Consider the following 144,179-nt stretch of genomic DNA (forward strand, 5'->3'; position numbering starts at 1 on the left):
CTTGTTACTAAGCACGCCATATCTATTGGTAATGTTTTCACACTGGTTCTTTGGGTGGGTGGGGTGTGTGGGGTGGTCGGTGCTGAGGGGGAGGGGGTTGCGCCCTGCCACAGACACAGTTTGAACCCAGTCGGGGTGTCTGTGGTGGGGGGCGAGGCCTCTGCTCGCCTGTCCACTAAATGGTTTAGTTGGTCTTCTAGACTCAGAGAATGCCTCCTTTGAAGCAGTAAAGTTATAAGACCTTCTGTATTACAGTTGCACTGTTTGATACCAATGAGACAATGTTTTGTATACTTGCACACACTGCTGTGTGGTGCTTTTCTGTATGTTACCCCTTTCTTTTATTTCACTGTTTTGTAAAACTTAATAAAAACCTATTGAATACTAAAATGAATGTCAGTAACACACCAATGTCTTGGCTAATTCAAACTAAAAAATAAGATGCATAAACAGGGGTGAACATCACTGGAAAAAGGTAATATCTCAAAATGATCAGTAAATACATATTTATATATGGCAGCTGAAAGTTGTTGTAAACTTCCCTATAATGGTAATCATTAAAAATGCTGCGCAGTAAGTGCTATACTAATTATAATATCCAGTGATAAAAAATGTCATTGATAAGATATATAACACACGTGATAAACCATCATAAACAAAATAAAAAGTAATAGCGATATCAAGGAAAATAAATAGTGAATGATTATAAAAAATGATGAGAAGGTGATGTATGATTCCAATCACCAGTGCTGTGAAAATAGTTTAAACAATATGACAGCTTGTCAGATGTGTCATCTCCACTCTTGTGACCCCCCTAATGGGTGGGTTCTCACCTCATTGAGTGTGACCTCACATAATGACACAAGGGACTACGTGTCTTCCTCAGGGGGATCTGATTAGTCGGTTGATCTGTTGACAGTCCCTCGTGTCGTCACGTGTAGGGGAGGGGCCAGACGAGTGTCCGTGATCGGAGTACTCCACAGTGGCAGGTACGCTGTAACTGATCCCATTGAAGAGGGTCTGCGATCGGCCATCCGTCATATACATATATACCATCATTATATTTCCTGCTGGGATAGATTGGTGCGCTCAAGCACCAATTGCATGTGAGTGAATTTACATTTTTTAATAAAGCTGATTTTACCATACGTTATTTGCACCATGGTTTTATGTTTCTCCCCATATGTGAGAGAGCTGCTGGATATATATATCTAACACTGGGAGCTTGGATTAAAAGAGGAATAAAGGAAACCATCCACCATCACCCTGTGAGGGTATACCAGCTCTTTTAGACCAAGCCTAATTGTGAGGTTACATTCAATGACGTGAGAACCCACCCAATAGGGGGGTCACAAGAGTGGAGATGACACATCTGACAAGCTGTCATAGTGTCAACTATTTTCACAGCACTGGTGATTGGGATCATACATCACCTTTTCATCAATTTTTATATTATTTACTATTTATTTTTATTGATATCGCTATCACTTTTTATTTTTATTTATGATGATTTATCAGGTGTGTTGTTAAATATCTTATGAATGAATTTATTTATCACTGGATATTTTAATTAGTATAGCACTTACTGCGCAGCACTTTTAATGATTGCCATTTGTTTTTCACACTAAATTGATTGGGTAGTGATTAGTGCAGGCTGTAGTTTTAAGACCTAGTAGATCACAGGATCACTCTTATAAACATCCCTATAATGTTTGTACCTATAGGTAATGTAAACTTGCACCGTTTTACTTGCACCGATTTGCACTGTTTAGGAGATATGTACTGTATACTGCGCCGATGACATCATCGGCACGTGCGCTCTGAAGGAACTGCCATTTCTTAAGAGCCCTTTGTCATGAACAGCGGCTCCCGTGCGCATGTGCAAGAGCGATGTCACGAGGCTCTGGCCAGTGGCACAGCCGGAGTCCGCAGACCAGGAAAGAAGATGGGCGAAGATGGATGCGGCCTCCAGTGGGGACGAAGAGGCTTCATTTGCAGGTATGTGTCACAATTTGCTAGTATGCGATTGCGGTGCATACTAGCACAATTTGCCTTTACTTTGCAGGTAGGAAGAAAAAAAAACAAAAAGCAGACTTTACTTCCTCTTGAAATTACATTGTCTTTTTCTGTAAAAGAACGTGGTCCTCCCAATTCTAGAGGTTCTTTACTAGTCCAATCATGTGATGGAATGCAATGGCCCATTGGGATGTTCCAGTGGAGGGTGGAGTGAAGCTTAATTGCATACATCAACTATCTATATCTCTGTATAGTTCCACTTTACCATACTCTTAACAGGCATTAAAAGATATAAAATTAGATCTTACTGAATTCTGTACCTGAAAGGCACTATATGTAATTCATCCTCACAATAGCAACTGTAAAGTCGACAGCTTACAGCACCAGGTGTTGTAGGAGAGTGTAGGATGTACATAGAGCCACCACTGTGGAAGTTACTATAGTCACCACAAAATGCCCCTTTCTGGTGGCAAATACTGCTTGTAAATTTGGCAGTCATTGCTATAGCAATCCTTTAAAGTGGTACTCCACCTTAGATTGCTTGGCAGTCAAGCTCCACCAGTCATTAGTGACCTTGAAAGATATACACTATAGTGTCAAAAGTATTGGGACACCTGCCTTTACACGCACATTAACTTTATTCCAGTCTTAGTCCGCAGGGTTCAATATTGAGTTGGCCTACTGGTTGCAGCTATAACAACTTCAACTCTTCTGGGAAGGCTGTCTACAAGGTTTAGGAGTGTGTATATGGGAATGGTTGACTATTCTTCCAGAAACACATTTGTGAGGTCAGGCACTTATGTTGGATGAGAAGGCCTGGCTCGCAGTCTCTGCTCTAATTCATCCCAAAGGTGTTCTATCGGGGTTGAGGTCAGGACTCTCTGCAGGCCAGGCAATTTCCTCCACCCCAAAATCACTCATCCATGTCTTTATTGACCTTGCTTTGTGCACTGGTGCGCAGTCATGTTGGAACAGGAAGGGGCCATCCCTAAAAAAACACCCCTGAAAAACAACCCCAGATCATAATCCCCCCTCCACCAAATGATTTGGACCAGTGTACTTTAATATAGTAAATTTCTCTCTTATTCAGGGGCCTAGTGTGGACCCTTGTGTTTATTTTGTACCAATTAGGGACTACTGTTGGGCAGGAGCTTGCACCTACGGACAGAGTGGGATATAATTTGCAGGTCTAAGCAGGATTAAATAAGGTGGCCCTGAATTCTGGTGAGACCAGGATGGACCACCTCTGGGGCTCCCAAGAGTGAAGTATCCTCCAAGGAGATGTTTTTGGTGACAGCGGATGTATCCTCCTTGTATACTGTGATCCAGCATGAGGATGCTCTGTTGGCTTTGAACTGGGCCTTCAGTAGACGTGCTGATCTCCCAGACCCCCAAAAAAGGTTTCTAAGATATGCCTTGGAATTTTTGCCTGGCTAATAATTATTTTTGGTATGATGGCAAATTTTATAGCCAAAAACGTGGTGTTGCTATGGGAGCCAAGTTTGCTCCCAGCCTTGCCAACCCTTTTATGGGGGAATGGGAGGATAGGTTCGTCTACGCCCAGCAAAAGCCACAGCTTAAGATGTACAGGAGGTACATCAATGACCTTTTCTTCATATGGGAAGGTTCAGAGGAAGAGTTGGCGGAATTTGCCAGCTTGTTAAACACCAACAATAACAACATCAAACTTGAGTTTAACTGGAGCCAGTCCTCAATACACTATCTAGATGTGGAGGTCATGTTGCGGAATGGGGCTTTGGAAACCAGGGTCTACTTCAAGCCCACGGACCGCAACGGGTACCTCCCGATACATAGTGGTCACCATAGCAGCTGGCTCCGTAACATCCCTAAGGGGCAGCTGTTACGGGTGAGGAGGAATTGCACCACCGATGCAGATTATTATGCACAGACCCAGGTGAACCGCCAACGTTTCCTAGAGAAGGGATACGATGGGGGAATCTTGGATAATGATGTTTCAGAGGTGGCAGCAATTTCACAACAGTCGTGTCTAATGGAACGGGTTAACACTCCGTCTAACCAACATGAATGGAGTTTCTTAACTCAGTATAACTCCCAGTACAAGGAGATCGAGGATATTATTAGGAAACACTGGGGTGTGTTATGCCTTGATAAGATCCTCGGGAGCAATCTACCAACCAGGCCTTCCTTTATATACAGAAAGGCCCCCACTTTTGGGGATCAGATTGTGCGGAAAGTGCTAGATCCACCTACGCAACCCACAATGTTTTGGGAAAGTAAGACAGGATTTTATGCCTGTCGAAGGTGAAAAACTTGTAAACAAGTGCAGACCCACCTAAGAGGCTATACTTCCTTTCACTCATCTGCCAATGGGGAAAACTTCGAGATCAAGGATCTAATAACCTGCCACACTACTCATGTTGTGTACGGCATGGAATGTCCCTGTGGGTTACTTTACATTGGTAGGACTAAGAGAACCATAGCAATCAGGATATCAGAGCATATTGCTAATATCCGCAAAGGGTTCAAGGACCACAATGTTTCACTCCATTTCAAGGAACATCACAATCAGGATCCCACCCAATTAAAATTTTGGGGTATTGAAAAAGTGGATCCTGTATTGAGGGGGTCCAATAGAGTTAGAGAACTATCAAAACGCGAAACTTTTTGGATATTTCAGACTAACTCTTTGCACCCGAGGGGACTCAACATAGACCTTGACATCAACTGCTTTATCAGTAACTATTAACCAGTGGTCTTAAAGAGTTTTATAATAGTTTTATATAATATTTTATGACCTTTTAATGATTTTATTTTTTTTGTTTATATATATATTTTACTGTTTTAATTTATATATATATATATATATATATATATATATATATATATATATGTATGGTCTTTATGGCCTTTTATATATTTATGCTGCTTTATACCTGCTTTGTATGTTGTTATTTATGAATGAGATAGCGGTAAGGTCAAATTAATGGGCTACCCATTTCTTATATGAGTGGTATATCCAGTGTTTTAACCTGCTATATGTTTTTAAATCTGAGTGTCATTTTAAATGGAATGTCTTATGATTTGATGTATTTTATCTCTGTATGACGTTATGCACTTTATATGAAAATAGCCGTATGTCAGCATTTGGTTTGATATAGTACTAAATATTAGATTAAGTACTGGCTATACGATCCACCGATGATCCGGATCGTACGGTATGTGTGGCTACACATATCGGGTTCCGGACGGTGAAGGTGGTGACGCCGTGTGAGGGCGGAAGTGCGGCATACAGGATGAGCTTTGAGAATAGGGCGGAAGTGGGACGGACATTACCTTCCCACGTGATCGGCTCATTACCGTCCCCGCCTATTCTGATGCATGTAAATAGAGGTGATTACGTTACGTGACCACGCCCTCGGTAGAAGTCACTTGCTGACGAAACGCATCAGGGCGTGGTCACGTAATCACGCAGGAAGCCTTTGTGACACGCTGATCCCTCGAGGCTCACAGCCAGGTACCGGACTGCGGGCGTTTAGGACGGGAGAGAGCGGTAGGAACAATCGGTTTACTTGCTGACATGCTGTTAAGATCTTTGGTGTTTTGTAAGTGCAATTGTTGAAGGGAAACTGTTGGGAAATAAAGGCACATATTTTGCTGGGTTACGCTATGTTGCTCTTTTATTTCTCATACACACGGTCCATATGCTGGTGAGGTGGTCTACATCTGATACCTGTTGGTGGTCCCATTTGAGTCTCAACATAAGAGGTGCAAGGTTTTTAAGGCGATCCCGCTGGCTGATACATTTTGCTTATATACAGATTCGTTCTGGTAAGTGTTCCCACTTTAGGGTGCACACAGCGGTGTGGTGAAGGTCTTTTGGGTCTCTGCAAGGATACAACCACTCCAACCACCTCCTTTCATTCTGGGACTGTATGCATGGATTTCCCTATATTGGTTCATTCATTTATATATTCATGTTCATTCATGGACTACAGCGCTGCTAGTGTGTGAAGGAGTCTCTTGCCCTTGGGCTGTGTGGATCTTTATGCACCTATATTATATATCTATGCATTTATAGCAGCAGCTTTATTCATTGTGCTTCATTCATTGTATTTGTTGTAGCGCCGGGTGAGCGAAGTTATATTGTTGGTTCTGTGAGCGCACTACTTTGCTCTTTGTTTGTATAGTGAAGTAAATATGTTTACACCCCATTATCTGAGGAGTTGCTGGGGAGCCCATGCCATGGAAGTGCAGTGTGCCACGAGGAAGCCTTACCAAGCACTGAAAGAAGTAATTGAGTCTGCATGTGTCCCCACTACACACTATTGTTATTTTAATTTTAGAGGGATAACTGACAATTTTCTGATCTCCATAGAAAATATGGGACAGGAGCTGTGTTTTTAGTGTCTCTGTTGTGGACATTTGAATTTCTCCACAATGCCTATAGCTACAGAAATCAGGGTTTGTTTTAAATAGCTTTTATTGCTTGTTCAGACTTTGTAAATACTTTAATGTGCATAGGGTAGGTCTTGACACAAGTTCACTTTTACTAACCTTTGATCTCAATGCTGCTCCATTTGGCTGCTTTGGGGACCTTTGTACTCCCTAAAGTGTCAGGAAGGGAAGTGAGTCACATGCTCCTCCAATCTAAGAAGTAACATGCAAGTACCTTATTCTCAGTAGCCGAGTGGGAAGGAAAAACAAATACGTGCCATGAGACGACTACTACAACAGGGGACCTACTCGCTACACAGTGGTTTATGCTGCTGACAATAGCATCTGAAAAATACATTTGGATAAAATAAATCTTTTTATAGTTTGGGAAACTCTATGTTTTCAATGAATTGCAATTAGTATCAATAGGGAAATTGTTCTTGAAATGCAGATTAGTATAGTAGGATGGCCCATTAATGGTTTCGCGCTGGCACCTTATAACACAAATTTATGGCTCTGGGTGCTGGTATATGTCTGTGCTTTGGTATATACAGTACTGTACATCCTGCAAACAAATGAAATTCTAACTGAATGTGGTTTTCATTTGGGAAAAAAAATCATAAATATTGTAATGCGCATTTTCTAGGCACAAAGAAACCTGTTTAATACATCTGAAATTCCATGAACAAGTCTGGATGAAAGTTCAAGGGTTTTCGAACAAACTTAGCTGTCTGGTCAAATGCAACAATGAGCGATTTGTTTAGAATTTCCATATGAACAATCTGTTTTCTGCAAATTTTTATTTTTCAACAAAGCTGAACTTCAGGAAAATATAAAACATGTTTTAATTTAGCTATGCATTTATTAATAAATCATTACATGTAGCTTGACAAGGCATAGTGGTTGTAAACTCAAAACAAAAATCCCATTAAAGCCTTCACAATGAATTTATCTACCAATGTTTGCTTTTCCTTTTGTTTTCACAGTCTGATCTAAATGGATAGTACCTGTTGATCCTGCCAGTTACTCCCTCTTCCATGTCCACAGTGACATTGATCTCTGGAGTCTTGTATCCTTTGCAGCAGTGCCATTACTTTGCACATGCTCCATGGTGGCACTACTGTAGATGGTACATAAGTGGAGTCTATCACTTACTTTGCATGACCAAGCCGCAGAACCCTGACTTTGTCACTAAACACTCCTACAGTCTGCCCTGCAGTTGGTGGCAATGATAGCAAAACTCTACAGAAGAGTCACTGTCAGTCAATGCCATTATTTGCCCCAATCAGGAGGTGCTGCTTGTGATCTGGGAACCAGAAGGGTCATGTGCTGCTGGTTGGTCCTGCCGACTGCCTGGACCACGCAGAGCCGAGGAGTGCGATGGTCACATGATCTAAAAAAAAGAAAAAGGAAAAAAAGGGAGAATATAAATAGTTTTTAGGAGCATTTTTTTTTTTTTTATATGATCCTTTCACATACATGGAATTTTTAAAGTGGTTGTAAAGGTTGAAGGGTATTTTTTTTTTTATCTTCATGCATACTATGCATAAAGGTAAAAAAACATTCAATGTGCAGCCCCCCCCCCCCCCTTATACTTCAGCCAACAATGTGCACGAGAGCAGAAGCTCTCCCAGGACTCTCCCTCCTCATTGGCTGAGACACAGCAGTAGGAACCGTTAACTCCCTCTGCTGTCAACCACAGCCAGTGAGGGGGGGGGGGGGGTTGGGCCCACGCAACGCGCTCTGTCTCAGACACACAGAGGCCACTTTGGAGTGAGCACACACGAGAGCCCCCATAGAAAACAGCTTTCTGTGGGGGAAATCATCAGGGGGGGGGCCAGGAGCACTGCTGGGGGACCAAAGAAATGGAAGACCAGGGCTGCTCTGTGCAAAACCATTGCACATAGCAGGTAAGTGTGACAAGTTTGTTATAAAAAAAAAAAAAATACCTTAAGGTACTATTCAATAAAAGAGATTCTATAAATTTTTTTTTTTTTTTAAAACATAGTTTTTTTTTAATCTAAGCATTAAAAAATGCATTTTTAATGGAATCTCCTTTGGTGAATAGTGCTTAAAAATCCCATGGATGTACAAGCATTGTAGTATGGATACTGGTGAGGGATGTTGGCATATTACATAATTATATATTTATCACCTGTGTTGTGGATAGGAGCATTTTTTAATATTTATTGCTTGCTTTTATTCATATGGACATTTTCTACACAGATTTGAGTGTTCAGTTTACCACCAGTTTAATTTGTAATTTCTGATCGCTATACTTTTACAATTTAGTAACTCAGAAATATATAAAGCCATTGGATCAGCATGACAGCCAGGGCACTAGGATTTTTTGAAGTCAGCATTGGCACCTACATATTTGCATGATGACAGGAGCACTTTAAACAGTTTATAGCCATTCCGAGATTTACCAGATTCCTGAGTATTTGGGAGCAGACTTGTTGCTAGGCAGCAAAAGTGCATTCCTTTTTATATATATATAATTTGTGAGAAGACCTTTCATAGACTAGTAAGCAATCAATATTTCAGTTGGATGTGACATTTACAGCTTTGGAACATCAAAGAACAATGTCAAATGAAAACTTTTTGCACTGGTCTGACATCTCCGTCATGCTGCAGAACTGCAGAGGTCACATGGGACAGAGAAGGCCAATTCCAAGGCTGCAACCAGTTGTACAAATGGGTCCCTAGTATGCAATTCATACTATGTTTTAATATATTAAAAAAAATATATTGGTTTTGTTAAAACAACAGATTGATCCACAACCTAAAAAATTGCAGATAAAAGCATAGGAAAAAAATCTAAAAAATGTAAGTCTTTTAAATGCTTATTTGTAGTCCTTTTCTTTTAATATATATATATATATATATATATATATATATATATATATATATATATATATATATATATATATAAAAAAATGGTTATTCATGTGCCTTTGAACTTACTCAGAAATGTTGACTACTCCATGATGTGTAATTGCTGAGGGAGGAGTGAAACAAAAAAAAAATTGGAGGATCCCCAGGGTTCCAAAGAAACCCTGGTGGAGAAAAGCTAAGGCTGAACCCCTGTCCACACTGATGCACACCAATGTAAGACGTTACTTCTGAACAGACCAGCACCAATGTAAGTGGTCACTGTAACTTTCATGATTTAGTTTTCTGTTTGCCTCTCTCCGGGTCACAGGTCTGGACGTAGTTTTAAAGGGGTACAAAATAAGGTCAAAACTTCACCCCTCAGTTTTCTTCTCTCAAAATCAAAAAGTGCTCAAGGACAGTCAGTTTTGCAGAATGTTCTGAACCAGCTCTTGGTTAAAGAGAAGTTGTGCTAGTACCTCCATAAGGCGGGTTCAAAGGAGTCTATTCAAACCTGTTCATGGTACCAAAGCCTAACCGAAGTATTCATCCTATTCTGGACCTAAAATCTATCAACAAATACCTTCAAATTCTAAAATTTCACATGGAATCCAAAAGGTCGGTAATTGCTTCCCAAAGACAGAGAATATCTAGTAACCATAGAGATCCAAGATATCTATCTGCATATTCTCAATAATCCACCTCATCAATGCTTGCTGTGCTTTGCAGTGGCAGGCAGACCATTACAGTTGGTTGGCACTGCACTTCAGCCTATCCTCTGCTCCCGGTATACCTCTTCTTGTCCTTTTTAGAACTCAAGGCATCCACATCAAATCTTTACAACATCTTCCTAAAGGACTTATCACCTGTACAGCTGTCTGCAAAATCTACAGGGCAGATCAGATGCTCCAAGCCTTTGTGTGGATGATCAATTTCCAAAAAATCTGTTATTCAGCCCTCTCCGCACCTGGAAGAGTCTGGTCTTGAATGCATCCCAAGCAAAGGTTTCCTTTCACAAGAGAAAATTTCCTCAGAGTCCACACTCAAAATTTGTGATTAAATAAACACCACACAATGGGATTCTCCATGATTCTAGGCTTCATCGGTCGGAGCCGCTTTCTTTAAACATGCTCCTTCCCTCAACCTACCCATGTTGCTGTCCAGCCATGCAATTAATTCCCTAACTTGGTTGATTTCTAGCCCAGCCTTAAAGGATAATGTCATCCATTTGCTGGTGCAATGCTGGAAAGCATTGCACCAGTGATCAGCAGAACGTGCTATGCAGGGCTCTTGCAGGCCCTGTGTGTAAGCTGTACGGCCAAGAAGTTACACATTAACAGGAAGCATCAATGAACTACCATGGCGCTCAACACAGTTGATCCATAGGAAGGCAAAAAACCCCAGCAAAGCATGATTTATTTTGCTTCAGCAGGGGAAAACATTCCTTCCTGATCACCTGAGAGGCAATCAGACATTCCCTGGATCAACTTGACCTATAAATGTTAGTATCCAGCTATATTATGTACATTTCGGAACATTCCAGGCCTTTTTGGAAAGTGATCACAGACGTCAGTCCACCAGGCTTGGGAGGAGTGTTCTAGATCTCATAATCCAGAGAACATAGTCGCCCATGGAAACCAAGCTCCCAACCAACATGCTGGTGCTCAGAGCAATACGAATGGCTGTGCAAAACTAGATCCCCTTTCTGTGAGGACAATCAGACAATGCTTTGGCTGAGGTATAAATAATCACCCATCAAGGAGGCAACAGGTGTCATGCTGCCTTGAAGGAAGCAAGCCGGTTAATTTAATGGATGGAAACTCATTGCCCAGTGACCTCTGCAATCTACATACCAGGAGTGAACAACAGAAAGGCAGACTACCTCAGCCGCCACCTCCTGGATCAAGGGGAATGGGCCCTTCTTCACCCAGACATCTTTAACCTGATATGTCAGACTCTGGATGTAGACATCTAAGGCCCCAGATTCAACAACAAACTACCACTGTTTGTGGCCAGGACCAAGGATCTTCTAGCACTGGCTTCTGCTGTCCTCATAATTTGCTGTTCTCAGTTTAGGCTAATCTATGCCTTTCCCCCAATACAAATTCTGCCTCGTGTCATCAAAAGCTTTGCCAATGTCCAGTAATCTAAAAGGTCTATCAATACTTTGCCTGTGTCCTGTACTTTACTCCAAGAGATGGAATAAATAAGCAGGTCAAAATTCCTCTTTTTTTCTCCTTCGTATAAAGAGGGTGACAACTCTGTTCATTCTGGATTAAAAGCATGGTACAGCATTGTCACCCTGTAAACGGAGTAGTTCTAGATAGGCATGGCATGTCTAATAGAGTTTAGAGCAGAGCTCCAGAAAAAAAACAAAAAAAAAAAAACAGGTTTTGCTGCCATATTTTTCTCACAGTAGTTTGTTTTTCCTCAGTCTCATGGCCAGCATCATTCAACCCACTTTGTTCGAACCCTCCTGTAATTGGACAGTCAAAGGAAAAGCAGCACAGTAACACACTCATATCTCTTACCCACTGCTTTCTCTTCCCATCAGCATAAGTCTTGTCAACGCATCGATTGGAAGCCTTGTTCTGCTTCACCCTTACACCCTCCAGCCCTGCTGTGCAGGGAATACAAGAGGACAATCCTAGGTCAAATTAAGACACTTACACTGCTAGCATTTAAATATATTTTTAGTGAAGGATTATTAATTACAGATGCACTCATTTGTGTCTTTTATATCTGCTTGGAGTCCAGTCTAAGTGACCAATTAAAGAACAACTCCACCTAACAGTGTGTAAACAGGTTTATTTTTCATTAGGAAAGGTTTAGAACGTATGAATAAACCATGAGCATTGTAATTCCCAGAGGTGTTATATGGATTGTCTGAACCCATGTAACTGTAGCTTTTGCTGGACAGCTTGGCATGAATGTAAAGGTTGTATGAATGTTAAAAAAAAAAAACAAAAAAAAAAAAAGATGTAAAATACTAAACACTATCAGTATAGGTAAACTCTACATTGTTGTCGGAATACTATATATATATATATATATATATACACACACACACACACACACACATACACACATACATACATACATATACACACTATATTACCAAAAGTATTGGGACACCTGCCTTTACACATACATAAACTAACCAATTCAATACTGGGCACTTTCAGCCCCCCCTCCTGCCCAGACCAATTTTCAACTTTCAGTGCTCTCACTTTAAATAACAATTACTCAGTCATGCAACACTGTAACCATATAAAATTTGTGTCTTTTTCTCACACAAATAGAGCTTTCTTTTGGTGGTATTTTTTTTTTTTAATTCCAATATTTTATTAATTTTTCCACACAACACGTTCACATACAAACAATATCTGATGTTCATAATATTCAGAAAGCTTACTGCATAAATGTCCATTCTGATCAACATATAAATCCCTAAAGGAGATTCTCCCAAGTTTCTACAGAAGTGGGGGAGAGAGAGAGGGGGAGAGAGAAGAAAGAAAAAAAAAAAAAAAAAAAAAAAAAAAAAAAAAAAAAAAAGGGGTAGGATTGAACAAAATCCTACCCCTTTGTTCTTTCTCCCCTTCACTTCAGTGAGTAGTGATACCCTACTTTCAAAACGCAATCCACCCGGTGAAGATTACAAGTCTTAACAAAACATAGATGTGGTTACATGTTAAACCATAAGTCAAAATGTGCTCTCTCTTTCTCTTCCATATGTTTGTTATTTAATTACCCCTAGTGCTCAAAAAGTGAGCAAAAAAAAAAAAAAAAAAAAAAAAAAAAAAAAAAGGGGGGGGGGGGGGTAGGTCAAACAAGCACCTACCCATTTGTTCCACCCCCCCTCCCTGCACATCAATTATTAGTGATACACTTCATCCTTACCACATTCCACCCAGTGGAAAATACAAATCTAACAGAACATAAACGTGATTACATATTAAAACCATAAATCAAATATACTATCTCTTCCCCTTCAGTATATTACTATTCAGTTACCCCAAGTGTTTAGGAAAAAAAAAAAAAAAAAAAAAAAAAAAAAAAAAAAAAAAAAACTCCACCTTCATATTCCCCCAGACACTTTGAATCTCCTATCCTCCATAACTATTCTCCTAATTAAAATAATTGATACACTTGATATATCCCATCCTGCAAAAAGAGAGAAAAAAAAAAAAAAAAAAAAAAAAAAAAGAAGAAAAACGACATTCCCCCCTACCCTCCGTTTCCCATCTCCTCTTCTCGCAGTCTCAGGTACTCTTCCGAGGCTGTATAAATGGTCCAGGGCTGCCAGCAGATGCGGGCTTTTTCCTCCCTACTGTTACGTGCTGCTATTAATGTCTCCATCCGGTATATTTCGTTTACCTTAGCGAACCAAGTTTGTAATAATGGAGGTGTAATTTGTCTCCATACCCCAGGGATGCACGCCTTGGCCGCATTAAGCAAATGGATCAACAGGGAATTTCTATATTTCCTGGTTGATAACTTTGTCAAGTGCAATAGGCATAAAGCCGGATCTTCTCCCACCTCGATTGTAGTGAGATCCTTAATCACTCTCGCTATCTCTGACCAATAGCCTCTGATCCGGGGACAAGACCAGAAGATATGAAGCATTGATCCCCCCGTTTCTCCGCATCTCCAACAATTGTCAGGGTTTTTTTTTTTGTCCATCTTATGCAATACTACTGGGACTCTGTACCATCTCGTCATAATTTTATAACTAATCTCCTGGTATCTATTAGCTATGGAGGCCTTATGTGCGAGTGCTAATATTTTTTTTATTTGTTGCGGGTTAAAATTAGTTCCTAGTTCTCTTTCCCATTTGACCATAAAGGGTAATGCTTGTTCGTCCTGTTCCTTGGTCAGAAGGGAGTAAAAGAACGATAGAGCATGTGGAATTGTATTACCTCCTTTACATAGAGTTTCGAAAGATGTCAGGGGCCGAGGGGAATATCCCTGTTTCTGTAATTTCACCAAATAATGTCTAATTTGGAACGCAGAAAATATATCCATCGTTTCCTCTGACCCGGTCATAATCTCTCTCACCGTAGGGGGATTCTCTTGCGTCCATATATCTACCAGTCGTGTTTTCCCTCTCTGTGATAGGATTCTGATCATGCCCTTATTATGACCCGGCAGGAACTCTCTATTTCCTACTAATGGTAACATAGGGGATATTGGAGGTGCAATCTGTACTTTTTTTTGTATACTTCTGCATACCTTCATTGTAGTCCCTATCGTCGGGTGCGAGAAGATAGGGTCGCCAGAAGATATCGGTACCCAAGGGCCCCAGGGAACTGGGCTTTCTGTCAACGCATTTTCCAAGCTTACCCATTGTTTAGCTTTCTCATTGCAATGCCAGTCAAGCACCCTTGTAAGATGTATTGCCCTGTGATAGCGTTTCAAATCCGGCAGACCTATCCCCCCTTGGATTTTAGGCCGGGTAAGAATGTTTATTCCTATTCTTGGAGTTTTATTAGCCCAGACAAAAGTTCTCATCAAGGTATTCATTTGCATAAAAAAATATTCTGGAATTTCTATTGGCAGAGCTTGTAATAAATAGAGCACTCTTGGGAGTATATTCATCTTCCAAGAGCTGCTTCTACCAAACCACGTCAAAGCCAGGGTCTGCCACTTCAAAATATCTTTTTTAAGTGTTCTCAAGAAAGGGGGAAAGTTAGCCTCAAATAGATCTTCTGTTCGGGGTGTGATATGCACTCCTAGATATATAAATGACTTTGTTGTCCATTGAAGGGAAAGAGAGGGCTGCAGTTCCCTCCAAATCTCCGTTGGAATTGTAATATTCATTGCCACTGATTTTGCTAGGTTTACTTTAAATTGTGAAAATTTCCCATATTTCTGCATTGTTTCTAAAATTAAAGGCAGCTCCTGTACTGGGTTTGTTGTAAAGAAAATTAGGTCATCCGCATAGGCCGCTAATTTATGGTACCCTCCCCCCATGTGTAACCCCTTGATCTCTGTGTTTTTGCGGATTAAGCACAAAAGAGGCTCTAGCGTCAGGATGAAGATTAACGGCGACAGCGGGCAGCCTTGCCTTGTTCCGTTTTTGATTTCGAAAAAATCTGATCTCCATCCGTTTACATTCACTGCAGCTGTAGGTCCAGAATACAATGCCATGATATTTGTTCTCATTCCCTCTCCCAGCCCAATATGTGACAGGGTGGCCTCGATAAAATCCCAGGCCACCCTGTCAAAGGCCTTCTCGGCATCCACCGATAGGAGCATTAGGGGCCTATGTGTGCGCTGGGCGTAAGATATGAGATCGATTACTCTGGTTGTGTTGTCCCTTGCTTCTCTTGAGGGGATAAATCCCACTTGGTCGAATTGTACTAGCTGTGGGATATATGTTATAATTCTATTTGCAATGATCTTAGCAAAAAGTTTTGTGTCCAGATTTAATAACGCAATAGGGCGGTAATTTCCACATAAGGAGGGATCTTTACCCTCTTTATGTATTAAGGAAATGTATGCTCGAAGGCTGTCTCTAGGGACCTGATTTCCTTTAGAAATGTTATTGAAGTGAGCTAATAAGGGGGGTTTTAACTGGGACCAGAACTGTTTATAGTATGGTAAGGTTAAACCGTCCGGGCCCGGAGCTTTGTGGGGTTTATTTTGATTTATAGCATAATCTAATTCTTCCTCTGAAATGTCTCCTTCCATTGCCTCTATTTGTTCTTTCTTTAGTGAGGGCATCCCAGAAGATTCCACATATTCCCTTGCTCTTATAACTTGATCTCTGTCTCCTTTATCTACTTCTCTCCCTGTGTTTATATTGTAAAGAGATTGGTAAAAATTACCAAACTCCTTCACAATTTCTTCTATCCTTACAACTTTCTCACCCTTTTTTGTTTGTATCTGAGCAATTGTTGTTTTTTTTTGAGGTCCACGTAGCGCCCTTGCCAACATGGCCCCCGGTTTATTGGAGAATTCATATATTTGCCTCCTCATGAGTGTTAAACTTCTGATTGTTTTTTGATATAGAAGGGTATTTAGTTCTTCTCTAGTTTTAGTAAGATCATGCAAATGTACCTGCGCTAATGATTTTTTATGCATTGAACTAAGTTTTCCTAGCTGTGTCAACAATTCCGATATTCTCTTTTCATATTCTTTTTTACGCCGTGATCCTAACATCATTAACGTCCCCCTAATAACACATTTATGTGCTTCCCACGTCATAGACGGTGACATCTGCGTTCCATTATTTTCTTTAAAGTAATTTGTCAAAGCGAGTTCTACTTCTGTTCTTATTTCCGTGGATTGTAAGAGGGATTCATTTAATCTCCATGTGGGGGGTTTTGATGGTACAGAGTCCAAATCCAGTACTATGTGTACTGGAGCATGGTCCGACATAATAGGCGTTCCAATTGCAGTAGCTTTAACCCTTCCCAGTTCACTCTGAGGGATCATGAATCTATCTAACCTTGAATACATGTTATGCGATGCGGAGAAATACGAGAAGTCCTTTTCACCTGCATGCATAATCCTCCACGGATCAATCAAATCGAGAAGAGAAAGTTCTTTTCTCAGACCATTGAGTTTTGCATAAGACAGGTGGGAGGAGCCTCGTGAAGTGTCTAGTAGGGGTTCTGCCACATAATTCCAGTCTCCGCCCATTATCAGTATTCCTTCCCGAAAATCAAGGATCATCGGTAATAGCTGCTGTAAAAATGTTAATTGATTCACATTTGGGAAGTATACATTGATCAGTGTTATTACCTTTTGTCCCACTGTACCCTTTATCATAAGGTATCTTCCCTGTGGATCTATCTTTGATTCCCGGTGTATCCAGTCTACTTCCTTCGCTATAACCATACTGACCCCTTTTGATTTTGATATTGGTGAGGGGGCGTGGTATGCCCATGGATAAAATCTATTGCACAGTTTAGGTATATTATCAGTTTTAAAGTATGTCTCCTGGAAGAAGGCTACCTGCGTATGGCCCTTTCTTATGTCATTCAATACCCGCATGCGTTTTTCGGGGGTAGATAGACCCCTTACATTTAATGAGGTCATCTTTAAACCTGCTCTGCCCGCCCTGGCCATTTTACCTCCCCCTCCTCAATCCCCAGTAACTTTAACTTATTCCACCTTTTCAATATAAGGGGGCGGGGGGGGGGGGGGAAAGAGGGGAGGGAGAGAGAGAAAAAAAAAAAAAAAAAAAAAAAAAAAAATTGGAGGGATGGGATATATCAATGCTCGATCCTCACTGTTAATCTCCTGTTTTCCCTAATTGTCAAACCTTGACCGAAGCGCAACTATGCACTTATCTACTCTCGGGGCGAGTGAGAAGGTCGTTCCGTGGGACCTATACTATTTATAGGAAGCGAGAAGACAAAAGAAAAAAATAAAAAAGAAATCACAGGAAAAAACAACCCAATACAATAGTCTTCCCACTTCAAACTATAAGCGTTGCTCCCTGAGGACCGGCGAGCAGCCGCTCCGACTTTACTTATTTATGAAGAGCAGGACAGCACGAAAGATGTCTAAAAAGATTGATTTAAGCCCAATACGTATGGTCCCTCATTGAGGGGGAATTATCCAATTGTTTATCTGGCCAATTAAAGGTCTATCCCCCCCTTATGGTCGGTACAAAATACCCAATTCTAGTCTGTTTCGTGCTATTCCTGCTCCCCAAGCCATATTGCCTGTTCCCTCTAGGCTAAAAAGGGAAATCAAAAACAGAAAACACAACATTTTAGGTCCCTCTATTCGGGGGTGAATCCCCCTCGGTGTGTACTTCATTTCCACGGTCCAATGTGGGGTCTCACCCCTTTCGGGGTGTTAGCCCCTTCTTATAGGCCCTTCCCGGGCATATGGAGCCCCAGGGAGTCTTTGTATCCCTGCAACTCCAGCCAGTCCGGCACCACTACAGGGGGGGTTCCGAGAAATGTAAAAAGACCCGGTAGTTGATCCGGCCACCGTAGAATATAAGAACTATCTTTTTTAACCACAATTAAATGGAAAGGGTGGCCCCAATAGTATTTGGCCCCAGCGTTCTGTATGGTTTCCAAAACTGGTTTTAAGGTTGCTCTCATCCTAAGTGTCTGTCTTGATAGGTCCGGTAACAGCCGTATTGTTGAACCTTCATAATCAAGTGGGCCTTTTCTCCATGCGTTTTTCATAATTCTTTCCTTAATTGAAAAGTAATGGATCCTTATAAGGACGTCCTGGGGGAAGTCTGTTCCCATGCTTCTGGGGGCTTTAACCCGATGGACTCGGTCTATTTCTATCTCCTCATTTTGAGTGGTTTCTAAGAATATATTTAATATAGCCATTACTTTAGTTTTTAAATCTGGGCCTTGCACTGCGTCCGTTAACCCCCGAAGGCGTATATTGTTCCTTCTGTTTCTGTTCTCCCCATCGTCTTGTTGGAGTTTCAAGATCAGTAATTGCCTAGCAAAATTTTTATGTGTGTCTTCCATATGAACCACTCTAGCATTTAAAGCGTTTGTCTCCACTTCCACCGTTTCTATTTTTTTAGACATTGCATCCATCTGTCCTTTAAGAGAATTGATTTCTTGTGTCAATGCCAGGACAATTGAGGATGCCATTTCCGACATGTCCTGTTTTGTGGGTATAGCTGCCAATAAGTCTTTCAACTCCACGTTTAAACTGTCCTGTGTTCGGGAGTTTTGGGGGGTAGGGGAGTCAGTTCTCTGCGTGTTTTTGTCCGTCCCTTGCTGATTGAGATTCCCTAATGGGATTTCAGCAGGTTCCCGTTGATTACTGCCAGTTTTTTTTGAGGCATTTATATTAGCCGACCCCGAGCGTGTCTGTGCCATTTTGGAATAAGAAACACTTTCTTCTTGTGTGGGGGGGGTTCGAATAAAGTACTGAGAAATGTCTGTATGTCTCACCGGCGTGTTAACAGCCGCTCTCTCCCCTTCCCCACTCATAGACCAGAATACAGCTTTTGTCCACCCAGTGTATTGCTTCGGCTGATTTCTCAGGAGTCAGTTCCCCCTTTTAGAGAAATATTATTTTAAGGAAATTCACTTACAGTTCCGAAGTGATGTCTGGGGCTGCTTCTGATCACCTTGGCATCAGACTCTCCTCTAACTAGGTACGGCTCGCTGCGGACCTCCAGGGATCGATTCGGCTCTGTGTTTAACAGCAGGGCGATACGGATCCCGGGTTGCTCCTTTGGCTCACCAGGCTGTCTGACTCCCGTTCTCTCCCCTCACTCCTCTGGATTGAGCAACTGCTGTGTCCTGTAGGGAACGCCGGCATCTTTCCCCAGAGCGGCCGCTCACCAGCGCACACGGAGCCCCGCCACGAGTTGTCTCACGGCGCCATATCCTCAGCCACGCCCCTTACAGGGAGCTTCTTTTGGTGGTATTTAATCACTACTGGGTTTTTCATTTTTGTGCTATAAATGAAACAAGATCAAAAATTTTGTAAAAAAAAAAAAATTAGTAATTTTTCTTCATAAATTTTGGCCTACATTTATACTGTTACATATCTTTGGTTAAAATAACCCAAATACGTGTATATTATTTGGTCTTTGTGAAAGCTATAGAGTCTACAGGGGTGTCCAAACTTTTTTCAAAGAGGGCCAGATTTGATGAAGTGAACATGCGTGAAGGCCGTCCATTTTGCCTGACATTCTTTGGACCATTAAAATTAAATACAAATAACTATTTTATGAAAAGTTTATTGTAAACAGCATACTTTTCATTACGTCACATGGATGACAAATCTAAACAGGTGTTAAATCACCCTGCCTTTCATATCTGAAGGCTTGATGAAAAACAAAAATCCAGGAAGCTGAAATATATGTCAGGAACATTGTAAAGTACATTACATATTATTGGTAATAAAGGTTGTCTGTCAACTTTAAAGTTAAAAAAAATATGAACAGGAACATAACACCAAGTATACATGTTGTGTTCAAATATATTTATAACTGATTTAGACCAACTGACATGAACTGAGATTTTACAATGTATTCATCTCAATTCGGAGCATGCGTGCTCCCTAATCAGTCACACAAGGGTTAACCACATACAGTGGGTACGGAAAGTATTCAGACCCCCTTAAATGTTTCACTCTTTGTTATATTGCAGCCATTTGCTAAAATCATTTAAGTTCATTCTTCTTCCTCATGAATGTACACATAGCACCCCATACTGACAGAAAAACACAGAATTGTTGACATTGTTGCAGATTTATTAAAAAAGAAAAACTGAAATATCACATGGTCCTAAGTATTCAGACCCTTTGCTGTGACACTCATATTTAACTCAGGTGCTTTCCATTTCTTCTGATCATCCTTGAGATGGTTCTACACCTTCATTTGAGTCCAGCTGTGTTTGATTATACTGATTGGACTTGATTAGGAAAGCCACACACCTGTCTATATAAGACCTTCCAGATCACAATGCATGTCAGAGCAAATGAGAATCATGAGGTCAAAGGAACTGCCTGAAGAGCTCAGAGACAGAATTGTGGCAAGGCACAGATCTGGCCAAGGTTACAAAAAGATTTCTGCTGCACTTAAGGTTCCTAAGAGCACAGTGGCCTCCATAATCCTCAAATGGAAGACGTTTGGGACGACCAGAACCCTTCCTAGAGCTGGCCGTCCAGCCAAACTGAGCTATCGGGGGAGAAGAGCCTTGGTGAGAGAGGTAAAGAAGAACCCAAAGATCACTGTGGCTGAGCTCCAGAGATGCAGTCAGGAGATGGGAGAAAGTTGTAGAAAGTCAACCATCACTGCAGCCCTCCACCAGTCGGGGCTTTATGGCAGAGTGGCCCGACGGAAGCCTCTCCTCAATGTAAGACACATGAAAGCCCGCATGGAGTTTGCTAAAAAAACACCTGAAGGAATCCAAGATGGTGAGAAATAAGATTCTCTGGTCTGATGAGACCAAAATAGAACTTTTTGGCCTTAATTCTAAGCGGTATGTGTGGAGAAAACCAGGCACTGCTCATCACCTGTCCAATACAGTCCCAACAGTGAAGCATGGTGGTGGCAGCATCATGCTGTGGGGGTGTTTTTCAGCTGCAGGGACAGGACGACTGGTTGCAATCGAGGGAAAGATGAATGCGGCCAAGTACAGGGATATCCTGGACAAAAACCTTCTCCAGAGTGCTCTGGACCTCAGACTGGGCCGAAGGTTTACCTTCCAACAAGACAATGACCCTAAGCACACAGCTAAAATAATGAAGGAGTGGCTTCACAACAACTCCGTGACTGTTCTTGAATGGCCCAGCCAGAGCCCTGACTTAAACCCAATTGAGCATCTCTGGAGAGACCTAAAAATGGCTGTCCACCAACGTTTACCATCCAACCTGACAGAACTGGATCTGCAAGGAGGAATGGCAGAGGATCCCCAAATCCAGGTGTGAAAGACTTGTTGCATCTTTCCCAAAAAGACTCCTGGCTGTATTAGATCAAAAGGGGGCTTTTACTAAATACTGAGCAAAGGGTCTGAATACTTAGGACCATGTGATATTTCAGTTTTTCTTTTTTAATAAACCTGCAGCAATGTCAACAATTCTGTGTTTTTCTGTCAGTATGGGGTGCTATGTGTACATTCATGAGGAAGAAGAATGAACTTAAATGATTTTAGCAAATGGCTGCAATATAACAAAGAGTGAAAAATTTAAGGGGGTCTGAATACTTTCCGTACCCACTGTAAGTGCTATGAATCCACCGATGATGATTAATGATGGCAGCAATAACAGTCATGAATGATGCCATTTTAGTAAATAGAACATTGAAAAGATTTATTCAAAATCAGTTCTATGTATGTATAAAACATCAGTACACCTTGTACAATGACCCCCGCTGGATCTGCAATGGTGAAGCCAAAATAAGGGGTTAAAAACTCACAGCTTGGTGACCATCCAGTGTGTGTGAAGGCATAAAACCAGCCAAGAACAATGCAGCAGTGTGGACAGATGTGCCTTGCTTGGGCTGTGAGGAGATAACAGAATGCCTCAATCCTGAACAGGGAAGGGTGGAACAGGAGTCACACAATGCCCGGTATAGGAGGCAAGGATGATCGCCGTCTGTGGCCACTTCGATCACCCACGATGAGTGCCGGCCGGGAAGGGGACCCAGATGTGACGTCAGACTCTGGGGGAAGGAGGACCAAAATGAGCCTTGAACCGCTATAGAGCCGCTGGTGGTGAGCGGCATGTGCGGTGACCCAATGCAGGGGAGCGTGAGGATTGCCTGCTTCTCGTATGGTTGTCCTGACAACTTTTCAATGCTCCATTTACTACATTGGCATCATTCATGACTATTATTGCTGCCATCAGTAATCATCGGTGGGTTCATATAGCGCTCATATGTGGGTGTTAACCCTTGTGAGACTGACACTTTTGAACATCCCTCTTGGTGTGTTTTTTTCCCTCACAGCTGCTACCTGACCCCCAGGTGTTATACCAATTATCATGGAGAGGGCGCTGGTCCTGTCATACTAGGGTATTTAGTAAGAGGCATGGTGAGTTTTTTTAAGTCGCCATTTTTTCTCACAATTCACACAATTCTTTGCAAAATGAAGATTATTTTTGTTGTATTAGCAGGTTATTTCTCTCACACAGCATATGCATACTTGCAACTACACCCCAAAACACATTCTGCTACTCCTCAGCGATACCACGTGTGAGACTTTTTCACAGCCTAGCCATATAAAGAGGCCCAACATGCAGGGACCATGGTCAGGTGTTCTAGGGACATAAATTACACATCTAATGTCATGACGACCTATCACACTTTCTTTTTGGAAAAGAAAACGGCCAAAGCCGACAACTGACCCCTGATCGTGGTTAGCGCCAGGCGCTGATCCACACCTTCCTGCAGGAAGGCCAAAACCCTCGCCACCGAAAAGGAGCAGGGATGGAAACCATGCGACTCGCACCAGGCAATATATGCCTTCCAGGTGTGATGAAAGTTTTCTAGAGATAGCTTTCCGAACTTTCAATAAGGTAGGGATTGACAGCATTCGAGAGACCTTTGTTCCTCAAGACTTGGCTTTCTACAGCCACGCCGTCAAAGCCAGAGACTGTAAAGCAGGATGGAAGATTGGCCCTTGAGACAGGAGATCATCTCTCAGCTGAAGCCGCCAGGGAGGCTCGACTATCATCAGCACGATATCCCCGCACCAAGACCGGCGCGGCCAGTCTGGGGCCACCAGAATGACTTGAATCCGCTCCGATGCCAACCTGCGGAGGAATCTGGATAACAGCTGAATCGGAGGGAAAGCATAAATCAGCCGACACTGGTGCCAAGACACCACTAACACGTCCGTGGCGTCAGTCAGAGAATCGTGGGGTCTGGCCATGAACCTTCCCACCTTTTCATTGAGAAGGGACGCGAACAGATCTACGTCCGGAGACCCCCACCAGACACACAGGAGGCGAAACACCTCCGGATGCAAGGACCATTCACCCTGGTCCAGGGTCTGGCGACTCAGATATTCCGCCTGCCAGTTGTCCACACCCGGAATGTGGACTGCCAAAATCGCTGGAACGTGCATCTCGGCACAAGATAGGATCTCGGCCACTTATGGTGCCCCCTTGGAGATTGATGCACGCCACAGCCGTAGCGTTGTCCGTCTGTACCCGAACCAGGCAACCCTGAAGCCAAGTTGACCAACGGAACAAGCACAGCTTGATTGCACGGAGCTCCAAAACGTTTATCGGCAAGGAAGCCTCCTCCACAAAGCATGCCCAGAACTCCACCCCAGCCAGTCAGGCTGGCATCCGTGGTGAACACCGTCCACAGCAGAGGCCGGAAGGACTTGCCTTGAGTCAGAGTTGGTGACAGGGGCCATCACAAAAGATCCGATCTTGCAAGGTGGCTCAGAGAAATCCTGCTGTCCAAAGACTTAGGCATTCTGTCCCCCCTGGCAAGAATCTTTGCTTGCAGAGTTCGTGTGAAACTGAGCAAAAAGGAATATCCTCGAAAGCCGAAACCATCAGACCCAGGGACCGCATGCAGGCCCGCAAAGAGGAGAGATCGTTGTCCCTGAGGGACCTGATATTGCCCTGCAAGGTCCAGAGCTTGTCCTTCGGGAGAAAGACTTTCGTCGGAGCGGAGTCCAGTATCATCCCCAGTACGGGAGGCGAACCGAAAGAGGCAGAGACGACTTCTGGAAGTTGACGGTCCACCCGAAATCCTAGAGTGTCTGACCCATGAGCGACAGATCGCTCGTCAGAGTGGCACACAAGCTCGACCTTAACAGGAGGTCGTCCAGATAATTGAAGACCTCAATCCCCTTAAAATGCAGTGAAGCCAGCACTCGAGCCAAAACCTTGATGAATACCCTGAGAGCCAAAGCGAGGCAGAAGGGCAATGCCACAACTGATAATGCGAAGGTACCTCTGGTGACCCTCGCAGATAGGGATGTGCAGATAAGCATCCTGCAAGCCAATGGAGGCCAGAAAGTCCCCCAGACTCAACGATGCCACCACCGACCTGATGGAGTCCATCCTGAACAAATGTACCCTTACAAACAGATTTTAGATGGAGATATAATAAAAAAAACCTCTTTTACCCTGAATGAATCAGTTTGTGAACCCACCAGTCCCGGATTCGGGACAGCCAGGGTTCCTGAAAATGGGTGAGGGCGTCCCTTCAGGCAGAAATGGACTGGGCCGCCGAACCGGACTTACCACCATTGGTCTTACCTGACCATGGCTTCTCGTTACCACCTGAGGACTTGAAGGACTTCCCTTTATCCTGTGCCCCGAAGGCACAAAAGGACTCACTATGAGCCTTAAGGGAAGGGCCCTGCTTAGCACGGGGCGATTTACCCATAGAGGCCTGGGGCAAAAAGAGTACTCTTGCCCCCCGTAAGCCCTTTGATCAACTCATCTAGAGTGTCCCAAAAAAAGTCTATTACCCACATAAGGGACATCGGACAGTCTTTGTGGGAGCGTGGTCAGCCGACCAGCTTCTTAGCCACACAATGCGGCAGATCGCAACCCCGACCGCAGACAGCCGTGAGACCAAACGGGCCTCATTCAGGGCCACGGCACACCGGGACATCACGGCCTGGGTCACTTGAGCCACCATGTCCAGGGCAGCCGGAGATACCGACTCCGCCACTAACGTGCGTCTTAGTGCCAGAGTCCATTCCGCGATAGCTTGGTAAACCATCCCCAAAGCGAACACAGGTGGGAGCAGGGAGCCCGCCACCAAGTAGATATGTCGGGAAGGCGTCTCCCACGCCTATCTGCCGGATCCTGAAACAACGGGGAGTCCTCCACGGCATTAAAGTGGATTTACACAGTCTAGAAACAGTGCAGTCCACCGTAAGTGACACCGTCCAACGGTTATCAACAGGATCCGCAAAAGGATAACGGACAGGGGAAAACCTGACCCGACTTCTGGGCTGTGCAGGACCCGAAGGAAACCCGCTTACCTGACAGGGAGGGCTCATAATCAAGACGTAAATTCTCCTTAACGGAGCTAATGAGCGCATCAACCTCGGCACGTTCCCGCACCGTCATGAAGACTCCTCCCCCTCACCATCCGAATGGGACCCCTCAAGGGGGACGTTGTCTGTGGCAACCAAATCGGGCTCCGAGTCAGAAGACTGCGAGGGCATAGGCCGTTTGTGATAAGTGCGTTCAGACAACAGATCCACTTTGGACGCCAAAGTCACAAGAGCAGCATATAATGAAGCCATGGAAGAGGATTCAGGAGCACCTGAAGCAACAACCAGGTCTGTGGGGAAATTGTTATCCTGGGAGTCCAATATTGTAATTTAAAATTAATGGTACACTGGCCCTTTAAAACGGCGGTTCCCGCGGACCTCCATCGCAACTTGCACTACCTGTGGAGCCCCTTCAGAGAAGGTGATAGCCACAAGAGAAAAAGGTTTTAACATAATGCCCGAGAAAACAGTAAAAATCCCCCACAGTGTCAGATTTTTCCACATGCTGCTCAGTGAAAAAGGAGAGAAGGGAGGAAGTGACCTCACATTCCTAGAGGCCTATGCCCGCCCTGAGATACAAAAAAAATGGTGCCTAATAAAAGTCAATGGGAGGAATGACAGGAAAAATGGCTTCCGTCCTTACTAGGCATTTGCCCACACCCTAGATGGCGCCCGATTGGCGCCAGAACGGGGAGCTAAAATGGCTGCTAACCCTTACAAGAAGCCCAGCCAGCCTGCCCTCACCCAAGATGGCGGCCACGCTAAACTAAGCTACATAAAGTACACAAGCACTATCTGGCCACCACAGGGAACCCCAGAGAGAACTCCTGGATGCTACAGAGCCCCCCCATGCCCCCCAGGTACAGCAAGTGCACCACACAGTGCCCTCAGCAGGGCCAGGGAGGGAGGGAAACTTACCACGCTGGCCAGAAGAGGGATATCACAGAGACCACCAGCACTGCCATCCCCTAAGAGTGGGCCCACAGAACCCCCCTACAGATCCTAGTCCCAGGGACAAGGGGGTAGTAGTACTCACCAGTCCAGAGAATGCGGGCACCGCTCTGATACGGGAGACCACACACCCAGAGTGGGGGTGCCGTCAGCCAAGGAGGGATGCTAGCAACACAGTCATTCCGGAGTTGAGACACCCCCGGCGAAGATGGACCTCCGCAGGCTCGTTCCCATCCCGAGGGGCACTGTCGTTGCGAGGCCAGGGCGCACCAGTGATCTGCGACGCTCATTGGCAGGCTGGGACTCCATAAGGATCTATATTATCCAGTGCGAGGTCCAGCTCTGCTGTCGCTTCTAGTCCTCCAGGAAATTCCCTAACTAGCGACAGTGAGAAATAAAAGGCTATTTTCAAAAGAAAAAACATTTTTTAAGAAAAAAACATAACGAAACTGAGATGCTAGGTCCCAGCAGGGAAGAGCTAGCCTACTCCTGATGCTAGGCAGCATAAAACTGAGGAACAGTGATAACTGGATCAGGCTAATGGCTGAGGGACGGCCCCTCTAGAGTATAGAAAGTTTTTTATTAACATTTCAAACTGCCTAGCTTGCTCCTGCAGAGGGCGCCATTACCCACTAGTAAAGGCTGACTGAACAGGCGGCAACTGTCCGAGGACGCAAGAGAAAATGTTCTATTTAAAAAATTGACAGGACCAAAGATCCTATCAAAGAAATAGGTCCTTACTCCTGACTAAGCAGAAAAAAATTGAGTGACTATAGCAGGGAGAGGTAAGTATGCCCCATGGAACTGCCCATGGGTGCAGCCAGAAGTTTTTTTCTGCCTAGTGTCCCACTCCTGTAGGGGCAGTATAACCCAATGGTAAAGAATGACCGGAGCTGTGTGTCCGTCAATGAACGAAAGAGAAAAACTGAATTTTTGTAAAATCTTACCGTAAAATTCCTTTCTCTGAGTCCTCCGACAGTCGCCGCCACTTCATAATCTTCACTAATGGGGTATTGACCTTTTCTCCGTAGGAGTAGCTAGGCAACAAGATTTGTTAATATAAAAGCTTTTAGCATATCACACCCCTAGGGGGCGGTCCCCTCAGTCAATACCTCCCTGCTTCCTGCATTCTCAACTCAGTTTCAGTAGCATAGCAGTAGAGTACATAAACAAACCCCAAAGAGGGGCGGCGACTGTCGGAGGACTCAGAGAAAGGAATTTTACGGTAAGATTTTACAAAAATTCCGTTTTCTCTTACGTCCTCCGACAGGCGCCGCCACTTCATAATCTTCACTAATGGGGACGTCCCAGAGCAGTGTAGACATGAGGGGTGGGAAAAAACGCAGCCGCGCCTAAAGCAACGCAGTACCCACATCAGAGAAAGGAACCTTACCAAAGTAAGAGAACCAACTGGGCAACAGGAAAAAACGTGCTCAACGGGAGCAACATCCCAGGAAGAACAAGTAACCTAAGGGGAAAAAACACCCCAACAGCCAAGGACCCAAACAAGGGACCCTAAGGCACCGCCACACTAAGAACTTTAAGGCCAAAGGAAGCATCTGCCGATGCCTGAACATCCACCTTGTAAAATTTTGAGAAGGTGTGAACGGACGACCAAGTCGCCGCCTTACACACCTGGACCACAGAAGCCTGATGACGATAGGCCCAAGACGTACTCAGAGATCTGGTAGAGTGCGCCTTCACAGGGAAAGGAGGAACCTTTCCCTTCAAAGCATAGGCTTGCACAATCGTCTGTCTGATCCATTTGGCGATGGTCGCAGCCGACGCTGCCATGCCCTTCCGAGGACCCTCTGGAAGGACAAATAGAGAATCCAACTTGCGAAAGGATTTCGTCGATGACAGGTAAACCCTGATCGCCCGAACAACATCCAAGGAATGCAAAGCCACCTCCTTTGGATGCTTAGGCTTCGCGCAAAGGCAAGACAATGTCCTCATTGAGGTGAAATTCCGAGATCCTCTTCGGAAGAAAAGGGTTAGGTCGCAAGACCACCTTATCCAAGTGAATCACCAAGTAGGGAGAGCTGCAGGACAGGGCCGCCAGCTCCCACACCCTGCGAGCTGAAGTGATCGCCACCAAAAAAGCAACCTTCTTGGACAACAGAGACAACGAGATCTCCCTGATCTTTTCAAAGGGAGCATGTTGCAACACGGACAGAACAAGGTTCAAGTCCCATGGAGGTAAAGGGTCCCCCCGAGGAGGGGCCAAGTGTCGCACCCCTTGAACAAAAGGTGCTAACCAAAGAATTAGACGCCACAGGGCGTTGAAAGAGAACGGCCAGCGCAGAAATCTGACCCTTAATCGTGGCCAACGCCAAACGCTGGTCCACGCCCGTTTGAAGGAAAGCCAACACTCTCGATACCGAGTATGAGCGAGGGGAATACCCCCTGGACTCACACCAGGCAAAATACGCCTTCCAAGTACGGTAGTAAATCTTCCCCGAAGAGGCTTTTATAGCCTTGATCAAAGTGGGAATGACCGCAGGGCAGAGACCCCTATCCTTCAGGACCTGGCATTCAACAGCCAAGCCGTTAAAGCCAGCGACTGTAAAGCAGGATGGAATATCGGTCCTTAAGACAGGAGGTCTTCTCGAAGAGGCAGACGCCACGGATCGTCGACCGCCAGATTCACGAGGTCTGCATACCAAGACCGGCGAGGCCAGTCTGGCGCCACCAGAATCACCGTGCGCGGTTCCGAGGCCAACCTGCGAAGGAGCCTGGACAGCAGCTGAATCGGTGGAAAGGCATACATCAGACGATACTGATGCCAGGGCGCCACTAACGCGTCTGAGGCGTCTGCCCGAGGAACGCGTGTCCTTGCCAGGAACCTTTCCACCTTGTTGTTTAGACGAGATGTGAACAGGTCCACATCTGGGGAGCCCCACTTCGCGCACAACATCTGAAAGACATCCGGGTGAAGGTACCATTCCCCCTGGTCCAGGGTCTGGCAACTCAGATAATCCGCCTGCCAGTTTTCCACACCCGGAATGTGAACTGCAGATATCGCCGGGACGTGCGTCTCGGCCCAAGACAGAATGTCGGCTACTTCCCGAGCCGCTCGGGCACTCCTGGTGCCCCCTTGGTGGTTGATGTAGGCCATCGCGGTGGCATTGTCCGTCTGCACCCGAACCGGACGGCCCTGAAGCCTGTCCGTCCAAAGCAGAAGGCAGAGATTTATCGCTCGCAATTCCAGAATATTGATCGGAAGGGGGGATTCCTCCTCCTACCAAGTTCCCTGGGCGGACAGAACGCCCAGAACACCACCCCAGCCCGACAGGCTGGCATCCGTGGTGACCACCGTCCACGACAAAGGACGAAAGAACTTGCCCCCTGACACCGCCGGGGACTGGAGCCACCACAAAAGACCCCTTCGGGTGAGGCGGCTCAACGAAATCCGCAGATCCAGAGATTGCGGACGCCCGTCCCACTTGGCCAGGATCTCCGCCTGAAGATCCCGTGTGTGAAACTGGGCGAAGGTAATCACCTCGAAAGCCGAGACCATCAATCCCAGACACCTCATACCCGTCCGAAGGGACAAGCACTGATTATCCCTGAGGGACCTGACTTCGTCCTGAAGTGTCCGGAGCTTGTCTTCCGGCAGGAAGACCTTTGCTTGGACAGAATCCAGGATCATTCCCAGGTAGGGAAGACGAACCGACGGACACAGCGTCGACTTCGGAAAATTTATCGTCCAACCGAACTCCTGCAGAGTCTGCATCGTGATGGACAGGTCGTTTACCAGGCCCTGACTGGTCGCAGACCGAATCAAGATATCGTCCAGATACCCCAAGACAGAGATGCCCTGGGCTCTCAGTAAAGCAGAGGACCGGCGCAAGCACCTTGGTGAAAACCCGCGGAGCCGAAGCGAGACCGAACGGTAACGCCACGAATTGGTAATGATCCTCCGCAATGGCGAATCGAAGGTACCTCTGGTGACCCTCGAAAATAGGGATGTGAAGGTACGCATCCTTCAAGTCGATGGAGGCCATGAATTCCCCCGGAACCAGGGCAGCCACCACCGATCGCAGGGATTCCATGCGGAACTTGCGAACCCGCACAAAGCGGTTCAGAGCTTTTAAGTCCAAAATCGGACGTACCTTGCCCTCCTTTCTGGGCACAGTGAACGGATTGGAATAGAACCCCCGAAATCTGTCCCAATGAGGCACCGGAACCACCACTCCCTGGGCCCGCAGGTCCCGCACCGCCAGGTGCAGATCCTGCAAGCGCTCCGGAGACAGCTGAACATTTGAGGGGGAAAAATCTGCTCGCCGGCCGAGAGAGAAACTCGACCTTGTATCCAGATCGAACGATTTCCTGAACACACCTGTCCCGAATGCGGGCCAGCCAGGGTTGAAGAAAACCGAGCAAACGTCCCCCCACCCCAGAACCGGGTGAGGGCGCCCCTTCAGGCCGAATTGGTATGGGCAGCGGACCCGGACTGGCCGGACTTCTGCTTACCTGCCCACGCGACCGAAAGGCACGAAAGGACCCCTGAGAGGGTCTAAACGAGGTATTCTTCTTACCGCGAACAAACTTATTCTTGTGAGTTTGGGGTAATAGTGCTCTTACCCCCGGAAATTCCCTTTATCAGAGTATCCAAAGACTCGCCAAAAAGGCGAGATCCCGCGTAGGGCAAATAAGCCAAAGTCTTGCGAGATGATTGGTCAACCGACCAACATTTCAGCCATAGCAGGCGACGGTTCAATACCGCCACACTCGAGAGGCGCGCAGCCAAAAGGGACTAGATCCAAGTCCGCATCACACAAATACATGACACCCTGATGAATTTGATCCACCATAGCCAATGTTGTCGGCGGAGCAGAGTCAGCCACCAGGGTGCGCCTGAGCACCTGCGTCCAATCCGCAATAGCTTGGGCTGCCATAATGGAAGCAAATATAGGCTTCAGCATAGAACCAGCAACCGTATAAGAATGACGGGCCAGAGACTCCAATCTCCTGTCCGTAGGGTCCCGGAACACCTGGGTATCCTCAGCAGGGATCGCAGTAGATTTATTCAAAACCGCCACCGCGTGATCCACCTGAGGGGGCACACACCAACGCTCATCAGTGGTGGGTGTAAATGGATAACGCAGCTTGAACTTACTGGGCACAGTAAAAGGCTTCTTTAAATTGCGCCATTGCTCATCAACAGCGCGTTGAAATTCCGCAGGGCAGGGAAAAGCCTGCGCTGCTTTGCGTTTCCTTTGCGTCCCATAAGAGGACATCAAAGCAGGAGGACATGGTACATCCTGCAGACGCAGTGCTTCCTTGATAGAAGTAATCAACTCATCCATGAGTGCAAGCTCTTCAGACGAGCCAGGGGGAAAATTATCAATCCCTTCCACCTCAGCCTCACCCTCAGACCCCCCAAGGTCCAGAGATGAACGAGACCCTGAGAAGGGCACTCCAGCCATAGCAGCCCCATCGCCCTCTGAATCAGAGGAAATAGACAATCTGGGCCGTTTTGCGGATCGATCAGCCATCAGCATCTGCACCTGAGAAGCCAAGTTTGCCACAATAGCAGCCAGATCAGCCCCCTCGGGGGATGCAGCAGCCCCTTGGCCCCCCACCAATGTGGGAGGAAACTTGCAATCCTGAGAATCCATGCCCCAGCAATAATAGGAAAAAGGAGTACTGCCCCTTTAAGACCGCGGCGAGCGTAGCCCACCGCACACTACAGTATGTACCGACCCCCACAGGGATAAGAACACTGAGCAGGGAAATGCAGGATAAGGAAAGGTAAAAACCTGGAGAGACCACACAGGCTGCTGCCACCGATCGCTGTCCCAGAGCAAAAGGAAGTGATGTAATGACTGACCGCCCTATAAAGCCTATGCAGGCTACACAAACATGGCCGCTCGGCTGAGGCATTTTTGGGCAATGAGAAAATGGCGCCGACATGTGGCTGTACGATCGATCGCCGCCAAAATGGCGGTGTTTGGCGCCAAAACACAGCGCCCTACCATACAGGGCCGGTCACCACAATTCTGCCGCAAAAAAAATGGCGGACCGCAATAGTGGCCGCCGCACAGCATGTCTAAGCCCAGTCTGCTCACACAGTACACATAGAGCGGGGGAGCCCCCCCCCACAGCCCACAGAAAGGCAGCTATTCCACACAGGAATCTGGCAGGGAGCTCAGCACATATACAGACATGCAGGGTCACAGTCACAGACTGACACCCAAAACAGACAGGTCCCCACATAGAAATGCACTTACCAGTCCGGATGGCGTGGGGAGCCTTCTCCAGCGACCAAAACGCTGTACTGAGGACAGGGAGTGTCGCAGCCAGGACGCAGTGGAACTGCGGTGCGAAACCGCAAAAGGCATCCGGTGAGGTAGCCACCTCACAGGCAGCATCCCTGCAGCGAACAGGGATGGGTCGTTCAATATGCCAGGGAAACCTGACTGAACGCTCGATGGCAGGCTGGGGAATCCCTGGCCCTGAGCCCTGGGATCCAGGGTGGCCAGTCCGAGACCCAGCTCCGCATGATCATCTTCATCCGAAGAACTAAACTAATGCTGAGAAAAAGAACAGCTAGTAAAAGAAAGAGAAAAATACTCAATAAAATCAAAAAGAGAATAGAAGGCTGAGACAGAGCCCCAGCACAGGTTCAGCCAGCTACTCCTAAGCTAGGCATTAGAAACTGAGTTGAGAATGCAGGAAGCAGGGAGGTATTGACTGAGGGGACCGCCCCCTAGGGGTGTGATATGCTAAAAGCTTTTATATTAACAAATCTTGTTGCCTAGCTACTCCTACGGAGCAAAAGGTCAATACCCCATTAGTGAAGATTATGAAGTGGTGGCGACTGTCGGAGGACGTAAGAGAAAATGCGTTTTTCTGTGTTTCGGTCATAAAATTTAGCAAATAAGTAATTTTTCTTCATGCATTTTGACCAAAATGTATTCTTCTACATTTCTTTGGTTAAAAAAACAAAAAACAAATCTGTGCATATGATTAGTTATTTCTCACGCACGGCATAGGCATACTTGCAACTACACCCCATAACACATTCTGCTACTCCTGAGTATGGAGATACCACGTGTGAGATGTTTTCACAGCCTGGACACAGAGGTGCAACATCCAAGGAGTATCTTCAAGCATTATCCACTTTAAGATCAGGTCTTCAGCCGATACTTTTTGCTTACAAGATGAAAACCAGTATTTCTCGAAAATTACTTAGAAACCCCAAAAATTTTTATAACACAGAAAAATACAATTGAATGAATTTCAATGCACACAAAAACCTACCGTCAGTATACGGGTAACTGTCTTTCTCTGAATCCTTCCAGGACAGCCTACAAGTGAGAGATTGTGGCTCCACCCTACCGGAAACACAACCCAATTTGCAGCTTATAAAAAGGTCCCACCCACACCTTGTGCTTCAGTAATCGAAAAGTAACCTTCCAACCGAAACCCAAGGGATAGTTATTTAACTACCTCAATACTGGGCACTTACACCCCCTTCCTTCCCAGACCAATTTTCAGCTTTTAGCGCTGTTGCAATTTGAATGACAATTGCGCGGTCATGCAACACTGTACCTAAACCAAATTTGTGTCATTTTTTCCCCACAAATAGAGCTTTCTTTTGGTGGCATTTGATCACTGTCAGGTTTTTTCTTTTTTGGTGCACAAATAAAAAAACACTGAAAAGTTTGAAAAAAAAAAAAAAGTTTTTTTTGTTTAGGTTATAAAATTTTGTAAATAGATATGTTTTTTCCTGCACTGATGAGCACTGATGATGCCGCACTGACAGGCACTGATGAGGAGACACTGATGGGGTGGCACTGATATGCAGCACTGATGGGCACTGATAAGTAGCACTGATATGCAGCACTGATGGGCACTGATAGGTGGCACTGATAGATAGCACTGATATGCAGCATTGGTGGGCACTGATAGGCAGCGCTGATGGGCACTGATAGGCACCACTGATGGGCACTGATTGGCGGCACTGTTGGGCGGCACTGATGGGCACTGATAGGTGGCACTGGTGGGCAGTAATGGGCACTGGTGGGCGGCACTGATAGATGGCAATAACGGCACTGGTGGGCAGCACTGATAGATGGCATTTGGTGGGCAACACTGATAGGGAGGGCACTGGGGGGCTCTCTGAGCCCTGCTTGCCATCCCTGGTGGTCATGGGTGGGCATCCCTGGTGGCTTAGTGGCACCCCCCCCCCCCCAAGGCTGTACTGGTAATCAATCATCTGATTACCAGCACAGACCCCCCCTGTGATCAGTGAGTAATTAGAAATACTCACTGATCACCCCGGCTGCAGTATCGATCCTCTACTCTTCTCCTCACTGACAGGATCTGTCAGGAGGAGAAGAGATCGAAGCCGTTACAACGGCTGTATTGACATTACATGACGGCTGTGATTGGACACAGCCGTCATGTGATCAGGAGGGCCAATCACAGGGCCCTCCTGCCGAATGATGTTGCTCTGTGTCCGAGGGACACAGGCACATCGAGATCGCGCCGCTGCGCGTGCCCGCGGCGGCGCGATCTCTCTCCTTCTGAAGGACGTTCCGGAACGTCCATTCAGAAGGACGAGACTCCCACCCGGCCGTATATGTACAATGGCCCGGGTGGGAGGTGGTTAAAACTGTCACACACTTTTTTTTTTTTTTTTAAACTCACCTTTTTCCAGGGTAGGAAGTAGGCCGTCCTGGAAGGATTCAGAGAAAGACCGTTACCCTTATACTAATGGTAGGTTTTCTCCTTTTATCCTTCCAGGATAGCCTACAAGTGAGAGGATAATAAAGGAAACCATCCAGGCCTACCTTAGGGCGGGAACACTGCCTGTAAAACCTTTCTGCTGAAGGCAAGGTCTTGTTGCGACAGTACTTCCCACAATAGTGTTTCAGGAAGGTATCATGGCTGGACCAGGTGGCTGCATGGCGGATCTGTTCCCAGGAGGCTCCAGCTTTTTCGGCCCAGGATGTTGCCAGGGCCCTTGCAGAATGTGCCTTCAGTTTTGCTGGAGCAGGAATACCTGAAATCTCATAAGACATAGTAATGGCTTGCTTGATCCACCTGGACACTGACGGCTTTGAAGACTGCAGTCCCTTTCTTGGTCCAGAGTGAAGAACCAACAAGTGACTAGACCTCCTAAACTCTTTGGTTCTCTCTAAATAGGTGAGGAGACATCTCCTCACATCTAAACAATGAGATTTCTGCTCCTTTTCATTCTTGGGGTTCTCATAGAAAGAGGGCAACCCTATCTCTTGCTTCCTGTGAAAGGAAGATGCTACTTTTGGCAGATATAATGGATCTGGTCTAAGAATAACCCTGTCTGGAAAAACAAAAAGGTTCTTTAATGGACAGGCTCTATAAATCCCCAACCCTCCTGGCTGTCGTAACTGCCAAAAGGAAGGCAAGCTTTACAGAAAAAATTTAAAGGGGAACCTTGTCTAAAGTTTCAAAGGGGTCACTAGATAACACCTCTAGTACACTATTTAAATCCCATGGAGGGACTCTACCCCTGTTTATAAGGGTAGCTCTATCCCTTGCTAAAAAAAAAAATATTTTTATTAAAAAGGTTCCTTAGCAAGACATATCTAGAAACACTGAAAGTGCTGCTACCTGTACCCTAAGGGTGTTAACTGCCACACCCTCATCTACCCCATCCTGTAAAAATTCCAGGATCATAGGGATGGAGGCAGAGGAATCTTTCTGACTCTGCCAAGTACAGAAAATTTTCCAAACTTGAATACATTTTCCTTTTACAGGTTTCCTACTTAGGTGAAGTGTGTCTGACTATCTGAACAACCTTTGTTTTTTAGAAGAATTTTGCGTTCAGTGATCAGGTTGTCAACTGGAAAAATTGTGGCCTGGGATTAACAATTGGTCACTGTAGTAACAGATCTGGAAGCTCTGGGAATTTCCAAGGAGCTGCTACTGATAGGGACATCAGGGTTGCAAACCATGTTCTCTAGGGCCACCAAGGCGCAATCAAAATGAGACGTAGGCCCTGGAACCCACTGAGTTTCTGTAGAACTCTGGGGATCAATTTTAGAGGGGGAAAAGCATACGCTAGTTTGAACTGCCATGGGTGCACCAGAGCATCCATGCCCAGCATGCCCCTGTGCTGTGATAGGGAGAAGAATTTTTCTACTTTTGTTCTGCCAAGTATCAAACAGGTCCACTTCTGGTTGGCCAAACCTTTGCACCAGCATCTGAAAAACTCTGGGATTCAGTTCCCACTCTGTTTTATAGAATGGTGACTGAGGAAATCTGCTTTCCAATTGTCCTTCCCTTTTATGTCTATGGCTGACAGGGAGATCACTCTCCTTTCTGTCCATAACAGAATTTCCTGAGTTGATCTTAACAGGGTGTTGAATCTGGTCCCTCCCTGAATATTCAGGTAAGCCACTGTGTAGCATTGTCTGAGCAGATCTGGACTTTCTTTCCCTGAAATGTCCCTTTCGAACGCCCTAAAAGCTTCTCCTACTGCTTTTAGTTCTCTGTAGTTGGACGAGGCTAGAGCTGTCTGAGCATCCCAGGTGCCTTGAGCATGAGCTCCCCCTAGGTGAGCTCCCCAACCCCAGGTGCTTGCGTCCGTGGTGATCCTGAAAGGCTGCCACTGACCCATAAGACCTGCCTTCCCTCAAATTGTCTGGAATTGTCCACCATTTCAAGGAAGTTATGACCTGGGGGAGGGGGGGGCTGAACAGGACAAGAGGACAGGTGGAAGAACTGAAGGTCCCGTGAGTGGAGCTGAGCCCACTCTACTGCTGGGATACAAGCTGTCATTAGTCCTAGAACTCTCAGAATCTGTCTTCTTGAGCAAAGAGGAAGAGAACACGCACTTTTTGCTGCTGAGACCACTTTTTCCACCTTTTCCTCCGGGAGGAAAAGTCTTTGAGCTCTGGAGTCTATTTGATAACCTAGATAGGTCTGAACCTGAGCGGAAGATTTCTCTACATTTATTAGCCAACCTAATGTTTGTAGAACCGTTAGCACCTTTATAGAGTGATTGCCCTGACAAAAATCAGCAGATCGTCCAGGTATGGAATTAAGGCTAGACCCTGTAGGTGAAGATGGGCCACCGCCTCTGCCAGCACTTTTGAAAAAAATCCTTGGACTGGCTGCTAGGCCGAAAGGAAGGGCTCTGAACTGCCAATGTGCAGTCTCTCCTTCTGTGACCACTGCGAATCTCAGGAATGCCTGGTGTTCGGGATGAATTGGAACATGCAGGTAGGTGTCCCTGAGATCCAGGGTAGTCATAAAGACATCAACAGATTTTTTCTGACTGAATAAATATTCTCCATTGAGAATTTTTTGTATATTAGGAATTTGTTTAAGTTCCTGAAATTTATGATCAGGCAATACTTCCCTGAGGGTTTTGAGACTACAAATATGTGGGAATAAAAGTCTTGGTAAAACTGGCTTACCGACAAAGGAGTTATTACCCTCTGTTCTACCAGTTCTTGAATCTCCCTTAAAAGGGCTTACCTTTTGTGTACCTCCTTTGATGGGTAAGTCATGGTCATCTCTGATACTGGCTGAGATGAAAACTCTAGTTTCCCGTGAGGAAAGACTGTCCCTTGGGACTCCTGACTGTCCCAAACACACTGAGCTTTGAGAGGCAATTGCTGTAGCCCCAAAGGACCTAATAGTAGCCAACATTTCTTCCTGAACTGATTTAAGAAAACGTTTCATTAACTCAGATGCTTCCTGCCCTGCCACTTTGTTAATACAAGTATGACAAAAAGGTTTAGAACAAGACCTTGATAGTCTATCCCCACAGTTACTGCACTTTCTAGATGTGCTTGCACTCGTTGAGGCAGAGGGGGGTCTGATAGAGGCCTCCTGGGCTGGGGATAGATCTGAAACAGCAAGAGAGAGAGAACAAATAAACACGCTCTATCCTGAACTTTGCACGTGTGCTGCCGAGGCAAGCATACCAACAAGGCTGTCCACAAGGAAGGCAATAGAGGACTTGGCGGTCCCCTCAACACGGACTGCTATTAAGTCCCAAGGCAGTAAGGCAAAAGCACTTACCCAGTTTTAAGTCACCGGGGGGGGGGGGGGGGGGGTGTTTGCGGGGCCTCTTTACATTTTAATTTTTTGGTGGGACACAGGGTACACTGACAGATGTTGATCGTCTACCGGCGGACACTGAAAGATGTTGAGGTTACAATGGAACAGTGATACAAATGTTGATGGTGCACTGGTACAGATGTTCATGGGACACTTGGACAGGGACAGTGGTGCTAGGTGTACTGGTGTAGAGATGGCTACAGTATGTGTGATCTCTGTAACTGAACACTAAAATCATCAGTTACACAGAGAGCTGTCACCAGCTGCAGCATTCCCCGCTCCCCCTCCCCGCACTGAGCTCAGCTTGGAGTGCCATCAGACACGTGTCTGTATACAGTGTTTGATGGCTGTGATTGGACAGAACCATTACGTGATTTGGAGGTCCAATCACAGCGCCCATGCCCTGATCTGGGATGTGCTGTGTTCAAAGTACACAGCAATGACAGAATTGCGCTGCTAAGCAGCCTTGGGTTCGTGCGCATGCACCTGTTCTGCGTGATGTATGGGTATGTCAACTCAGAATGGGGAAGCCCCCACCTAGCCAACGTACATGAACCGCCCCAAAGCCACACAGCAAGGCAAATATGTCATGGCTTCAAACACGGCTCATCACAGATCGGAGGCGGTTAAACAGTAATCAAAAATACAGAAGAGTGAGCAAGTTAAAACTGTGAAAATCACTTTACAAATAACAATTTATGGAATTGTTAAAATAATTGACTTAGACTCATTTTGGAAACAAAATTTAGCACAAGTTTTAAAAAAACAAAAACAAACCATGAACACCTATTTCAGGCACTTTAAAGATCATAGTTTATTAACCGTATAATAAAAAGCTAGTATACAGAGGGAATCTGATAACTGCAACGATTGTTACCACCTCATTTGTTTCGTTTTCATTTACCGTTCCACCTCTAACAAAGCCGCATGCCACGCCCCCTTTCTTGCGCCGCTCCTGACACCATTGTGTGTACAGGTCCCACTTGCAGCAGGGGATGAGACTGCCCATAAAGCACCAATTCATTCTATGAACAACTATGGAAGCAATGTGAAAGGCAAACAGCGCTCAAACATTAATGTGCTTAGCCACATAATTTCACATACATATTATAATAATTAAAATTAACAAGAAAAAAAAAAAAAAGGAAAAAAATTAGCGTTTTCCTGTTTTGTTTCTTTGTTGCAGAAAACCTGTAGCTGCAAATGAGCACGTGCAACTATTGTTTTAGTGTGAGAGTCTTGATTTTGTTTAAGCCTATACAAAATACATTATCAGGGAAGCGCGTTGACCTACGTGAAAACAAATAAATTAAAGGTTCACTGCACCAAACACTGATATTTCGGTTACAGGTAGACTGATTGGCTTCATTGAATTCTGACCTTTTCCCTTCTTTGGGGGGACTGCAAAGGCAACATTTTGTTGCTGGAGCTCCCACCTCCGTTGCCACAAGGTCTCCCCAAAGGGAGCAGCCCTCTCAATGTCTGTGCTTTACTTCCATATAATGTATAGTATTTGAAAGAACAGGGTCAGACAGCTTTGTTATTGAACAAACAGCTGATAACAGAATTCTACAGACATAACTGCAGAAATGTGTCACCCAGAGTCCCAGTGTTAGTCCACACTGCCAGTCTCCCTCCTCCTGATTCAGAGGTAGAATCCCTTTGTACTGCATTTTCAATAACCTAAAAGGAAATAAATCAGGAAGAGTAAAACCCCTATTTCTTGCGGTAGTCGAGTGGAACTCTGAATTCATACAGAGATCGTGCTGCCAAGAATTTTTGATGGATGCAGACCTGCAGCAAAATCTGAAATATCAGTACTAGGTGAATTGATCCTTTAAGATAAATAATGTACCCAAGTATTGCAATTGCAAACAAAATTCACATTAAAAAAAAACAAAAAAAAAACACAAAAATGGAGGACAACTGAGCAACGAGTACATGCCAAACATTTAAAAATAATGGTACATGTGCCACAACAAATGTGGGTCACAGTTCACTGCATGTTCTCACTTTTAGCCCTGAGAAAATCAGAGCCTGAAATGTATCGGAGACTAGGGTTTGACGTCAGATATACCACCAAAATACTTAGGATTTTCTTGAACTATACAACTGGAACTATGTACACAATTTAATGGAATGTTTTCCCCATCCCAAAAATGGCTTCCAGAGACTATGGGATCATTTACACTAAATACTTAAAGATTTAAAATTTTGATTGACAAATTTACAAGAAAAAATAAAAAATAAAGCATAAGCACAGAGGCCTTAGAAAAAAAAATTAAAAATGAACACATTTTAGGTGTGTAAAACGTGTAGAAATGGATAGAGTTATTTGAACTTTGGTGACTGAAAGGCCCTTTTGTGACAGTTCTGCTAATTTGTAAACCAACTTGTGGGAATCTTCAGAGGAACTTGAGGCAAACCAAAGCCAATGTGCATCCCAGTGTCTCCATCAAAACTGATCTAGGCCTTCTCGGTAACCTTAAGCCACGTTTTGAGATGCACAAATTTAAGGAGTAGTGTGATGCCAATATGGCAATAAGTATTTGAAATCGCTCATCAAGCTGTCTTGAACCAGCCCAGGTCCTGCATACAATTCAACGTCTTTCTGCCAGTCAAAACAAGCAAAAGGTAAAATTACTGAAAAAGAAAAAAAAGAAAAATTGTAAAGCAGAGACAACTGGTTTGACGTAAAACGAACACTCCAGTCCACTAGGTTTATTTTGTGAAGGTGGACACCACGGCCCATAGGATTTCATTAGCGTTTGGCTTTGCGGCCTCTACTTCTGGATCTAGGTCAAGCAGCTGCCGGACTCTCTTCATGGCCAGCTCGTACTGGTCGTCTAAGAGGGGGGCAAAGGCATTTTCAATGACGTCAGAAGAATGAGCTAAATAGATGAGGCCCAGCAAACGTTTATCCATGCGGTGAGGATCCTTCACCCACTTGTCAAGCACGGCTTCCTGTACCTTCTTAATAAGACGCTGCTTGATGTTGTTGTTGGTAAGTGGGTGCGTGGTCATGTCAAACAGAAGGAAGTTTTGCTTCTCAGTTGTCAGGACACCCTTTTCTACAAGATTTTTAGCCAGGCGTTCTCGCACGTTTCGTAACTGGAAATGGAGCTTCAGAGGGTTCCAGGTCTCACCTAAATTATAATAAAAACAAATGCAAGATGAGTTTTAAAAATTCCAGGGCCATCCTATAACATTCCCTTTCCTGCCTGACTGAAACTAAATGGAATCTTGTTGGAATAAAGAGTTTGTAAACCTCTGAAATGATAAACGAGCAAAGTATATCCTTCTATAGTGCGTACTTGCCTCAATACAAAGCATTTATGTGATTTCTGTCTCCTCCCTCATTCCTCTGCTAGCTGCAGGAGTCGCATCTGAAAGATGATGCAGGCTTCAATGGATCCAGGGTAAGGGGGGATTCAGCACACAGCCTGTGATTGACAGCCTCAGCTGTGCATGTTTCCCAATGATCTATGTAGAGGGGTATATGTCCATTTCCTCCACTAGGGACTCACATTACACTTTGCTCTCCTTTTTATGCTGTGCTTTTGACAGTCAGAAATACTTTGTAAATGATGTGCTTTAAAAGGCTGAAGAGGAGAGATTGCTGCAGATAAACAGGTATAACCTATGTAGGAAGATTTTTTTAATTTCTGCATATGACCTGAGGCTAGTCACTTCACCAGGTATATGTAAGGGCTCTTTCACACGGTCCGCAGGCGGATCCGTGCTGCTCAGCGGGGATCGATCCGCGATCCCCGCTGAGCCGGCGGATGACAGCTCCGTCTCCGCTTGCAGTGCGGAGAGGGAGGTGTCACAGCCCCCGCTGCTCTCTATGGGGAATCGGATGAGAGTGGACCGCCTGTCCGCTCTCATCCGATCCCATCTGATCCGATCCCCAGGACGGATGGAAAATAGGGTTTCCATCCGTGCGGATTTCACGGACAGGATCGGATGCGGATGGCAGCGGGTGTCAGTGGAGATGTCACTGCTGACATCCGCTGCTCCATAGGGCTGAATGGGGCATCCGATCAGATCCGCCTAAAAAAACTGACAGGCGGATCTGATCGGATGAAAGAGCCCTTAGGTATATTTACAATCATTTTGTTACAGGAATGGGTTTAAAAAAAAAAAAAAAAAAAAGGTACAGATACAACTTTATTCCAAAAAAGTCCAACCGTAAATCAAAAAGAGGCCAAGTTGTATCCGGACCTCGTGGTAAGGCACTTCAGGCTGGGTTCATATATGTAGGGCCGGTTTCTGTGCAGCGTTAAGTGCAGTTACCATTCAGCAATTCAGAACCCTTTTTTTAATTTGCACTGCAACCAGCCCGCATAAATGTTAACCAGCTCCATTAAAAGCCGGTCTGGTTTACGTGTTATGTGAATCGGTGGTGGTTCAAAAACGCATCCAATTGGCATATATGTGAACCAAGCCTCAATTTACGTTTCCTGTGCATTACACTACAAGCTGAGGAGACTGAAGATTCTCTGGGGTGTGGATCTGACTGCCCAGGAACCAGATTTACAACATCAGTATCAATAAGATGAGCTTGCCAGTCCAGCACTATTTTTCATTTTCTTCTACTAAAAGCCAATCCTGTCGGTTTCAAATTTTCATAATTCCCTAAATAGGATTTAACAAAAAAAAAAAAAAAAGTATAAATTATTGGCCAGGAGGTTTTAAAATGAAGAGCTTCTGAAATCTATTACAACTAATATTAAGGAAGCTAGTTTGTAGTCCAAGCTTTAGAAAGTACTGTGACTGAGGATCCCCGTTCCTCTGTAGAGTCTACGAATATGTTCTTGCTAAGTAAAACACATTAGAGGGAGTATATAGGGAGGCACCATGTGATGCATTAAAACAAACATTGGCAAACAGTTTGGAGTGTGGTTAATTTTTCTTGTTTATGTAGAATAGAGAAAAGCAGATAAAAGGCATTGTGACCTCTACGAGAGGTTAAAAAAAAACCAAAAACCTGTAAGAGTAAGCCCTGGTTCACACTGATGCGATTTCTGATTCCAGAAGCATGGAATCGCATGACAAGTGAAATAACATGAATTTCTGCAGAGACCATTCACATGTATAAAGTGCAGCTGCGATGCGATAAAAAAAAAAAAAAAAAAATTATATATTATATATATATATATATATATATATATATATATATATATATATATATATATATATATTTTTCATTATTGAATTTAGTGTGATGTAGTGTAAATTTTGTGGTCCATAGACTTCAATGGACACACATCAAAACTGCATCTGTGTTTTACAATATGATTTATGCTGGTTGTTAGCAGCTGGCATCCTAATAACCAGTGACTCATCCCGGTTGTCAGAACAAAGGAGGAGTCATCAGTTGGCACCAGCTGGCTTCCCAACAAGTCCTCTCTGCTGTCAGCTGGTATCCCCACTAACAGAATGTAAACAAAGAAGGCAGCATTGAAAAAAAAAAAAAAAACCAACGTGGGTGTCCCCAACCCACCTATTGTAAGCCACCGGGGTCTGGTATAGACTTTAAGGGTGGCCCCACACCCAAAAAAATAAAGAAAAAGGTGTGGGCCCCCTCTCCAAAATTCATACCAGACCCTTATCTGATCATGCAGACAGGCAAACCAGGAAAAGGGTGGGACAAGTTAGTGGTCGCCGCCCCCGAACGATACCAGGCCACATGGCCTCAACACGGGCCTGGTATTGATTAGCAAGGGACCCCCATGCTCATGCTATTTTTTTTTCTAATGTCTTTTCTTTACATTCTGCTGTCAGCGTGGAATCCAGCTGACAGCAAGGAAGCCGGCGGGTTCAGGCTCCTTAACAAATCGATGACTCATCCCTGTTGCTGACAGCAGGGATGATTTTCAGTAGTCAAAACTTGTATCAAATTTGCCATACAACTGCCCCTTGAAATCGCACTGCATCAATGTGAACCTAGGCTCACAGCTACTAATTGCTTAGCATGCTGCACTTAAAATGAGGGAGAAAAAATAAATAAATATATATATATATATATATATATATATATATATATATATATATATTATACACCTCACTGCCGTGGCGGCTCTTCATTTGACAGCTGTGAGTGAGCACGGCTATGTAAGAATCGAGGACATGCAGTTTATAAATCGTGAGGGGGGGCGAATCGAGATTGAGATTTTTTTTTTTTAACAATCATGCAGCTCTAATACATACAGTATCTCACAAAAGTGAGTACACCCCTCACATTTTTGTAAATATATTATATCTTTTCATGTGACAACACTGAAGAAATGACACTTTGCTACAATGTAAAGTAGTGAGTGTACAGCTTGTACAACAGTGTAAATTTGCTGTCCCCTCAAAATAACTCAACACACAGCCATTAATGTCTAAACCGCTGGCAACAAAAGTGTAGATGTTTAATTTGGGCCCAATTAGCCATTTTCCCTCCACAATGTCACATGACTCGTTAGTGTTACAAGGTCTCAGGTGTGTTAAATTTGGTATTATAGCTCTCACTCTCATACTGGTCACTGGAAGTACAACATGGCACCTCATGACATGACAAAGAACTCTGAGGATCTGAAAAAAAGAATTGTTGCTCTACATAAAGATGGACTATACTATAAAAAGATTGCAAAAACCCTAAAACTGAGCTGCAGCATGGTGGCCAAGACCGTACAGTGATTTAACAGGTCCGGTTCCACTCAGATCCCAGGAGGAAGCCTCTTCTAAAGATGATGCACAAGAAAGCCCGCAAACAATTCGCTGAAGACAAGCAGGCTAAGGTCATAGATTACTGGAACCATGTCCTGTGGTCTGATGAGACCAGAATAAACATATTTGGTTCAGATGGTGTCAAAGCGCGTGTGTGGCGCCGACCAGGTGAGGAGTAAAAAGACAAGTGTGTCTTGCCTACAGTCAAGCATGGTGGTGAAAGTGTCATGGTCTGTGGCTGCATTAGTGCTGCCGGCGCTGGGGAGCTACAGTTCGTTGAGGGAACCATGAATGCCAACATGTACTGTGACATACTGAAGCAGAGCATGATCCCCATCCTTTCGGAGACTGGGCCACAGGGCAGTATTCCAACATAGCGACACCAAACACACCTCCAAGACGACCACTGCCTTGCTAAAGAAGCTAAGGATAAAAGGTAATAAACTGGCCAAGCATGTCTCCAGACCTAAACACTATTGAGCATCTGTGGGGCATCCTCAATCGGAAGGTGGAGGAGCGCAAGGTCTCTAAAATCCACCAGCTCCATGATGTCCTCATGGAGGAGTGGAAGAGGACTCCAGTGGCAATCTGTGAAGCTCTGGTGAACTCCATGCCCAAGAGGGTTAAGGCAGCGTTGGGAAATAATGGTGGCCACACAAAATATTGCCATTTTGGGCCCAGTTTGGACATTTTCACCTAGGGGTGTACTCACTTTGGTTGCCAGCGATTTAGACATTAATGGCTGTGTGTTGAGTTATTTTGAGGGGACAGCAAATTTACACTGTCATACAAGCTGTACACTCACTACTTTACATTGTAGCAAAGTGTAATTTCTTCAGTGTTGTCACATGAAAAGATCTAATAGAATATTTACAAAAAAGGTGAGGGGTGTACTCACTTTTGTGAGGGAAAATAAATAGATCACATTCACATATACAGTGCCTTGCGAAAGTATTCGCCCCCTTGAACTTTGACCTTTTGCGCCACTTCAGGCTTCAAACAAAGATATAAAACTAATTTTTTGTGAAGAATCAACAACAAGTGGGACACAATCATGAAGTGGAATGAAATTTATTGGATATTTCAAACTTTAACAAATAAAAAACTGAAAAATTGGGCGTGCAAAACTATTCAGCCCCCTTAAGTTAATACTTTGAAGCGCCACCTTTTGCTGCGATTAGAGCTGTAAGTCGCTTGGGGTATGTCTCTATCAGTTTTGCACATCGAGAGACTGAAATTTTTGACCATTCCTCCTTGCAAAACAGCTCGAGCTCAGTGAGGTTGGATGGAGAGCGTTTGTGAACAGCAGTTTTCAGTTCTTTCCACAGATTCTCGATTGGATTCAGGTCTGGACTTTGACTTGGCCATTCTAACACCTGGATATATTTATTTGTGAACCATTCCATTGTAGATTTTGCTTTATGTTTTGGATCATTGTCTTGTTGGAAGATAAATCCCCGTCCCAGTCTCAGGTCTTTTGCAGACTCCATCAGGTTTTGTTTCCAGAATGGTCCTGTATTTGGCTCCATCCATCTTCCCATCAATTTTAACCATCTTCCCTGTCCCTGCTGAAGAAAAGCAGGCCCAAACCATGATGCTGCCACCACCATGTTTGACAGTGGGGATGGTGTGTTCAGGGTGATGAGCTGTGTTGCTTTTACGCCAAACATAACGTTTTGCATTGTTGCCAAAAAGCTTGATTTTGGTTTCATCTGACCAGAGCACCTTCTTCCACATGTTTGGTGTGTCTCTAAGGTGGCTTGTGGCAAACTTTAAAGGACACTTTTTATGGATATCTTTATGAAATGGCTTTCTTCTTGCCACTCTTCCATAAAGGCCAGATTTGTGCAGTATACGACTGATTGTTGTCCTATGGACAGAGTCTCCCACCTCAGCTGTAGATCTCTGCAGTTCATCCAGAGTGATCATGGGCCTCTTGGCTGCATCTCTGATCAGTCTTCTCCTTGTATGAGCTGAAAGTTTAGAGGGACGGCCAGGTCTTCGTAGATTTGCAGTGGTCTGATACTCCTTCCATTTCAATATTATCGCTTGCACAGTGCTCCTTGGGATGTTTAAAGCTTGGGAAATCTTTTTGTATCCAAATCCGGCTTTAAACTTCTCCACAACAGTATCTCGGACCTGCCTGGTGTGTTCCTTGTTCTTCATGATGCTCTCTGCGCTTTAAACGGACCTCTGAGACTATCACAGTGCAGGTGCATTTATACGGAGACTTGATTACACACAGGTGGATTCTATTTATCATCATTAGTCATTTAGGTCAACATTGGATCATTCAGAGATCCTCATTGAACTTCTGGAGAGAGTTTGCTGCACTGAAAGTAAAGGGGCTGAATAATTTTGCACGCCCAATAATGCAGTTTTTTATTTGTTAAAGTTGGAAACATCCTTTAAATTTCGTTCCACTTCATGATTGTGTCCCACTTGTTGATTCTTCACAAAAAAATTACAGTTTTATATCTTTATGTTTGAAGCCTGAAATGTGGCATAAGGTTGCAAAGTTCAAGGGGGGCGAATACTTTCGCAAGGCACTGTGTGTGTGTGTGTGTGTGTATATATATATATATATATATATATATATATATATATATATATATATATATATATATATATATATATATATATATATATATATATATATATATATATATACACATACACACACATATATATACATACATATACACACACAATCTATATCTCTATATGTATATAGACACACACAAATGCACACTCTAGAGCACAGGTGTCAAACACAAGGCCCGCGGGTCGAATGCAGCCCCCCAGGCCATTTCATGTGGCCCTCGCACCTCTCCTGAAGCTACGGCACCCCCCTCGTCTGTGTAGCCGGCAGCAGAGAGGACAGAAATCATTTGCTAGATCCTGCACTCTTCTGTGCAGCTGCAGAAACCCCCCCCCCCCCCATTTCTCAGCAATTTGCAGCAGAGAGGAGGGCAGAACTCCTCCTACAGATCCTCTACCTCTCTGTGCAACACCACCTTGCCTTTGTTTTCCCTGGTCTCAGCAGACTCTGGAAGCCTACTCCAGCCCTCCTCTGGTTCTCCAGACCCTGCACTTCTTCCCAGATCCACCCGCATCTTTTTCCAGGCAGCAGCACAAGGTAAGGGAGTGCATTGTGATGTAAGGAAGGGTGGGTGACTCTTGACTTCTGATGGGGGGGTTCTTGACATCTTGTGTAAGAGGGCGTGGGGTGCTCTGGATATCTAATCCTACAGACATAACCAGCCCTTTGGGGGCAACCATAACGCTGAAGCGACCCGTGATTAAATTGAGTTTGACACCCCTGCTCTAGAGCATAAGAATCCCTGTAGGTAGGTTCACCAACATACCACTAAGAAGTTCAATCCAACTCTGTACAGTCTCTGGGGTTGGCGTTTCCTTTATGTGTTTTAAGGCTTCATCCAGCATGACATCCCCTGTCGGAGCATCAGATTTGCAAATAACCTATTAAAATTAAGACGCATTTTGTTAAGCATGCTAAAAGTGCAACCCACAATATTTATAGGAAACTGTTTCTTTACTTACTGCTACAGGGCGGCCGTTCTGTGCAGAATCAAGTATATATGCACATGATTCTGCACTTCTGGGAAGGAGGCGCGTCTCTCCTGCTGTAATTAATTAGTCACAGCAAAAGCTGATCAGTGGGTGCCAGACAATGGATGGCCACCACCACCGGCTGGACGGCTGAAGAGAGGCTGGACGGAGCTCTGCATATGTAGACAATGCAGAGCTCTGTCCTGTCAGCAGGGATGTGATGGATGAAAATCCATCACATCCCTTAGTGTAAGCAGCACACACAGTACACAAAAACACTGGTTAGGCACACCTTTTGATCGCCCTAAATGTTTAACCCCTTCCCAGCCAGTGTCATTTGTACAGTGACAGTGCATATTTTTTTTATGCACCGATTACAGTATTAATGTCACTGGTTCCCACAAAGTGCTGATCAGAAGTGTCAGATTAACCAACAAAATATTGCAGTCCTGCTAAAGGTCGCTAATTGCTGCCACTCCTAATACATATATATATATATTTATATAAAAACATTAAGTATATATCCCGTAGTTTGAAGACGCTATAAAACCTTTTGAACAAACCAATATATGCATAATAGGTTTTTTGTTTTTTTTTAACCAAAAGTATGTGCAGAATACATATTGGCCGAAGGACCCTTTCACACTTGTGCGTTATGAAAGTCACGCGACTTTGCCACGACTTGATCCAATGTGTAAGCAGTGCAATATAGAGGTCTATGGACCTCAAGTCGCATTAAAGTCGGACCAAAGCAGTGCAGGGACTACTTTGAAGTCGCACAGATAAAAAACGGCACTCATTGAAAATCATATGATACAACTTGTCGTGCGACTTTGAAGTCCCAAGTCACGAAAAAAGCCACAAAAGTGTGAAAGGGGCCTAAATCTATAAACAAATTTGTTTAAAAAAAATTTTTACTGGAGGTTTTATAGCAGAAAGTAAACTTTTTTTTTTAAATGATCTTTATTTTTGTGGGAAAAAGGATATAAATTTCATTTATGTTCAGCGTCGCATGACCGCGCAATTGTCAGTGAAACGCAGTGCTGTAAAAGAAAAAAAAAAAATGGCCTGGTCATAAAGGAGGGGCTAAATCTTCCGGAGGTCAAGCTCTTTTAGAGATTTTCAAAAAATTATCCCTTGCTGGTTTGATCCCACTATCTAAACACAAATAAGAAGTCTTGTACACTTTCTTTAACCACTAGACCTGAGGAAGATTAACCCCCCCCCCCCCTTTATGACCAGGCCAGTTTTTGCAATACGGCACTGTTACTTTAAATGACAATTGCGCTGTCATGCAACGCTGTACATAAAATGTAATTTTTTTCCCCACAAAGAGCTCTCTTTTGGTGGTATTTGATCACCACTGGGTGCGCTATAAAAAAAAATGAGATTTTTAAATACCGTATAATCTATTTCTCTGATGTTCATTGACAGACAGAGCTCCTGATCTTCTTAACCATTGGGTTATACTGCTCCCTAAAAGTAGGACACTAGGCAGAAAAAAAAAAAAAAAAAAGTCTGGCTATGCCTATGGGCAGTCCAAGGGGGTACACTCCCTCTCTCTGCTATAGGCACTCAGTTTTGTTACAAGCAGTGTCAGAAGAATTACAACTCCACAAAGGGGTGGGTGCTGTGTACGTCATGAACATCAGAGAAATTGATTTTACAGCAAGTCAAAAAACTGGATTTTTTAAAGAATTTACCGTAAAATCCTTTTCTCTGAAATTCGACAGACGCAGCTCCTTATCTTCATGACTCGTAGGGTTAATGCTCCTCCAAGGAATAGGCACTAGGCAAGAAAAAAAAAAAAAACAACCACGCCCATGGGGGCTGTCCCTGTAGGCATAACCCCTCAGACTCTGCTATCAAACAGTTAAGTTGCAAGCAGTGTTTACAAGAAAAACACCCATACCTAGTAGAGGGGTGGGAGCTGCGTCTGTCGAACTTCAGAGAAAAGGATTTTACGGTAAGTTCTTACAAAAATCCAGTTTTCTCCATCGTTCGACAGACGCAACTCCTTATCGTCATGACTCATAGGGATGTCCCAAAGCAGTAAAATCATGAGGGGTGGGAAACGCAAAAACAAAAACGTAAGTCCCCAATGGCTAAAACTTAGCCAACCAAGTAACATGGAGCTCAACCAGAAACAACTGGAGCTCACCCGGAAAAAATGTAACCCTCAAAGAGAAACTAAACAGAGTTCTCTTTTAAACTGCAGTCTGCAAAACCTTGCGGCCAAAAGAAGCATCCGCGGATGCCAACAGATCCACCTTGAAGAATTTTGTGAACGTATGCAAACACGACCAGGTTACCGCCTTGCAATTTTGTAGCACCGATGCCTTATGGTGAAAAGCCCAAGAGGCACTCAAGGCTCTCGTAGAACGCGCCTTCACTGGGAAAGAAGGAACCTGACCCCTCAGTGAATAGTCCTGTACCACCGTCTGCCTGATCCATCTGGATATGGCCGCAGCAGACGCAGACGATCCCTTACGAGGTCCATCAGTAAGGACAAAAAGAGCGTCTGATTTTCTAAAGGACTCAGTTGTCTCTAAATAAACCCTGACCGCCCGAACCACATCCAAAGAATGCCAGGCATACTCCTTAGGATGCTGAGGTTTAGGGCAAAGTGAAGGCAACACAATGTCTTCATTCAGATGAAATTCAGAAACCACCTTAAAGCGGAGTTCCAGCCATTTACTCACCTGTCCAACGGTCCAGCGATGCGGCCGCCGGAAGCCTCGATCCTCTCCCTCGGCGCCGGCATCACTGCTGTGGGCACCCGGCTGTTACAGTTTGCGGCTTCACAGCCGGATACCCACTGCGCATGCGCGAGTCGCGCTGTGCGCCGTGTAGGCTTGTGACGGTATCAGATTTTCATGCTGCGATTAATTGATTAAGGTTTTGCCACGGTATACGGTATTATCACGGTATTCTATTATTAAATTTAAATTATTAAATTTCCACCTAACTTCAATTTCATTGCTGAATTTAGGGGCTTTGGTTCACTTATGCACATTATTATATAGTCAGTCAGTACAGACTCTGTGAACCAGGCCTAAAATAGGTCATCAAGCAGTGTCTGGCCTAACTGGTGATAACTGGTCCTGGCGCTCGGCTCCGATCCGATGGCCTGGTCATTAAGAGGGCAAATCCTTGTGGTCAAGAAGTGGTTAAACCTGAAGGAGGTGTTGTTTATAAATTACTTTACTATTGCTTAAGGCCTGGTTCACATGTATGCGGGTTGGTGGTTCACATGTATGCGGGTTGGCGGTTCACATGTATGCGGGTTGGCGGTTCACATTTGCACAGGCATAGCAGCCCATTGATTTGAACGGGCTGCTATGCCCTCATTTTCCGCAGAAAAAAGGTGCATGCAGCATTTTTTTAAAATTCAGTGGCCTTGAAATCCATCCTGCTTTTGCACCATGCGACTAACCTGCAGTTCCTGCTCTGGCAAGCTTTCTGCATTTTTTGTATACGTGGGCACGGCATTTAAAAACAGTTTGCGTGTGCAGCAACGGCAGGTAAGTCGCATGGTGCAAAAGAAGGATGGATTTCACGGCCACTGCATTTTTTTAAATTCTGCATGCACCTTTTTTCAGCTGAAAACGCAGGCATAGCAGCTCAAGCCCATTCACATCAATGGGCTGCTATGCCTGTGCAAATGTGGGCCCCCAACCCGCATACATGTGAACCAGGCCTAAAGCAATAGTAAAGTCATTAATTGGTTAAACCTGCAGGAGGACCGGTGTTTTTATCTTGATTTGCCCCTTTAAAGACCAGGCCATCGGATCAGAGCGCCAGAACCAGTCATCACCAGGTAGGCCAGACACTGCTTGATGGCTATATAATAATGTAATGTGGGCTGCTATGCGTGTGTGTGTGTATATATATATATATATATATATATATATATATATATATATATATATATATATATATATATATATATATTAGAGCTGCACGATTCTGGCCAAAATGAGAATCACGATTTTTTAGCTTGGAATAAAGATCACGATTCTCTCACGATTCTCTGTGTAACAAAAAAAAAAAAATTGGGATAACTTTACTGTTACGTTTTTTTTTTTCATTAAAGTCTATTAATTGCGTTTGAAAGACTGCTGCGCAAATACAGTGTGACATAAAATATTACAACAATCACCATTTTTTTCTGTAGGGTCTCTGCTAAAAAAATATATAAAATGTTTGGGGGTTCTAAGTACTTTTCTAGCAAAAAAAAAAACTGATTTTAACTTGCAAGCAACAATTGTCAGAAAAAGGTCCAGTCTTTAAGAGGTTAAACTTCCTTTCTCCCTGGCAGAGGGAAGGAAAAGATACAAATGTAAACATTTTTGTTTATAGTTAGGAGACTTATGCTGAAAGGCTTAGCTGTGTGAGTGAATGAGTCATCCAGCTCACTAAAATGTATCAATTCACAAGTCAGACCCAGGAGCAGATAAACTCGGTATTTTAAAAATGCCACAATAACAATACCGTGGCTATGCAATACCGCGATATATCGAATTCCCGAAAACCGGCATATGTCTAGCGCCGTGATTGGCCGGCAATCTTCTGGGACCTCTGACGTGTCCCATAAGATTGCAGGGAGGGAGGGGGGAGAGGAGAACTTCCGCTCAGGGCGCCGCGGCGCTCCGAGCGGAAGTGGGAGCGGGTACCTGTCAAAACTAGGTACCCGCTCCCCCCCCCCCAAAAAAATGACATGCCAAATGTGGCATGTCGGGGGGTCAGGACTCCCTAAAGCGGAAGTTCCACTTTTGGGTGGAACTCCGCTTTATGGAAGGAATGACTGATTAGGTGGAAGTACCACCTTATCCCTGTGTACCACCAGATAAGGTGAGCGGCAAGACAACGCCGCAAATTCAGATATCCTGCGGGGAGAAGTGATCGCCACCAAGAAGGCAACCTTTTGAGACAAAGAAAGCAGTGAAATCTCCTGAATTTTTTTCAAAAGGAGCCTTTTGAAGAGCCGATAACAGATTTAGATCCCACGGAGGTAACGGGGATCGCCTCGGAAGGGCCATATGGTGCACTCCCTGGATAAAAGTCCAGATTAGTTAGGACATTCGTGGCTAACAGGTGTTGAAAATATAGAGCAAAAGCCGCAACTTGGCCTTTGATAGTACCCAAAGCCAACCGCTCTTCAACCCCTTTCTGCAAAAAGGCCAAAACCCTAGCGATCAAAAACAAGCGAGGGTGTACCTTAAGCGATTCACACCATGAAATGTACGATTTCCACATACGATGGTAGATCTTCCTGGTGGTTGACTTCCTAGCCTTCAAGAGTGTAGGAATCACAGAGTCAGAAAGACCCCTATTTCTCAACACCTGACTTTTCAACAGCCATGCCGTTAAAGCCAGCGACTGTAAAGCAGGATAGAAGGTCGGAATGCGAGACAGCAGAGCTTCCCTGAGAGGAAGTCTCCAAGGGGTATCGGCAACCAGCCTTATAAGGTCTGCGTACCAAGACCGGTGGGGCTAGTCTGGAGCCACCAGAAGTTTTCAATGGGGGAAATGCATAAATCAGCCGATACAGACCCTAAGGAGCCACCAGTGCGCCTGTGGCGTCGGCCAGAGGATCTTGAGACCTGGCAACGAATCTCTGCACCTTCTTGTTGAGGCGAGAGGCAAACAGATCTACCTCGAGAGTCCCCCACCAAACACACAGGAGGCGGAACACCCCAGGGTGTAGGGACCACTCCCCTTGATCCAACACCTGACGACTCAGGTAAACCGCCTGCCAGTTTTCCACACCTGGAACGTGTACAGCAGAGAGAGCTGGAACAAAGCTTTCAGCCCAGGCCAGAATCTCAGCCACCTCCTTGGCTGCCAAGACACTCTTGGTGCCCCCCCCCCCCCGGTGATTAATGTGAGCCAAATGTCAAAAACCCTGAAGAAAATGTACGCACCAGGGAGTGTGTGGCTAAGAATCGTTGGAAAAAAACCCGTCAAAGCCACCACCTGGCCCATGATGGTACTCCAGGACAATTTCTGTTCAACCCTTGGTTGAAAGAAGGTCAAGATCCGAGCTACTGAGAAGGAGTGAGGATGAACCACAAGAGACTACTCTCACCACGCGATGTATGTCTTTCATGTACGATGGTAGATCTTCCCAACAGTAGATTTCCTAGCTTTTAAGAACGTTGGAATCACTGATTCAGACAAACCCCTATCCTTCAGCACCAACAGCCAAGCCGTCAAAGCCAGTGTGTAAAAGCAGGATGGAAGATTGGCCCTTGGGACATTAGATCCTCCCTGAGAGGAAGCTTCCAAGGAACGTCAGCGACCAGATCAGTGTACCAGGCCCGCTGAGGCCAGTCCGGGGCCACCAAGATGACCAGAATCCCTTCTGCCTCGATCCTGCGTAGAAGTCTGGGCAGAAGCTTGAGAGGAGGGAAGGTGTAAATCAGATAATACTAGCCCCACGGGGACCTGGAGAGCGAAACCACCTGACCAGAGACCCTTTTGTTGTCCGACTCAGCCCGATTTGATTGCCCAGAGACTTTGGACAATCTTTGCCCCACTTGGCCAAGATCTCTCTTTGTAGGGACCTCGTATGGAACTCTGCAAATAGGACCGCCTCAAAAGTAGAAATCATCACGCCCAGCACCCACATGCAAGTCCGGAGGGATGATCACCTGCTGGACAGCTGGAGATGAATCGCAGCATGCAATTTCTGGAGTTTGTCCAGAGGAAGGAACACTCTGGCTAGAGCCGCGTCCAGAGTCAGACCCAGATAGCCCAAGCTTCAAAGAAGGAACCAGAGCAGACTTCTGATAATTCAGAAGCAAGCCACACTCCCACAGAGTCCGTATAGCGATTTCCACGCTGTCCATCAGAGCAGTAGGGCACTGCTTGGAAGAAAAGGTCGTTCAGGTAACCCAGCACTGCAATCCATCGCTGACCTAATGCCAGCACCTTTGTGAAGACCCGAGATCAAAGGTTAACACCACAAACAGATAATGCTCCGCTCCCACGGCAAAGCGAGGGAGGCGTCGGTGAGAGACACATATGTGTAATTAAGCCTCCTTGATTTCGATAGAGACAAGGAAATCCCCTTGATGCAGGGATGCCACCGCTGTGCAAATTAGACTCCGTTCTTGACCTCTGTACCCGCACAAAGCAGTGCAAAACCTTGAGATCCAGAATTGGACGCACCTTGCCTTCTTTCTTCGGGACTGTAAACCGGTTAGATTAAAACCCTGAAAACGTTCCGAGTTCAGAACCGGGACAATCACCCCTTGAAGCAGCATGTCTATCCAGGGTCAGCACTTGTTTAATGAAATAAGGCACGATATCAAGGGGAACCCGGGGGTCCGAACATCAGACCCCTGGGTTCCCCTTCCTCCCATTAGACGCCCCCCTCATGTGTCAACTACCCCCCCCCCCCACACTAAGCAGAAAAAAAAACTGAGTATCTATAGGGGGGGTATACCTCCTGGGACTGCCCACAGGCGTAGTCAAGTTCTTTTTCTACCCAGTGTCCTACTCCTGTAGTATAACCCAATGGTCAAGATGATCAGGAGCTGTGCCCATCAATAAATTAACAAGAAATACAGATTTTAACTTGTAAACGAGTGCCAGAAATAGGCCTGATCCTTAAGTAGTAGATAATCCTTAGGCTAATCTATACCAATCAAATTAGGTTTATGCAGGCTAAAAAAAAAAAAAAAAAAAAAAAAAAAACACGGCGTTCAACCCATGGAGACTATTTATGAACTTACCAGGTGACCTACGCATGACCAAGTGGGCTCCAGAGTCGTAGTGTCTTTGGACGTGGCCAAGGTATTACACTCTGTCAAATGGGACTACTTTGGGATGCCTTTATTAATTCAGTTTTGGCCCAAACTATATCAAGTGGCTGAAGCTTTTATATCAAGCCCCTGTAGTCAGGATCTTGGACAATGGTATGGTCTCCGATACCTCCCCCCTATAAATGGGTATGCACCAAGGCTGTCTTCAGAGACCCTTCATTATACGCTCTTGCTGTAGAACCACTGGCCATAGCACTTAGAACGCGCCCAGCGATTAGGGGTCTACAATCTGGTCAATTGGTCGAAGCAATTAGCCTCTACACGGATATGTTTTTTGTACTTGGAGGATACAGGTCCCTCCCTACAGACCGCATTGGGCATAGAACAATTTGGGCAGTACTCTGGCCTGAAAAATCAGTTGGGACAAGTCCCAGATGTTTCCCATGGACAATGGGGTCCTTACAGCTGTGCAAGAAGAGTTACTGCTGAAAAAGTAAAATCTTGTTCAGATAGAAAGGTGTCAGAAACACCCAATGCATCGCAGTTTGCTGTGCATGGGGCTGTGTAGCCACAGACTGGTCAGGTTGCCCATGCTGACCCGTGTGCACAGCCAAATGTGCCTACAATGGGCACATAAGCATCAGAACTGGACCACAGAGCAAATGAAGAATGTGGCCTGGACGGACAAATTCAAGAATGGTTTGAGCAACACAACAATGAATTTGAGGTGTCGATCTCAATCCTATAGAACATCTGTGGGATGTGCTGGAAAAACAAGTCCGTTCCATGGAGGCCCCACCTTACAACTTACAGTAAAGTGGTTGTAAACCTCAGACATGAAGTATGAACAAAGCATGTAATTTCTGTCTGCTGCTTCCTTCCTCTGCTACCAGGCTTAATCCCTTCTGACAAGTTTTCCTGACACCAAGAGAACAAATGGTGACAGGGGAGGGACTTCCAGCAAATTGACAACTTTAGCTCTGTTCCTGTGTGCTGTAGAAGGGGGGGGGGGGGTGTCTCTTCCCTCCTATCAGTTCTCAAAGCTCTCCTCACTGAGCTCTGCAGTGTGTAATTTCAGCTCTCTGCCGCCTTTTTTCTGAACTCTCAAACAAGCTTTATTAATTCAGCAATTTGAATGGATGTAGATGACAGAAGACTGCAGCTAGACAGGTACAACTTATGTAGGAGGATATGCTTCATCTCTGTATTACCTGACGACAGTCACTTAACTGGGTATATGTAAGAGTTTACAACCACTTGCTGCCAAGCGACGTACCCGTACATTGCTAGACTTCAAGTGGTTATACTGGGATGATAGCTGCAGGCATCATCCTGGTACTGTTTTTTTTTTATTTTTTTTTTTTTTTTTTTAGAGCAGACTGCTTTCTTGAAAAAAAAAAAAAACAATCATAGCGACTAATTAGTAATTGGCTTTGCTGGGATCTCCAGTCCCATCGGGAGTCCTGATCGACCAGTCAGCGCTTCCGCTAGCTGATTGAGGAGCCGTATAAAGACTGGATCAGCTTTGTTCGCCTCCGTAAACGCTGGCCTAACATCACTTCTGATTTACCGGGATGCAAACGGCACCATTTTCAAAAAACAAAAGTACTCGAACACACCAATCTTGGTGTGATCAAATGCTTTTAATCCCTTAATGCCCAAGCCTATTTCTGCCATTTGTTGCTTACAAGTTAAAAATCAGTATTTTTTGCTAGAAAATTAATTCTAACCCCCAAACATTTTATATATATTTTTAGCAGAGGCCCTAGAGAATAAAATGACGATCATTTCAAGCTTTTAGGTCACACGGTATTTGCACAGTGGTCTTTGAATTTCTTTTAAAAAAAAATTCTTTAACTAAACAAAACCGTAAAGTTAGCCCAATTTTTTTGTAAAATGTGAAAGATGTTACGCCACGTAAATAGATATCTAACATGTCATGCTTTAAATATGCACACACTTGTGGAATGGTGACAAACTACGATACTTGCAAATCTCCATAGGTGACACTTTAAAAGATTTTAACCGTTATCTGTTCTAGTGCTAGAATTATTGCTCTCGATCTAACGATCATGGTGATACCTCACGTGCAGTTTAAACACCGTTTACACATACGGGTGCGACTTTCGTATGCATTCGCTTCTGCACAACAGCAGGGAGGGACGGGGCACTTTAAATTTTTTTTCCCTTTCTTAATTTTTACACTGTCCCTTAAATTTTTTTTTTTAGCATTTTTTTTGCTGTCATAAGGAATGTAAACCTCCCCTGTGACAGTAATAGGCAGTGAAAGGTCCTCTTTATGGAGGGATATGGGATCTAAAGACCCCAAATCCCTCCTTTGCGCTTAAAAAAAAACGCCATTTTTAAAAAATAAATCTGGCGCCTTTAAGGCTCCAATAACCGAAGTGATGTCGTGAGATTACTTCTGGGTTTCTAGATCGGAGATTTGGCTTTGATCAGGTCTTCGGCCAGCCGGCAGACATTCTGGTGGGAGGGGAGATCCGGGCGAGCTGTGGAAGGTGGCAGGAGGGTACAATTGTCTGCTCCCACTCCTTGTAATAACAATCAAGGAGCTACTCAGCCGCATCTATAGTCACTACAAGAAAGCCGACCGTCTGCCCAAAAAAACGGTACCGGGGTGATGCCTCTAGCTGCAGGCATCACTCCGGTACAACCCCTTGAAGCCGAGGCTGCATTTATGCGTTCCATCGCCAAGAAGGGGTTAAGGGCAGAGGAAGGATTTGGGGTCTTATACACCCCAGAAATCTCCATAGAGCACCTGTCAACACTGCAGATTGCTGAGGTTTTGAGAAATGTTCTATGCAAAAAAAAAAAAAAAAAAGATGATTTTTACATGTAGGAGAGAAGTGTCAAAATTGGCTTGGGTGGCAAGTAGTTGAATAAAGCATTACATTCTTTAGTATCTGTGTACTCTGCAACATCTTTTATATTATAACAAACATGGTGTTATGGTGTTTTTTTGCATTGCAATTCAAAAAAACTGCTGAGCAAATACCATGTGCCCAAAAAAAGAAAAAAAAAAAAAAGAAAAACTAACCAATGTATTCTCTCTAGGGCCTCTGTTAAAAAAAAAAAAAAAAAAAAAATGAAATGTTTGGGGGTTCAAACTAATTTTCTAGCAAAAAATACTGATTGTTGCATGTAAACAAACCGTGCCGAAACAGACCTGGGGATCTGCTACTGACATCTTGGTGCCAGATACTACAGCATACCTTCAGAGGGCTATTGGAGCCCATGCCTCGAGGGGTTATACTGTGTGGTCATTATGTTAAGGCTGATCAGTTTACACATGGCTGTTGTATTTGAACAATGTGTGTTGAACCCATATTATAACTTTTTTCTATTTGCACTGCACTGTAAAGATGAAGAAATTAGAACTGCTCAGGGTTTGTTAGGAAATAAAAAGAAATATACAGGTAACACTGCTAATATAGCATAGGAGATTAAGACAGAAAAATCTTGAATACCTTTCTTGACAAGAGACTTTTGCGCCTCATTCCACCAGCTTCCAGGGAAATTCTACCTCGAAAGGCTAGTTCAATTAGCATGCACCCACGCAGCCCAGCAGAGATGCAGTCATTCCAGAATGATGTGTAACCCTGAAAAGATAGTTTCAAATTATGGTCATCTTCACTTGCAAGTGAATGAGATTATGCAAATGTTCAGCAGTGGATATCGACTGGATTATAGCAGATTATTAATCTATTGCATTTTTTTTTTTTTAACAAATACCCCCCAGCCATGAAAAAAAAAAAAAAAAAAAAAAACTGTTCTAAAGTCAAGTGATCAGTTATCCAGGACAAGCTTATAATAATACTTCATAAATCGATCGGAGCCATTTAAAATTAGGACATGCTTAATGAAGATCTATCGCCAGAAGAAGCTTGTTAAATCTATCAGGGATCACTGTACACAGCAAAAAATCCAAGCAGTGGATGTTAAAATGTAGAACTCAGGACAACTTTTTTTTTCCATTTTGAATAGCACAAGGGAGGGTTATAACCCGTTAGATTTATTTATTTTTTTTGCCATCTGTGTCCATTGCGGAGATTTCCCTTCACTTTTTGTCCCATAGCCAGTAAGGAAGTGAGAGGAAATCCCTGCAGATTAAAGGGCCCTTTCACACTTGGAGTCAGTTTTTCTCAGTGGGGGATCGATCCACCGATCCCCCGCTGAGCAGGAGGATGACAGCTGTGTCTCCGCACTGAGCGGAGACAGAGCTGTCAGTTCCCCATGCATCTCTATGGGGGAATCGGATGGTAACGGACCGTCTGTCTGTTCTCATCCGAACCAATCCACTGGACAAAATAGGGTTTCCATGCGTCCAGATTTGACAGATCGGATGTCAGCGGACATGTCTCAACTGACATCCGATGCCCCATAGAGATGCATGGAGTGACCGTTCAGAGCCGCCAAAAAAACTTACAGGCGGATCTGAATGGTGCGCCTGTGTGAAAGGGGCCTAAAGGAATTCCTTGGGGACCCCCAGGTCTCCAGAACTAGTGTCCCCATTGGAAGATTTCCCCTCTATTACTTTTCTGGGGACAACCCAAAATGTGGAGTTTTCTTTTACTAACACTTCCAATGATAAATGGTAAACAGGACAAATAGAGAGGGTGGGCACAGACAGCAATAAAAACTGACAAGGGGTCTAATCCCTCTCCACTTCATCCAGAACTAAAAAAAAAAAAAAAAAAAACGTTCTGCCCCTAGGTAAACTTTAAATAAAGTGTATATCTTTCTTTGCTGTAATTGCTGGCTGTAGCTCCACCCCACCCGAAGCCTAACAATATGGTCGTTCCCATGGTTTGGGTTGTAGTTACTGCTAGCACTGAGCTCCGCCCCCTCTCCCTTCTGCAGCATCTGTCCTGTTCAGTACACAGTCTGTTATTCTTCATTCTGTTATTCAGGGTACAGACCATGGAAATGGTCAGCTCATTCACAAAGACGTGAGCCTTGGCTGCCCCTCTCCGTTCGCACTGGGGTCACATTAGCTGATAGACGGAGAAGAGAAACACTGGAATACTAGTCAATATCAGTGTGTAACGGAGGGAGAAATAAAATAGCTCAGCAGGAACGATTCCCTCATCCACATCAAAATGTGTGAATGAGGGGAAACAAGTATTTTTTTTTTTTAGTTCAACCCGTTGGCTAAAAAAAAAAAAAAAAAAATATAAAAAACAATAAAAAGGACTCATTTATGGGTGGCTTTATAGACTGAAGAAATAATGCAGTGGCTTTTTCTTTTCCACTCAGTCTACCGACTGGACAATGAACGAACAAGCCCAAGCTAATAAATTGGCCCTTCACTCACCTCGGTGACCACATTTGCATACAATGTCCCTTAAGCCCTGGTTCACACTGGTGCAACTTTGAAATTGTGCTTTATTACTACTTCAGCGAGATTTCAAAGCCACAGATCAGTGCGATTTCCACTGCCGATTTCATCGCAGCTTGCAACTTCCATTTAACAGAAAACTATACAAGTTGCAATGAAATAGGAAAAAGTAGTGCAGGAATCTTTTGCATAATGCCTGCTACAGGAGTCGCAGTAATATGAACAGTTCCATCACTGGCAATAAGGTGGGACTTGTCATGTGAGATTGGGTTACGAAATCGCACCAGTGAGAACCAGGGCTAAGCTGGGTACACATGTCAAATTTCGTCAGGGAAGAATTCAGTCAGAATACAAAAGACCAGCTGAGAAGATTCCTGCTTTCACTTAACTTGTGTGGATGCAGGAATCTTCATTCAGCCTGCTGCTTGAACATTTAAAAATAAAAATAAAACTAGTTTGTACTAAGTGTGTGCGCAGTTTACTGGCTTCCAGTGCTGCCCCTCCTTTACCCAGGATAAGTGCTGCTGTACAGGAGGCAGATATCAAAGTCCAAACCAACTGCTTGTAATGGTTACATACAAAAAATGCATTAATAAAAACATATCTATATGCAAGCTTTTAACCAGAGCAAGTTTTGCACACACCATTTATCTACATGGCAGTACAGTAAGGGCTCTTTCACACAGTCCGCTCCATCGGCGGACTCCGTTTATCTCAGCGGGGGATTGATCCGCCGATCCCCCGCTGAGCAGGAGAATGACAGCTGTTCTCTGCACTGTGTGCGGAGACACAGCTGTCAGAGCCCCATGTATCTCTATGGGATGGAAATAGGGTTTCCGACGGATGGAAAATAGGGTTTCCATCCGTCCAGATTTGACGGATCGGATGTCAGCAGACATGTCTCCGCTGACATCCGATGCCCCATAGGGATGCATAGGGGGACCGTTCAGATCCGTCAAAAAAACTGACAGGCGGATCTGAACGGTCCACCTGTGTGAAAGGGGCCTAAACGATACTGGACACAATTCACTAAGGGTATCGCATGTGTTAGAACGGTCATGTGACCACAATGCATGCGATAATGAAAATGTAAATTCGTATCTCTTGCATGTAGAATTTAGCGGAAATACCAAAAACTATTGTTACTTACCGCACAAAAAGCATTAAAGTCAGTCAATTATTTAAAGATAAATAAAATGCATGCGATAAGTACTGGTCAAAGCTTGCGATAACTATGCCAATGTCAGACCCCCCTGTGACTGGTTTAAAACCTAGGCGGGAAAGTGCAAGCTATAGATGTGTGGAGTGTCAGAGGAGTGTAGAGGGTGAAGAGTTGTTCCTGGAGTCTGTCAGACGAGGTATCTAACTGAAATGGAGCCCTTTGAAACCATTCTCCTGGAATTTAAGGCAATACAGAAGAGGAGGAGGAGATGTAAAGTGGTCCTTTTGAAGGAAAGAACCTTCAAGGAGCGCACATTGCTGGACCAATTCTCCGAAGACGATACCCAGCAGAAGTTCAAGTCATCCAAGCAACCAATAATAGAGCTCTATATCCAACTGATCGGGGTACTCTGAGCAAACAGGATGTGACGTTCATGCAAGATGCTTGCAATAACTTACCGTACAATTTTATTAAGTATTTTCGGGAAAGTTAAACGCATGCAATTTTTTAAAGGAGAGTTTCTTTATGAATTGCAGTTTTTTTTTTTTTTTTTAAATGAGCATTGTGTGATATGTTACCGCATACTCGGATGCAGTAACATATCACTTAGTGAATTGTATCCATTGCTCATTATAAATAAGTATTGCCTGGTTTTCAGCTTAAGCACCTATATTAATGTCCTCTGGCAACAAGGCTTAAAGTGGAGTTCCACCCATTTTAGTAACTTTAGATGTATGTAATCCCCTTTAAAAACTACTTTTACCAATGGAAACTTTTTTTTTGCTAGGAAATACCTTTTCTTCTTTATTCATCCTCTCCTCACTTCCAGGTCCGGCCGTCAATCGGCGATTACGACATTCGGCGATTCGCAAGGGCTGCTGGGATGTATCTCATGGAATGATATCTCGCATTATTACACAGGTGTCCTGAGCTGTACTGTATGTATTGGATTGAGTCCATCCTCTGCCCCGCCTCCTCTCAGTGAGCATATAATGCTTTCAGTCATCGCTCACTGAGAGGAGGCGGGGCGGAGCACGGACTCAATCCAATACATACAGTACAGCTCAGGACTCCTGTGTAATAATGCGAGATATCATTCCATGAGATACATCCCAGCAGCCCTTGCGAATCGCCGAATGACGTAATCGCCGATCGGCGGCCGGACCCGGAAGTGAGGAGAGGATGAAGAAGAAAATAAGGTATTTCCTAGCAAAAAAAAAAAGAAAAGTTTCCATTGGTAAAAGTAGTTTTAAAGGGGATTACATACATCTATGTAATCCAAGTTATTAAAATGGGTGGAACTCCACTTTAAATACCCGGCAGAGCCCTATGGCGCATCTGCGCTGGATTTTTAAAGATGGCACCACAGAAAAAGGTCAGGGAGGAGATAGATGTTGCAGTTAAGTTCTGCTTCAAGCCCAGTCCCAAGGTTAACATCAGGGCTCGACAATCCCCGGGCGCCAGGTCGCATTTGCGACTAGAATTAGCGACCTGGCGCCTGGGGGTGCCCTGCAGAAGGTGTCCTGTCATTTTTGCCCGGACTTCCGCGCACGGAGTGCACGGACTTCCGGGCCGTCCGAAAATCGAGGCCCCGGCTTTTCGGCCTACTTGAGATGACAGGCTTCCAATGGGGAACTGGCGTCCTCTTGTGGAGGCCGGGAGTAATGACTGTTTCCACTGCCTTTTCTCAATTCATTCATTACCATCTCCCTGTCCAGTTAGTTACCTTTGACAGGGAGTGTGGTTATTATTATTTAATTTATTTTTTAAATGTAAAAAAAAAATATATATTTTTTTCTTTTTTTTAATGATTAAAAAAATAAAAAAAAATTCTTTTTTTCCAATTATTAAAAAAAATATATATCTATATATCTATATATATATATCTATATATATATATATATATATATATCTATATATATATATATATCTATATATCTATATATATATATCTATATATATATATATAAATATATATCTATATATCTCTCTCTCTCTATATATATATAAATATATATCTATATCTATATCTATATATATATATATATATCTCTTTTTTTTTTCTCGTCGCCATGCCACAGCCGAAGGCCCCTTTCACACAGGCTGTCTGATCAGGTCCGCCTGTCAGTTTTTCAGGCAGACCTGATCGGACCCTTGATTCTCCTCTATGGAGCAGTAATCTGCCGCCATCTGATCCTGTCCACCAAAAGCAGACGGATGGATCGGATCAGATGGCATCGGATGGAAAGAGACAGACAGTCTGTTTTCATCCAATTGTGCTAGAGGAGAGTGGGGTTCTAGTCGTATTTATGTGTAAATTTAGTATCAGTTTTATTAAATAAAGCTTGGTTGTTAGTTTAAAAAAAAAAAAAAAACTGGCTCCAAACTTTTTTAGCTGGCTCCTAGATTTCAGGAAAATTTGTCAAGCCCTGGTTAACATGAATATGAAGACTATGAACTCATTAAGGCTGCATTCACACCTGAACATTCTGTGAACGTGCATCATGCTTGTGGTGCCTTTCATTGCTATTCATTTTTTTTTTTTTTAAACAAAGTAAGCAGATGCGTGGTTTATTGTGCAACAAACCGGGAATAAAAGCATACGAATCTCAACACCCAAAAATGCACGCGATCTTTGGCGAGTTTGCTGTACGTAGGTTAGCCCACTGATAAAGAGGGCTGCCTTATGCACAAAAATGCGCATTCACGAGACACTAGGTTATAATTGAAGTAATCTCCTTTTTTCATCATAGCACAGTGACTGTTGTCACAATAGCCTGGTGCCTTGACAATCCAATCTGCTATTAAGTGTCATTATGTCCGGTCATGCTGACCCTGTATGACTAGTGATATACCAGAGGAAATGCTAAAGCCAAAATTTTTGGATGTGTTGTGGTAAATTCTTGCAGCAGACAAATTATTGCTAAACATTGTGAAAGATACAGAGCTTGTATTAAAAAACACTCTTCAATGTTTATGCTCAGCATTCCAGGATGCTCAATGGCAAGATAATTCTCAAGGGGGCTAAAGATTTACGTCTACATCTAGTTGCATATACACAGGAATAGACAATCTGGAGCATGGCAACCAATCCACCTCCATCTTCAGCTTGTTCAGTTAAGCTTTGAAAATGAAAACTATAAACACGAGCTCGGAGGGATGGGGCACTTTAAATTTCTTCTTATTTTTCTGATCACTTTTATTCCTATTACAAGGAATGTAATAAAAATCTTATAATAGAAACAAACATAACAGGTCCTCTTTATTGAGAGATCTGGGGTCAAAAAAGACCCCAGAGTTCTCATTTACATTTAAAAGCAAAAAAATAAAAATAAAATCCCTTTAAGCCAGAGACAGAAGTGACATCAGACAATGCTCCGATCCTCCAAGGGCATAGAGCCAAGTGGGGGGCTATCTTGTCCTCACTCTGCTTCCTGCCCAGGCTTTCAACGGATCGGATGGACCCTGGGCTTACCAACTGCACCAGTAAGCTCGGAGGCTAATGGGAAATGGCAGGGGCACCTCTACCACTGCCCAAAAAGTGATCATTCAGCAAATCCTCCTCTAGGACAACTTTTATATGAAAGCTGGCCGCCTGCTGTAAACAATAATGGGGTTATGGTAGCTAGCTGCCTGGTGGTTGCAAGTGCCTGTTTCTGCTGGGTGGTGAGTTTGGTGAGGTTTTCTCCCTCTCTGCTAAGGATCGCCTGGTGCTTTGTACCTGGCGACCAGGTGGTGCTGCCAGCGCAGTGGGGGGTTGTCCCTTGCAGTGTTTTACACCTTTTTTGTGGGGTCCCCCTGGTGACTCATGAGTCTTTGGAGCACATCTCCCCACCAGATGCCCTCTCGGAGGCTGCGGGTCCCAACCATCCATCGATGCACTGACCGCAGTCCTGGAGTCCTTTGTGTCCGGGTTGGAGGTGGCTTTCGGGGGATGGGCTAGCAAAAAGCTGGGACCACTTTTATATGAAAGCTGGCCGCCTGCTGTAAATAATGATTATAGGGTTATGGTAGCTAGCTGCTGCCATAACCCAGCGTTTAACGTCAAAATAATGACGAATATTTACAGTTATGCAAGTCAGCAAGTGGTTAACAAGTGTTTTGGAACAGCAACAAGGACAACATTCTGGTCATTTCCTGATAATTTCCTGCCATCTTTAGACCAAAACACAGAAGACCTAGGAGGTTACACAGCTAAGTGGAAACACCAGAACTTGTTTAGACAATAAAAGGGTAGATTTGGATGGATGTAAAAATCTGTCTGTTCTCTGTAGCTCGTTCTGTGCTCAGATCATGCATCAGAAGCGACTTGACAGGCAGTGAGGAGGCAACGTAACGCCGCCTCCCCAGCTGTGTTAACCCTATTTCTGACAACAAATGCAGGGCGTTTGCACTGCTTCCCCGTTCACCTATGTGTATGACAGTTGACGGGCATGTCGCCTGACGATCACTACATTTCAGGTAGATTTTGCAACTGGTACAAAGCAAAGCATCACAACCACGGCATGAAAACACCCCTGACTAATACAGCTTAAGGGAAGCAGCGTTAAAGTGGCTCAACTATGCATTTTTGCGCCCCCCCAAAAAAAAAAAAAAAAACACATGTCTAAACTTAGCCTAATGAAGTTTCCTTTTCACCAAGCTGACTGCACAGGGCAGAAGTGTCAAATTTAGTTAGAGAAATATTTGATCATATTGCCTTTCCATTTCCCATCTAAGATGAGCGGATTTTAATTACAGGCCCAAACACTTCTAAATACCTAAAATAGAACAGCTTTGAAATGTTTATTATGCCTGTTACTACCGAGCAAATGTGGGATTCTATTCCTAAAATTTCTGAATGGGATTTATTGCTGCCGGTCAGATGTGAGCAATGCATGGTGAATGATTATATGTGACTGAAAACCAATAGGATTTCAGTTTACTAGAGTCAAATCAAAAGAAAGGCGTTTAGGTTGGGTGCTGGAATGCTGTTCTGCACCATTTCCCTACTGACTAAAGCTGGTCATACGCTGGCTGAAAAACAAAAATAAAAATCCATGCTTATACAGTGCGAATGGACAAACCTTCTGCAGCGGCTAATGTAATTTGGCAGCCGACACAGTGACTGCGCCTAACTGGATGCAGCCGCTATTCAGCCAACAACTTTCTGCCCGACTCTTTACCTTTTTCAACTGAGGGATATCGGGTGGTGGTGGGGGGCAGGTGACTGCTGCCCATGGAGTGGATTTTGTGAGAATCCTCAGGGACCAGCTGAAACTCGTACAGTGTACAGCCAGCTTAAACCAACTAAAGTACATTTTCAATGCAAGATCCAAACATATCAGTACTAAAAATTAAAAAATCAGTTCCTAACACCTAGAGTGACTATGAAGTCGTGTTTGGGCATGTCTACTGAGACTACACAAGTGCTCAATGGGTTGCAGCATGTGCCCACCAATCAAATTGGGCAGGCCACAAATAGCCCAAAAACACAACACTTTCATTGCCAAATGAAGTACCCAAAAATAAAGCATCAAAATCAACCCCTTGACAAAGTGTGTAAGCCGTTTCATTGAAATGGGTCTTCTCCTGCAGGGCCACATATGAGCATATCTCTGTTCTGTGCAGTCACCAACACCTCTGGGTGACATTCCAATGGTCAATAGGATTGGCTCAATCACGATTGCTGCGATAGCCTGCGATTCGACAATCACAGTAATTAGTACTTATACAACCACCCCTGTTTTTTCTACTCTTGAATGGAGAAAGATACACTGTACCTTTTTCTTCTTGCAAGAGATGTAAAAAAAAAATAAGGCTTGTGTAAAGAAAAACGAAAGCAGTATTAGGCCCCTTTCACACAGGGAGTCCGTCGGCGGACTCAGTTTTTCTCAGCGGGGGATCGATCCGCCGACCCCCCATTGAGCAGGCGGATGGCAGCTCTGTCTCCGCGCTGTGTGCGGAGACATAGCTGTCAGGTCCCCGCTGTTCTCTATGGGGGAATGGAATGGGAACGGACCGCCTGTCCGTTTTCATCCGATCCGCTGGACGGATGGAAAATTGGGTTTCCATCCGTCCAGATTTGACGGATCGGATGTCAGCGGACATGTCTCCGCTGACATCTGCTGCCCCATAGAGATGACAGGCGGATCTGAACGGTCTGCTAGTGTGAAAGGGGCCTTAAACCAAAAATGTAACATATTGCAGCTTACCAATCAGATGTGGTGGCTGCATTAGTTTTAGGCCCCGTTCACATAGGTGCGAGCAGCGTGCCGCGACCTCGGAGCGGCCGCCACAGACTTCATAACATTGAAGTCTATGGCGGTCGCCTCCTGGTCGCCCCAAAGAAGCTCCGGACCCTTTTTCTAAGTCGGAGCGACTTGTGTCGCTCCTATTAGAACGGGTCCGCAGCTTCCCTATGGAAGGCGACATACGGCGACCAGGTCGCCTCACAGGTCGCCTTAGTGTGAACGGGGACTAAGGCTTTTCCCCCAGTGATCTGGCCAGTAATACACCACCCACTCTGGATGAAGGTACACAGGGGGCCCCTTGGACAGCAGCACTGTCTGTCTGGTGAGGGATCGGATAATGCTCCTGGGATGTAGATCATTTGCATAGGCATGGAAACTAAAAAGTAACTGAAGAAATGTAGAAAAAAAAAAAAAAGAAAAGGTAAAAACAAGCCAATATAATACTTTATTTATGAATGCTAGAAACATAAGGATTAACACTAGTCAAAGTTAAGTAAAAGTTAAGTTCCACTCTAAGAGTTTATGTTTTTTTAAAGTTTGTTGCTAAATTTTTGTTTCGTCCACAGTATTCCTTTAAACATTCTGTTGATTTACAAGACATTTTACGTTACCCGGACCTCCCTGAATTTTGTATGTGGCTTTATATTCTCCAGATGCTTTTTTAACATCTCTAGTTCGCTCAAAACATTAACACTTAAAGTGTTACTAAAGCCAGAACCTGCATTCACTATATTTTGTCTCCCACAGTACACAACATGGAAATGCAATTATCTTAGTAAATATAAACTGCTAAATACCTTTTCTAATTAGCAGTATATAGCAGTCTCGTGACTTCCAAGTGTCTGCTTAAAGCTTGTAGGATGAGTTTTTATTCTGCACTCACTGCCCTATCAGGATACAGGACCCCTGACCCTCTGTCCGGACAGTGCTGATTGGCACTGTGCCGATTACATGCACCCCCCCCCCCCCCCCAAGGGGGAAAAAAAAAAAACCTCTCTAGCAATACACACTAAACTGAGCATGTGCAGCTTGTCCTCTGGCTCTGTATTACCAGGAAATTCACTGCTCAAAAAAATTAAAGGAACACTTTTTAAATCAGTATAGCATCAAGTCAAACTCCTGGGCTATTGATTTGGTCAGTTAAGTAGCAGAGGGGGTTCCTAATCAGTTTCAGCTGCTTTGGTGTTAATGAAATAACAGGTGCACCAGATGGGCAACAATGAGTTGACCTCCAAAACAGGAATGGTTTAACAGGTGTAGGCCACTGACCCTACTCATCTTATCTCACTGTTTTTCACTAGTTTTGCATTTGGTTAGGGTCAGTGTCACTACTGGTAGCATGAGGAGATATCTGGACCCTATAGAGGCTGCATAGGCAGTTCAACTTCTCCAGGGTGGCACATCAATATGTGCCATTGCCAGAAGGTTTGCTGTGTTTCCCAGCACAATCTCAAGAGCATAGAGAAGATTCCAGAAGAAAGGCAGTTACTCTAGGAGAGATGGATGGGTCCTTAACCCATCAGCAGGGCCGGTATCTGCTCCTTTGTGCAAGGAGGAACAGGATGAGCATTGCCAGAGCATTACAAAATTACCTCCAGCAGGCCACTGGTGTAAATGTCTGACCAAACAACTAGAAACAGACTTCATGAGGGTGGCCTTAGAGGGCCCAGTAGAGGTCCAATGTCCTCTAGTGGGCCCTGTTGCTCACTGCCTGGGACCGTGGAGCTCGACTGGCATTTGCCATTGAACACCAGAAATGGCAGGTCCGCCGTCATGTGCTTTTCAGAGATGAGAGCAGGTTCACCCGGAGAACATGTGACGGACATGAAAAAGGGTCTGGAGAAACCGTGGAAAACTTTATGCTGCATGTAACATCGTTCAGCATGACAGGTTTGGTGGTGGGTCAGTGATGGTCTAGGGAGGCATAACGATGGAGAGATAGACAGACCTCTACAGGCTAGACAATGGCACCCTGACTGCCATTAGGTATCAGGATGAAATTATTATACCCATTGTTAGACCCTACGCTGGTGCAGTGGGTCCTGGGTTCCTGCTGGTGCACAAAGCCTGGCCTCATGTGGCGAAAGTATGCAGCCAGTTCCTGGAAGATGAAGGAATTGACACCATTGAATAGCCCCCACTCTCGCCTGACCTAAATCCAATAGAACACCTCTGAGACAATGTTAAAAGACTCTGTAGCTGCCAGGAACACCCTAATCGTCCGTACCACATCCAAGGCATGCAAAGCAATTTCCTTTGGATGTTTGGCCTGGGACACAGGGAAGGCAACACAATGTCTTCAAATGAAAATCAGAGACAACCTGAGGAAGGGAAGACGGACAGGGGCAAAGAACCACACAAGTAACAGGAAATAGGCACCAAAAAGGTCACCTTCTGGGACAGCTTAGGCAGGGGAATCTCTTGAAGATTCTCAAAAGGAGGCTTCCGGAGGACTGAGAGCCAAGTGCCAAACTCCCTGAAGAAAAAGTACACACCAGGTAGTGTGTGGCCAAGGGCTGCTCAACCCCCCCTTGAATGAAGGTCAAGATCCGAGCCACCAAAAAAGTGCGAGGATGAACCCCAAGAGACTCCCAGCACGCGATGTACATCTTCCACGTACGATGGTAGATCTTTTGGCTTTTAACCGCATTGGAATTACTGACTCTATTCTTCAGCACCTGGCGTTCAACAGCCAATCCTTCAAAGCCAGCGACATTAAGCAGGATGGAAGAATGACCCTTGGGACAGCAGATCCTCCCTGAGAGGAAACTTCCAAGGAACATCGGCGACCAGCCACACCAGATCAGCCTACCAAGCCCAGCGAGGCCAGTTCAGGGCCACTAAGGCGACCGGAATCTTGGGTAGAAGTCTTGGCAGAAGCTTGAGAGGGAAGGCGTAAATCAGACAATACTGACCCCACGGGGCCACCAGCGCGTCTGTTGTGACCGCCAGAGGATCCCCTGATTGAGCCACAAACCTCTGCACCTGTTGAGCCGAAAAACCCAACAGATCCACCACGGGGATGTCCCACCGGAGACACAACTGACGAAATGCCTCCGGATGAAGTGACCACTCCCCTTGGTCCAACGCCGGTACTACGGAGAGAACTGGAATGAAACGTTCTGCCCACCTTAGAATGCTGGCTACCTCCAAAGCCGCCAGAACACTTCTTGTGCCCCCTAGTGATTGACATAAGCCATGGCATTGTCCGATTGAATGCACACTGGACATCCCTGAAGAGGACCCGTCCAATATTGACCGGTAGTCTGGACTCTTCCAGTGCCCAGACCCCCTGAGCAGAATTTTTGCCGACGCTGCCTCCCAACCAGGACAGGCTGGCATCCGTGGTGACCAATGTCCAATACAAGAGGAATAAGGATTTGCCCAGCCGAATCGCCAGAGAACGAAGCCACTGTATAAGGGACTGTTTCGTTCCGAGGCTCATCTGGCTCCAATTGTCCAGAGACTGACGATTCTTGTCCCAGTTGCCCAGAATCTCCCTTTAAAAAGGACCATGTATGGAACTGTGCAAACAGAACCGCCTCAAAGGTAGACACCATCAGGTCCAGCACCAGCATGCAAGTCCGGAGGGATTACCTTCTGCTGGACAGCAGGAGACAAAGTACAACCTGCAGTTTCTGGAGTTTGTCCAGAGGGAGGAACACTCTGGCTAAGGCCAAGTCCAGAGTCAGACCCATAAAGTCCAGTTTTCTGGATGAAACCAGAGCAGACTTCTGAAAATTCAGAATCCAGCTGAACTCCCTCAGATATCTTATGGTGATCTCCAGAAGGAGGTAGTCCAAGTAGCCCAATACCACGATCCCCCATTTTGCGACAACCCAAAGAGCTCGGGTGAGACTAAAAAGGGTAATGCCACAAACTGATAATGCTCCTCTACTAGGCCTGCACGATATTGGAAAAAAAATATATTGCGATATTTTTTTTCCATTGATATATATTGCGATATTGAGGGACCCGTCCTTTATATGGAGAAATATAAAGGAGGTTGGCTGAAGCCCACTTCAGAATATAACCCTGGAAGGGGTTATATAATAGATTATAAAAACGAAGAGGAAGAGGAAGAGGAAGTGATTGGTGCTGCCAGTATTTATGTGAAATACCATAAATAATCTATATTGACATGGTGTGTATAAAAAAAAGGTAAAAGTAGATGTATGTATGTATGTATGTATGTGTAGAGGAAAATAAATTATTAATATATAAATATATAAATCACCTCTGAATTATTAATAATTTATTTTCCTCTACATATACATACATACATCTACTTTTCCCTTTTTTTATACACACCATGTCAATATAGATTATTTATTGTATTTCACATATATACTGGCAGTGGTGGTAGGAAGCTGGAGCGGTGGACTAGGAGCCGGGAAAGGAGCACAGCTGCATACACTGACTCACTCGTGCACTGCAGCCCGCCCCACACGTTCAGTGAGTCTCACTCTCCGCCCTAGTTTTTTCAATGGCACATTCAGGGAACCAATCAGGTGTGCAGGCACGCGTGATTAGTTAGCTCTGCAGCTGCTCACGGCGTGATTGGTTCCCTGAATGTGCCATTGAGAAAACTAGGGCGGAGAGTGAGACTCACTGAACGTGTGGGCGGGCTGCAGCCTGCAGTAGATTGGATGTGTGAGTTCTCCTCCGAGTCCCTGCCTAACACGGAAGTCTGTGAGTCCTGTCCTCCTCCGAATCCCTTCCCCCTGCCTATACAAATATCGTGACCTCGGCGATATGAATATCGCCTACGGCCGCAGAACGATAGTCGATATCATATCGACTATCGTTCAGCCCTATCCTCTACCACGGCAAAGCAGAGGAAGCGCTGGTGGTGACCAGCACATATCGGAATGTGAAGGTAAGCATCCTTGATGTATATAGAGGCAAGAAAATCCTCCCGACGCAGGGATGCCACCACCTTGCGAATGGACTCCATTTTGAACTTCTGCACACAAAGAGGTTCAGCGCCTTGAGGTCCAGGATTGGACGCACCTTGCCTTCATTCCTGGGAACTGTAAACTGGTTTGAGTAAAAACTTTGAAAACGTTAAAATCGGAACCAGGACAATCACCTAGGTCTTGTACCGCCCCAAACAGACCTTGTAAGCAGTCCGGGGACAGGCACAAGTTGGAAGGAAAAACCTTGTCGGGGGACAAGAGCTAAACTCGATCTTGTAGCTGGACCGAATGACTTAGTTGACTCACTTGTCTTGTATCAAGGAAGTACAAGGGTCCGAAAACAAGCGAAGATGTCCCCCCACCCTCGATACGGGTGAGGGCGCACCATCACGTTGAAGGAACGAGCCTTGACCGCGGGTCTGGAGAAGCCCACTCTCGGCTTGCCAAACCAGGTTCGTTTGGATCCTCCAGGAGGGCCCTGAAAGGCTTCGAGCCCTTGTCAGTCAACCCTAAGGGGCAAAAAAACTTCCTATGAGCCGAGGAGAGCCCAAGTCTACGACGAGGTTCCTTGCTCTTAGTAGCCTGTGGAAGAAAGGTACTCCTCACCAGACTCACCACCCAGCAGAAACAGGCACCTGCAACCACCAGGATAATCTGCACTCCACCTGCAATCAGGAAGTGAAAGGATCCAGGAGTCAGCACCAGGGGATGAGGAGCTCCCACCGTCAAAAATAGCTGTCCACAGGGCTCCACTGTCATGGCCGCCGCTATTTTCAATGGCAAACCACCACAAAATGTCCGCACTACACAAACATGGCTGCCATGCATAGAAACATAGGATACAACAAAATGGCAGCCCCATGAGGCTTCCAGGGAGCTAGGAGGGATCCCCAGGCCTCAAGGACAGACCCAGGCAGGACAGGGGGCCCTGGCAGGAGCCCCCACCAGGTACAACACCCCCCTCAGCACAGCCGATAGTCAGGTGGCGCGCTCCTAGCCCCCAACTCCAGGAGGTGGACCAGACCACCGAAACAGCAACAGGGTATGTAGGGAGGGGGGAGTGCCTGAAGGGAAGGAGGGGAACACGGGGGTCCAACCGTCCTAAGGAGGGGCCCACGTCTACCCCAAAACCCTCCAAGGGGAGAGGGAGGACAGCTACTCACCATACCAGGAACCGGATGGGCATCGCTCAAGACAGAACCCCTCACCATCGAAATGAGAGGGGGGGCTGTCGCCCAGGAGGAACGCTGTGACTCTGGCTGAGACTCGCGAGGCGTTTAATTCGCAGGCCAGCCCTCATCAAGAGGGTCTATGTCGCGGCCGACCTAGTGCGGAGCTGAGGTCTGCGCGCTCTCGCTGGCCATAGTGGGATGACCACTGGATCTAGATTATCCAGCCTGTCGTCCAATCAGGCAGTTGAGTGTAGATCCCACAGGAAAAAATCCAAGAGAAAAAAAATTTCTATCCAAAAGATCCCAGCAAGGAACTAGGTCTAGACTAGGCAGACAAAAAAAAAACAAACACACAGTGGCTATAGCAGAGAGAGGGAGTATACCCCCTAGTACTGCCCATGGGTGCAGCCAGAATTATTTTCTGCCTAGTGTCCTACTCCTGTAGGGGCAGTATAACCCAATGGTTCTGAATACCAAGAGCTGTGTCCGTCAATGAACGAAAGAGAAACACAATGCATTTTCTGAATGATGGTAATGCCGAGTGGGCAAAATACAACCATATTTAGCAACCCATCCAAAAGGTCTGTGGGTGAGAATGTAGTCTACAGTTACGTAATGTTATGCTATAAAACCAATATGGTTTTAACTAAAAGGGGAGGTGGCGGTGAAAAAAGTGGCCTATAATTAGCAAAACTAGAAAGAGAATGTTCCTTCTTTATAAGCGTTTTATGGCTGTGCTTCTGCTTGAGAACTTTCCCAATTCTTACTATGTGGTTAATGAAACAGTAAACAAGCAAAAACTCTGAAATGGGGGCAGAGTACAACAATTAAACTTTAACTAAAAAAGGCAAAAATCTATTTTCACCGGGATAGAGTAGGAGGAAGGTAAAATCCAAAGTAATTTGTTGCTTTCCAGCTGTGGCTAATTATGGAGATTTTTCACTTCCTGTCTTGTAGATTCAACAGGAAGTGAGAGATTATATTTCTATTGTGAGAGAAATCCCATTTTAGACAGTTATCACAGGAGTCCATATAGGAAGATGTCCACTCTTTTCTTGTTCTAGGGGCAACTCAAATGGACTCCATTTTGGATTTACCCTTACTTTCATTCCTGGTGACTTCGGGGTTCAAGACAATGGCAATCACCCATATTCCCATCACACGCGTTCCTAGAATGGGCGCTAAAGTAATGGGTGCTGCAGCAAACACCGGCTGGAAGCCACAACTCGCATAGCGTAAATATTCACAAGCACACCAAAAATCTTCAGAATAATGCCTCGTACACACGATCAGATAATCAAGCGACGTATCGTTCGCATTTTGTTGCATGATACTAGTATCAAATTCAACAACGCGTACTAAACGTATGATTTTTTTCGTACGATTCTAGAAAAGCTTCCTGGTTGCGTAGCTACGTATCGGATAGTGCAAAACAAAAACAATGGCAGCCAGGCTTTTTCCGGGTTATTTTCGTGTTTCTGATTTTGCGTGGTCTTTGTGTATAGATTTTAAGCGGACGCATACTGTACTGATTAAACTATCGTACGACAAAAGTTTTCGTGTTTGTCCCTTCGGATTTTGTTGGACAAAATGTCATGATGGGCTGTCGCGAGCTGTGTACTAATGATCAGATTATCGTGCAATTAATTTGAAAAGCGATTTTTTTCACTCGATCTGATTGTGTGTACAAGGCATAAGTCCGAACATTTTTTTTTTTTTTTTTTTAACGGAAGATAGATCACCACACAAACAAGAGTGCAACATTTCAGAGCCGCGTTAAATGCTTGAGAGGCTGAAAGCGGCTGAGGCTGGATGGGGCTTCACTATGCATATAGCGGTATGAATGTAAAGCGGTAGTAAATCGCCAGCAAATTTGATATTTTTTTTAAACCTGCAAGGCAAAGTTATTATGTGCTAATATGAATCACATGCTAGCGCATTAAGTGAAACTTGCCTTGGGACGAAGCCCTCCATCTTCACCCGGTCTTCCTTCCGGTTTCACAGACCTTGGCTGTGAGAGAGGCCAGAGCTGTGACGACGTCACTGCCGCGCGCGAGAGCCGCCGCTTAGGGCACAGGACTCTGAAGGAACCAGTTGCATTTATAAATATCCCCTAAACAGAGCACGTTTAGGAGATATTTACATTACCTATGATTAAAGACATGTATGAGAGTTTACTCCCAGTTTAAGGGCAGTACGAATCAAAGCACAAATGCCTGGGAGGCTAGAACCACAGGAACGGTGGATAAACTCCCAGTGTACATGAGGTGTCAAACAGTGGTAGAAAAATGACCCTCAATCTATCTATATTTCCTGTAATCCTCTGTACATCAAAAAAAAAAAAAAAACAGACAAAGAGCCAGTACTGTGAGCCAGCTGGGCTCCACTACATGTGATGGCAATCTAAAACAGGTCAGCCATAGGTCAGGAATAGAAGGGGGTGTTGGTTACAAAAGGAAATGGAGAGGACCGCACTTTTAGAGATATGCATCCAAGAGCAGGCTTTATGTGTTGAATACACTGAGGAAGAAACAGGTGTAGCTCCATAATGTGGCAGAACATAACAGAATAACTCTTGGCATACTGTATACGAATTTCAACTAGACCAGGCATGTCCAACCTGCGGCCCACCACCTGCTGCTGTTTTTTTTTTTTTGATTCGGAGGAAGTTGGGCCAGGGCCGCGGCGGTCGACTATTGCATTCTGGGAGTTGTAGTCCATGCGAGCTTAAACTTCCATTGAGTGGAGAACTTACAGCAGCGCAGCTAACAAACTTCAACTCCCAGATTTCGGAGGCAATCAGAGAAATGGGCACGCCAGGGAGTCGGGACGCATGACTGGCTCGGGCTGCCATGACGCACAGCCCATGGGCCAGCTCCCAGCAGAACCTACAGGTCAGCGGCTAACTGGACCATCCGATTAGTGACCAGCAAGACACACAGGCCTGCGGCCAGCTCCCAGCAGGACACACAGGCCTGCGGCCAGCTCCCAGCAGGACACACAGGCCTGCGGCCAGCTGGGAGCTGGCTGTGGACTTTTGGGCCCAGCTTGCCACTGACTTGTGGGTCCTGCTGGCCACTGGCCATGCCCTGTTTCTTCTGGAAGCTGACCATGACCTGTGGGACCTGCTGGCCACTAGCCTAGGGTGACCAGATGTCCCTAGTTTTGTCCCGCTTTGTAGGGCTAATCCTGGGCAGGTGAACTGCAAGTTGGGGGTTGGGGCAGAGGGGCCCCCAGGGCCAACCCTACCACAGGTCCCGCTGGGCCATTTTGCTGTTTTGGAGGGGAAAGGGGGGGGGGGGAGCGCCACCAGATTACACTGAGCGGGGATCTCCAGCTTACCCAGAGGCCGCTGTCCCATCTCCTGGACTGGCTCCTATGATAGACAGCACCCTGTGTAATCCGGCGGCTCTCCTCCCTCTAATCCCTATGCACTGAACAGGCTGCATTTATGGACACTGGTGATTCTGAGCTTATGGGCACTGATCAAGCTGCATTGATTTGCACTGACGAGGCTGGGCTGATGGTCACTGAGCATGAACTGATGGGCACTGATCAGGCTGCATTTGTGGACACTGGGAGGCTGCACTGATGGGCCAGCAGTAACCGCACCAGCAGTCTGCAAAATAAGTAGAAAAGGTATGTGCATTAGCATGTGTAAATTGTTGCAATATGTTTTTTAGTTGTGTTTTGTCATAATATGTCATGTCCTTGTTCATACATGTATGAATAAGGGACATGACATTTTCTGGCTGCCTAAGTCACATGTGCTAAGGGTGCAACTACCCCCCAGCACACAACTGTAAATATCCCAACATGTGCAGTGTTTCTGACTTCTCCCACCATCACCACTTTCAAATCAGTGAAGTGGTTATGGTGGTTAGAGTGTTCTTTTAATATCTCTCAGAAGTAGTAAACCTCTGTATACCGATTCCATTTCATCATCCTCTAGTTGTGTTAAATTAGCGCGGGGGGGGGGGGGGGGGGAGTTGCAGCGTTTTATTACTTATATACCTTAACTATAGTATATATTTTATATGCGGCCCGAAAATTTCTGTACACTCAATGTGGCCCAGAGAAGCCAAAAGGTTGGACACCCATGAACTAGAACTTTAAATATTTTTCCAGAGCTACATTTTAACCACTTGCCGACCAGTCACGTTGACTGTACTGCGGCACAGTGGCTCGTTATCGTCTGGCGACGTAGACCTATGTCTCCAGACAATCCCCTCTCTCGGCGGCGTGCGCGCGCCGCCGGAGGCTCGCTCCCGCTGTATTCGGTTACAGCGGGAGTTGGGCCAGGGGAGGAGCGGTGGTGATCACCGCTGCTCTTCCCCCGATCGTCAGGGATCTAGTGTGGAAATCCACCCGCTTGTGTAAACAAAGCGGGCGGATCTCCTAAGTGACAGGCAGGGTCAGATTGCAGGTTGTGGCATGACAGGGAGAGGATTAAAAATAAGAAACAAATGTATTTTCATTAAAAAAAATAAAAATAAATAATAAACTGTTTCCATCTTTGTGAGGTTGTAAATGGAACTGAGGTCATTCCAACCAGCTGCCCCACACTCCCTGTCCACTCACTGGTAAGGACAGGGTGCCAGATGAAGCCTCAACACCTTCAACCTCTTCTCTTTGGAAAGGGATGGGCGGGCAGTGAGAGCAGGCAGGAGAAACCCTCAGCCCCACCAGTGACTACTTGTTGCAGCCCTGGCCACCACAAGCCAGCACCAGTTCCCCAATGTAAGCATTGCGCTCCAGCAGGCCGCAAAGCTGCAACCTTAATTACCGGCTAGCACGGCATCTTAGTCCGCACACCCACGGGCCGCATGGCAGACTTTCCAAACTGCAAAAATTAATTTCAGAGAGGGGTACTTCGCCCCCCACTAATTTCACACAACTAGAGGATGATAAAATGGGCAGCACAGTGGTGTAGTGGTTAGCACTTTCACCTAGCAGCAAGAGGGTCGCTGGTTCGAATCCCAACCACGACACTACCTGCCTGGAGTTTGCATGTTCTCCCTGTGCCTGCGTGGGTTTCCTCCGGGTACTCCGGTTTCCTCCCACACTCCAAAGACATGCTGGTAGGTTAATTGGACCCTGTATAAAAAAAATGGCCCTACTATGTATGTATGTGAGTTAGGGACCTTAGATTGTAAGCTCCTTGAGGGCAGGGACTGATGTGAATGTGCAATGTATATGTAAAGCGCTGCGTAAATTGACAGCGCTATACAAGAACCTGAAATTAAATGAAATCAGTATTCAGAAGTTTACTACTTCTGAGAGATATTAAAGTGATTTGAAGTGGTCATGGTGGTAGGAGTCAGAAACACTGCACATGCTGGGATATATACAATAGGTGTGTTATGGGGCAAGTTGCACCCCTTGCACATGTGACTTACTGCTGGCGGGTATGGCTGGCAGGTACTGCTGGCTCCTCTGATGAGACATCAACAGAGTGTGAGGAGCGGTGCTGTAAGAAACATGCAGAGCCAATGCTTCCTGTATCTCTCCTCAGCTCTGTTCTGACAGCCTGGAGTCGGGATATCGCATGGCACTTGCAGGTGTCAGAGATCCGCAGCCTGCATGCGCTAGACTTGGGATGTCTGGCATGGGGAGAGGACACCTGCCGCAGTGTAGCCCAAGCCGCTAATTCTAGTCGCCAATGCGACCTGGTGCCTGGGGTTTATCGAGCCCTGCCTGGGACTATTATACCTTATTCTCAGAGAAGCCAACAGCAACAGGCAAACTGGATGTCACAATGACTCTTATTGTAATGCCAGAGACTACATGGCCAGAGAAGGCCAGCCATACACAGAGGGAAATTCACTTGATTGCCCCATCAGCACAGACAGTGTTGATGCAGGAATCCCTTCTACCGCGCCATTGTCTTCTCTCAGCAGGGGTAGATATCCCCGCCAGGAGAAGACCGTGATTATCGCCAACGGCTATAGCAACTGCTAGCAATAATTTGCAAGAGAATCCAGCAGGCTGGTTGTGTCCAAGTTGATTGTACCAAGTTGATCATTCAGCCTGCCCAAAAAGATTCAAATCTCAGCCAGTTCCTGCAGAACCGTCTATGGCTGGCCTAAGTCAAGCAATTCAGTAAAGGAGGCAAAATCAGAGGCATTAAATGCTGTGGGTTAGACCGTACCCTTGTGTACTTTCACAAGTAAAATTAAAGCCTAAGAAAATATCTAACATCAGATTTGGAATATTGGCAGGGAGTCTAAATGTGAGGTTTCAAGGCTAGCACTTGGGCTTTAGTCTTCTGCAGGGAATATTATATTCTGTGCTCAGGTTCAAGTGTGCAGCTGACACTTCAACAAACTCCTTACACAAAGACGAGCCTGTTGCCTCTCCATACTTTATTCATAATGTGACATCTATATAAGCCGTCTTGTTGCCAACAACTCTACACTGGTGCTTGTTTTACAATCCTACCTGAAAGATCTGCCAAGTCTGTGGAGTACACTAAAAAAACTACTATGCTCTATATAATTGAGAAGGTGCTTAAACTACAGTAACTTATAGCAAAATCATACGTTTTCAACAGAGAAAGGACAGCAGACGCAAAGCCAAAATACATTCAAATCTAATTTTTTTAATGTCTGAATAGTGGGGGTAAAGAGTGGAATACCCATGGGGTTTAGGGTCCATTCAAGAGCATTGCAATGCATTGACATGGACTACAGTAAGGCAGTCCATTTTTAATGGGCACCCATGTCTATAACACAGAGGTTTTTACTGCACATTACCACAAAGCAATAACCGGACATTAAAGAATTTAATCTAAAGAATAGCTACACCTAATGCGAATATTTCTGAACTACACCCATAAGAATAGAATTTAGGGAACATACGCCTCTGTTTAGAAAATGCTTAAAATAAAAATTTTATTTTGCATTCCATTCCTTCCTGTACAAAAAAAAAAAACACAAAATAAAACAAAAATGTATATTTAGGCCCCGTTCACACTGGGGCGATCCGACTTGGGGGGGGGGAGACCTCCGAGGTCGCGGTGTGAGCAGTGCGCCGCGACCTCAGAGCGGCCGGCACAGACTTCATAACATTGAAGTCTATGACGGTCGCTCCGGGTCGCCCCAAAGAAGCTCCGGATCCTTTTTCTAAGTCGGAGCGACTTGTGTCGCTCCTATTAGAATGGGTCTGCAGCTTCCCTATGGAAGGCGACCTACGGCGACCTGTATCGCCTCACAGGTCGCCCCAGTGTGAACGGGGACTTAGACTCTTCCAACCGCCAACAATGTATCCAGCATTCTTCCTCTATCCAGGGCTTGTGGTTCTTTTCCTCCCATTGCCTGTCTGGACTTAGCAGCAGTCTCATGTATATAGGTGAGCACCTCTCAGTTCAGGAAGAATGGAGGAAACAGCAACCATGACATAAATAGGCCTGCTGTTAAGACTATAGTATGAATAATTATATATATATATATATATATTTATATTTATATTGTGACAGGAAGTCAGGTAAATCTGGGAGTGTAGTCACAGAGAGGAGACACATTCCCACCTGGATTGGAAAGTTCACTAATTACTATAGGGTGTCGGCTGCAAAGGTAGCCAGAACTGTCTAAGGAAGTTGAAAGGCCTTCAGCTGTTCGGAATGAGGAAATGAAGGCCTCTATAATTTGTCCAAAGGAAGTCCTATTGATTGCTGCCTCCTGTCGCCGTGTGGGCTGGGAGAGGAAGTCAGACAAACGTGTGCCTCCCGACGCCGTGTGGGCATGGGAGAAGGACTGCTGCCTCCGGAAGCTGTCTCCTGAAGCCATGTGGGCTGGGAGAAGGAGGTCAGTCAGATGAGTGCCTCCCGACAAGCTGGTGAGCATGGGAGAAGACCCCCTGAAGTGATGTGCGCTAAGGAGGGTAAACAAGTGTGAAGACTACTTGAAGTGAGGTCTTGGATCGTCTCAAGGTGAGAAGAGAAACTATTTCTATGTGGAAAGAAATAAATGCACTGCTTGCTATGTGGAGAGACAAGCAAATGAACTGTGTTCAATGTGAAGAGACAAAGGGACATGTTCCATATGAAGAGGAAAAGGGACATGTTAAATGAACTGTTTGCTGTGGTGGAGAGATAAAACATGGACTATTGAGAGTCTGCTGTATGATCAGCCAAGTCTGCCCAACAGTAGGTTGGGGACAGACTTCATTAGATAGGTTCCAGAGTGAGAAGGTAGCCGCCCACAGTGGCAAGGATTTATTTTATTTTATTTTGGCTGTTTTGAGGCTTGCAATTGTGTGAAGTAAATTGCATGAATAAAACAGAGTTGTTTGCAACCACTGCTCGGCTATCTCTCTGTGAAAACGCACCCCCAAAGGGGTCATCCACGCCTACCACCGAGCTATTCCCTCACAATATATATATATTATATATACACACACACACACACGTAAGCCATAACATCATGACCACTGACAGGTAAAGTGACCACCACTAATTACCTCATTACAATAGCACCTGAACTTGGGTGGGATATATTAGATAGCAAGTGGATACGTTCTCCCAGAAATTGATGTGTTGAAAGCATAAAAGAGAAAAGGGTAAAAGTACGGAATGTAATGTTTAGTCAGAGCAACTGCAATTCTTGTGGGATGTTCCTGGCCTGCAGTGGTCAGGACCAACAGTGAACCAGAAACCGGGTCATGGGAAGCCAAGTCTCATTAATGTACAATGGGAAAGGTGGCTGGTCAATTTAGTCTGGTCCAACAGAAGAGCTACTGTAGCTCAATTTGCTAAAAAAGTTTTTGTTGGTTTCTGATTGAATGCCGGTTCACACTAATGTGATGCCAGACATCGCATGTGATTCACACCGCATTGCTGTGCAGATCACATGCGTTGTCTGTGCGATGCGATTTAAGTCATAAAATGTATGGCTGGCTGAAATCGCATTCACACCAAAATGGTGCTGGACCCTTTTTTTGGTTCGCACTGGAATCGGATCGCATGGGTTCGCACTGCGATCTGCAAACCAGTCTGGGGGGGGGGGGGGGAGGCATTCATTTTACATTGACACCCACAGTGATTTGCAGATCTCAGGGTGAACCCCTGTGCGATTCTGGTGCGATGTGGGAACCGGCATTGATTTGCAGGGTTTCCTGCATCACACCAGTAAAAGATGTCAGTTCGCAGTTTGTTGTGTATGGGGCTGGGCAGCCTCAGACTGGTCAGGGTGCCCATGCTGACCCGAGTCCACAGCCAAAAGAGCCTACAATAGACATGTGAGCATCAGAACTGGACCACAGAGCAATGGGAGAAAGTGGCCTGGTCTGGTGAATTCAAGAATGGTTTTAGAAACAACGATTTTGAGGTGTTGACTTGGCCTCCATATTCTCCAGATCTCAATCCAATCGAGCATCTGTGGGATGTACTAAAAAAACACGTCCGATCCATGGAGGTCCCACATCACAACACACAGGACTTAAATAAAGGATCTGCTACTGACAGCTAGGTGCCACATACACATACCTTCAGAGGTTTAGTTAGTAAAGTCAATGCCTTGACAGGTTAAGGTGGGCAGTCAATGTTTTATATATACAGGGAAGCAGTGCGATTGGGGGAGCCGGCATTGGGGGGGGGGGTTGTGACTTCACTTAAAACCTTCAAAATCGTAGTGCTACAGCACTTCTGTGAATTGTCCATTGTTAGTCCCACATCCTCATCTTCCTGTCCTGGTATATATAGTGCACACGCGGGTCTGCTCTCAACACCCCCTGGGTTAACATAAGGATCCAGGCTGCTCTCTTGAAATCCTGCCCTGAAAGATGACATACTGCTCTGGAAAAAATATAACTGACAGCAGAGCTCCCACTTTCCAACATCTCAAATCTATAATTCTAAATCCTACAATCATCATTGACCTCTCAATATCTCCTCTTTTTCTATAAATAAAAAGGTAGGTACTTCCTATTCCCTTCCTGGTAAAATAGGACTATACCTGTAGGTCTTACCCCTCACCTCCCTGTCACACGGGGCGGATTCCATTCTGGCAGCAGGGGATCACCTCACAGATAATATTGTCAGACCTGCCTGATCACCTCCCTGTCCTGGTAAAATAATCCCACCCCCCCAACCAGGTATTATATTCATGTCAGGTCCCCTCCTTTCCTTCCTGTATTGGTGTTAATAAAGGAATCCCCCCTCCACACTTCCCTGCCCGGATATTATAAAAAGGATATGAGCCCCCTCCTGGTAGGATATTGTAACCCCCCCCTTCTTACCTCACAGTCCCTGTATATTAAATAAATAAAAAGCCCCTGCCAGCCTCACTGTTCTGGTAAAATACTGATAATGGCAGCGACTATTCCTCACCTTCCTGTCCTGGAAGAATAATAATAAAAATAATTTAGGCTCTCGTTACTCTATTGGAATAAAAAAAAAAATGCAAAAGATTGTTATTGCATTATATAATAACCTCAGGTTCACCTTTTCAGAAAAACAAAATAATAAAATGGTGAACCAGCACCGCAGCCCTGCACCCCTGAGCTGTCATTGCACACATCTACTGCAGTGGTCCAGGGATTTGAATTCTTCACTCTTCTCCCCCTTCTTTCTGCATGCTCATGGGGCAGATCAGAGTGATTCTTTGCACCAGCGCTGACCAATCAGAATTGCTCTGATCCATCCTGGAAGCCTAGCAGAGAGAATAGTGGGAATTTCAAATCCCTGGACCACTGACAGCGCATCGCCCACAGCGGTAGGGAAGTACAGTTGGGACCGGGTGAAGGAGGGTCTATGGTGTCAGTTTACCTTTTCATTTTTTTTCCTGAAAAGGTGATCTTACACTTTAATTCCCTGTCCTGCTAAATTAAAGTCACCCCATCTAGAAATAATAATGTCTGGATTCCACCTCATTTCCCAGTTTTGGTATAATAATAATAATAATAATAATAATAATAGCAGTGTCGACCCCCCCAACCTCACTCTCCAGGAATAATAAGAATGTCAAGACCCCTCCTCACCTCCCAATAATAACAGTAGCCACCCCCCTGACATAGTGGTGGTGATAACAATATCACCCCCTCCTAGTATAATAAAAAAAATAAAAATATCACCCGCCCTGTATAATAAAACAATATCACCCCCCCTCCCCCCGGTATTATAATAGTAATAAAAATTCCCCCTCTGTAAATTAATAAATAATTTCACCCCGTCCTGGTATAGAAAAATAATAGCATATTCATATCACCCACTCCCAGTATAATAACATCAGCCCCTCCTAGTAAATTAATAATATTAGCCCCTCCTGGTATAATAATAAAAATAATATCAGCCCCCCCTCCTGATATAATAATAAAAATTAATAATAATATCAGCCCCCCTCCTGGTATAATAATAAAAATTAATAATATCAGCCCCCCTTCTAGTATAATAAAATCAGATCCCCCTACTAGGATTATAAAAAAAAAAAAAATAAAATCAGACCCCCCTCCTAATATAATAAAAAATGAATAATAATATCAGCCCCCCTCCTTGTATAATAATAACATTAATAATAATATCAGCCCCCGTTCTGGTAGAATAATAATATCAACCCCCCTCCTGGTATAATAATAAAATTAATATTAGCCCCCCTTCTAGTATAATAATAAAATCAGACCCCCTCCTGGTATAATAATAAAATTAATATTAGCCCCCCTTCTAGTATAATAATAAAATCAGACCCCCTCCTGGTATAATAATAATAAAAATTAATATCAGCCCCCCTCCTGGTATAATAATAAAGTTAATAATAATATCAGCCCCTGTTCTGGTAGAATAATAATAAAATTAATAATAACAATATCAGCCCCCTCCTGGTATAATAATACAATAATAATAATAATATCAGCCCCCCTTCTAGTATAATAATAAAATCCAACCCCCTCCTGGTATAATAATAAAATTAATAAAATCAGATGCCCTCCTAGGATTATAAAAAATGAATAATAAAATCCGACCCCCCTCCTAATATAATAATAAAAATAATATCAGCCCCCCTCTTGGTATAATAATGTTAATAATAATATCATCAGCCCCCCTTCTAGTATAATAAAATCCGACCCCCTCCTGGTATAATAATAAAATTAATAAAATCAGATCCCCTCCTAGGATTATAAAACATGAATAATAAAATGAGACCCCCCTCCTAATATAATAATAAAATTAATAATAATAATAAAATCAGCCCCCCTCTTGGTATAATAATGTTAATAATAAGAACATCAGCCCCCCTTCTAGTATAATAATAAAATCAGAGCCCCTCCTGGTATAATATCACGCCTGGAATAATTAGAAAAAATAAAAATAATATCACCCCCTCCCAGTATAATAATTTCACCCACCCTCTTCTGGTATAATAATAAAAATATCTCCTAGCAGAATGAAATCATCCCCTCCAAAAAAATAAAATAATAATAATATCACCCTCTACTAGTATAAAAATAAAATCACCCCCACCCTCTGTATAATAATAAAAATAACGCCATCCTCTTCTGGTAGAATACAAAAATAATATCACCCCACTCCTCCTGATGTAATAAAAATAATAATCACCCCCAGCTCCTGGTATAATAATATCACCCACCCCCCCCCCCTTTGTGGTATAACAATAATAATGATCCCACCACCAGCTCCTGGTATAATAGCACCCCTCCCCCTCCAGTGCAATGATAATAATAACAATGCCCCCTCACCTCCCTGTCCTTCAGTCCCAGTAGTAGGACCTCCTCCATGAGGGTGAGCCTGGCCTCCTTGTCCCCGGCCCGCTCTTCCTCCTCCTGCTCATCTCGGTCCCGCTCCTGGTCCTCGGTCGCCCTCTCTCGGTCGCTGCGGGAGGCCTCGGTCCGGCGCTGTACCAGGCCGGAGTTGCGCTGGGTGATGGTACTCATGGTGGGGGGGGGGGGGCTCTCCTATAGCTCTGTAGACGGGAGGGGGAGGGCTATCTGGCGGCCCGGTCTCCGCTCATCAGGCCGCGCTCTCCCCCCGGGCTCTCACTCTCCGCTCCGCCGGCTCCGGATGAGGAGAACACAGCTGGTGATAGGAGCTGCCTCCTGCTCCGCCAAGATGGCGACTACCGGTGACGTCAGCGGAGGATGTGGCACTGACACGACGAGGGGAGGAGACTGGGCGGGAGGGCAGGGTGACATCACGTCTGAGGAGAGCGGGAAGGATGGGCTGAGGTGTCAGTGTGAGGGAGGGCGCCACCTTGTGTGTGCACATTACCTCTACATCACCCCTCAACACTGCCCACACCACATAAATCTATCCCCCCCCCCCCACTGTGTCACCTCTGTGCTCACCATTATTCTCTGATAAGACACCACTCAACCTAATAGGAAATATATAAGACTCCATTCACACTTATGTCACCTCAAAATCGTGCAATTTCCATTGTGTGACTTTACAGTGCGATTTGATGCAACTTTAGATGAGTGCGACTTTGTTGCAACTTTGGCCAATGAAACCATACATGGTGTGACACAATTCCTCTTCCTGACGCAGTGATTATGGCTAGGGTTATGGCTAGGGTTACAGTAATAACTAGGGTTAGAGTTATGGGTAGATGTAGGTTATTCTAGGGTTAGGCTTCTGGCTAGGGCTAGTGTTATGGTTAGGGCAGGGGCGTAACTACAGGGGTTGCAGGGGTTGCAATCGCTACCGGGCCCCATGCTCCAGGGGGCCCGGTAGCAAAACAGTGGGTGAACCTCTAGGATCTCAAAGGTCACACTTGCGACCGGGCCCTGGCATTTCACCACTGTGGGGAGGCCCCAAGATTGCAGGAAGGGGGCCCACTGCAGAACTTGTGAAAGGATCCTGATGCGGGACCATAATAAAAGGCCATGCAATGAGAGTAAAGAGCCCCAGGATTAGTGGGAAGAGCCCCGGGCTTGAAGGGAAGGGCCCCGGCCAGGGGTCTGGGGGGCCCTTCATGGTTTCTTGCATCGGGGCCCTGAAGGTTCTAGTTACGCCTCTGGGTTAGGGTAATGGCTAGGTTTAAATTTAGGCTTATGGCTAGGATTAGGGTTAGGGTAATGGCTCAGGTTATTGCTAGGGTTAGTCTAGGGTTAGGGTTAGTCTAGGATTATGGCTAGGGTTAGGGCTAGGGTTAGGGTTATGGCTAGGGTTAGGGCTAGGCTTATGGCCAGGGTTAGGGTTAAGACTAGGGTTAGGGTAATGGCTAGGGTTAGGGTTTTGGCTAGGTTTAAATTTAGGGTTATGGATTGGATTAGGGTTATGGCTAGGATTAGGGTTATGGCTCGGGTTATTGCCAGGGTTAGTCTAGGGTTATGGTTAGGGTTATGGCTAGGAATAGGGTTATTGCTAGGGTTATGGTTAAGTCTAGGGTTATGGCTAGGGTTAAGGTTATTGCTAGGGTTAATCTAGGGTTATGGTTATGGCAAGGGTTATGGCTAGGGTTAGGGTTATAGCTAGGGCTAGGCTTATGGCCAGGGTTAGGGTTAAGACTAGGGTTAGGGTAATGGCTAGGGTTAGGGTTTTGCCTAGGTTTAAATTTAGGGTTATGGCTAGGATTAGGGTTATGGCTCGGGTTATTGCCAGGGTTAGTCTAGGGTTATGGCTAGGATTAGGGTCATTGCTAGGGTTAGTCTAGGGTTATGGTTAAGTCTAGGGTTATGGCTAGGGTTAAGGTTATTGCTAGGGTTAATCTAGGGTTATGGTTATGGCAAGGGTTATGGCTAGGGTTAGGGTTATAGCTAGGCAGAGATGTATAGTAACTAAGTAGAACTACTTCACTACTGTACTTAAGTACTGAAAGGCGGTATCTGTACTTTCCTAGAGTAGAATTTTTTTCTCCTACTTCCACTTTTACTTCACTACATTTCTTCAATGATTTCAATACTTCTACTCCGATATTTTTTTTTTGTGCTGCATAGTTACTCGTTACTATTATAAAAATTACAACTGCCAGAACAGTAGATGGCAGGTTTCATGAAGCTCAAAACATGTGTATTATCAGCGCATACGAAAATAAAAGCTACTGTATGAATAAATAAAAGCTGCATTTGAAATAATAAAAAACAATATGATGTTCAAACTTTTGCCTTCTTTCTTTAATAACTACATAACACAGTACTTGTACTTTTACTTTCAGTACTTGAGTAGCAATTTTTTTTTTTTCAAAACTAATTGCAATACTTAAGTACAAAAAATGTTGAATACTTTAGTACTTCTACTCAAGTCACTTTTTGATCGAGTACTTCCACTTCTACTCAAGTCACTTTTTGATCGAGCACTTGTACTTTTACTCAAGTATGGGTTTCAAGTACTTTATGCAACTCTGTAGCTAGGGCTAGGCTTATGGCCAGGGTTAGGGTTAAGACAAGGGCTATGGTTATAGCTAGGGTTAGGGTTCTTTCACACGGGCGGTCTGATCAGATCCGCCTGTCAGTTTTTTAGGCGGATCTGATCGGATCCTCCATGCAGTTCTATGGGGCAGCGGGTGTCAGCGGAGACACCTCCGCTGACACCCGCTGCCATCCGCATCCGATCCTGTGCTGAAATCTGGACGGATGGAAACCCTATTTTTCCATCCGTTCAGTAATCGGAGCGGAGCAGATCTGATGAGAGCGGACAAGCGGTCCGCTCTCATCCGATCCCCCATAGAGGGCAGCGGGTGCTGAGACACCTCCCTCTCTGCTCTGCGAGCGGAGACGGAGCTGTCATCCGCCCGGCTCAGCGGGGATCGCGGATCGATCCCCGCTGAGCAACACGGATCCGCCTACAGAGGCGGACCGTGTGAAAGAGCCCTTAGGGTTATTGCTCGGGTTAATGCTAGGGTTATGGTTTTGGCTAGGGCTAGGGTCTATGGCTAGGATTAGAGTAATGGCTAGGGTTATGGTTACGGTTAGGGTTAAGACTAGGGTTAGGGTTATGGCCAGGGTTAATGGTAGTGCTAGGGTTATGGCTAGATATGACCTCTTCTCCTTCTCTCTCCTCACAATTGTCCTCCACTCCACCTTCCATCATGCCGTCCTCACGTTGTTCTGAAAAAAGGCAGGCTTCCGTGGCCCAAATGTTGGAGCGTAAAAAATGATGACGCCGGATAACCCTCTTGCCCAACGGTTGACTGCTGGCTTGTCGGAACTGATAGCCCGCCAACTACTGCCATATCAAATGGTGGATTCGGAGGCCTTTCAGAAATTTGTGGCCATTGGAACACCACAATGGAAGGTCCCAGGAAAGAAATATTTCTCGCAGAAGGGCATTCCAGAGCTATATGGCCATGTTCAGCGGCAAGTGAATGTATCTCTGGCACACAGTGTCGGTGCCAAGATACATCTGAACACAGACACGTGGTCTAGCAGACATGGTCAGGGAAGGTATATAACTTTTACTGCCCACTGGGTGAACCTTCTGACGGCTGTCAAGCATGTAACCCGTGGCACCCGTGTAGATTTGGTTTTACTGCCATGGATTGCATGCATGCCTGCCTCTTCTTCTCCTCCTCCTACTCCATCCTCCCTCTCCTCCTCGGCTGCCTCCTCCTTTTCCGCTGCTACCGTCTCTCCACTGCGCCGCCCAAGATCCCCATAACCTATTCCACATGCCAGGTGAGACGTTGCCATGCTGTGCTGCGTCTGTTGTGCCTGGAAGCCAAGAGCCACACTGGTCCTGCACTCCTTTCAGCTTTGCGTTCACAGGCAGATCAGTGGCTGACACCGCTCAATTTGACAGTTGGTAAAATGGTGTGCGACAACGGGGTCAATCTGCTGAGTGCGCTGAAACAGGGCAAAATTACACACGTGCCATGCATGGCACACGTCCTGAACTTGGTTGTGCAGCCAGTGGCTGCTCATGCGTGACGCATGCAGACTTCTGCGGCCATTTGATGAGATCACCAAACTGGTCAGTCGCGGCCAGGGCGCCATCAGTGACATTGTACCTTACGCCTTCTTTCTGGAGCGTGCATTGCGTCGTGTCATTGATCAAGCCGTCGAGGAGCAGGAGCATGAAGATGAGGAAGTCGCAATGTTGGATTAATTCCCAGGGGGTGCTACTCCATCTGAGAAAAGTCAACAACAGGAGTCTGAAGAGGAGTCAGAGGAGGATGGTGCCAGGGCGGATGAGCAGGAGCAAGAAGAGCATGCTTTAAACCTTTCTGGGATCTCTGGTGTTGTCCGTGGATGGGGGGAGGAGAACGAGGACAACATTATCCTGGATGATGAGCAGGAGCCAGGCCACTACACCGCTTCCAGTTTAGTGCAAATGGGGGCCTTCATGCTCCAGTGTTTTAAGGGGGACCCCCGTATAAAAAGCATAAAGGGCAGGGACCAGTACTGGGTGGCAACGTACTTAGACCCCCGGTACAAACAAAAAATGGCGGAAATGTTACCACCATCACAGAGGGCGGTCAGAATGCAGCACCTCCAGGCCTTGCTTCGAGAAATGCTGCATTCTGCTTTTGCGTGCGCTGGCAGAGGAATTTCCACTCACAGAGAAACAGTTGCGGGTACCAATCCAACAGCACCTGCAAGAAGAGGGCGTTTTGAAGATGTGTTGGTCATATGAGATCATTCTTTCAGCCGACCCATCGACAGCTGTACTCCGGATCCAGCATCAGGGAACGCCTAGACCGACAGGTGTCTGACTACATCGGGTTAACGGCCGATGTGGACGCTCTGAGGAGTGATGAACCCCTGGACTGCTGATTGCTGCCTCCTGTCGCCGTGTGGGCTGGGAGAGGAAGTCAGACAAACGTGTGCCTCCCGACGCCGTGTGGGCATGGGAGAAGGACTGCTGCCTCCGGAAGCTGTCTCCTGAAGCCATGTGGGCTGGGAGAAGGAGGTCAGTCAGATGAGTGCCTCCCGACAAGCTGGTGAGCATGGGAGAAGACCCCCTGAAGTGATGTGCGCTAAGGAGGGTAAACAAGTGTGAAGACTACTTGAAGTGAGGTCTTGGATCGTCTCAAGGTGAGAAGAGAAACTATTTCTATGTGGAAAGAAATAAATGCACTGCTTGCTATGTGGAGAGACAAGCAAATGAACTGTGTTCAATGTGAAGAGACAAAGGGACATGTTCCATATGAAGAGGAAAAGGGACATGTTAAATGAACTGTTTGCTGTGGTGGAGAGATAAAACATGGACTATTGAGAGTCTGCTGTATGATCAGCCAAGTCTGCCCAACAGTAGGTTGGGGACAGACTTCATTAGATAGGTTCCAGAGTGAGAAGGTAGCCGCCCACAGTGGCAAGGATTTATTTTATTTTATTTTGGCTGTTTTGAGGCTTGCAATTGTGTGAAGTAAATTGCATGAATAAAACAGAGTTGTTTGCAACCACTGCTCGGCTATCTCTCTGTGAAAACGCACCCCCAAAGGGGTCATCCACGCCTACCACCGAGCTATTCCCTCACAATATATATATATTATATATACACACACACACACACGTAAGCCATAACATCATGACCACTGACAGGTAAAGTGACCACCACTAATTACCTCATTACAATAGCACCTGAACTTGGGTGGGATATATTAGATAGCAAGTGGATACGTTCTCCCAGAAATTGATGTGTTGAAAGCATAAAAGAGAAAAGGGTAAAAGTACGGAATGTAATGTTTAGTCAGAGCAACTGCAATTCTTGTGGGATGTTCCTGGCCTGCAGTGGTCAGGACCAACAGTGAACCAGAAACCGGGTCATGGGAAGCCAAGTCTCATTAATGTACAATGGGAAAGGTGGCTGGTCAATTTAGTCTGGTCCAACAGAAGAGCTACTGTAGCTCAATTTGCTAAAAAAGTTTTTGTTGGTTTCTGATTGAATGCCGGTTCACACTAATGTGATGCCAGACATCGCATGTGATTCACACCGCATTGCTGTGCAGATCACATGCGTTGTCTGTGCGATGCGATTTAAGTCATAAAATGTATGGCTGGCTGAAATCGCATTCACACCAAAATGGTGCTGGACCCTTTTTTTGGTTCGCACTGGAATCGGATCGCATGGGTTCGCACTGCGATCTGCAAACCAGTCTGGGGGGGGGGGGGGAGGCATTCATTTTACATTGACACCCACAGTGATTTGCAGATCTCAGGGTGAACCCCTGTGCGATTCTGGTGCGATGTGGGAACCGGCATTGATTTGCAGGGTTTCCTGCATCACACCAGTAAAAGATGTCAGTTCGCAGTTTGTTGTGTATGGGGCTGGGCAGCCTCAGACTGGTCAGGGTGCCCATGCTGACCCGAGTCCACAGCCAAAAGAGCCTACAATAGACATGTGAGCATCAGAACTGGACCACAGAGCAATGGGAGAAAGTGGCCTGGTCTGGTGAATTCAAGAATGGTTTTAGAAACAACGATTTTGAGGTGTTGACTTGGCCTCCATATTCTCCAGATCTCAATCCAATCGAGCATCTGTGGGATGTACTAAAAAAACACGTCCGATCCATGGAGGTCCCACATCACAACACACAGGACTTAAATAAAGGATCTGCTACTGACAGCTAGGTGCCACATACACATACCTTCAGAGGTTTAGTTAGTAAAGTCAATGCCTTGACAGGTTAAGGTGGGCAGTCAATGTTTTATATATACAGGGAAGCAGTGCGATTGGGGGAGCCGGCATTGGGGGGGGGGGTTGTGACTTCACTTAAAACCTTCAAAATCGTAGTGCTACAGCACTTCTGTGAATTGTCCATTGTTAGTCCCACATCCTCATCTTCCTGTCCTGGTATATATAGTGCACACGCGGGTCTGCTCTCAACACCCCCTGGGTTAACATAAGGATCCAGGCTGCTCTCTTGAAATCCTGCCCTGAAAGATGACATACTGCTCTGGAAAAAATATAACTGACAGCAGAGCTCCCACTTTCCAACATCTCAAATCTATAATTCTAAATCCTACAATCATCATTGACCTCTCAATATCTCCTCTTTTTCTATAAATAAAAAGGTAGGTACTTCCTATTCCCTTCCTGGTAAAATAGGACTATACCTGTAGGTCTTACCCCTCACCTCCCTGTCACACGGGGCGGATTCCATTCTGGCAGCAGGGGATCACCTCACAGATAATATTGTCAGACCTGCCTGATCACCTCCCTGTCCTGGTAAAATAATCCCACCCCCCCAACCAGGTATTATATTCATGTCAGGTCCCCTCCTTTCCTTCCTGTATTGGTGTTAATAAAGGAATCCCCCCTCCACACTTCCCTGCCCGGATATTATAAAAAGGATATGAGCCCCCTCCTGGTAGGATATTGTAACCCCCCCCTTCTTACCTCACAGTCCCTGTATATTAAATAAATAAAAAGCCCCTGCCAGCCTCACTGTTCTGGTAAAATACTGATAATGGCAGCGACTATTCCTCACCTTCCTGTCCTGGAAGAATAATAATAAAAATAATTTAGGCTCTCGTTACTCTATTGGAATAAAAAAAAAAATGCAAAAGATTGTTATTGCATTATATAATAACCTCAGGTTCACCTTTTCAGAAAAACAAAATAATAAAATGGTGAACCAGCACCGCAGCCCTGCACCCCTGAGCTGTCATTGCACACATCTACTGCAGTGGTCCAGGGATTTGAATTCTTCACTCTTCTCCCCCTTCTTTCTGCATGCTCATGGGGCAGATCAGAGTGATTCTTTGCACCAGCGCTGACCAATCAGAATTGCTCTGATCCATCCTGGAAGCCTAGCAGAGAGAATAGTGGGAATTTCAAATCCCTGGACCACTGACAGCGCATCGCCCACAGCGGTAGGGAAGTACAGTTGGGACCGGGTGAAGGAGGGTCTATGGTGTCAGTTTACCTTTTCATTTTTTTTCCTGAAAAGGTGATCTTACACTTTAATTCCCTGTCCTGCTAAATTAAAGTCACCCCATCTAGAAATAATAATGTCTGGATTCCACCTCATTTCCCAGTTTTGGTATAATAATAATAATAATAATAATAATAATAGCAGTGTCGACCCCCCCAACCTCACTCTCCAGGAATAATAAGAATGTCAAGACCCCTCCTCACCTCCCAATAATAACAGTAGCCACCCCCCTGACATAGTGGTGGTGATAACAATATCACCCCCTCCTAGTATAATAAAAAAAATAAAAATATCACCCGCCCTGTATAATAAAACAATATCACCCCCCCTCCCCCCGGTATTATAATAGTAATAAAAATTCCCCCTCTGTAAATTAATAAATAATTTCACCCCGTCCTGGTATAGAAAAATAATAGCATATTCATATCACCCACTCCCAGTATAATAACATCAGCCCCTCCTAGTAAATTAATAATATTAGCCCCTCCTGGTATAATAATAAAAATAATATCAGCCCCCCCTCCTGATATAATAATAAAAATTAATAATAATATCAGCCCCCCTCCTGGTATAATAATAAAAATTAATAATATCAGCCCCCCTTCTAGTATAATAAAATCAGATCCCCCTACTAGGATTATAAAAAAATAAAAAATAAAATCAGACCCCCCTCCTAATATAATAAAAAATGAATAATAATATCAGCCCCCCTCCTTGTATAATAATAACATTAATAATAATATCAGCCCCCGTTCTGGTAGAATAATAATATCAACCCCCCTCCTGGTATAATAATAAAATTAATATTAGCCCCCCTTCTAGTATAATAATAAAATCAGACCCCCTCCTGGTATAATAATAAAATTAATATTAGCCCCCCTTCTAGTATAATAATAAAATCAGACCCCCTCCTGGTATAATAATAATAAAAATTAATATCAGCCCCCCTCCTGGTATAATAATAAAGTTAATAATAATATCAGCCCCTGTTCTGGTAGAATAATAATAAAATTAATAATAACAATATCAGCCCCCTCCTGGTATAATAATACAATAATAATAATAATATCAGCCCCCCTTCTAGTATAATAATAAAATCCAACCCCCTCCTGGTATAATAATAAAATTAATAAAATCAGATGCCCTCCTAGGATTATAAAAAATGAATAATAAAATCCGACCCCCCTCCTAATATAATAATAAAAATAATATCAGCCCCCCTCTTGGTATAATAATGTTAATAATAATATCATCAGCCCCCCTTCTAGTATAATAAAATCCGACCCCCTCCTGGTATAATAATAAAATTAATAAAATCAGATCCCCTCCTAGGATTATAAAACATGAATAATAAAATGAGACCCCCCTCCTAATATAATAATAAAATTAATAATAATAATAAAATCAGCCCCCCTCTTGGTATAATAATGTTAATAATAAGAACATCAGCCCCCCTTCTAGTATAATAATAAAATCAGAGCCCCTCCTGGTATAATATCACGCCTGGAATAATTAGAAAAAATAAAAATAATATCACCCCCTCCCAGTATAATAATTTCACCCACCCTCTTCTGGTATAATAATAAAAATATCTCCTAGCAGAATGAAATCATCCCCTCCAAAAAAATAAAATAATAATAATATCACCCTCTACTAGTATAAAAATAAAATCACCCCCACCCTCTGTATAATAATAAAAATAACGCCATCCTCTTCTGGTAGAATACAAAAATAATATCACCCCACTCCTCCTGATGTAATAAAAATAATATCACCCCCAGCTCCTGGTATAATAATATCACCCACCCCCCCCCCCCCTTTGTGGTATAACAATAATAATGATCCCACCACCAGCTCCTGGTATAATAGCACCCCTCCCCCTCCAGTGCAATGATAATAATAACAATGCCCCCTCACCTCCCTGTCCTTCAGTCCCAGTAGTAGGACCTCCTCCATGAGGGTGAGCCTGGCCTCCTTGTCCCCGGCCCGCTCTTCCTCCTCCTGCTCATCTCGGTCCCGCTCCTGGTCCTCGGTCGCCCTCTCTCGGTCGCTGCGGGAGGCCTCGGTCCGGCGCTGTACCAGGCCGGAGTTGCGCTGGGTGATGGTACTCATGGTGGGGGGGGGGGGCTCTCCTATAGCTCTGTAGACGGGAGGGGGAGGGCTATCTGGCGGCCCGGTCTCCGCTCATCAGGCCGCGCTCTCCCCCCGGGCTCTCACTCTCCGCTCCGCCGGCTCCGGATGAGGAGAACACAGCTGGTGATAGGAGCTGCCTCCTGCTCCGCCAAGATGGCGACTACCGGTGACGTCAGCGGAGGATGTGGCACTGACACGACGAGGGGAGGAGACTGGGCGGGAGGGCAGGGTGACATCACGTCTGAGGAGAGCGGGAAGGATGGGCTGAGGTGTCAGTGTGAGGGAGGGCGCCACCTTGTGTGTGCACATTACCTCTACATCACCCCTCAACACTGCCCACACCACATAAATCTATCCCCCCCCCCCCACTGTGTCACCTCTGTGCTCACCATTATTCTCTGATAAGACACCACTCAACCTAATAGGAAATATATAAGACTCCATTCACACTTATGTCACCTCAAAATCGTGCAATTTCCATTGTGTGACTTTACAGTGCGATTTGATGCAACTTTAGATGAGTGCGACTTTGTTGCAACTTTGGCCAATGAAACCATACATGGTGTGACACAATTCCTCTTCCTGACGCAGTGATTATGGCTAGGGTTATGGCTAGGGTTACAGTAATAACTAGGGTTAGAGTTATGGGTAGATGTAGGTTATTCTAGGGTTAGGCTTCTGGCTAGGGCTAGTGTTATGGTTAGGGCAGGGGCGTAACTACAGGGGTTGCAGGGGTTGCAATCGCTACCGGGCCCCATGCTCCAGGGGGCCCGGTAGCAAAACAGTGGGTGAACCTCTAGGATCTCAAAGGTCACACTTGCGACCGGGCCCTGGCATTTCACCACTGTGGGGAGGCCCCAAGATTGCAGGAAGGGGGCCCACTGCAGAACTTGTGAAAGGATCCTGATGCGGGACCATAATAAAAGGCCATGCAATGAGAGTAAAGAGCCCCAGGATTAGTGGGAAGAGCCCCGGGCTTGAAGGGAAGGGCCCCGGCCAGGGGTCTGGGGGGCCCTTCATGGTTTCTTGCATCGGGGCCCTGAAGGTTCTAGTTACGCCTCTGGGTTAGGGTAATGGCTAGGTTTAAATTTAGGCTTATGGCTAGGATTAGGGTTAGGGTAATGGCTCAGGTTATTGCTAGGGTTAGTCTAGGGTTAGGGTTAGTCTAGGATTATGGCTAGGGTTAGGGCTAGGGTTAGGGTTATGGCTAGGGTTAGGGCTAGGCTTATGGCCAGGGTTAGGGTTAAGACTAGGGTTAGGGTAATGGCTAGGGTTAGGGTTTTGGCTAGGTTTAAATTTAGGGTTATGGATTGGATTAGGGTTATGGCTAGGATTAGGGTTATGGCTCGGGTTATTGCCAGGGTTAGTCTAGGGTTATGGTTAGGGTTATGGCTAGGAATAGGGTTATTGCTAGGGTTATGGTTAAGTCTAGGGTTATGGCTAGGGTTAAGGTTATTGCTAGGGTTAATCTAGGGTTATGGTTATGGCAAGGGTTATGGCTAGGGTTAGGGTTATAGCTAGGGCTAGGCTTATGGCCAGGGTTAGGGTTAAGACTAGGGTTAGGGTAATGGCTAGGGTTAGGGTTTTGCCTAGGTTTAAATTTAGGGTTATGGCTAGGATTAGGGTTATGGCTCGGGTTATTGCCAGGGTTAGTCTAGGGTTATGGCTAGGATTAGGGTCATTGCTAGGGTTAGTCTAGGGTTATGGTTAAGTCTAGGGTTATGGCTAGGGTTAAGGTTATTGCTAGGGTTAATCTAGGGTTATGGTTATGGCAAGGGTTATGGCTAGGGTTAGGGTTATAGCTAGGCAGAGATGTATAGTAACTAAGTAGAACTACTTCACTACTGTACTTAAGTACTGAAAGGCGGTATCTGTACTTTCCTAGAGTAGAATTTTTTTCTCCTACTTCCACTTTTACTTCACTACATTTCTTCAATGATTTCAATACTTCTACTCCGATATTTTTTTTTTGTGCTGCATAGTTACTCGTTACTATTATAAAAATTACAACTGCCAGAACAGTAGATGGCAGGTTTCATGAAGCTCAAAACATGTGTATTATCAGCGCATACGAAAATAAAAGCTACTGTATGAATAAATAAAAGCTGCATTTGAAATAATAAAAAACAATATGATGTTCAAACTTTTGCCTTCTTTCTTTAATAACTACATAACACAGTACTTGTACTTTTACTTTCAGTACTTGAGTAGCAATTTTTTTTTTTTCAAAACTAATTGCAATACTTAAGTACAAAAAATGTTGAATACTTTAGTACTTCTACTCAAGTCACTTTTTGATCGAGTACTTCCACTTCTACTCAAGTCACTTTTTGATCGAGCACTTGTACTTTTACTCAAGTATGGGTTTCAAGTACTTTATGCAACTCTGTAGCTAGGGCTAGGCTTATGGCCAGGGTTAGGGTTAAGACAAGGGCTATGGTTATAGCTAGGGTTAGGGTTCTTTCACACGGGCGGTCTGATCAGATCCGCCTGTCAGTTTTTTAGGCGGATCTGATCGGATCCTCCATGCAGTTCTATGGGGCAGCGGGTGTCAGCGGAGACACCTCCGCTGACACCCGCTGCCATCCGCATCCGATCCTGTGCTGAAATCTGGACGGATGGAAACCCTATTTTTCCATCCGTTCAGTAATCGGAGCGGAGCAGATCTGATGAGAGCGGACAAGCGGTCCGCTCTCATCCGATCCCCCATAGAGGGCAGCGGGTGCTGAGACACCTCCCTCTCTGCTCTGCGAGCGGAGACGGAGCTGTCATCCGCCCGGCTCAGCGGGGATCGCGGATCGATCCCCGCTGAGCAACACGGATCCGCCTACAGAGGCGGACCGTGTGAAAGAGCCCTTAGGGTTATTGCTCGGGTTAATGCTAGGGTTATGGTTTTGGCTAGGGCTAGGGTCTATGGCTAGGATTAGAGTAATGGCTAGGGTTATGGTTACGGTTAGGGTTAAGACTAGGGTTAGGGTTATGGCCAGGGTTAATGGTAGTGCTAGGGTTATGGCTAGATATGACCTCTTCTCCTTCTCTCTCCTCACAATTGTCCTCCACTCCACCTTCCATCATGCCGTCCTCACGTTGTTCTGAAAAAAGGCAGGCTTCCGTGGCCCAAATGTTGGAGCGTAAAAAATGATGACGCCGGATAACCCTCTTGCCCAACGGTTGACTGCTGGCTTGTCGGAACTGATAGCCCGCCAACTACTGCCATATCAAATGGTGGATTCGGAGGCCTTTCAGAAATTTGTGGCCATTGGAACACCACAATGGAAGGTCCCAGGAAAGAAATATTTCTCGCAGAAGGGCATTCCAGAGCTATATGGCCATGTTCAGCGGCAAGTGAATGTATCTCTGGCACACAGTGTCGGTGCCAAGATACATCTGAACACAGACACGTGGTCTAGCAGACATGGTCAGGGAAGGTATATAACTTTTACTGCCCACTGGGTGAACCTTCTGACGGCTGTCAAGCATGTAACCCGTGGCACCCGTGTAGATTTGGTTTTACTGCCATGGATTGCATGCATGCCTGCCTCTTCTTCTCCTCCTCCTACTCCATCCTCCCTCTCCTCCTCGGCTGCCTCCTCCTTTTCCGCTGCTACCGTCTCTCCACTGCGCCGCCCAAGATCCCCATAACCTATTCCACATGCCAGGTGAGACGTTGCCATGCTGTGCTGCGTCTGTTGTGCCTGGAAGCCAAGAGCCACACTGGTCCTGCACTCCTTTCAGCTTTGCGTTCACAGGCAGATCAGTGGCTGACACCGCTCAATTTGACAGTTGGTAAAATGGTGTGCGACAACGGGGTCAATCTGCTGAGTGCGCTGAAACAGGGCAAAATTACACACGTGCCATGCATGGCACACGTCCTGAACTTGGTTGTGCAGCCAGTGGCTGCTCATGCGTGACGCATGCAGACTTCTGCGGCCATTTGATGAGATCACCAAACTGGTCAGTCGCGGCCAGGGCGCCATCAGTGACATTGTACCTTACGCCTTCTTTCTGGAGCGTGCATTGCGTCGTGTCATTGATCAAGCCGTCGAGGAGCAGGAGCATGAAGATGAGGAAGTCGCAATGTTGGATTAATTCCCAGGGGGTGCTACTCCATCTGAGAAAAGTCAACAACAGGAGTCTGAAGAGGAGTCAGAGGAGGATGGTGCCAGGGCGGATGAGCAGGAGCAAGAAGAGCATGCTTTAAACCTTTCTGGGATCTCTGGTGTTGTCCGTGGATGGGGGGAGGAGAACGAGGACAACATTATCCTGGATGATGAGCAGGAGCCAGGCCACTACACCGCTTCCAGTTTAGTGCAAATGGGGGCCTTCATGCTCCAGTGTTTTAAGGGGGACCCCCGTATAAAAAGCATAAAGGGCAGGGACCAGTACTGGGTGGCAACGTACTTAGACCCCCGGTACAAACAAAAAATGGCGGAAATGTTACCACCATCACAGAGGGCGGTCAGAATGCAGCACCTCCAGGCCTTGCTTCGAGAAATGCTGCATTCTGCTTTTGCGTGCGCTGGCAGAGGAATTTCCACTCACAGAGAAACAGTTGCGGGTACCAATCCAACAGCACCTGCAAGAAGAGGGCGTTTTGAAGATGTGTTGGTCATATGAGATCATTCTTTCAGCCGACCCATCGACAGCTGTACTCCGGATCCAGCATCAGGGAACGCCTAGACCGACAGGTGTCTGACTACATCGGGTTAACGGCCGATGTGGACGCTCTGAGGAGTGATGAACCCCTGGACTACTGGGTGGGCAGGCTTGACCTCTGGCCAGAGCTTTCACAATTTGCAATGGAACTGTTGGCTTCCCCCTCGTCTAGTGTCCTGTCTGAAAGGACGTTCAGCGCAGCAGGGGGGATTGTGACCGATAAGCGCACTCGCCTAGCTCATGACAGTGTTGACTACCTCACATTTATAAAAATGAATGAGGCATGGATCTCAGAAGAATTCAACACATGTGACCAGTAGACCATGTTTGATTAAAATTCCTCATGACAGGCCACAAATATCCGCCAGACCGCCATCCACCCATAACAATTAATGGTCCTTGTCTTCAGTAAATACAGCGGCATAAAAGGCATTTTATGTCCATTGAATGCCTAATTTTTGGGGCCTTTCCTGCCCAACAATTATTTATCCTGTCAATGCCTAATGTACCTCCAGCCACAGAGTACAATGTTCTTAGCTGTCAGGTGAACGCATGTGGGCTAATTTTTGGGGCCTGTAATGGCCGGGCGACACTTACTTCTGTATCCTGTGAATGCCCAATGTACCTTCAGCCACAGAATACAACGTTCTTAGCTGTCAGGTGAACGCATTTGGGCTAATTTTTGGGGCCTGTAATGGCCGGGCGACACTTACTTCTGTATCCTGTGAATGCCTAATGTACCTTAAGCCACAGAATACAACGTTCTTTGCTGTGAGGTGAACGCTTGTGGGCTAATTTATGGGGCCTGTAATGGCCGGGCGACACTTACTTCTGTATCCTGTGAATGCCTAATGTACCTTAAGCCACAGAATACAACGTTCTTTGCTGTCAGGTGTATGCATGTGGGCTAATTTATGGGGCCTGGAATGGGCGACACTTACTTATTTATCCTGTGAATGCCTAATGTACCTTCAGCCACAGAATACAACATTCTTTGCTGTCAGGTGAACGCCTATTGGCTAATTTTTGGGGCATGCACTGGCCGACACTTACTTCTGTATCCTGTGAATGCCTAATGTACCTTCAGCCACAGAATACAACGTTCTTTGCTGTCAGGTGAACGCTTGTGGGCTAATTTTTGGGGCCTAGAATGGGCGACACTTACTTATTTATCCTGTGAATGCCTAATGTACCTTCAGCCACAGAAGACAACGTTCTTAGCTGTCAGGTGAACGCATGTGGGCTAATTTTTGGGGCCTGTAATGGCCGGGCGACACTTACTTCTGTATCCTGTGAATGCCTAATGTACCTTCAGCCACAGAATACAATGTTCTTAGCTGTCAGGTAAACGCATGTGGGCTAATTTTTTGGGGGCTGTAATGAGCAACACTTACTTATTTATCCTGTGAATGCCTAATGTACCTCCAGCCACAGAATACAACGTTCTTTGCTGTCAGTTAAGCACATGTGGGCTAATTTTTGGGGCCTGGAATGGGCGACACTTACTTCTGTATCCTGTGAATGGCTAATGTACCTTCAGCCACAGAATACAACGTTCTTAGCTGTCAGGTAAACGTGTGTGGGCTAATTTTCTGGGGCCTGGAATGGGCGACACTTACTTCTTTATCCTGTGAATGCCTAATGTACCTCCAGCCACACAATACAACATTCTTTGCTGTCAGGTAAACGCATGTGGGCTAATTTTTGGGGGCTGTAATGAGCGACACTTACTTATTTATCCTGTGCATGCCTAATGTACCTCCAGCCACAGAATACAACATTCTTTGCTGTCAGGTAAACGCATGTGGGCTAATTTTTGGGGGCTGTAATGAGCGACACTTACTTATTTATCCTGTGCATGCCTAATGTACCTCCAGCCACAGAATACAACATTCTTTGCTGTCAGGTAAACGCATGTGGGCTAATTTTTGGGGCCTGGAATGGGCGACACTTACTTATTTATCCTGTGCATGCCTAATGTACCTCCAGCCACAGAATACAACATTCTTTGCTGTCAGGTAAACGCATGTGGGCTAATTTTTGGGGCCTGGAATGGGCGACACTTACTTATGTATCCTGTGAATGCCTAATGTACCTCCAGCCACAGAATACAACGTTCTTAGCTGTCAGGTAAACGCGTGTGGGCTAATTTTCTGGGGCCTGGAATGGGCGACACTTATTTATCCTGTGAATACCTAATGTACCTTCAGCCACAGAATACAACGTTCTTAGCTGTCAGGTGAACGCGTGTGGGCTAATTTTTGGGGCCTGTAATGGCCGGGCGACACTTACGTCTGTATCCTGTGAATGCCTAATGTACCTCCAGCCACGGAATACAACATTCTTTGCTTTTAGGTAAACCCATGTGGGCTAATTTTTGGGGCCTGGAATGGGCGACACTTACTTCTGTATCCTGTGAATGCCTAATGTACCTTCAGGCACAGAATACAATGTTCTTTGCTGTCAGGTAAACGCATGTGGGCTAATTTTTGGGGCCTGGAATGGGTGACACTTACTTATGTATCCTGTGAATGCCTAATGTACCTCCAGCCACAGAATACAACGTTCTAAGCTGTCAGGTAAACGCGTGTGGGCTAATTTTCTGGGGCCTGGAATGGGCGACACTTATTTATCCTGTGAATACCTAATGTACCTCCAGCCACAGAATACAACGTTCTTAGCTGTCAGGTGAACGCGTGTGGGCTTTATTTTTGGGGCCTGTAATGGCCGGGCGACACTTACGTCTGTATCCTGTGAATGCCTAATGTACCTTCAGGCACAGAATACAATGTTCTTTGCTGTCAGGTAAACGCATGTGGGCTAATTTTTGGGGCCTGGAATGGGCGACACTTACTTCTGTATCCTGTGAATGCCTAATGTACCTTCAGGCACAGAATACAATGTTCTTTGCTGTCAGGTAAACCCATGTGGGCTAATTTTTGGGGCCTGGAATGGTTGACACTTACTTATGTATCCTGTGAATGCCTAATGTACCTCCAGCCACAGAATACAACGTTCTTAGCTGTCAGGTAAATGCGTGTGGGCTAATTTTCTGGGGCCTGGAATGGGCGACACTTATTTATCCTGTGAATACCTAATGTACCTTCAGCCACAGAATACAACGTTCTTAGCTGTCAGGTGAACGCGTGTGGGCTAATTTTTGGGGCCTGTAATGGCCGGGCGACACTTACGTCTGTATCCTGTGAATGCCTAATGTACCTCCAGCCACAGAATACAACATTCTTTGCTTTTAGGTAAACCCATGTGGGCTAATTTTTGGGGCCTGGAATGGGCGACACTTACTTCTGTATCCTGTGAATGCCTAATGTACCTTCAGGCACAGAATACAATGTTCTTTGCTGTCAGGTAAACGCATGTGGGCTAATTTTTGGGGCCTGGAATGGGTGACACTTACTTATGTATCCTGTGAATGCCTAATGTACCTCCAGCCACAGAATACAACGTTCTTAGCTGTCAGGTAAACGCGTGTGGGCTAATTTTCTGGGGCCTGGAATGGGCGACACTTATTTATCCTGTGAATACCTAATGTACCTCCAGCCACAGAATACAACGTTCTTAGCTGTCAGGTGAACGCGTGTGGGCTAATTTTTGGGGCCTGTAATGGCCGGGCGACACTTACGTCTGTATCCTGTGAATGCCTAATGTACCTTCAGGCACAGAATACAATGTTCTTTGCTGTCAGGTAAACGCATGTGGGCTAATTTTTGGGGCCTGGAATGGTTGACACTTACTTATGTATCCTGTGAATGCCTAATGTACCTCCAGCCACAGAATACAACATTCTTTGCTTTTAGGTAAACCCATGTGGGCTAATTTTTGGTTCCCCTGAATGGGCGACACTTACTTCTGTATCCTGTGAATGCCTAATGTACCTTCAGGCACAGAATACAATGTTCTTTGCTGTCAGGTAAACGCATGTGGGCTAATTTTTGGGGCCAGGAATGGGTGACACTTACTTATGTATCCTGTGAATGCCTAATGTACCTCCAGCCACAGAATACAACGTTCTTAGCTGTCAGGTAAACGCGTGTGGGCTAATTTTCTGGGGCCTGGAATGGGCGACACTTATTTATCCTGTGAATACCTAATGTACCTCCAGTCACAGAATACAATGTTCTTAGCTGTCAGGTGAACGCGTGTGGGCTAATTTTTGGGGCCTGTAATGGCCGGGCGACACTTACGTCTGTATCCTGTGAATGCCTAATGTACCTTCAGGCACAGAATACAATGTTCTTTGCTGTCAGGTAAACGCATGTGGGCTAATTTTTGGGGCCTGGAATGGGCGACACTTACTTATGTATCCTGTGAATGCCTAATGTACCTCCAGCCACAGAATACAACGTTCATAGCTGTCAGGTAAACGCGTGTGGGCTAATTTTCTGGGGCCTGGAATGGGCGACACTTATTTATCCTGTGAATACCTAATGTACCTCCAGTCACAGAATACAACGTTCTTAGCTGTCAGGTGAACGCGTGTGGGTAATTTTTGGGGCCTGTAATGGCCGTGCGACACTTACGTCTGTATCCTGTGAATGCCTAATGTACCTTCAGGCACAGAATACAATGTTCTTTGCTGTCAGGTAAACGCATGTGGGCTAATTTTTGGGGCCTGGAATGGGCGACACTTACTTATGTATCCTGTGAATGCCTAATGTACCTCCAGCCACAGAATACAACGTTCTTAGCTGTCAGGTAAACGCGTGTGGGCTAATTTTCTGGGGCCTGGAATGGGCGACACTTATTTATCCTGTGAATACCTAATGTACCTTCAGCCACAGAATACAACGTTCTTAGCTGTCAGGTGAACGCGTGTGGGCTAATTTTTGGGGCCTGTAATGGCCGGGCGACACTTACGTCTGTATCCTGTGTATGCCTAATGTACCTCCAGCCACAGAATACAACATTCTTTGCTGTCAGGTAAATGCATGTGGGCTAATTTTTGGGGCCTGGATTGGGCGACACTTACTTATGTATCCTGTGAATGCCTAATGGACCTCCAGCCACAGAAGACAATGTTCTTTGCTGTCAGGTGAACGCCTGTTGGCTAATTTTTGGGGCCTGCACTGGCCGACACTGACTTCTGTATCCTGTGAATGCCTAATGTACCTTCAGGCACAGAATACAATGTTCTTTGCTGTCAGGTAAACGCATGTGGGCTAATTTTTGGGGCCTGGAATGGGTGACACTTACTTATGTATCCTGTGAATGCCTAATGTACCTCCAGCCACAGAATACAACGTTCTTAGCTGTCAGGTAAACGCGTGTGGGCTAATTTTATGGGGCCTGGAATGGGCGACACTTATTTATCCTGTGAATACCTAATGTACCTTCAGCCACAGAATACAACGTTCTTAGCTGTCAGGTGAACGCGTGTGGGCTAATTTTGGGGGCCTGTAATGGCCGGGCGACACTTACTTCTGTATCCTGTGAATGCCTAATGTACCTCCAGCCACAGAATACAACATTCTTTGCTGTCAGGTGAACGCTTGTGGGCTAATTTTTGGGGCCTAGAATGGGCGACACTTACTTATTTATCCTGTGAATGCCTAATGTACCTTCCGCCACAGAATACAACGTTCTTTGCTGTCAGGTGAAAGCATGTGGGCTTATTTTTGGGGCCTGTAATGGCCGGGCGACACTTACTTCTGTATCCTGTGAATGCCTAATGTACCTTCAGCCACAGAATACAACGTTGTTTGCTGTCAGGTGAAAGCTTGTGGGCTAATTTTTGGGGCCTAGAATGGGCAACACCTACTTATTTATCCTGTGAATGCCTAATGTACCTTCAGCCACAGAATACAAAATTTTTTGCTGTCAGGTAAACGCATGTGGGCTAATTTGTGGGGCCTGGAATGGGTGACACTTACTTATGTTTCCTGTGAATGCCTAATGTACCTCCAGCCACAGAATACAACGTTCTTTGCTGTCAGGTAAATGCATGTGGGCTAATTTTTGGGGTCTATATTGGCCGGACAACACTTACTTCTGTATCCTGTGAATGCCTAATGTACCTTCAGCCACATAATACAACGTTCTTTGCTGTCAGGTGAACGCTTGTGGGCTAATTTTTGGGGCCTAGAATGGGCGACACTTACTTATTTATCCTGTGAATGCCTAATGTACCTTCAGCCACAGAATACAACGTTCTTTGCTGTCAGGTGAAAGCATGTGGGCTTATTTTTGGGGCCTGTAATGGCCGGGCGACACTTACTTCTGTATCCTGTGAATGCCTAATGTACCTTCAGCCACAGAATACAACGTTGTTTGCTGTCAGGTGAAAGCTTGTGGGCTAATTTTTGGGGCCTAGAATGGGCAACACCTACTTATTTATCCTGTGAATGCCTAATGTACCTTCAGCCACAGAATACAAAATTTTTTGCTGTCAGGTAAACGCATGTGGGCTAATTTGTGGGGCCTGGAATGGGTGACACTTACTTATGTTTCCTGTGAATGCCTAATGTACCTCCAGCCACAGAATACAACGTTCTTTGCTGTCAGGTAAATGCATGTGGGCTAATTTGTGGGGCCTGGAATGGGTGACACTTACTTCTGTATCCTGTGAATGCCTAATGTGCCTCCAGCCACAGAAGACAACGTTCTTTGCTGTCAGGTGTACGCCTGTTGGCTAATTTTTGGGGCCTGTACTGGCCGACACTTACTTCTTTATCCTGTGAATGCCTAATTTTTCAGACAGGAAGTGAAAATCAATGGGTCTGTAAACGTTCCGCCAAATTGTGGAATGGATGCGGACCCATTTTACAGACGTGTGAATGGACCCTACATGTATTTACCAGCTGCTGTCAGTTCTGGCTGATTTAGAATAAAATAAAAATAATTTCTTTTGCTGAAAATTTTTTTTTATGGCAACTTTTACAATAGCAATACTTCTTTTATGACATTGTCCATGTGGTGGGACTATTTGTGCACAGCTAGTAAGCATTTTGTGGCTGCAAATATGACCTGAAGGTTTTTAAAGTTCGTCTGCCATTAAAGTCAATGGGGCATTTGAGAAAGTTTGCGGCTAACATTCGCGAACCGCCCTGGCCGATGTTCGTCCATCACTAGTTATGGCTCGGGCTATGGCTAGGGTTATGGCTTGGGTTAGGGTTATGGCTAGGGTCTATGCCTAGGGTTAGGGTTATGGCTAGGGTTAGTGTAATGGCTAGGGTTAGCTAGTGCTAGGGTTTCGTTTTGATTCAGTATTTAAATAAATTTGTTTTGTTAAATTCATTACATTAATTTAATTCGTTTTCGGAATTCGTTTAGTTAGTTTTGTATTCAAATTCCATCGAATTCTAAAAAAATCTGACCGCATTTGAAAAAAATTCAAAATAAATTATTGAATCGGTATTCGAATTTGAAAACGCAGTCAAATTCAATTTTTTTCCATTTAAATGCAGCTGTTGCATTAGGCTATTGATACTGACTGTCTGACAATTTGAAAATTAGAACAAAATAGAATAAAATAGAAAAAATATATAACCATCTCCTGAAATTCGAATTTCGAATAAAATGAATTTGAATTCCAATAGAAAAGATTAGAATAGCCCCTTTTGGCTATGGAGGGAGGAGCCTGCTGATGGAGCTGATCCCGACGGCCTGCTGAGTCTCTGAGCCACCGCCCAGAGAGATGTGAGGGAATGCTCTCTCACCTAGCCTCGATGCCTGCCTAGCTGGATCCCGCTACCCCCCCTCCCCGCTACCCGGAGGCCCCGACCCGGTCCTGGTTGCCGACCCTCCCTGAGGTTTGGAGGAGGGAGGACGAGCACCCTGGGTCCCTCCTGGAGACTGGAATCGGCTGTGTATTGGAGAGGTGGCCGCCGAGCGCAGGGGCTGCTGAGACGCTGGGAGAGCCGGCGTCCAGGATCAGGAGAGAAGGTCTGATTGGAGCGAACACCGCCGAGAGATCCAGCTTGGAGAGACCCAGCAACATTGGACATCGTAATCATCCCCACCATACCACTCTACAAGGAACGCCACAGATTAGCCGAAGGGGACTGGTGAGAGGGGAAACCCCCCAGAATTTTCATATGAACGATATCAAAACAGTCTTTCTTAAAAATACTATCATCATTTGGAGTGTATAACTTAAGAGCTAATGTGACTGTGATGGAAAAGTGGTGTGGGACCTTGCTTGCTTGAGTGCGAGGGAAACCCCCAGAGAGGTTGTACGTTTATTTCTCAACATCAGATCTTCTTGAAAAGCACTGTCTTATTATCATCTATAAGTATGCAGCTCAATAGAACAGAGGGACTAATCTGAAAAAAGTGCGAGACTATGTTTACTTAAGCGAGAGGGGAAATCCCCTAGAACCCTCCTGCGTTGGATCATAAAATCAGCCTTCCTTGAAGCACTGTTAAATTATCACCCAGGAGTATATGGCTTAAGAGTCAATGAGACTGTTGAGAAAAAATGTGCGGGACTCTGTTTACCAAAGTATGAGGGGAAACCCCTATAGAATTGCACTACATTTGATTTCATTCCTAGCCCTTCGTGAAAGTATCAGCATATTTTCATCTATGAGTTTATAGTTTGATGAGTCAGAGGGATGGTTCTGAAAATTGTGCGGGACGCTGCTTACTTATGGTAGAGGGGAAACCCCCCAGGATTTTATTTCACATGATCTCAATATCAGCCCTCCTTGAAAGTACTGCTGAATTATCTTTCATGAGTGTATAGCTTAAGAATTGTCGGGACTGGTTGGAAAAAATGTGTGGGACTCTGCTTACTTATATAACTTAAGAGCTAATGTGACTGTGATGGAAAAGTGGTGTGGGACCTTGCTTGCTTGAGTGCGAGGGAAACCCCCCAGAGAGGTTGTACGTTTATTTCTCAACATCAGCTCTTCTTAAAAAGCACTGTCTTATTATCATCTATGAGTATGCAGCTTAATAGAACAGAGGGACTAATCTGAAGAAAGTGCGGGATTATGCTTACTTAAGCGAGAGGGGAAATCCCCTAGAACCCCCCTGCGTTGGATCCTAAAATCAGCCTTTCTTGAAGCACTGCTAAATTATCACCCAGGGGTATATAGCTTAAGAGTTAACGAGACTGTTGAGAAAAAATGTGCGGGAATCTGTATACCAAAGTATGAGGGGAAACCCCTATAGAACTGCACTACACTTGATCTCATTCCCAGCCCTTCGTGAAAGCATCTGTATATTTTCATTTATGAGTTTACAGTTTAATGAGTCAGAGGGATGGTTCTGAAAATTGTGCGGGACACTGCTTACTTATGGTAGAGGGGAAACCCCCCAGGACTTTATTGCACAGGATTTCAATATCAGCCCTCCTTGGAAGTACTGCTAGATTATCTTTCATGAGTGTATAGCTTAAGAATTATCGGGACTGTTTGGAAAAAATGTGTGGGACTCTGCTTACTTAGGGAGGGGGGAAACCCCCCAGAATCCTCCTTTATTGGATATAATATACCGGCCCTCTCTGAAAGCAAAGACATATTGTCATCTATGAGTATAAGGTCTAAGAGAAGGCGGGTTTGTGTTGAAAAGGTTCGGGACTCTGCCTGTTTGAATGAGAGGGGAAACCCCCCAGAATCCTTATATGACCAATCTCAAATATCAGCTTTCTTAGAAAGCACTGCTACAGTATTTATTTACAAGTGTATGCTTAAGAGCTAGTTGAATGGTTCTGGAAAAAGTGTGGGACTCTACTCACTTGGGTGAGGGTGGAAACCCCCCAGATCTTACTTACGCGCATTGAGAAATGTGCGGGAATCTGAGTACTTAAGTGAGAGGGGAAACCACCAAAATTTTCATATGTGTGACTTCAACAACAGCTTCCCCTGGTAGCACAGCTATATTATCATGCGTGAGTGTATAGCTTAAGAACTAGTGAGATTGCCGTGCAAAAAGTGTGGGACCTCTCTTACTTGAACCACTGAATAAATGTATATGATATGTAGTTCATACTGAAAATAGAGACATAAGAGGAAGCTATACTGAGGGCTTATTCCCCAGAGCCGAATCCACAATGAGAGGTAAACCGGCAAAGGAAGTGGCAGGGAAGTCTCCAAAAACCACAGCAAGCCCAGGAACAATTAAAAAATATATGACACCTGAGGGAAAAGGTCAAAACACACAGCCAGAGGATCAACCGGTTGTTAGACCCAAACAAAATACAGAGGGAACCAAGAAAACTAAGAATCAAAAGCATATAGGAGTAAGTGGAGAAGAAAGCTTACAAGTGTCAAGAGAAAGCAGTATAACAATAGAGGATGGAGACATGAATAGAGAAGATGAATTCAATGAAAAAGATTATCCACCATCAAAATCAGAAATGCGGGAAATGTTTGCCAGCCTTGAAAGATCCATCAAAGCCGAGATGGCCACATTACATGTCGACTTTGGGCATATTCTGGGCAGAGTAGAAGAAACAGAAGAAAAGGTGGAGTCCCAAGGAAAAGAACTAAAAAATCTAAAAGAACAAATGAGAAAAATGAAAATGGAGCAGAGAAATATGTTATACAAAAACGAAGACCAGGAGAATAGAAATCGAAGAAAAAATCTGAGAATAAGAGGATTACCAGAGAAAGGGCCAACAGAAAATTTAGAAGAAACCCTGGAGAAGTTATTTAACCCTCTGCTGGGAAAGGCGACCAAAGATAAAATTGAGTTAGAGAGAATTCATAGGTTGCGTAAACCAACCAACCTACCAAAAGAGAAAACAAGAGATGTGATTGTAAGATTCCATAAATATGAGACAAGGGCCCAGATCTGGGGGAAAATGAGAAGTAGACCGGAATTAAAATATGATGGGGAGGACATTCAGATTTTCCCAGACCTGGCAAAAGAGACAATTAATAGAAAACGCATTCTTAGACCAATGGTAGAAATATTAAAGAAAAAAGATATACAATACTTTTGGAACTTCCCAGCAGGCCTAGGAGTGAGAAGAGATGGGAGGACAGTACTCCTTAGATACCCAGAGGAAACCAAAGACTTTTGTGAAGCAGTAAAAATCCCACTTATGGATATTCCAGGCTGGACCGACCAGGAGTGCCCAGAGGAAGAAGTTGATGAAGGAGAATTGAATCAGTGGAAACAGAAGAATGAAAACAAAAGGATGAAAAAGGACTGGGGGGACCGGAGGGGTTGGGGGAGGGGGGGAAGGCTGGTGGGAGAAGGGGAGGAGGGGAGGAGGAACAAGTAAGAATAAAAAACGGGTGGCCCTATGGAGATCAGCGGGCCGTCACCATTAGACCCTATGGTAGGGAAGATGGGAGGGAACGGTGACCACTAGCAGAGCTCGACCTCGGCCACAAGTCGATTGGAAAGGGAGGAAGGAGAATCGACAACCCTGATGGAGGGACCGGGAATAGTTGGGGGAGGGGAGGGTAGGGGTGGGAAGAGGAAAGGGGAAGAAAGAGGGAAAAAGAAGTTAATAGATCAAAACGTCTCCTATAAGAAAATACAAGAATTAAGAGAACCCACAAGACAAGAAAAATCAGAGGGATTAATGCCATCTCTTAGGGATCCCTGGTGTTGGTTGAACAGTTTTTATGGCCACTTTAGAGTTGAAGAGATGATAGAGAAAGACAGTAATGAAGATTAAGAAACAATGGTTATAGTTAACATATTATCTTACAATGTCCGAGGTTTAAACTCTCCAGAAAAAAGGAAAAAAATTTTAAAAGAAATTAGTTATTTGAAAGCAGATTTGACATTCTTGCAGGAGACTCATTTATCTCATGCATCTAATATCAGATTGTATTCTAAGAGCCATCCTACCTGGTATTACGCGGACTCACCCGGGAGGAAGTCCAAGGGAGTAGCCATTGGCATTTCTAGGGGCCTTGGATTTGTTCTAGAGTCGAGAAAGGTAGACCCAGAGGGAAGATACCTCTTTTTAAGAGGAAAAATAGGAGATGAAGATTTGACCCTAGTAAATATATATAGCCCTAATGAGAGACAAGTAGACTTCCTAGGTAAAGTACTGGGAAAATTAATGGAGTTTAAAAAAGGAGGAGTCATACTGGCAGGGGACCTCAATCTCTGCCTTGACCCTAAAGTAGATACCACATCAAAAACCCTACGGATAAATAAAGTACAGGCAAAGAAAATAAAGGAAAAATTATTTACAAATCAACTGGCAGATATTTGGAGAATTCTCCATCCGAAAGATAGAGATTATACATGTTACTCAAGTGTACATGGAACATACTCAAGATTGGATTATATACTAATCGAACATAGGTGGATCGAAAGAGTAAGCGAGGCAGAGATTGGGGTCAAGACTTGGTCGGACCATACCCCCATTATGGTAAAAATAAAAATGGCGAAAGAGCGACCTAGGATGGATGCTTGGAAAATAAATGAGGAGATTTTTGGAGATAAAAAGTGGGAAAAAGAAATAGTGAAAGAGTTGGAATTCTATTTTCAAATAAACGATACAAAAGATGCACCAAAAGACATAGTATGGGAAGCTCATAAGGCTTATATGAGGGGCATATTTATCTCAAAGGGGACCCAAAGGAAAAAAGAAAGAATAAAAGATAAGATTAGGCTAATGACAGAAGTACATCAATTAGAGCAAAAACATAAAAATACACAAGATATATTAAAGAGGAAGTAAACCCTCCTCTACAACTTGTACCTATAGGCAAGCCTATGATAAGGCTTACCTATAGGTACTGTAAATATCTCCTAAACATGTACCGTTTAGGAGATATTTACCTTACATGTCGCCAGTGACGTCACTGGCGCATGCGCTCTGAAGGAACGGCCAATCGTGCCGTTCCTTCAGAGCCCCGTGCCGTGACTGTCGGCTCCCGCGCGCGTGCGCGGGAGTGACGTCACCGCGGCTCCGGCCAATCAGATGGCCGGATGCCGCGATCCCGGAAGACGGGCGACTAGACATGTCGCCCGTCATAGAGGTGAGTGAGCGGCACGGCGGGGGCTCGTTCTGAGGTAAGTATTGCATAATGAGCTAATATGCGATGCATACTAGCTCATTATGTCTTTCTTTTGCAGGGTGTAAGAAAAAAAAAAAAATTTATTCGAGTTTACAACCTCTTTAAAAAATAATTTACTTGAGGTGAAGAGAGAAGAATTGAAAGATCTGCTAGAACAGGAAATAAAGCAGGAAATGAAAAGATGTATAAAAGAAAAATACATTGAAAGTAATAAGGTTGGGAAAAACCTAGCAAAAATCCTGAAAAAGAAGAAAGGAAAAAATTTTGTAGATAAAATTAAAAATAAAAATGGGGAAATAATTCAAACAACGACAGGAATAGCCAAAGAATTCCAAAACTACTATGCTAATCTTTATGCAGTAAAGAAAGGTGAGATACAGGGGAATGAAACAGAAAGGAGGGAGAAAATCAAAAGATACCTTGTAGACGCAGGACTGACAAAGATAGATGAGGAAAAGTTAACATTCTTAGAAAGACCAATCTCAGAACAAGAAATAGAGAGAGCCATTAAAGAAACGAGCCTAGGTAAAAGCCCAGGACCGGATGGGTTTACCATGGGTTATTATAAAAAATTTAAGGACATTTTAATCCTAAGATTTAAAGAATATATAAACGGAATAGGGACTCAGTACGAGATGAGTAGAGAGGCCCTGGTAGCATCAATCACAGTTATACGGAAAGAGGGAAAAGACCTGTTACTATGTTCTAGTTTTAGACCCATCTCCCTACTTAATGTTGATACTAAATTATTCACAAAAATTTTGGCCACTAGAATGAAGAACTTAATGGGGGAGTGGATACACAATGATCAAGTAGGATTCATCCCGGGGAGACAGGGACGGGACAATGGGATAAAAACTATACTGTTGATAGACCATATGGTAAAAAGCAGAGCTCCCAGTCTACTCCTGTCAATAGATGCGGAAAAAGCATTTGACAGGGTAGACTGGGAGTTCATGATAAACACCCTAGTGGACTTGGGAATAAAACCTAGAATGTTGGCCTGGATCAAAACTTTGTATAATCAACCAACTGCAAAGGTAAAGGTCAATGGAACTTTGTCAGACTCATTTAAAATGCTCAATGGAACAAGACAAGGATGTCCCTTGTCTCCGATGTTATTTGTCTTATCTTTGGAATCACTACTGGCAACTATAAGAAATAGTGTGGACATCGGGGGCATAAAGGTGGGACAAGTGGAGCATAAGGTATCTGCCTTTGCAGATGATATCCTGCTTTACATAAGTAATCCGAGGATCACTTTGCCCAGCATAATTAAAATAATGAAACAATATGGAGAACTATCCAATTTAAAAATTAATCAAAAAAAATCAGAAATATTAAATATTAATATCCCTAAACAAGAAGAGGAGATGTTAAAAAAAGAATTTCAGTTCAACTGGAGAAAAGATGAGATTAAATATTTAGGGATAAAATTAACCCCAACTCCAGAAAAACTCTACAAGACAAATTTTCTAGAACTTCTGAATGAAGTAAGATCAGAATTAAATAGATTATCCCCGAGAATCTTTTCCTGGATAGGGAGAATAAATACGATAAAAATGATAATCCTGCCCAAAATTATATATAAATTCCAGATGATTCCGATTTCATTACCTCAAGTATTTTTTAAAACACTTAAAAGATTAATATCCCGCTTTATTTGGAAATACAAAAAGCCAAGGGTAAAGTACACTACACTATGTAAAGGTAAGGGACAAGGGGGATTAGCCCTACCCGACTTTAAAAATTATTATTTTGCAGCAATACTCACAAGGGTGATAGAATGGACAAAAAAAAATAATGATAGAAATTGGGTGGTAATAGAAAGCACGATGAGTGGTACACACCTAGCAAAAGTTATATGGATACCTGAGAGATTCAGAAATCTGGACACTAACACGCATATAATCACAAGACATGCTATTAAGGTTTGGGATAATATACATAAAAAAGAAAATTGGAAACACAATTCACCACTGATCCCGTTACAGGGCACAAAATTTTTTGCACCAGGGGAAGAGAAGGAATTAGGTAAATGGATAGAAGAAGGAGAAGCACAATTAGAGGTATATCCAACTAAAGCACTTCACATTGTCACTACCGCAGCCATTGAGAGATATAAACGACCTCCGCCCTTTTGAGCAATTATGTCTTAAGGATAAGATGATAAATAATATTTCGAATGTGTATAAAATACTGTTAACAATAACAAAAGAGAGAGGAATATCATTAAAAGAAAAATGGGAAAGAGACCTCGGCCCGTGTAGTAACAACAAACAGTGGGATAAGAGCCTTCAATTAGTACATAAATCCGCGATAGACACCAACACGGAGGAGATGAACTATAAACTGATTACAAGGTGGTACAACACTCCTGATAAGATGGGAAGAATTGAGGTGGAGAGTTCAAGACTTTGCTGGAGGGGATGTCAGATGGTAGGGACTATAGCCCATATATGGTGGGAGTGCCCAAAAATTAAAGTATTCTGGAGTGAAGTTATAGAATTAATAAGTAAAATTACTAAAATAGATATTCCCTTGGATCCTTTGAAATGCATGTTTCATGGAACCCATATGTCAGTGAAGCAATATAAAAAAACATTACTCCCCCACTTATTAAACTCAGCTAAGAGCTTGATTCCCTTTAATTGGCAAAAAGAAGAGGCCCCCTCCAGGAAAGATTGGCTGTTAAAAGTAGAGAAAATAAGAAAGTTGGAGCAGCTGAGGACCTGGGAGGAGGAGGAACAGGGGAATGAAGAGGAGATTTGGGATGAGTGGCAAGAGTTTAAGGACACAAGGGAATACAGAGAAATAATAGGAGTCGAATGATAAGAAGAGACGGGGGGGGGGGGGAGGGATAAGGAAGGGAGGGGAAAAAAAAAAAAAAGGGAAAAAAGGTAATATGTGTAAAATGTATATGAAAAAATTCTCCAGCGATTGGAGTGTTGTAAATAATTTTTTACCTGGAAAATTTAATAAAGAAATATAAAAAAAAAAAAAAAAAGAAAAGATTAGAATAGAATAGAGAATAACAGAAAAGAGTAGAATAGAAAAAAAGAGAAAAGAATAGAATAGAAAAACAATAGAATAGAATAGAAAAACATAGAAAGAATATATAACCATCTTTCAAAATTTGAATTTTGAATAGATCGAATTTGAATAGCAAAGAATAGAATAGAAAATAATAGAACACAAAATAAGAGAATATAATAGAAGAAAATCAATAGAATAGAATAAAATAAAATATAAAGTTTATATTCTTTCTATTTTATGTTATTCTATATTAATTGTTTTTCTATTCTATTCTCTTATTTTCTATTATAATCTTTTCAATTTAAATTAATTCTATTCAAAATTTGAATTTCTGAAGTTGGTTGTATTCATTTTATTCTAGTTCATTCTTTTCTTTTCTATTCTATTCTCTTATTTTCTATTCTATTATTTTCTATTATTTTGGATTCCATTGTTTTGGATTCTATTCTAACCTATCCTATTTGAATTTGAATTTATTCTATTAGAAATTCGAATTTCGGAAGACTGTCATATCTTTTCTATTATTTTCTATTCTTTTATTTTCTTTTCTCTTCTATTCTTTTCTTTTCTATTCTATTCTAATATTTTCTATTCAAATTCCTTCTATTCAAAATTCAAATTTCTGAGGATAGGTTATATTCTTTCTATTTCATTCTATTATTTTCTATTCTATTGTTTTTCTATTCTATTCTTTTCTATGCTCCTATTTTCTATTCTATTATTTTCTGTCATTTTTGGATTCCAATGTTTTGGATTCTGTTCTGCACTGTGACAGATGTGCATGGGGCACTGGTGGTACCCTGTGACACATGTTGGTGGCACACTGGTACACTGTGACAGATGTTGATAGGATAATAGTGCACTGTGACAGATGTTGGTGGGGCACTGGTGCACTGTGACAGATGTTGATGGAACAATGGGACACTATGACAGATGTTGCTGGGGCACTGGTTGTACACTGACAGATGTTGATGGGGCACTGGGCACTGTGACAGATGTTGATAAAACAATGGGACACTATGACAGATGTTGATGGGGCACTGGTTATACACTGACAGATGTTGATTGGGCACTGGTACTCTGTGACAGATGTTGATGGGGCACTAGTGCACTGTGTGTGTGTGTGTGTGTGTGTGTGTGTGTGTGTGTGTGTGTGTGAGCTATAATAGAATGAGTTTGAACTTGAATAGAAAAGATTAGAATACTGTAGAATAGAACAGAATAGGATAGATTAGAAAATAAGAGAATAGAATAGAAAATAATAGATTTAAAATACAATAGAACAGAATAGAAAAAAAAAGGAAGAATATATAACCATCTTCCGAAATTCGAATTTCGAATAGAATAAATTTGAACTCAAATAGAAAAGATTAGCATAGAATAGAAAAGAATAGAATAGAAAATAATAGAATAGAATAGAAATTGAATAGAATAGAATACAATACAAATAATATAATGGTTATATTCTTTCTATTTTATTTTATTCTATATTCGTTGTTTTTCAATTCTTTTTTATTCTATTTTCTTCTTTTCTATTATATTGTTTTCTATTATATCTATTCTAATCATTTCTATTAAAAATTCTAATTTCCGAAGACGGTTATATTCTTTTTATTTTATTCCATTCTATTGTTTTTCTATTCTATTCTATTACATTCTCCTATTTTCTATTCTATTATTTTCTATTATTTTGGATTCCATTGTTTTGGATTCTATTCTAATCTATTCTATTCAAATTCGAATTTATAATTTATTATTATTATTGATTTTTACATTTTAAATTATTCTATTAAATTCTATTCTTTACTATTCTTTAATTTTTATTCTATTGCTTTATTATTTTACATTCTATTTTATTGCATTCTTTTTTATAAAATCGATTACTAATTTTTTTTAGTTGGAATTAAATTTTGTCCGAATTACGTTACGTTATTTTGGATTTGTTTCAATGCATTACTATTGTAATTCGGCTACGGCTAGGGTTATGGATAGAGCTAGGGTTATGGCTAGTTAAGATTATGGCTAGGGCTGGGGTTGGGTTATGGCTAGGGTTATGGCTACAGCTAGGGTTAGGGCTAAGTTTATGGCTAGGGCTAGGGTTATGGCTAGGGTTATGGGTAGGGCTGGGGTTAGGGTTATGGCTAGGGTTATGGCTATGGCTAGGGTTATGGCTATGGCTAGGGTTAGGGTTATGGCTACGGCTAGGGTTATGACTATGGCTAGGCTTAAGGTTATAGCTAGGGCTAGGATTATGGCTAGGGTTAGGGTTATGGCTAGGGTTAGGGTTATGGCTATGGCTAGGGTTAGGGTTATGGCTAGGGTTAGGGCTATGACTAGGGTCATGTCTAGGGCTAGGGTTACGGCTAGGGTTTGGGTTATGGCTATGGCTAGAGTTATGGCTAGGGCTAGGGTTAGAGCTCATTTCTCTTTGAGAAGGGACACCAGGAACAGAGAAGGATGGACAATTTGGTTGGGGGGGGCTCAAAATGCAGACTATGTGATTGTTTGTGCATTACAAATTTGCACACAAGTTCCATGGAAATCATGAAGGTGCTAGTTTCATGCGACTTTTGAGGGTTTACAGTGAAATCTATGGGCCTCAAGTTGCATGAAAGTCGGTGTGCAAGAACTACTTAAAAATTGATGCAACTTTAAGTTGCACAAAATATGAAGGGTACTCATTGGGAAATATGAGGTATGAGTTGTCTCGCACAAGTGTGAATGGGGCCTTAGGGTTAGTCCACCTTTACCAAAAATTTCCTATGGCTCTGTAGATAAAAACAAACTGTGCAGCCTTGATCAATGCTGAAAAATGCAATCACTAGAGGTGTAAGCCATTTATTTACCTCATAAAGCATGACTGAAAAACTTGTAGGACATTGCTAAGAGACTCCTAGCTATAAATTCTCACCTCCATCACAGGAGTGAGCTCCTTCGCTGATTCAGACCCCCTCAGATCATCTTATCTACATATGTCCCTTACCTGCATAGGCAGTTTTTGTTGGTAAAGGTGAACTATCCCTTTAATGCAATCCTATACTCAGCCATGGCTGTAGATCTCTGAGTGATGCAGTGGCAGTATACATGTACTGTAATTGTTGTTGCATTTTAGACTCCTTTACATCGTTTTACCTGAGGTGGGGACTCATGTTCTTCCTGGACTGGTTGTCCATCACATTTTCAGGGTAAATTGCCGCTAGACATTGTGGTGTCCCCGTGGAATTACACCTGGGGACACACGAACTTCCTTCCAATGCTGTGTTCTGTTTTGCCATGCAGTGTCTTACACTTTGAACAGCACCACATCATTCTAAATGGCACCCAACACACCTTGTGTTGCACTGCCAAAAAAATCAACTCATCATTCTTTGGCAGTGCAACTCACATTAGTACACTGCTATGCACATCTGCTGCAAGGTGCACTGGAGTGCCATGTAGAATGAATGAAAACTGCAACGCGTGTAACGTGCACTGCCACAATACCGTGGGCCCTAAACGTCAGTGCAGACAGCTGCTTGGATTACAGGAGGTGACTCCAAAAATGTATTAAGCCCCGGTCAACCAGATAGGGAGTGGATAGCCAATCAAGGGGAGGCCACGAGGTGCGCCAGAAGACATCATTGCTTACTAAATATGAGAGGTGACATCACTTCTCCACTAATATGAGATGAGGGATGACATCACTGATCCCCAAATAAGATGGAGGACATTATTTCTCCACTAATATGAGGGATGACATTACTCCTCCCCCAATATGATAGATGACATATCTGTTCTCGGAATATGAGAGAAGACATCATTGCTCCCTAAATATGAGAGATGATATCACTACTCCACTAATATGAGGGATAACATCATTGATCCCCAAATATAAAGGATGACATCACTGCTACTCAAATATGTGAGATGACATCTCTGTTCCCCAAGTATAAAGAATGACATTACTTCTCCACTAATATGAGAGATGACATTGCTGCTCCTCAAATATGAGAGAAGACACCATTGCTCCCTAAATATGAGAGATGACATCACTTCTCCACTAATATGAGCAGGGCTCGAGTCCTGCAGGAGTGCATGGGAACGGCGTTCCTGTACTTTTTCTACAGCAGAAACACCGTTCCCGTTAGCAGCCATGTCCTGGTGCCCCCCAACAAAATTCCGGCGCCACCTTCTGCTCTGGGATGGCGGGTCAGTAAGCCCAGATTGCGGGTTCCTGACCCGCCATCCCCGAGCATCAGTGTGAAGGAACTGAGCCGGCAATAGAGGAAGCGGAGCCGATGCTTCCTGTATAGCGTCAGCTCCTGTCACAGGCAGAGTGATACCAAATGTACTCTGCCTGTGACAGGGCAGAGGAGCGATACAGGAAGCAGCGGCTCTGCTCTCTACAGCTGATGCATGCTTCCTCCAGTGCTGCTCCTGTCACACTGATGGTCAGGAACCAGCCAGCAGTACTCGCCAGCAATACCCACCAGCAGTACCCACCAGCAGTACCAGCCAGCAATATAACCCAGCAGTACCAGCCAGCAGTACCCGCCAACAATACAAGCCAGCAGTACCCACCAGCAGTACCTGCGAGCAATACAAGCCAACAGTACCAGCCAGCAGGACCCACCAGAAGTACTCGCCAGCAATACAAATCAGCAGAACCAGCCAGCAGTACCCCCCCAGCAGTACCCGCCAGCAATACAAGCCAGCAGTACCCACCAGCAGTACCAGCCAGCAGTACCCACTAACAATACAAGCCAGCTGTACCCACCAGCAGTACAAGCCAGTAGTCCCCACCAGCAGTACCAGCCAGCAGTACCCTCCAGCAATACAAGCCAGCAGTACCCCGCCAGCAGTACCAGCCAGCAATACAAGCGATACGAGTGATACCAAATGTACTCTGCCTGTGACAGGGCAGAGGAGCGATACAGGAAGCAGCGGCTCTGCTCTCTACAGCTGATGCATGCTTCCTCCAGTGCTGCTCCTGTCACACTGATGGTCAGGAACCAGCCAGCAGTACTCATCAGCAATACCCGCCGGCAGTACCCACCAGCAGTACCAGCCAGCAATACAAACCAGCAGTACCAGCCAGCAGTACCCGCCAACAATACAAGCCAGCAGTACCCACCAGCAGTACCTGCGAGCAAATCAAGCCAGCAGTACCAGCCAGCAGGACCCACCAGAAGTACTAGCCAGTAATACAAATCAGCAGAACCAGCCAGCAGTACCCCCCAGCAGTACCCGCCAGCAAAACAAGCCAGCAGTACCCACCAGCAGTACCAGCCAGCAGTACCCACTAACAATACAAGCCAGCTGTACTCACCAGCAGTACAAGCCAGTAGTACCCACCAGCAGTACCAGCCAGCAGTGCCCTCCAGCAATACAAGCCAGCAGTACCCCCCCAGCAATACCAGCCAGCAATACAAGCCAGCAGTACCAACCAGCAGTATCAGCCAGCAGTAGCCACTAGCAATACAAGCAATACAAGCCAGTGGTACCAGCCAGAAGTACCCACCAGCAGTTCCCGCCAGCAGTACCAGCCAGCATTACCCACCAGCAGTGCCCACCAGCAGTATCAGCCAGCAGTACCAGCCAGGAGTAACCACCAGCAGTACCAGCCAGCAGTGCCCTCCAGCAATACAAGCCAGCAGTACCCCCCCAGCAGTACCAGCCAGCAATACAAGCCAGCAATACCAGCCAGCAGTAGCCACTAGCAATACAAGCAATACAAGCCAGTGGTACCAGCCAGAAGTACCCACCAGCAGTTCCCGCCAGCAGTACCAGCCAGCAGTACCAGCCAGGAGTAACCACCAGCAGTACCCGCCAGCAGTAAAAAACAGCAGTTCCCCCACCAGCAGTACCCGCCACCAGTACCAGCCAGCCAGCAGCACCCACCAGCAGTATCCGCCAGCAGTATCCACCAGCAGTACCAGTCAACAATACCCACCAGCAAATCAGCACCTGCGCACTCCAGTGCATCTCTGGATTACTGCGGTATTGTGACCAGTACGTTCTTGACACAGACATACTACACGAGATGATCAGAGACTGCAAACATGATACAAGAGATGGTCAGAAACTGCGGACATGATACAAGAGATGGTTAGAGACTGAGGAAATGATAAAAAAGATGGTCAGAGACTGCAGACATACTACAGGAGATGGTTAGAGACTGCAGACTTGATACAGGAGATGGTTAGAGACTGAGGACACAGGATACAAGAGATAGTCAGAGACTGCAGACATACTACAGGAGATAGGCAGAGACTGCAGACATGATACAAGAGATCAATGCATCAATGCAGCCTCATCAGTGCCCATCAAATGCAGCCTCACGAGTGCCCATCAAATGCAGCATCATTAGTGGCCATCAAATGCAGCCTCATTAGTGCCCATCAAATGCAACCTTATCAGTGCCCATCAAATGCTGCCTTATCAGTGCCCATCAAATGCAGCCTCATCACTGCCCATCAAATTCAGCCTCATCAGTACCCATCAAATGCAGCCTACCAGTGCCTGGACCACACAGAGCAGGGATCTCCCGCTGTGTCACGGAGCTTGAATTTGAATTGCAAGGGTGGCCGCTGTAACAAAGTCCCGCCTCAAAGACAGGCACCTATGAAATACGTCACACTGATTCAATTTCCCGGCATTGGATCAGTGTGCCGTCTATCACAGGAGCCGATCTAGGAAGTGGGACTTTGTTACAGCGGCTGCAGAACATTTCAGATCCAAGCTGCAGGAGATCACCTGTCAGGGAACTAGCCGCATGAATACGCACGCACGTATTGCAAACGCACGTCCGCTAGGGCGAAGACGTGTGCGTGCTGGCCCACAAAGTGGATGTCCAATCCCAGCACCCTCTGGCCTTTAAAAGGATATCTGTGGCACATGAACATTGCTGACTGGTCTTCAGCTTCCTGTTTCCTGTTTCCTGCTTCCTGTGTTTGTTGCTGCTTCTGATCACCTGTTGACAACCCGGCTTGTTCTTGGATTCCTCTTGTCTCGCTCCCAGCTCTGACCTCGGATTGTTCACGGATCTTCTCTTGTCATCTGCCCTGTGTATGACCCCGGCTTGCCTAACCACGACTCTGCTATCTGATCTGCTGACCTCTGGCTTACTGACCTCTGCTTCTGTCCCCGACTACGCCTTTGGCTGTGCCTTGTCTGCTGTGATCTGCCTTGGTGCCCACCTGCTGTACCCAGCCTTCAGAACCTGCTTCCAGTACTTACCTGTTGATCCTGCCAGCTGCACTCTCCATTACAAACTACTTCCAGCCGTGTGCAGTCTGCAACTACCACAGCACTCCTGGGTCCTAGTGCTCACCTCCTCTGGTGTTCACCTGCAGAGATATATTCCTACCATCAACCCTCATCTGGGGCACAGCTGGCAATCCCTGCTACTTTGGGCTTCGTGCTTCCTGTTACCACCTTCAGGGACACCAAGCACTCAGCCGCAAGGAGAGCCCTCTCGGCATTTCGGCTTCAGGACCAGGTACGTGACAGTACCAGTCAGCCATAAAATGTCTGAAGCCGACAGAGGTGCGTCTCCGCTAGAGGCTTTGTGCCAACAAGTTACAGCCCTCACACAAGCCGTACAGAATTTACAAGAAGGCTATATGCAACTAGAAGGTCGCCTGCACAGCATACCCTCTACGTCCTTTTCTGCTTGCCAGAATACCGCACATGAGGTCTCTGCTCCAGCCTCTGCTGTTTTTGAACGCACCGCTGTCATACCCACAGTAGTGGTACCTCCACCTGAACCAAGGGTCCCCATACCCGAACGTTTCTCCGGGGACCGAAGAAAATTCAGAGCGTTTAAAAATGCTTGTCAGTTATACCTAGCTCTGCAGCCACGGACTTTCTCCCTTGAAACTGTCAAAGTCGGTTTCATCATCTCCTTGCTGACAGAAGAACCTCAATCCTGGGCCCATCATCTTATGGAACAAAGTAACCCAGTCCTAGACTCAGTTTCAGCCTTTTTTGAAGCCATGGCACAGCTGTATGATGACCCCCAGCGAATGGCTTCGGCCGAAGCGGCCCTGCACACACTCCAGCAAGGGAATCGGCCTGTAGAGGACTATACGGTTGAATTCCGCAAATGGTCAGCAGATACAGACTGGAATGAAGCCGCACTCAAGTACCAGTTCCGGCTTGGTCTGTCCGAGGCGCTCAAAGATGAACTGGCCCGGGTGGAAGCTCCCACTACCCTTGAACGCCTTATACAGTTGGCTATACAGCTTGACCGCCGATTACGGGAGCGGCGCTTTGAACGGACTCAATCTTACAAACCTCCAGTAACCACCACTACACCCATGCAATTCGGCCTGTTGCGGCCTTCCCTGACCCCTGAAGAGAGGATCCGCCGGCGGCAAGCCAACCTTTGTCTATACTGTGGCGGTACGGGACATTTCCTTCGAAACTGCCCTGTGAGACCCAGTAAGTTCCTGTCCTCTCGTCCCACATATGCCTCGGTCGCTGGATCCTCCCCCGCTCATATCATCTTGCCTGTCTCACTGCAAGTGGCAGAAGGGGAAGTCAAATTCCGAGCCATTGTTGATTCAGGCGCCTGCAGTTGTTTTCTGGATCTTACATTAGCTAAGAAATTACAGATTTCACTTAGACCTAAAAGACTGAGTCTTACTGTTCACCTGGCAGACGGCACCATTCCCAAGTCGGGGCCCATTACCCAAGAGACTGAACCAATTCTAACGATTACTGACTCTGGACATCAAGAGTTCCTATGTTTCGATGTCCTCTACTCCCCCTTGTTTCCGGTAATACTCGGCCTTCCCTGGTTGAGGGCCCATAATCCCAAGATTGACTGGTCTAAAGGGGAGATCATGTTCCCTTCAGCCTACTGCCAGCAGCATTGTTTCGCTCCTGAACCATTGGACTCTCCCAGCTGCCTGACCGTTCAGGCAGTCTCAGATATCGGTCAGTATGTGCCTACTAGCTATCATGACTTCCTGGATGTGTTCGATAAGAAGAAAGCTGATGTGTTGCCACCTCATCGCTCTTATGACTGTCCTATTGAACTACTTCCAGGTGCAGAAATTCCTTTTGGTCGGATTTTTCCATTATCAGAAATAGAGCTGGAGGCTCTACGACTCTACATAAACGAGAATCTGGAAAAAGGATTTATCCGTCCATCCTCTTCCCCTGCAGGAGCAGGAATCTTCTTTGTTCAAAAGAAGGATCATACACTCAGACCTTGTGTAGATTACAGGGAATTGAATAAAATTACGGTCAAGAACCGCTACCCGCTACCTCTCATACCAGAACTGTTTCAACGATTTCGAGCTGCTCGAGTTTTCACTAAACTGGATCTACGAGGTGCATACAATTTAGTCCGAATTAGAGAAGGCGACGAGTGGAAAACGGCCTTCCGAACCCGTTTTGGACATTTTGAATACCTTGTGATGCCTTTTGGACTTTGCAATGCCCCAGCCACTTTCCAACACCTTGTAAATGACATCTTTAGAGAATTTCTGGATTACTTCCTTATAGTCTATCTTGATGATATTCTCATTTTCTCTGCATCTCTTGAATTGCATCGTGTGCACGTAAAGAAAGTCTTGTCTACCCTCAGGAAACATGGACTCTACGCCAAGGCAGAGAAATGCGAATTTGAGAGACAAACCATCCAGTTCCTAGGATTGATCATATCCACTGATGGTATCGCTATGGACCCCCAAAAGGTGTCTTCCATCCTGGAATGGCCTGCCCCAGTGGATAAAAAAGGAATCCAAAGATTTGTGGGGTTCGCCAACTTTTACAGGAGATTTATTAAAGGGTTCTCATCCATTATTGCTCCCATTACCCAGCTCACACGTCAACATTCCCGATTTCAGTGGTCCCAGGAAGCCCAGGCGGCCTTCAATAAACTGAAAGCTCTTTTCACCACCGCTCCAATACTTCGGCACCCAGACCCTGCTCTGCCTTATGTCTTGGAGGTTGATGCCTCCGAGGTCGCCACTGGGGCAATCTTGTCACAACGTATGGGGCCTAAAGCCTTGCTCCATCCGGTAGCTTTTTTTTCTCGGAAGCTGAGTCAAGCAGAAAGGAATTATGATGTCGGTGATCGGGAGCTACTGGCTATCAAAACAGCCTTAGAAGAATGGCGATATCTTTTGGAAGGAGCTGCCCATCCAGTGATGATATTTACAGATCACAAGAATCTGGAATATCTTAGGACTGCTAAACGCCTTAGGCCTCGGCAAGCACGGTGGGCTTTGTTCTTCTCCCGATTTAATTTTCATATCACCTACAGGCCAGGGTCAAAAAACGGCAAGGCCGATGCACTTTCACGAATGTTTCCAGAGACCCCTGAAATAGCCTCCTCCAGTACCATCCTTTCACCACAAAACTTTTTGTTGTTGCAACCTGATTTAAAATCAGCCATCCAGCAAGCTTCCACTCAGTGTCCGGAGTCTGAAGTTTGTTCCTTGAAAAAACAAGACAATTTTTTCTGGCAAAATAACAAGATCTTCGTTCCACAAGAAGCAAGGACCCTAGTCCTGAAGGCATGTCATGACCATCAATTAGCGGGTCATTTCGGGGTACACAAGACCATTGAGCTCATTCAACGATCTTTTTGGTGGCCAGGCCTGAATCAGGACTGTAAGGATTATGTTGGCTCCTGTACTACGTGCCTTCGTAATAAGGGAAGTAACACCAGAGCCTGGGGCCTGCTAAGGCCGTTACCAATTCCTGATTTGCCCTGGAAGATGTTGTCAATGGACTTTATAGTGGACCTGCCTCCGGCTGAGGGATTCACATCCATCTTTGTAGTCATTGATCGATTATCTAAGATGTCGCATTTTGTGCCTATGGTGGGCACACCTTCAGCCACAGACACGGCTCAGGCTTTTATTAAAGAAGTAGTGAGACTTCACGGCTTGCCCAAAAGCATTGTATCAGACAGAGGTGTGCAATTTACCTCCAAATTCTGGAGAACCCTTTGCAAAGCTTTAAATATTGATGTCTGCTTGTCCTCAGCCTACCACCCACAAAGCAATGGTCAGACAGAGAGGACCAACCAGACCTTAGAGCAGTATCTTCGGTGTTTCTCCACCTTTTCACAGGACAACTGGGTATCTCTGCTCCCCTGTGCTGAATTTGCCTACAATAACTCAGTGCACGCGGCCACCAACCAAACCCCATTCTGGGCTAACTATGGCTTTCATCCATGCTTTTTTCCAGATTCTCTGCCAGAAACTGATGTGCCCGCAGTACAAGATAGATTAACCTCCATCTTTACGAATTACCAGACCCTGCAGGAGGCAATACAAAAGGCCCAGGATGACTATAAAAGGAATTATGATAAGAAGAGAAGGGAGAACCCGGCCTTCAAGGTTGGTGACAGAGTGTGGCTGTCTACGGCCAACCTAAAACTCCCCTGTCCTTCTCGTAAGCTGGGACCAAGGTTCATCGGACCTTTCGGAATTAAAAGAATCATCAATCCTGTGGCTTTCGAACTTTCTCTTCCGCAATCTTACAAAATTCACCCAGTCTTCCATGTGTCTCTTCTTAAACCTGCTGTTCCAGATCGTTTCCCAGGAAGGGAGAACCCACCGCCACCTCCAATTACTATTGGCGAGGAAACTGAATTTGAGGTGGAAGCAATACTGGATTGCAGAAAGCGAGGAAGACATATTCAGTATCTTGTTAAGTGGAAGGGATATCCACCTGAGGAAAATTCATGGGAGCCTGAGGTAAATATTCATGCCCCCAGGTTACTGCAAGAATTCTTCAACAGAAACCCTGAGAAGGTGTCACGTTTGGGCATCCGGAGGCTGCCCATAAGGGGGGGGCACTGTCAGGGAACTAGCCGCATGAATACGCACGCACGTATTGCAAACGCACGTCCGCTAGGGCGAAGACGTGTGCGTGCTGGCCCACAAAGTGGATGTCCAATCCCAGCACCCTCTGGCCTTTAAAAGGATATCTGTGGCACATGAACATTGCTGACTGGTCTTCAGCTTCCTGTTTCCTGTTTCCTGCTTCCTGTGTTTGTTGCTGCTTCTGATCACCTGTTGACAACCCGGCTTGTTCTTGGATTCCTCTTGTCTCGCTCCCAGCTCTGACCTCGGATTGTTCACGGATCTTCTCTTGTCATCTGCCCTGTGTATGACCGGCTTGCCTAACCACGACTCTGCTATCTGATCTGCTGACCTCTGGCTTACTGACCTCTGCTTCTGTCCCCGACTACGCCTTTGGCTGTGCCTTGTCTGCTGTGATCTGCCTTGGTGCCCACCTGCTGTACCCAGCCTTCAGAACCTGCTTCCAGTACTTACCTGTTGATCCTGCCAGCTGCACTCTCCATTACAAACTACTTCCAGCCGTGTGCAGTCTGCAACTACCACAGCACTCCTGGGTCCTAGTGCTCACCTCCTCTGGTGTTCACCTGCAGAGATATATTCCTACCATCAACCCTCATCTGGGGCACAGCTGGCAATCCCTGCTACTTTGGGCTTCGTGCTTCCTGTTACCACCTTCAGGGACACCAAGCACTCAGCCGCAAGGAGAGCCCTCTCGGCATTTCGGCTTCAGGACCAGGTACGTGACATCACCACTCTACATGACACACACAAGGAGAGGAGGAGGGAGGGGGTGGTTTCTAACAGGGGAGCGCCGGAATGACAACCCCCTGACACCCCCCACTAATATGTGGCACCCAGGGCAGACCGCCCCCCGTTGGTTTGCCACCACTGCCACTTGACCTTTGGCGCCCCCCTCCGCCTCAGCTTGTGGTGCACCCACCCAGGATCAGCCCTGCATGTGTAGGTTTACACAAGTGGCTTCCTATACCTGCTACTGCTGCACACAGCCATACATTCCTATGGGACAGCTGTACACTGCTACTGGGCTCCTGTTAGAAGAATTACAGGTGAATGTATACCTATGGGACAGCTGTACACTGCTCCTGGGCTCCTGTTAGAAGAATTGCAGGTGAATGTGTGCTGTTTGATCCTCTTGCAGCCGTGTACCGATAGTCTTGAAAGATCCCCAAAACCATATATGGTACCTGTATATGTATGAATATGAAACAGCACAGCAGGGTGATATTTTTAATTCCCATGATAGGAATGCAAATATTTATCAAAATGAGACAATAGTTAAAAGTAAACTATGGGGTTGATTTAATAAAGGCAAGTAGACTGCTCAGTGCAGTTTCCCTAATAAATGTATTGTGTTGAATCTTCACTTTGTAAAGAATAACTAGTTAGGTGCAAGGAAAATTAAAAAAAACATTTTTGCATGCACATGATTGGATAATGAAATTTAGCAGAACTTTACCACATTTATTAAGCTCTGAGGAAAAAAGGAGTGCAATGGCACTTGCATAGTGTACAATCTATTTGCATTTAGTAAATACACTACTAAATCTCATAAATTTCTAGAAAATATAAATAATAATAATGTCCATCGTCTTTGACGCCATTCAAGAAACTATGTATGTCAGCTGCTCCTATTCCCCATTCTGTTTCAGTTCTCTGTGTGATGCGACAGACCAGGGCTGCTGTTAGAAATCACAGGGCCCCATACAACCTACCCAGGGCTGGCCCAAGACATTGTGCTGCCTGGGTCCAAGAATGAAATGCTGCCCCCCATCCCCCCAAAAAAAATTCACGCCCTCCAAAAGGCCCCCACATTCTATAGGGCTATGAAAGCAGTCAGAGAGGTGTGAGTGTGTACGGAGTGACAGCAGGAGCAGGACAGAGCAGTAGACACTGGGCAGATGAGCGCACCAGGCTCTCTCCTGTCTATAGTGCCACAGTGCCCTGCAGTGCTGCGAGCATGGTACAGGAGAATGCATTGCTGTGGGCATAATACAGAAGAATGCAGGGCTGTAGGCATGGTACAAGAAAATGCAGGGCTGCGGGCATGGTACAGGAGAATGCGGGGCTGTGGGCATGGTACAAGAGAATGCAGGGCTGCGGGCATGGTACAGGAGAATGCAGGGCTGTGGGCATGGTACAGGAGAATGCAGGGCTGTGGGCATGGTACAGGAGAATGCGGGGCTGCGGGCATGGTACAGGAGAATGCCGGGCTGCGGGCATGGTACAGGAGAATGCAGGGCTGCAGACATGGTACAGGAGAATGCAGGGCTGCGGACATGGTACAGGAAAATGCAGGGCTGCGGACATGGTACAGGAAAATGCAGGGCTGCGGGCATGGTACAGGAGAATGCAGGGCTGTGGGCATGGTACAGGAGAATGCGGGGCTGCGGGCATGGTACAGGAGAACAGGAGAATGCGGGGCTGCGGGCATGGTACAGGAGAATGCGGGGCTGCGGGCATGGTACAAGAGAATGCAGGGCTGTGGGCATGGTACAGGAGAATGCAGGGCTGCGGGCATGGTACAGGAGAATGCGGGGCTGCGGGCATGGTACGGGAGAATGCGGGGCTGCAGGCATGGTACAGGAGAATGCAGGGCTGCGGACATGGTACAGGAGAATGCAGGGCTGCGGACATGGTACAGGAAAATGCAGGGCTGCGGACATGGTACAGGAAAATGCAGGGCTGCGGGCATGGTACAGGAGAATGCGGGGCTGCGGGCATGGTACAGGAGAATGCGGGGCTGCGGGCATGGTACAGGAGAATGCGGGGCTGCGGGCATTGTGCAAGAGAATGCGGGGCTGCGGGCATAGTACAGGAGAATGCGGGGCTGCGGGCATGGTACAGGAGAATGCGGGGCTGCGGGCATGGTACAAGAGAATGCGGGGCTGCGGGCATGGTACAAGAGAATGCGGGGCTGCGGGCATGGTACAGGAGGATGTGGGGCTGCGGGCATGGTACAGGAGAATGCGGGGCTGCAGGCATTTTACAAGAGAATGCGGGGCTGCGGGCATGGTACAGGAGAATGCGGGGCTGAGGGCATGGTACAGGAGAATGCGCGGCTGCGGGCATGGTACAGGAGAATGTGGCGGTGGGCATGGTACAGGAGAATGCGGGGCTGCGGGCATGGTACAGGAGAATGCGGGGCTGCAGGCATTGTACAAGAGAATGCGGGGCTGCGGGCATAATACAGGAGAATGTGGGGCTGCGGGCATGGCACAAGAGAATGCAGGGCTGTGGGCATGGTACAGGAGAATGCGGGGCTGTGGGTATGGTACAGGAGAATGCAGGGCTGTGGGAATGATACAGGAGAATGCAAGGCTGTGGGCATGGTGCAGGAGAATGCGGGGCTGCGGGCATGGTACAGGAGAATGCGGCGGCGGGCATTGTACATGAGAATGCGGCGGCGGGCATGGTACAGGAGAATGCGGCGGCGAGCATGGTACAGGAGAATGCGGCGACGGGCATGGTACAGGAGAATGCGGCGGTGGGCATGGTACAGGAGAATGTGGCGGTGGGCATGGTACAGGAGAATGCAGGGCTGCAGGCATACTACAGGAGATGCAGTGCTGCGGGCATGGTACATGACGCTGCATCTTCTGTAGTATGCCCGCAGCCCCGCATAATGGCAGGTAGTGTGGTTGTGGAGGAGTGTCACTTACCTGTTCCTGAGGCTTTAGATTTGAAAATGGCGCCGGCCGGAAATAGCCGAACATGTACGGGTTTTCCAGAGTGGCGGCGGCGCAGGCGCAATGCGCAGTGTGCATGTCGGGCTGGCCGCGGACCTTTTTTTTTTTTTTTTTACTTGAGCCGAAGAAGAGAAGAGGTGGCCGGGGGCCGCCCCTCTCTAAGTGCCGCCGGGGTCCCATGGTCCCACCGGGACCCATGGTAGGGCCGGCCCTGAACCTACCTGATAGGGCCCACCCAGGCCTGAAAGTGACTGATGACATAGATGTATCAGTCTCCTTCTATGCAACCTCAGCTGCACAGATGAATGAATAGGAAGCGCTCTGAGGATTCTGGCTCATTCACAAACTGAAGCATAGTAAATACAGTTTGCTATGCTTCAGTGATCAATGGACATAGGAGTGATTGGTACCGATCGCTCACTGTGTTCATTCAAGAAAGGAAGGGGCCACAAAATGACATATTTACCGGGCCCTTCCCCCGCTCTCCATTCTGAAACATCCATCTGTGTGCTTGCAGCAGCTGCCAGTGGGAGAGAAGGGAAGCCAGCAGCGCTGCGAGGGAAAGGGGCACACGGGGGCCTAGACAGCAAATGAAAGCGGCGCATGTACTAAAACCAATCCCCCTGCAGTGCAAAGAGAAGGAGAAGCTGGCAGAGCTGCGGGGGGGCGCAGAAGAGGATCAGTGCCTGCAGTAAGATAGCAGGTGCTGGGACCCACTTTTAAACTGATGGAGCCTAGGCCCAGTACAGGAGAGCTGACCTGACTGTACTGCCTTATCAGCGGCCCTGCTACAGACAGCAGAGTCTAGGTGTAAGTCAGTCTACACATGGGAGTGGGAGAGAGACTTGCAGCATACATCCACAGAGGCCCAACTAGACCATCTGTATTGTCTTACCCATGTGAGTTCTGTGGACACAGAGATGCAGGAAAACAGTTTTAGGTTACTGACCCATTGGTACAGAGTTCCTGCTAAAATAGCCAGGACTTACCCGGCACTTTCTGATGCCTGCTAGAGGGGCTGTGGGCACCAGGGTTCTTACCTACATATCTAGTGGGAATGTCCAAAGCTTCAACCATATTGGCAAGACATAAGAGCCCAAATTAAGGTGATACTAGATATTGAGATGCCTGACTCTCCCTTAGGGTTCCTACTCCATGTGCCTCCCATTCCTCTCAGCCATTATAGTAAGTAGGTTTTGCCTCATCATTTAATTGCAGTAAGGCATTTGATCCCTGTTCAGCGAGCTGATTGGATCCGCCTGGTCAATAATATCATGGCAGCAGAGGAATCGATGGCGACATGTAAGGGTTGATATGAAAAGTTTTATGATATTTGGGCCACCTGGATACATTATATTTCCACTGCTTTACAGGGTCCCCAGCCCATGGCCTCCAGGCCCGATACACCTCCTCAGTAATTCATTTAGTTCATCTTGTTAAAGACGAGAGTGGACTTGCTCTGATCTATTCCAGTTTGCACTATCTATGCTTTCTGTTAAAGTGCTGGTTGTTTTCACTTTATTTTGTTGTTATTTTTGTGCTGAACCCTTTCCCCCTTTTTTTCCCTCCTTTCCGCTGGGGAGATGAGCTGGTTGCTCCATCTCCTGGACTCCCAGACTTCCGCTGTGGAGTGAGGATGACTTTATTTACCCCTGAGTCCCCTCACTGCTGTTGGGAAGGGAGGATTACCACCTCCTCTACAGTCCCGACGATCTTCCGCTGGGAAAGAAGAACCGTCACCTTCTCACCCTGGGCCTCCAGAACTGCTATGGGTGTGGGGCAGAGGTCTTGGACCCACTGCCCGGTTGCCAGCGCTTTAGCTGGGAGTTCAAGCTTCTTTGTATCTGCCTGTTGCGGGGGAGATGGACTGCCCACCCTGGCTCCCTAGAGCTCTAGAAGTGCTGTGGGTACTGGGCAGAGGTCAGTGGTGCTCTGCCTTGATGCAAAGTCTTCTGCCAGAGGCTCATCGGGTTGTTCCTCTTCAGCAGAAAAGTCTATTAAAACCCCAGCCTCTGAAATTGTTAAAAATCCAGGGCACGGGCTAGCAGCACTTGGGCCCAGTACTAGTATTTCGGCAGGTGACTGATAATCCATAACATTCATGGGTGCTGTGGCATACTGTTGAGTTTCGTCGAACAGTCTTTTATATGCTTGTTCCAGCTCCCATTCTTGTGTAACAAGCTGCTTCATAATCCAAGCTCACTGGGAAGTTCCAACTCCCTAAAATCTCGGATGCCCTCTCATCCCCACTCGCTGCACTACCGAAATGTGGATCCTCCTGAAGCCTCTCAAATTACAATCCTGGGATGCCATAGTCATAGCCTTCTATGAGATTGCTGTTCTTCAGCCATGGACACACTTGGGTAGCATACGATTATAGCGCGCTAACCATCATCCAGCACCATTTCAGTCTGGACCAGCCAATCCAGCTCCATCAGCCATTTCTCCTGAGGATGCTCTCTTAGGAAAAGTATACGCAAGTCCAAATGTAGCCAGCACGACTCCATGGACGCAGGAGGACCTTTCCACTTTCTTCCCTTTGAGAGCCTCCATCCAGAGCTCCCAGCATATTGCCCCTCTCATTTCCAATACATCCTAGGCAGAACCAGGCTCACATTACTGGGCGAACATCTTTTGCATTAACCACTGGAACTCTGCTTCCATGACAACCGGCTCCTGGAACCCTTCTTTAATATCACCCGACACTGGGTCCCGGTGGTGGTTTGCACTGCCCGTAGGGAGGAATCAGATTCCACCGATGCCACCAAATGTGATGGGCCACCCGGAACCCTGCCTCCGTCAAGATACAGCTTCCTCCAGTCTGGAACCAGGAACCAGATATTATAGCAGAATATCGCACTCAAGATCTAGACAATACTAGTTTAGGCGCATACTGGAACTCACTTTATTAAAACTCAGACACACACTTTATATCCCCTAGGAGGACATTCCCCTCTTGGTGATATTAGCATGACAATGCAAACTGTAAACAATAAGATAAGAACAATAACATAGCTAAGGAACAGCCAACATAAACATAAACAGTAAGCTACAGTAATTAAACAACTAGCCACCTAAAAAAGCCTAGATGACTCAGTGCCCACCTAGACCGTTTGGCGCCAGTCTACAGCCCTGAATACACAAAGTACATTATACATGCTGTCTTCAGGTGTTTGGCTTTTTGTAATCTGTCCACTAGATAAGTCATCATATACAGTGCCTTGCGAAAGTTTTCGGCCCCCTTGAACTTTGCGATCTTTTGCCACATTTCAGGCTTCAAAAATAAAGATATAAAACTGTAATTTTTTGTGAAGAATCAACAACAAGTGGGACACAATTGTGAAGTGGAATGAAATTTATTGGATATTTCAAACTTTGTTAACAAATAAAAAACTGAAAAATTAGGCGTGCAAAATTATTCAGCCCCTTTACTTTCAGTGCAGCAAACTCTCTCCAGAAGTTCAGTGAGGATCTCTGAATGATCCAATGTTGACCTAAATGACTAATGATGATAAATAGAATCCACCTGTGTGTAATCAAGTCTCCGTATAAATGCACCTGCACTGTGATAGTCTTAGAGGTCCGTTTAAAGCGCAGAGAGCATCATGAAGAACAAGGAACACACCAGGCAGGTCCGAGATACTGTTGTGGAGAAGTTTAAAGCCGGATTTGGATACAAAAAGATTTCCCAAGCTTTAAACATCCCAAGGAGCACCGTGCAAGCAATAATATTGAAATGGAAGGAGTATCAGACCACTGCAAATCTACGAAGACCTGGCCGTCCCTCTAAACTTTCAGCTCATACAAGGAGAAGACTGATCAGAGATGCAGCCAAGAGGCCCATGATCACTCTGGATGAACTGCAGAGATCTACAGCTGAGGTGGTAGACTCTGTCCATAGGACAACAATCAGTCGTATACTGCACAAATCTGGCCTTTATGGAAGAGTGGCAAGAAGAAAGCCATTTCTTAAAGATATCCATAAAAAGTGTCGTTTTAAAGTTTGCCACAAGCCACCTGGGAGACACACCAAACATGTGGAAAAAGGTGCTCTGGTCAGATGAAACCAAAATCAAACTTTTTGGCAACAATGCAAAACGTTATGTTTGGCGTAAAAGCAACACAGCTCATCACCCTGAACACACGATCCCCACTGTCAAACATGGTGGTGGCAGCATCATGGTTTGGGCCTGCTTTTCTTCAGCAGGGACAGGGAAGATGGTTAAAATTGATGGGAAGATGGATGGAGCCAAATACAGGACCATTCTGGAAGAAAACCTGATGGAGTCTGCAAAAGACCTTAGACTGGGACGGAGATTTGTCTTCCAACAAGACAATGATCCAAAACATAAAGCAAAATCTACAATGGAATGGTTCACAAATAAACATATTCAGGTGTTAGAATGGCCAAGTCAAAGTCCAGACCTGAATCCAATCGAGAATCTGTGGAAAGAACTGAAAACTGCTGCTCACAAACGCTCTCCATCCAACCTCACTGAGCTTGAGCTGTTTTGCAAGGAGGAATGGGCAAAAATTTCAGTCTCTCGATGTGCAAAACTGATAGACATACCCCAAGCGACTTACAGCTGTAATCGCAGCAAAAGGTGGCGCTACAAAGTATTAACTTAAGGGGGCTGAATAATTTTGCACACCCAATTTTTCAGTTTTTTATTTGTTAAAAAAGTTTGAAATATCCAATAAATTTTGTTCCACTTCATGATTGTGTCCCACTTGTTGATTCTTCACAAAAAATTACAGTTTTATATCTTTATGTTTTTAGCCTGAAACGTGGCAAAAGGTTGCAAAGTTCAAGGGGGCCGAATACTTTCTCAAGGCACTGTAACAATCATATAACAATATTATAATGTTCTAGCAGTCTAAAAAAGTGGAATTAATTTATCCTCATAGATTTCTTGAGGGATATGGTTGATAAATATTTCTGTCTCAAGTGAAGCTTCTCCAACCCAGACTGCAGGAAGGCCATCATATGTCCTTTGACCGTTAACCTGTACACAATTATTATTACCTCCAGAAGAGGAGGTAAAGGAACGTAAGGAAAGCATAACATCTTTTTTTAATTTAAGTGTATAAAAAAGGCCAAAAAGCAAGTTGAAGAGGTAGGCACTTTATTGTGTGTTAAATTTAAATAAAGTGTAAAAAATTTAAAGTTAGAATCACTTTAAACTAATTGTAAAGGCTAGGTTTTTGTTTTTTTATTATTAAGATAACAAACATGTTATACTTACCTCCTCTATGCAGTGGTTTTGCATAAAGTAGCCCCGACCCTCATATTCTCAGGTTCCCAACCGGCGCTCCTGGCTCCTCCCCCTTGCTGAGTGCCCCCATTGCAAGCCACTTGCTATGAGGGCACTTGTACATGCTTGCTCCCAAGCCCTGCTCTGTGTGTCCATATGACTGGGATTGACAGGAGCAGGAGCCAATGGCACCTACTGCTGTATCTAAGCCAATGAGGAGCAAGAGAGCCGAGAGAGCCTCAGCTCTCGTGCACATCTCCGGATCAAGATCGGGCTCAGGTATGTATTTAGGGGGGCTGTGTGGGGAGATGCATGCAGAAGGTTTTTTTTTTTTTTTACCTTACTGCATAGACTGCAATAAGGTAAAAAACCTTCTGCCTTTACAACCACTTTAAGCTTTGAAATACATACAGCCTGCCTCTTTTCTTCATCCAGGCATAGCAGTAGTACACCAGACCTCCATATATTCTTTTATCAGTGTGGTGGACAATAACCAACTTCTTGTTTTTCAAAATGCATATATTCTTAGAAAAACATGGGAGATGATTCATTTTCCTGTAAGCCTTGACTCAGTTTGTGCATCTCAGAAATTTAGACTTGTGACTCTTTAACTATTTCAGGTTTTGGCTTTTACTTCCAATATGCTGAAAAATTAGCAAAGACTGGAGGCCACGGAGCTACGAATACATGCAGATTCGCAGCACGGCCATTTTTTTAAAATATTTTTTACTCTCTCTCTCCCTTTATATATATATATATATATATATATATATATATATATATATATAGATATATATAGATATATATATATAGATCTCTCTCTCTCTCTCTCTCTTTATATATATATATATATATATATATATATATATATATATACACTGTATATTATTTTATTTCTAATTAATATATTTCTTTTGTTAACCAGTTCAAATTACATTTTTTAACACAGTCTGAGCCACTGTTATCTTTTTTTTTATTTTATTTATATTCTTATTGGAATAATATTGGAATAATTTAGATATGTATGCAATCGTGCTGCACTGTAAATATAAATCAAAAAAGCATATATGTATATATATATATATAACATATATATGTCTTTATATGTCATGAAAAAATGACTGTGCATGTATATCCAGATGCATTGTGAACAAATAAAACATTATCCTACAAATCACAAGCAAAGTCCATAAATAACAGTCCCACTGTGTATGACAACCCTAATGTCAAAGAATTAAACAGAAGTGTTGTCAAAATCTTCCATTAAAACCGCCATCAAAGGATCCCCAAGGGTGTCTGCTCACTTCACTGACGGGCCCCAATATTTAGGGCAATACCATCATGATATTGCAAAGGACATTAAATCATTGGCTGCCGGTAGATGCCCCGGTGGATTTTACAGTCAACATGACACTAGTCAAAGCTCTGCTCAAAAGAGGAAAACAGCCTCATATTGTAGACCATAATAAAAAAAAAAACACTTCACACTACTAAAATGTGTATGCAGTCACATGGATGAACTAGATTACAGGTTCATATAATGAGCCCCCACCTCCCTTCAGGTTTCAATTTAGTGTTCCATCAAGTTTCACCAAGGGAAAGGATAGCAGAAGCCAGCAATGCATTAGGTCTCACACTCTCCCTCCTGTAATTGTGTAGCTCCACCCGATATGTTTTGTCTCATCGAAGTCATAAGGGGCATAAATTAGTTATTGATTTACAATTTTTGCTGATTATTTGAATTTGTATATCTGTATCTTATGTACCTATACAGTATATATGAGCATTGATTGAAACATGTATTATCACAGGGGTGACCAACCTGTGGCCCAGGGGCTGCAGACGGCTTAAGACGGCTATGAATGCAGTCCAACACAAAACTGTAAACTTACGTGAAAATGTTTATTTTTGGGGGGGTGAAGTTTTTGTAAAAGTAAAAGTGCATTTACACTTAGAAAACAAATGCAGCCAAAGAAAAAATTGACAGGGACACTTTACTGGACTTTTATAGGTTTTATCTTTCCAAAGAAAAATATCTCACTCTTCACAATTACGCCTTATTTATGTCATCGGTTTTTGCTAGCTGTTTTTTCAAGGATAAAGCACACGAAGGGCAACATTAGAACCAAAATATCTCATGAGCACCTTGAGAATGAATTGAGAATTGCTACTGCATCCAACGAACCAGATATTGATGTGTTAGTTTATCAAAAACGGTGTCAAATATCGCACTGGTTTTATGTTGCCCTCTTTAACTTTTAAAATAATTGTTTTTTTTTTTTAAAAATTAATTTTTTTACTCAGATAGGTACATTTTCTATATCAGTGATCGGTAACTTGGGATCTGACCAACTTTTTCTGCTCATCATCTATTCTTATTGTTAGCGTATTCTTTGTGTGGCCCAAAACAATTACTTTTCTTCCAATGTGTCACAGGAAGGTAAAAAGGTTGGACTCTCCTGTCTTTATGGTGTGTTGGAACATGCCCTCATTTTTTTATTTCAATATCTCTTTATTGTAATTTTTTCCACAAAACAGTAACAAACATGTACAAAGAAAAATATGACAAAAAATGTTGCAGTAATATTATCGATCATAACATTGTGCAAAAGAAACGAAAAAAAAAAAAAAGAGGGAGGGGGAGGGAAAAGCAAGGAAAAGAAGGGAAAAGGGAAGCTCTCTTCCAAACAGGGATGCTCTCTTCCAACTCGATTTATCGCTAAATAAGTAAGGGGTTTCCAAATATATACACATGCCCATTATCTTCACTCCATTTCCCCCCCGTGGTCCATTCATACTTTACCACATGATCAAAAGACTTTCATCAATACTGAACAACCTCTCATCAATACACGTACCCTACCAATCCATTGCCACTGTACATCTTAAGTTATTTAACCATGAATTCCATCTAATTCTAAATATTTTCTTCATTGATCTTATAATAGACATAATTTTTTCCATCTCACACTGCTGATTAAGTAATACAAGAGTATCAGATAGAGATGGTACCTCCTGAGATTTCCATCTTCTTGTAATTGAGAGTTTTGCCGCTAATAAAAGATGTAACGTCACTACTCGATATTTAAAAGGAATCTCATGAATATTTAGATGCAAGATATCCATCTCGGGACTCGGAATCATAGTGTCTTCAAGAATTTCTGAAATCATGGAGAATATTTTTTTCCAAAATGCTCTAATCGATTTGCACTCCCAAATTATATGGAATAACGTCCCCTGATCATCACAATGTCTCCAACACAATGCTGGGGTTGAGGGGAAAATTTTGGACAATTTAAAGGGGGTCAAATGCCAAAAGTTTAAAATTTTCTGATATAATTCCCAATGATTAATACATTTTGATGAAACATATATGACGGCAAAAGCCTTTAACCAAGTAGCTTCGGGAAACGATTTCCCCAATAATTTTTCCCACTTAAGGACAGTAGGTGCTTTAGAGTAGGTATTATGATTATTCAATATATCATAAATAATTGAAATACCTTTCGCAGTATCCAAAGGTTCCTGATACAACTTATATAAAGAAGTTGGTAACTTAACATATAAGGGAAGAATATTTTTCCGTAAGAACGAACATATTTGAAGATATCCCAGGTAAGCTGACAATGGTATTTTGTACTGGTAGACAAAATACTCAAAAGGACAAATCCCTGTTTCATTGTACAGATCTTTCAAACTGCTAACACCTTTTCTCAGCCACAATTTTATATCAATGTTAGGAATAAAACACAGGAGTACTGAGAGAGGAGTAGGAAATTCCCATGTTGTCTCCTGTTCAAAGGACGTACGGGATAGTTCTGCCCACACTGTATAGGCGGTTTGCATTGTAATAGATTGGGTAATGGGTGTGACAGCTCCAATCATTGCCGCTATCATTATAGTCCTAAGGTTTCCCTGATTACAGTCATCCGCCTCTAATCCCACCCATAATTTATGCTGCACAGGAGACCACCAATACTTCAGTTGATCCAATACAGATGCTTTATAATATGCAGAAATCCAAGGAACTCCCATCCCACCATGTCTTCTATGTCTCCTCATAATAAGGGATGAACATCTGAGAGGTTTTCCTTCCCATATAATTTGATTAAAGTACTTTTGAACAGATGTACAATATTGGGCTGGTAATGGGATTGTCAATGTACGAAATAAGTAAAGCAATTTAGGAAGTATAATAATTTTTAAA

At 44.8% G+C, this 144,179-nt stretch overlaps 1 protein-coding gene across 1 annotated transcript; it reads right to left on the minus strand.

The window, feature by feature from the left end:
* Nucleotides 1–41,032: 41,032 nt before the first annotated feature.
* GOLPH3 (golgi phosphoprotein 3) lies at nucleotides 41,033–88,732 on the minus strand. Its single transcript, XM_082261946.1, has 4 exons — nucleotides 88,345–88,732; nucleotides 60,298–60,429; nucleotides 48,833–48,947; nucleotides 41,033–41,893 (listed from the first exon to the last, which is right to left on the minus strand). Exons 1-4 carry the CDS (start codon nucleotides 88,537–88,539, stop codon nucleotides 41,469–41,471), a joined length of 867 nt encoding a protein of 288 aa, XP_082118072.1. The 5' UTR covers nucleotides 88,540–88,732; the 3' UTR covers nucleotides 41,033–41,468.
* Between the last annotated feature and the right edge of the window lie 55,447 nt (nucleotides 88,733–144,179).

This window comes from Pelophylax lessonae (genome assembly GCF_965119305.1).
Source record: "Pelophylax lessonae genome assembly, chromosome: 1".
NCBI classification, from domain to species: Eukaryota; Metazoa; Chordata; class Amphibia; order Anura; family Ranidae; genus Pelophylax; species Pelophylax lessonae.

Coding starts and splice junctions, on each gene's coding strand:
- GOLPH3 (XM_082261946.1), bottom strand. CDS start 88,539: ATGAGTACCATCACCCAGCGCAACTCCGGCCTGGTACAGCGCCGGACC. Junction 48,948..60,297: donor AAAGTCTCTTGTCAAGAAAG/GTATTCAAGATT, acceptor TAATTTTAATAG/GTTATTTGCAAATCTGATGC. Junction 41,894..48,832: donor TTGGATTGAACTTCTTAGTG/GTATGTTGGTGA, acceptor ATTATAATTTAG/GTGAGACCTGGAACCCTCTG.